The 144,179-nt window shown below is 43.3% G+C and overlaps 1 protein-coding gene and 1 long non-coding RNA gene across 8 annotated transcripts; both read left to right on the top strand.

The window, feature by feature from the left end:
- The first annotated feature begins 27,722 nt into the window (after positions 1 to 27,722).
- LOC133818895 (uncharacterized) lies at positions 27,723 to 84,855 on the top strand. Its single transcript, XR_009886157.1, has 4 exons — positions 27,723 to 27,957; positions 28,077 to 28,123; positions 83,963 to 84,230; positions 84,318 to 84,855. It is a non-coding gene; the product is annotated as an uncharacterized LOC133818895 (long non-coding RNA).
- A 15,015-nt stretch (positions 84,856 to 99,870) lies between these two features.
- LOC133818894 (guanine nucleotide exchange factor SPIKE 1-like) lies at positions 99,871 to 104,043 on the top strand. 7 transcript variants are annotated; one of them, XM_062251995.1, is made up of 7 exons: positions 99,871 to 100,214; positions 100,858 to 100,922; positions 101,345 to 101,455; positions 101,664 to 101,846; positions 102,536 to 102,679; positions 102,927 to 103,100; positions 103,724 to 104,043. In XM_062251995.1, the coding sequence occupies exons 4-7, from the start codon at positions 101,820 to 101,822 to the stop codon at positions 103,835 to 103,837; spliced, it is 459 nt and encodes a 152-aa protein (XP_062107979.1). In that variant the 5' UTR covers positions 99,871 to 100,214; positions 100,858 to 100,922; positions 101,345 to 101,455; positions 101,664 to 101,819; the 3' UTR covers positions 103,838 to 104,043. The 7 variants fall into 7 exon arrangements, 5 of the variants coding, with proteins under 5 accessions (XP_062107979.1, XP_062107978.1, XP_062107981.1 ...); XM_062251994.1 differs by lacking the exon at positions 100,858 to 100,922; XM_062251997.1 differs by lacking the exon at positions 101,345 to 101,455.
- The last annotated feature ends 40,136 nt before the right edge of the window (positions 104,044 to 144,179 follow it).

Raw genomic sequence — 144,179 nt, 5'->3', positions numbered from 1 at the left:
TTTTCCTACTAATCGCATCGCGGAAGCTTAGGCCTTATTTTCAGGCCCATGCGATAAGAGTACTGACCAACCATCCCCTGCGACAACTGTTGCAAAAACCCGAATCATCGGGAAGGCTCTTGAAGTGGGCCATGGAATTGAGTTAGTTCAAAATTGCGTATATCCCTAGAATATCAATCAAGGGGCAGGCCCTGGCCGACTTCATCGTGGAATGCTCCAGGATCACTGAAGAGGATGATCCCGCCGATCCCACGGGACCCTTGTGGAAGGTTTTCGTAGATGGAGCCTCGAATGAAAATGGAGCAGGAGCAGGAGCCGAAATCATCCTAGTGTCATCATAGGGACACTAGTTACAAAGCGCTCTACAATTCTAGTTCAAGGCTTCGAACAACGAGGTTGAGCACGAGGCCATGTTGGTCGGACTACGCCTGGCCCGGGAAATAGGGGCCACAAACCTAGAGATCTATAGCGACTCCCAATTGGTTGTCAAACAAATCTCAGGAGAATACCAAACAATAGGGGGAAATATGACAGCTTATGTGACATGGATGCGAGAGATACTTCAATCTTTCAAGAAGTACTCCATCTAGCAGATCCCCATGGAACAAAACGTGTTTGCAGACATGTTGGAAAAACTGGCCACGGATGCTGACGCAAAACTCTTCGGGCTTTTCCTAATCAACCATCTCCCCGCACCAAGTACTCAAGCCCCCATGATCAACACGATAAACTACTCCACGTCCTGGATGGGACCCATCATCCAATACCTAACAACCGAGGGGTTGCCCACAGACAGGGCAGCAGCCAGGAAGCTTCAATACCAGGCCCCTAGATACATCATGATGGAAGGAAAACTCTATCGCCGAGGGTTATCCATGCCATACCTCTGATGCGTATCCGGGACCGAAATGAGTGCAATCATGCACGAGGTGCAGGAAGGTTTATGCGAAGATTATATAGCTGGACTCAGCTTCTCCAAGAAAATCCTGCGACAAGGATATTTCTGGCCAACCATGAAGAAATACTGTTTTGATTACATCCGCAAGTGCGAACAATTCCAAAGGTACATGAAGATCCCACGAGCCCCTCCAACGGAAATAACTCTAATGACGAGTCCCTGGCCCTTTGCGGTATGGGGCATCGGCCTAGTACGATCGCTCCCGACAAGAAAAGGTGGTGTGAAGTATGCTATCGTGGCCGTCGACTACTATATCAAGTGGGTCGAAGCGGAACCCATGAATACCATCACCTCAAGAAAGGCCCTGGATTTCGTCATCAACAACATCGTGTGCCGGTACGGGCTCCCCTACAAGATCGTGTCTGACAACGAGAAGCAATTTGACAGCATCCACTTCACTGACTTCTGTGAAAGTCATGGCATCGTTAAAAGCTTCTCTGCGGTCACCAGACCTCAAGCAAATGGGCAAACATAGGTCGTCAGCAAGATCTTGAAGGGAACATTGAAGAAAAAGCTTCAAGCCTGCAAAAGAAAATGGCCAGAGGAGTTGCTCCGCGTACTGTGGGCGTATCGAACCACCGAACGAACGTCTACCAGACACACTCCTTACTCCATGGTATACGGATGAGAAGTCGCCATCTCGGTGGAAACAGCTGTCCCATCCCACAGGAGGGACACGTATAATCCCGCTCAGAACCACGCCTTACTCTAGGAGTCTTTAGACCTTATTGAAGAGATCCTGGAAGAATCCCATGTTCAGTTGAAGATGTATCAAGGCAAGATCGCTCGACATTTTAACTCAAAAATAAAGAGCCGAAGGTTTGAAACTAGCGATCTAGTCCTAAGGAGAGTCTTCCCTGCAACCCAAGCTCCAGGAGTGGGGGTTCTGGGCCCAAACTGGGAAGGACCATACGAAATCCAACACGAAGTATGTCCCAAGGGCCTGGAACGCAGAACATCTCCGTAAGTACTATCAGTAGTCAAGAGAGCATGTTTCGGCTTTTAATTTTCCTTGTAAACAATGTACACCCCAGAGCAATCTCTTGAATAATAAAAAATGATGTGTACAAAACATCATAAAGAAATATAGTGAAACAATGAAAGTTCTCGTCTGTCTCCATAAACAAGTGACCCAAGACCAGTCTTCGCTCACTTGGGGGGGGGGGGGGGGGTATATCCATTCATACGAACACGTCCTGGAACAAAAACAAAACAGGGAGCTAAATGATCTTAGTTTGGACCGAATAAATGGATGGCAAAGGAAACCCAACTTCTAATGAAAGGATGCATAGCTAACACCTAGTCCCAACTCGGATTGACAAGGTCTAGGGGGTACAAACTCGAAAGGATACAAGGCTAACGCCTAGTCCCAACCCGAACTGAAAAGGTCTGGGGAGTACAAACCCGAAAGGACGCAAGGTTAACGCCTAGTCCCAAACCAGAACAACAGGTTTCGGGAAGTATAAACGAGTCATAACGAAAGGACGCAAGGCCAGCGCCTAGTCCCAACCCGGATCGATGCGATCCGGGGGGTACGAACTGGATGGGATGCAAGGCACAAAAACCAGTCCCATCATTAACACGAAATGGTTCGGAAGGTTCATACCTGGATGGAACAAAAGGCACAAAGCCAAGTCCCATCCTAGACTTGAGTGGTCAATTAGTCCCTGATGGCCCAAGTCATTGGAACCTGAACACCAAAATCAGGACAGACAAACTTGGCAGCAATTGCTAACTCCCTAGTGACCCAGGTCATTGGAACCTGGGTAGTATGATTAAAGCAAGTTAAAAGAAAAAATATTTAATTAAAAGCTAGTCCTACAATGGTCCCGACCGTTGGAACCAGGACCGGATGCTCGACTCTTTCATACAACGGGAAAGCTTTTGCCAAAGGAAAATCAAATATATATATATATAAATATAAGTTGTCTTGGACGCACCCATGCCCATTAAAGCGTTGCAAAAAGAAATAAAAAAAAAAAGGAGCAAGAACAACACAAATCAAAAGACCCGGGCTTAGGCCTCCCCATGTCCTGATGCCTCTAGGTTGGCCCCGCCTGCCTCTTCCTTATCCAAGGGTTCTACGTCAGCCTTCTCCTTGGCCTCAATCTCCGCTCTTTTCGCGGTAGGGTTGGGATAAAGCAGGAGGTTCATGTTCTTGTTCTGGAGCCTCGTCGAAGGTAGCCTCCAGCAAGGCGTCCGCTTGCTCTTTCCCTTGACGGGTCTCCCCATGCATTTTCACCTAGTTGAAGTAGATCATCTAATGCCTGGATTCGAGACTCAAGACCAGTGATCCTCTCCTGATCCTGGTTAGACTGGGCTTCTGCCGTCTCTAGGAGAGCCTTAACACAGAGAAGCTCCACCTCCAAACTAGCCACCAGCTTTCTATGCTCGGCTTCTCTCCGAGACGATGTCTCTTCAAGTTGGAACTGGGTCCGAGCAACCTCTTCGCAGTCCGCTTTGTCCTAAGCCACCTCCTTTGCCAGGGCTTCTTTAGCGGCTTCCCACTGGTTCATGACCGCCTCTAGCTCCAGCTGGCCCGTCTCCAGTTTCATCGCCATCTCGGCCACCAAGTCGGCATTTCGATGGGCCAGTAAAGCGTCCTGGAATAAATCGAAGTTAGAAAAATTTGTAGAACTAAAAATATGAAAAGCAAAAGGAGATGTAAACGGATAACTTAAAGTGGTGGCCTAATGACAGATAGCCTGGGAGATGAATAACGCGTCCTACTTGGCTATGGTGGCGTACCGTTTCAGCTGGAGGTTGGACATAGTAGCCCCAACCTGCTCAAGCAAGTATGCGGCGAATGGAGCCGTGTCCTGCCCCAGTTTGGGACGAAACCCAGTCTTAGCAACAAGCCGGTCCACGATCGGCTGGGGAACGCTGAAGGCTGCCGGACGCTCAGAGAACTCGACCTTGTGATGAATCGTCAGGGCCTGGTAGACCTCCTTCCTCTTCCCCCGACAATTCTCTCATGTCCAGGACACCATTTTTGACTGCTCCTCCCGCAAGATCATCTCTCCCTCTTCAAGTAGAGCCGGATTAATGGGAAGTACAGGCGCTTCCGGAAGTTCCCGGGTGGAAAATTGACTTTCCCCGGAAGAATCCTCGGCCAAGGAAGAGTCTTTGGTTTTGGCCCTCTTTGCCCCTTTCGCAGACTCACCCGCAGTCGAGTCAGTGGCTCTCTTCTCGGATCCCCGATTCGTCAGAGGGTCCTACTCCAAATCGATTACCAGAGGTCGGGCGGGGAGAGGTGGCACGGTTTCAGTGTGGAATGTCAAAGTGGGGAGCGCAATTGGGGCCTCCCTAACCAGTTTCGGCTCCGGCACCTAACCCTCGAGAATCGCATCCAGCACCTTCGGCTTAGGCACGCATTTGGAGCTTTCTTTGCTGAAGCCATGGCCTTGGCAGCCCGGGCCTCAATGGCTTGCTTCATCTTCTCCACCGGGTTAGACATGTCGGATTCTTCTAAAATGGATAAACAGGAAGAGAATTAGCAAAACATACGAGTCAGGATAAGTGAAAGTAAAAACTAAGCTAAAAGTCCTTCGGGACGAACCCTTATCTAGAACTCGGACTCAGTTCAATTCTCCTAAAGTGAAGGAATGAACTTGGTCTCCCATGTCATCCAGGTCCAGGAAGTTCCTATAATGCCCCGAATTCTCCGATGTGGTTTAATGGCGGGATTAGTAGGTTAGGAGGGCCATACTTGCTTAATTATTCCATTAAATGATAATATGCATGTATATGTGAATTATATTATAATATGATGTTAAATGCATGCATGTGGGTCCACATTTTAATTACAGGGGTGTGATGGTAATTTGGCCCGTTGAGGGTATAATTGTATATTTGTATGCATGTCGGTGATATATTGTTGAGACCACATTATAATGTGGGTTTGTTCGAGCTATTCGGCATGAGACGATCTTGGATTATTGATTATCGGTCTAGTCATTACAGGTTTAAGTTCGGGGCTCGGGATGAGTCTCAGGGTGATTTTAATGATTAGAACGTTACCGGGAATTAAAGGGGTAACGGAATATAAATTGTTGGTGCTTGAGATTATCGAGAATAGTGGGAATTGGAGAGCATTAATTATGATTAACGAGATAGGAGGAAAATACCAATTTTTCCCTTGGGAGCCTTTATAAACTTTAAATTGACCTAGGGGTATAATGGTAATTTCACCCGTAGGATAGATATAACCATTTTTTGCTGTGAAAGAAAAGAAGAAAACAAAGTATACTTGAAGCTTCTCCCGTACCTATCTTCCCTTCAGTTTTCTTTGTGATTTTTGAGCTATTCTTGAGGATTCAAGCTTGGGAAGTAAGCCTTGGGAGTTTGGGAGAGTGTTCCACCCTTGAAGAGCATCACAAGCTGAGCTTTGGGTAAGTTTCTAGCCATTGAAATCCCTAGTTTTCCCTGTTTTAGTTCTGTTTTACAGCTGAGATTTCTAGGTTGAATACTTGGTTTTGTTGGGAGTTTTGGCTAAGGTTCCTATGGTTGTGGTGTTTAGGGTATGTTAGGATGGTTTTTGGGTTCATTTGGCATCAAAAATGGGACTTGGAAGCATTGGAAACAGGTTAGAATCGAAGGAGATGAAGAAGGAGGTTTCAGGGGGCATCAGGTCTAGAGGTAGCGCTATAGTGCCCACCCTAGGGCGCTATAGCTCTACACATGGGTCTTTTGGGCATGTTGGGGGTTCTGAGAATAGCACTGGGTGCTAGGGATCAGCACTGTAGCGCTACTCTGTTCCTTCAAAGTCCTGTTTTGGGTGTTTTTAAGGGTTTTTGACTTTGGGTTTCAATCCTTAAGGCCCGGGATCGAATCTACTCACCGTGTGGGCATGTTTCGAGGTCCCGAGAGTGGTGCTTAGGTTAAGACCCTATCCATGTTGATTTTCATTAATGGAGGTTATAATTGGTTGTGATTAGGTAACCGCTAAGGAACCAAAAGATCGATCGTTCTCAGGAGTCGTTCTTATAATATTTCTCGCTCGAATCTAAGGAAAGAGAACTGCACCCCGTGTATATGACATGTATGATAGTTGTTGAGGCATGCTGGTTGATAAATGTGGACATGGATTGCATATTAAATGCTAGTGAATATTGTTTACTTGTATATTGCACCGACTAGTCAGAGACACTGACCTAAGAGTCAGAAACGGCATAAGCGTCCTAAACGCAGGGCCGAATGAAGATTAGATCTAATCGATACCAGCATTGAATGACTCTAAGTCATTAACGCTGGACCGACCCTAAGGTTGATGAATCTTTTAAGCGCTTGGCTAGTCTAAGATTAGTTACTGAGAGCCCGGGCCTAAGGCCCAGGTGACTGTTTGTCACATGGCTAGGGAACGATGTTCCAGGGTTATGACTCTATGGTCATGAGGAAGGTTATGTTGGTGACTAGTCACCATGCACCTATCTTGTTTAAGCTAGTGAAAGGTTCACTTATCTGTAAAGCCCGGTGACCCTATCATCACATGGCTTAAGGGAGCTGCACCCACATTAGTGACTTTTGCGACTGTCACCTATCTGTTTTGGACTGATAGTCCTGAATGATTATTATGATCATTGTTGATATTATATCATGTTGTATTGTGTTTTCTTGCTGGGCCTTGGCTCACGGGTGCTATGTGGTGTAGGTAAAGGGAAAAAAAAGCTCACCCAGCCTTGAGTGGAGAGCTTAGGTGGTGATGTGTACATATGTGGTCGCTTGACCACCACAGCCAAGGAGTTCTCAGAGGAACTAGGGGTTTACCCTATTTTTGCCGCTTAGGTCGGCGGGGTTGTAAATTTGAAACAGTAGTGGCCATTTTTTATTATAAATGACTTGTAAATGTTTTTGATGAGCTCATGAGCAGTTTATGTATTTAATAAAATATATCCTTTCCTTTTTATTGGTTTTCCACCTAGCCTGTTAATAACACTTAGAGCACGTTTTAACCAAAGGACTCGGATAGCGGGTCAAATTTTCAGTTCATCGATCACCGTAACTGTTCTGAGGTAACCAGGGCATTACAGTTCCCATATTGAAGGAACCCGGACGAGTACATGAGAGTTTCCAGGTCTACAGTAATGGGGGATGAAGGTTTCATTTCTCCATCAGCCCCGAACAAGGGGCCTCAATAAACTAGTCTATCCCTAACTAAGTCCCCAAAACGGGGAGCATAAGTCAAAAGCAAAGGTGAATTACCTCACCCTGGTACACTAGCCCCGGAAGCCCCTGTGTTCGGTTGAGCCTCATCAAAAAGGGCTTCCAGGTCCTCGGAGGTGGCTATCTCCTTTTGTTTTGCCTCCTCCCTCTTCCTTTTTGCTACGTCTGCTCGGGCTGCATCTTCAACAACCTTGATATGTTCGAGGGCCATTTCCTCCCTCAAGGCTGGATCCTTCTCGCATTGTATCCCCCGGAGGCTAGGGACCACGATTGTCTGGTTGGCCACCAGCATCCCGACCACTCAAAGGTTTTCGGTGTTGACGTATCCCCCTACGTCCAGGTCCTCCGTGCTTAGCATGGAATAGAACTTCCTCCGATCAAGGATGGACTGGGTGAGGGGAGTCTAAGCACAGGGTCCTGGCATCCAAGGCGGTGAGTTGAAAGTGGATAATAAAAAATTGAAAAAAAGAATTAAACTAAGAAACGGGAAGCTACTTACCCACTCGCTGGAAGTCCAACGTCAGTGTGGGATTCTTATAAAAAAGAAACCCGGATGTCATGAACCAATAGTGTCTGATATCCGGGGGGTGCTTCCACAAACTGGTGGGGGCAGTGTAGTTTCCACAAGGCTTCAATCTATAGAAGTCGTCCAGGGTCTTATCCTTGGCATTAAGCTGCGGCTCTAGCTTGTAGAAATACAACACCTCTGCGGGAGTCGAGTTCGAGATTTCCTTCGCCACGCAGAAAATACGCCATCCTGCATGCAGTCAGTAAGCATGGGGCAAGAGCTGGAACGACGCAATCCCAACGAACTTGAGAAATTGCGCGAAGTAATCGTGAAGCGGGAGAGTGGCTCCGGCGCTGATGTGGCCCACGCTCCAGGCCCCAAATTTGCCCACGGCGGTGTGGGATTTTTCTTCTTTTCTGGCTAGGCGGTTGTAGAATAGTCCGGGAGTCGATTCCACGCCCAAATGTTTCTCCAAGATGTACAACATTCGATAGTTCCGAAATAGGTTCTTCACTCCATCCATCTCCCATATGTTGCCACTGGGAGCCCTGTGCCCTAACAGAGTGAAATGGGCTATTTGAACATGTTCTTCCAGATGGATGGTGACGCCGTAAGTCATAGCTAATGATCTGAGAATTAAAGGAAGCATAACAAACCAAGCAGTCAGCACCAAAACCCAAAAAGTTGGTTAAGGTACTGAGGCTCTCCTACGAACTGTTTGGAAGAGTCCCCTCCGGATCAGATCTGGGATCACCAAGGATCCGCAAGATTCTGATCGGGAACAAATACGAAGGGTTCTTGCTAAAGTTTTCCTAAGCTGACCTATTACCGTTTGTCCAGGGACAACTCGAACCTGAGAGGATCTGGGGCGACCTAGACCACTTTTTCCTCACCTACTCTAATGCACCCAAAGCCACCCTAAACAGAGGCATGGGCTCTAGCAACCTTACGGTTATAAAAACAATATGACGATATGATAAACACGAGGAAATAAAAACAAAAAGTTAGAAAAGCTTACTAAAAAGGGCTTGACGTGAAGAATTGTGTATTTTCGGCGACAGTGACGGCAAGATCACAATCCTAAATAAGTGAAGGTGGTGCACAAGTTCGTCTAGTGGGCAAATCGAGGTCGTCCTTTTAGGCGACGGTGCAGAGATCAGACACGTTGGAAATAAGAGACGGCGAAGGCGAAGTAGCTGACGGTGAATGTCTTCGGCGAGCTCAGACATAAAAGGTCCCTTGTGTGATTTCGTTATGAGAGTGTAAAGATTTTAAATGAAAATCTAAGGGTATTTATAAGACCCAAAAGGTTGTTTTTGATCCAACGACTCAACGCAATCCCACCCATCGGACGGTCCCGGATCGTGCAGGGACATTAATTAGCCTACTCGAGTATCGAGTCACGATTACCCAAAGGTGCGATCCGCGCCGCACCGATCCAACGGCCCACGGGATGATCATCTCAAGGGTCATCTCATCCAACGATCCACTTTGACGCAGAGATAATAAAGAGGTCGTTCGTACAGATAGGATGCTTCGAGATTCGCGCTGACGTATGACTGGCAACACAGTAACCAATAGAAGATATTCAAACCCTTGAAAGTCGAGTGCCATTGACGTGCCAATTACAAGAAGACATGTATGCACATCATGATGAAGCTGAATGAACGGGAGGCATCCAAACGGCCCTGAAGTGAATTAACTGGGGCTCTGGTAAACAAACTCGGATCCTGGTAAACGGGCCGGGCTTATAGGATTCATTCAGGAATGCTGAACAGGCGCTCACTCCACGAGCTTTCAGCAAGCAATTTCCCATGGCAGTGGACCCATCGCCTTGGAAATGAATCGGGAAGTATAGAACTAATCCGGGAAGGCAAAAAGCCTCCACCGCGCAAGCACAGATGAAGGCTTGGGGCGTAATTGTTATCCCCGTTTCTCCCCAAGTGTACAAATCCACATTATGAGTTTATGGGCCGCCTTGTAGGGGCTTAAAGCCCAGATCAAGCCCGGTAGACGAAGACAGAATGAACATTGGCGGCCCAAGTCTTGGCAAAGCCCAAAGGTACTCCCAGAATAGAAGCCAAGACCATTGCCTTGGCATGTTGCATACTCCCAGGACCGCGTCCTCCGGTGCCTCCCGAGATGCAATGAAAAGGTTGTGGCTCCCAAGTCCGAGATTAGACTGGCACGACTGTGGATGAACCCGGGTCCTGGTAAATTAAGAGGGATGTTGGTAAATGGACCTGGACCTGGTGGCCGGGTTCGGCGTGATAAAGTATCCCCGATACTGACATCATCCCAAGAAGTGTGGAGCTATGTCCCCATAGTTAACTTGTAGAAGAATTTACATCGAGAATGTACGCTGTCGGTTCAGAACTGTACTACCACTACTCTGAAAGATCCTGTCCCCCGAATCTCCCTCAAAGCCCATGACACCCAAACTGGAGAAGTATTTTTTCGTAAGTCTTATAGTGTGGTTACGCTTGGGCTGGCCCAATAGGCCTTGGTTAATGTACTTTATATATTTCAATCCTTTGTATTAAGCCTTCATCAGCGAGAAAATAATATTTACACCCTTATTGGGCCCGGATTAGTCCAGCCCAAGCCCAATGCACTCCCTTGCTTATAAATATAAACAGTGGTGCAGTGGAGAAAAGGATTGAATTCTCTTCGAAGAAGCATACACTCTGCTCAAATTCAGAGAGTTCATTACTTAAGCTCTGAAAAGCTATAATACAATTGATTCGTGGACTAAGGCTCTTTAATGCCCCAACCACGTAAAATCTCCCTGTGCGATAATCTTTATTTACTACTTTCTAAGCTCTCTTATCTTCGATAATTCTAGTTTTCAAAAAACTCAGTAAACAAGACCTAAGAGCTTAGTGATGTATTCATGGAGACCATATAACCGAGGGATGATCTAGCGGGCCTATTTATTAAAGCATTTTCTTTTTACGTTTTATTTTATATCTTAATGTTACTCATTTTATAATGTTACAAACCTTATTTTATTTGACACAAGATCCCTTCGCTTATTATGATTTTAAAATACAAGAGCAATATTTATGTTTATGATCCAACGTTATGTTCTTGATAATATTATGAGAAATTAGGGTGTTACAAAATATTACAAATATATTATATATAGGTGTCTTGTGTATATAAATAGTATGACTATGTCACTCATAAGAAATTAAAATATCATTTATCTTCTATAAAGAATAAACAAGCTTATTCTCCAATCATTAAGGTGTAATTTGAATAATATCATGAATGGTTTGTATATTAAATAGGGTAGTTTGTGATCTAAAATGTTATATTATTATATATATTTTAAAAATCATAAACAATCTTATTATATATAATTATTATAAAAATCCAAAATAAGAGATCCCATTGTTATTACATAAAATCTTATGGAAAAAAAAACCTTTAATTAGTTGTTCGAATACTAAATGTAGAAAAATAAATACATAAATTAAAAAGACTCAAAATATAAACTTCATCATCAATCTTTTCCAGCAGTCCATCCATTCAGTCCTCTCTCAATACACATGTCAAAGCTGCCATGAATCTGTCTCGCCTTCCTAGCTTATTTTCCGACATCATCTAAATAAAAAGGAATGAGCCTAATGCCCAGCAAGGAAAATCTACTAAAACATATCATAAATCATAAAACTAAAAACATAAATCATAAAACATAAGACGTAAAAATGTAAATCATAAAACACAGGACTACAATATTAATGGTCATTAACTCATTACCGTAGTATGTGATAAAACCATCTAGGTCCTCTGTCTACTAATCGAGGTAGGTTAGATCACAAAATAGTATATGATAAACCATCTACGTCCTCTCGCTACTATTCGAGGTAGATTTAATCATAACTCTAATCTACGGTAATGATAAAAAATCTTGGGATTTGCTTATTTGCTATCTAAGCAACTATATTTCCCAAGTGACTACAGCATAAGACATACACATACATATATACATTGCACATAAACATAACTTGGCATATAAACATATCATAACACATACAATCTAACCTATTTTCCATACCAAAAACTAGGATATTGGAGACAAGAACAAGATGGAACGATCCTAAAATCAAACAGTAAGATCCATAAGTTTTCTAAAGAAATGGAGATGAAAAGAAGATCTAAACCATAAAGATAGAAACTTGCCAAAAACCTTAAGTTTCAAGAAACTTAAACACCTAACCAAAAGTCATAATAACAAGTTAGGATCTGAAAGAAATTGAAAGAAAATAAAAGAAAAGAACTATGTGAACTAAACCGGAGGACAAAGAATACCTTGGATAGACTAGAACATTGATCTACACCTCAATACCAAAATTTCACTCTATCTTACTTCCCAAGTGTTTAGAAAAGCGTAGATTGGAAAGCTTTAATCCCAAACCCCTAGTGTTTTCTCTCTAGAATAAACTTAGTAACTTGAAGGCTCTGAAGAATTATTGAATGATGAATGAAATGGCTGAGTGAAAGGTCCTATTTATAGAGTTCAAGGAGTGAAACTAACACCTTTTAAAAATAATAAATAAATGAATATTAATTAAATAAATTTGAATTTTTTGTTCAACAGATGCCCAGAACTCTGTAAAAAATGTTTAGGAGCAAATCTAAGTTGTTTAGGCTGTTTTAAGCTCAGATTCCACGAATTTTTAAACTACACTGAAGGTGCCGATATATCACCCCCTATAGGCGATATATTGCCTGCCCCTATGTCTTGAGCCTCCATGGTTTCATTTGTGCGAAGTCGACATGTTTTCTGTATCACCCATAGGTGATGTATCGGCCCCTATAACTGCGATATATCGGCATACGCTGATATTTTAAACATGTTTTTGCACATTTTCAGCACACTTGAAGTTTGTTAAAACAACTTTGACTGAGTAAAATGTAATCCTAACAATTATGGGAAGGTTCTCGACTTCCTAGGCATATCCTTAATAAATTTTTCATCTAAAATCCTTAATAAATATGCATGTGACATGTGTCACGTTCTTAACTATTCTATCAAATCCTTAGGTTATAATAAATATCATTTCTAGGACCAGCTATATTAATCAAACCTTATGTTAAAATTAATATTTCTAACTATAGGTTAAACTTATAAAATCCATAACTATCTCTATGAGTTTCCAACTAAATCCTGGCTTGAAGCAATAATCACAAAAACTAAAATACTACAAGCGACTACTACTACTATCTAGCTACGTAAAATTATGAGACGCTACAATTCTCCCCTACTTAAAGGAATTTCGTTCCCGAAATCGACTAACCAAAAAAATCCGGATACCATGCTTGAATGTCTCCCTCTAACTCCCACGTTGCTCCCTGTTATGTACTATTACTCCAAAGGACCTTGACTATTGGAATACTCTTAGACCGTAATTTCTTCATCCCCTTCTCTAGGATGCTAACCGGTCATTCCTCGTAACTCAGGTATTTTTAAAGTGCTAACGTATCATACTTGAGAATGTGGGATGGGTCTGACACATATCTACGCAGCATCGAGATGTGAAACACATTGTGGTTATCTGCTAGAGCTGACGATAGGACCAATCTATATATTGCAGGTCCCACGTTGTCCAATATCTCAAAAGGACCTATAAATCAGGGACTAAGTTTGCTTTTCTTCCCAAATCTCTTCTCTCCCTTCATTGGAGATATTCTTAAGAATACTTGATCTTCGACTTTAAATTCCACATCTCGCCACTTGGCATCTGCATAACTCTTTTGTTGACTCTAAGCAGCGAGCATACGTTTTCTAACCAGCTCCACTGCGTCTTGAGCCTCTCTAATAGCCTCAGGTCTAAGAAGTTTTCTTTCTCCTACTTCATCCCAATGTAATGGCGATCGACACTTTCTTCCATAAAGTAACTCATAGGGTGCCATACTGATCGTTGCCTTGTAGCTATTATTATATGAGAACTCTATAAGTGGAAAATACTACTCCATGATCCTCCGGAGTCTAGTACACAAGCGCGCAACATATCTTCTAAAATTTGTATGGTACACTCGGACTGACCATCGGTCTGAGGATGAAATGTCATACTGAGACTTAGCTTGGTACCCATGGCTATCTGGAAGCTTCCCCAAAATCTCAATGTAAACATCGATCCTCTATTAGATACTATGGTCTTAGGGATTCCATGCAGTTGTACAATTTATTGAACATAAATGTCTACGTACTGATCTTCAATGTACGTAGTCTTGACAGGCAGGAAGTGAGCTGATTTGGTGAGTCTATCTACCACAACCCAAGCCGAGTTGTGTTTCTCATTTGTTCCTAGTAATCCTGTCACGAAGTCCGTGGCTATGTCTTCCCACTTCCATTTTGGAATATTAAGTGGTTGCAATAAGCCTGCAAGTCATTGATGTTCCGCCTTCACTTGCTGGCATTTGGTCACATATTATGCCACGTCTTTCTTCATTCCCGGCCACCAATATAGTGCCTTAAGGTCGTGAATCATCTTGGTCGACCCCGGGTGAACTAAGTACATGGTAGTGTGTGCCTCTTCTAAAATCTTCATCTTAATCTCATAGTCATTCGACACGCACACCCGTCCTTTATATCTCAAGATTCCCTGTCCTAATATGGAAGTTTTGCCTTCTTTGACTGCAGCCCTATGTGATACTAACGTGTCATCATGCCTTTGCCTGATCCGTAGATCATCTAGTAAACTCGACTAGATGGACAAGTTAGCCAGTTGACCCCTGAGTAGTCCTATTTCAGCATTAATCAGCTCTTACTGAAGTGACTTTTCTATTCCGGATAATGCTGCCGGATTTCCATAACTCTTTCGGCTTAATGCATCTGCAACTACATTTGCTTTTCCTGGGTGGTATAGGATTTCGCTGTCATAATCCTTTACTAGTTCTAACCACCTGCGCTGCCTTATGTTGAGCTTTTTCTGCGTGAAGAAATATTTTAAGCTTTTGTGGTCCGTATAAATTTTACACCATTCTCCATAAAGATAGTGGCGCCAAATTTTCAGTGCGAAGACCACCGCTGCCAACTCCATATCATGTGTTGGATAGCGTTGCTCGTATTCCTTCAGTTTCCTTGAGGCATAGGCTATCTCTTTGTCATTTTGCATTAGCACACAGCCCAAACCTTGCTTCGACGCATCACAGTATACTATAAACTTGTCGTTGGGTGTCGGTACACAAAGTACTGGTTCTGAGCATAATTTATCCTTGAGTAACTGGAAGATTTCTTGACATTTATCCGTCCAGTTGAACTTTTGTTGTTTTCGGGTTAGGTTGGTAAGCGGAGTGGCTATCTTAGAAAATCCTTCTACAAATCTCTGATAATAGCCTGCTAGCCCAAGAAAAATTCTAACCTCTGACACATTCTTAGGTCCTGGCCAATCCTTCACAGCTTCTACCTTAGCTAGGTCTACTGCGACTCAATCTTTGGATACTATATGACCGAGGAACGCTACTTGCGATAGCCAAAATTTGCATTTCTTGAACTTGGCATAAAGTTGATGCACCTTTAGTCGCAGCATGGTCAATCTTAAATGTTCCTCATGCTCGACTTCGTCCTTGGAGTACACCAAAATACCGTCAATGAACACTACGACGAATTTGTCCAAGAAATCTTTGAAGACCCGATTCATTAAGTCCATAAATGCGGCTGGAGCGTTGGTAAGACCAAAAGACATAACTAGAAACTCGTAATGTCCATATCGAGTTCTAAAAGTTGTCTTTACTATATCCTCTTCTCGTACCTTGAGCTAGTGATAATCGGACCGTAGATCAATCTTCGAAAATACAGTCGCTCCTTGGAGTTGATCAAATAAGTCATCGATCTGGGGTAGTGGGTACTTGTTCTTAATTGTCACCTTGTTCAGCTCGCGGTAATCGATACACATCCGCATGCTTCCATCCTTCTTCTTCACAAATAGAACTGGTGCTCCCCATGACAAATGGCTTGGTCTGATGACTCCCAAGTCTAAGAGTTCTTGCAATTGCATTTTCAATTCCTTGAGTTTGGTTGGTGCCATTCGGTATGGTGCCTTTGAGATAGGCTCGGTTCCCAGAACTAGTTCGATTGTGAAGTTAACTTCCCGAGTAGGGGGTAACCCTGGTAAGTCATCAGGAAAAATCTCTGGAAATTCCTTTATAGTGCAGACGTCTCCAAACTTTAATGGCGTTTCTTGTGCCACATCCATGACGCTTGCTAAGAACACGTGACATCCTTTCTCTATCATCCTCTAAGATGACATGTGACCACTTTGTTACTAGCTCCGGCTTCTCCCTGGGTCAAGGCAAAGACTCTGGTTGGAATCATCTTATTGTCCTTCTTTTCTTCTATTTTGAGCTGCGAACACTCCTTTTTTCGATGACCTTCCTGGCCACAATTGAAACAACCCTTTGTGTTTGCACGACACTCCCCAGGATGTCTTTTCTAGCATTTGGAGAAATGAAGGCATTCCACATAACCCGACCTATTATTACCGTGCTCTTTTGTCACCATCGCATTTGGACCTATTGTTGTGCTGGTGGTTGTTGTTGTTTCTACCATTCTGAGTCTGACTCTGCTGCTTGGGTTCAGACTTGCTGGCCACCTCCTTACTAACATTTGCTTAGAGCCTTTCCACTTCTTTAGTTGTTTCTAAGACATCGACATAAGAAGTGGTTCCAGGGTTTGGAAGCTTGACTTCTAGTTCAATCTTGGGTCTGAGTCCCCTGGTGAATTTGGTGACCCTCAAGAAATCACTTGGGACCAACTTTGGTGCGAACTTAGCTAGACGATCGAATTATCGAGCGTACTCGACTACTGTCAAATTGCCCTACTTCAGACTGGCAAATTCTTCCACCCTGGTAGCGATGACTGTTGAGTTGTAATACCTTTTGTGGAACAGCTTCACAAATCTAGCCTAAGTCATAGTGGTGACATCATGAGTCTGTTGTACCAAATCCCACCAGATTTTGGCATCCTTTTTCAGTAAAGAGGAAATGCAGGATATGCCAAAATAGGCTCTACATTTCTAAGCCATTCTTCCACTTCAAAGGGGTCAGATGTCCCTTCAAAGTTTGGAGTGTGCTGCTTATGGAAATGTTCATTGATTGGCTCTATGTATTGAGTTGGATAAGGCACATAGTTCGCCATCGACCATCCCCCATATGGATATCCTACTTGCTGGGGTGCTTGAGCCGCTGGCTGAGGCTGAGGCTGAGGTTACGGCTGGGGCTGGGGCTAGGGCTGAGGCTGTTGTCGTTGTTGCAGTAGTTCTTCTACTTGTTGACATAGCTGGATAATTTCAGAAGTGTTGTCAATCGAAGGTGGTGCATTTCTATTGGCAGCAGCAATAGTAGCACGTGTTCCCCTTTTTCGGACTGGAGGGGCTTTGTTAGTCTAGTTGGTGGTGCTGGGGGCATTTCCATTCGTGCGTGCAGACCTTCATAGCGACATCTTTAGCAAAGTTCTAACATTTGAGGAAACACATTGGAACTTACCCTAATAGGTTATAAGGCAAAACTTAGTCTAAGAAAACTTAACTCAGACCTATTAGTTATGATTTCTTATGAAAAAATTATGTAAGTCATCTTTATAAATTAGGGTGTATTTCTATACTTATAACAATAAGCCATCTTTATTATTTCCTAAGTCTATTTCTAACCACCATATATGACTTAATTCTTAGGCTCGAAACTCGTCGCTATTCCAAAGTTAACCATATTGAGGGAGGGTTGGGATCAGTGAAAAACGTTCCCACTACTATGGGCCCATAAACTCTCAATACAGAACCCAATCCATTGATTTGTATCCACCCTCACCAAACTCAGTCATTATTTATTGAATTTATTCTAAATTTATTGTGATTGTAGAAAAAAAATCAAACTCAAACATGCCATTAAAAAATAACAACTTTATTCATTTGGAAAAATATTTTCACTAATTACAATCACAAATTCAAAATAAATAAAGAAACTATACTAATAATAACCTAGGGTAAAATTTCTAAAAATCAGGATCTTCTACAGCTGACCCTTCATCTAACATATCATCTTTAATTTCCTTATAATCATCATTACTATGAGCCTCGAAACTACCTCATGGAATATTCATTAAGATATTATGCTTTTGTTCATTAGTGAATTGAAACTCAAACTTAGAGGTAAACCTAAGAATAAGTAAATAATATCTCATGGCTACTGGTAAATCATCTTCATCATCCATAGTCTCCCATAATTCTTCTATTTTTGAAACTACAGTAGGAAAATCCTTAAAACGCCTAATTACTAAGACATATTGTTCCATGGCTCTCATCATGATTTGCCTAACGATTTGAAGGTGAACTATCTCCTTGTGAGATTTGACCAATCTTTGAGTGATTCTTTCTAGCACTACTATTGTATCCCTTGGCTCTCTAATTCTTGTTAATACCTTAATGGCTCGGATATCTTGATAGATCAAAGCTCCATTCATTTTGACTGAAAACATAATGACTAAAACATTAGCTATTAACATAAACATATTATTCATAACATAAACACTTACATTGGCGGTTAGATCCAGAGCTTTTGCGTGTGTATAAAGGAGAACTTTATGTATATGAATTGTGGGCATTGATACCAACTGTAATGACCAACTAACTGTAAGACCTCGGGCCATTAAAACTACTAAGAAATAACTACTATTTTGGAATACATGCATAAAATAATAAAACTTTATTATAAAAATCCAAAATAAGAAAACCCATTGTTATTACATAAAATCATATGGAAAACAAAACCTTTAATCAATTGTTTGAATACTAAATGCGGAAAAATAAATACATAAATTAAAAAGACTCGAAATATAAACTTCATCCTCGATATTTTCCAGCAGTCCATCCATTCAGTCCTCTCCCAATACACATGCCAAAGCTACCATGAATCCATCCCGCCTTCCAAGATTACTTTCCTGCATCATCTAAATAAAAAGGAATGAGCCTAATGCTCAACAAGGAAAATCTACTAAAACACAACATAAATCATAAGACTAAAAACATAAATCATAAAACATATGATGTAAAAACGTAAATCATAAAACATAGGACTACAATATTAATGGCCATTAACTCATTACCGTAGTATGTGATAAAATTATCTAGGTCCTCTGTCTACTAATCGAGGTAGGTTAGATCACAAAATAGTATATGATAAACCATTTAGGTCCTCTTGTTACTATTCAAGGTAGGTATAATCATAACTCTAATCTACGATAATGATAAAAAAAAAAACCTTGGGATTTGCTTATTTGCTATCTAAGAAACTATATTTCCCAAGTGACTACAACATAAAACATATACATACATATATACATAGCACATAAACATAACTTATCATATAAACATATCATAACACATACAATCTAACCAATTTTCCTTACCAAAAATTGGGATATTGGAGACAAGAACGAGATGGAAAACTCCTAAAATCAAATAGTAAGAGCCATAAGTTTTCGAAAGAAATGGAGATGAAAAGAAGATCTAAACCATCAAGATAGAAACTTACCAAAAACCTTAAGTTTCAAGAAACTTAAACACCTAACCAAAAGCCATAATAACAAGTTATGATTTGAAAGAAAATAAAATAAAAGAACTATAATGAACTAAACTTGAGAACAAAGAATACCTTGGATAGACTAAAACTTTGATCTACAGCTCAATACCAAAATGAAACAATAATGACTCAAATTTCCTAATAAGGCTTAGGGCCTTGATTAGGGGGCCAGGATGGAAAATTTTGGAATTATGTGATTATATGGTATTTATGTGTATCATTATGTGATTATGTGAGTTATATCATAATATGACTTGATATGCATGTTTTGGTGTATTAAATATGCATGTGGACCCAATTCTATTTAATTGAATAATTTTCATAATTTGTCCTGTTTTGGGTATATTTGGCATATATGTGATATGTGTGTGGTACTTCATTATTATTTGGTTATGCTTGGGTTACTCGGCACGAGACAATCCTAGGAGGCAAGCCAATGGGAAAGTCACAACGGGATCCATACTTGACTCGGAGTGAGTCAAGGGGTATTTGGATATTTAGCACATTACCGGGATATTGGGTAATGGGAATAAATATTTGATGATAAATTGGGAGTTAGTGAGATCAGGAGGGAATTTTGACTATTTTACCCCGTGGGCGTTTTTGGGACCCCGAGCATTAGGATTTGCTTGAGGTTACTTAAGCTTGAAGTAACCTGTCAGAATTATAAAAGAACGTTCTCTCTCCCTCTCGTTCCCTTTTCGAAATCCGATTACATTTTCGAAGGAAACTTGAGTTCTAGGACTCGGATTTAAGCAAGGATCGAGGCATACCGATTCTAGGGAAGATTAGAAGCTTATTAGCCGGAGGATTTAGTTGGGAAATGACTTAATCAGAGGTAATTCAAGTTTTAAGTTCTATGTTTTTGAAGTTTTTAAGCTTTGATTGGATTTATTGTTTTGATGAGTTTTTGGATGAATTAAAGCTTTGGTTTTATTGGTGTTGGATAATTAGAATTTTTGGGAAATTTTATTTTGGGATTTGAATATGTTTGGGTAGATTTTTGGAAGGTTTTAAGTGGGAAAAAACGTAGGAAATGGCTGATTTCGTGGTCAAGTCACGACCTTGTTCTAGCAAGTCGCGACTTGGATGAAGCCAGAAGCCAGAAAGAGGAAGCCTGGGGGGCACGCCGCGACCCAAGAGGGGTCAACTCGCGGCCCACACCCTGAAGCCCAGGAAAATTCTCTCTGACTTGGGGCAAGTCGTGACCGACTTGGGCATTTTTGCCTAGATTTGGTTTTTAATCGTGAGAACTTAACTCTAAGGGCCTGGGATCGATCCTACTACCCTGTTGAGTAGGATTCGACATCCCGGAGGCTAGGTTTAAGTTTGGAAGTATTTATTTACTCATTTTTTTATGAGGTTTTATATTATGGTTGTGACTAGGTTATCGCTAAGGGCTTGGAAACAGGATCGTGCTTAAGGATCGTTTATTGGAAACCTATGCTTGGACCAAAGGTAAGAAAACTGCACCCAGTATGTAAGATACATGTGATTAGGGCATGGCATGAATGTTGAATATGAGATTGATCAGAGGTTGAGTCTCTGTAAATGTGCATGATCATAATTATGCTAGCTAATGTTGAGTAAGCATGTTGAATGCCTTATATTTGAATATTTGACATATGATATATGCCTGAGTGCATTGCATACTTGTGAGTGGTACTGACTCATTAGTTAGAAATGGCACGAGTCGTATGGAATTGACCTATGAGTAAAGAGCGGCATGAGCGTATTGAACGCAGGGACGAAATGATTATATCTAATCAACATAAGCATTAAATGCTTGACTAACCCCAAGTTTGATGAAGACTAAATGCGCTTGTCTAGTCTAAAGGCTAGTTACGTAGAGCTAGGGCCAAAAGGCTCAGGTGACTATAACGTCACATGGCTTAGGGTGCAGAGCCCAAGTGTGTGACTCATTAGTCACTTATCTGGTTAGGGTGCGGAGCCCAAGGGCATGACTCATTAGCCACATACCTGATTAGGGTGCGGAGCCCAAGTGCGTGACTCATTAGTTACTTATCTAATTAGGGTGCGGAGCCCAAGTGCGTGACTCATTAGTCACTCATCTTATTAGGGTGCAGAGCCCAAGTGTGTGACTCATTAGTGACTTATTCAAAGATGGACTCAATAGTCATCTATACAGAGTGCGGAGCTCCGTAATCATTTATTTTGACTTGCTTGCATGCATGAAAAGGGCTATTATTGCTAGGCATGTCTGTTATGATTTAGTAACATGTTATTACCTGTTTATGATCATGTTTGAGTTTTTTTGTTGAGCTTCAGCTCACGGGTGCTATGTGGTGCAGGTAAAGGCAAAAGAAAGCTGGACCATCCTTGAGTTGGAGAGCTTAGGTGACGATGTGTACATATGCGGCTGCTCGACCACCACGACCGAGGGTTTAAAGAGGAACTAGGGTTAAACCCTATTTTGCCGCTTAGGTCGGTTGGTTTTAAATCTTTTATTGTAATTAACCCTTAAAATATATTTTGGGATCCCAATGTATACGGTAAACATTTTCATGAAACGTTGTATCTTTAACAAAAAAATTTAACCCTAAACTGTTAATCACATTTAGTTACACGATTATGGGCAAATTACTCGGTTAGCGAGTCTAGCACGGTTTAAAATGCACAACATAACTGTCCCTGGGTAGTAGGGTGTTACAGTTACTCCATCTTACTTCCCAAGTGTTTAGAAAAGCTTAGATTAGAAAGCTTTTAATCCCAAAACCCTAGTTTTTCTCTCTAGAATAAACTTAGCAGCTTGAAGCTCCGAAGAATGATTGAATGATGAATGAAATAGCTGAGTGAAATGTCCTATTTATAGAGTTCAAGGAGTGAAACTAACCCCTTTTAAAAATAATAAATAAATGAATATTAATTGAATAAATTTGAATTTTCTGTTCAACAGATGCCCATAACTCAGTCAAAAACGTTTAGGAGCAAATCTAAGTTGTTAAGGCTGTTATAAGCTCGGATTCCATGGATTTTCAAATTACACTGAAGGAGCTGATATATCGCCCCTTATAGGCGATATACCGCCTGCCCCTATGTCTCGAGCCTCCGTGGTTTCGTTCGTGCGAGGTCGACGTGTTTTCCGTATCACCCATAGGTGATATATCGGCCCCTATAGCTGCGATATATCGGCATACGCTGATATTTTAAACACATTTTTGCACATTTTCAGCACACTTGAAGTTTGTTAAAACAAATTTGACTGAGTAAAACGTGATCCAAACAGTTGAGGGAAGGTTTTAGACTTCCTAGGTTTATCATTAATAAATTTATTCATCTAAAATCCTTAAATCCTTAATAAATATGCATGTGACAAGTGTCACGTTCTTAATTATTCTATCTAAACCTTAGGTTATAATAAATATCATTTCTAGGACCAACTATATTAATAAAACCTTGTGTTAAATTAATATTTCTAACTATATGTTAAACTTATAAAATCCATAACTATCTCTATGAGTTTCCAACTAAATCTTGGCTTGAACCAATAATCACGAAAACGAAAATACTACAAACTACTACTTCTACTACTATGTAGCTAACGTTTGAGACACTACAATCATGTTGTCTTACTCATACATATGAAGAATTCATATATGCATCATCATCAATCTATATATACATATAAAAATTAAATCACACTTACCTTTATTTATAAATATATAAGGATCAAGTATCAATGGGTTTAAACAATTTTTTTTAACTTTAATAAAATATTCTAAATATTTAACGGAATATACTTTTAAAACCAATTAAACATAAATATTTATTAATTATATTAATATAAACTCAAATGTTTTAAAAATATCATTATTATAATACTATATAATACCAAACTATATATTTTTTTAACAAAAATACAAGACTAGATATTTAATAATTATATTAATCTAAATTCAAATGTTATAAAATATTATTTCACTAATAATATATACTCCTAATATTTATACAATTTTGTTAGAATAAATATTTAGTAATTATATCAATATATATACAATATCATTATTATAATAATATTTAATACAAAACTAGATATTTAAAAATTATGTTAATATAAATATCAATGTTATAAAAATATTATTATTATATATAATACATAATAGATATATTATATATAAATGTCATGTGTGTGTAAAAATAATATGTCTTTGTAACTAAATAAGAAATTAGAATAATATTTATCTTCAATCAAGAATAAATACGTTTCTTCTCCAATCATTGAGATGTGATTTGAATAATATCATGAATGTTTTATACCTTAATTAAGGTAGTTTGTGATCTAAATAGCTATCATATTATTATTATTATTTTAAGAACCATAAACAATATTTTGGTTTAATTTTTCTTTTGATTTGTTTATGTCATTCTTTTATATATAATATTGTTTATTTATTTAAAATTTATAAGACAATCATAAAACTTAACAAAAAAAAATTAATAAATTTTCTAAATAAAATTAAGCAAACGTGGATTGCACGTTTCTTACACTTAGTACTATATATAGTGTACCTAAGGTTTAGTCATGCCAAACTTTTAGTGACTAATAAACACATGGCATGACATGGTAAAACAAGCTACATATTTCTCTATATTAGTCAAAGTAACGTGCATGTTTACTTAGTTTTTATTTATAAATTTTTAATTTTTATTATATATTTAGTTTTATTAAAAAAAATTATTTTTTATTTTTTTAATTGTTTAATTATTTGTATTATATATTTTTAATTTTCATATAAAATTTTAAATAATTAAACAATGTTATATGCATATATTTCAAATGAATGATAGAATCATATTAAAAATAAATTTAAGCAAAACATTGCTTTTAAAAAAATAACAAAATCCTTAAACCAAGTATATGTTAAATACATATTTTTTTATATATATAAAGATATGGTGCATTCTAGTTTTAAAATTAAATAATTTTTTTATCTCTAATTTTCTTTTAGAAAAAAAAACCTATGAATTTAAATTTAATAAAATATTAAAAAAATTCTAAATTAAAATTCTAAATTTAAAAAGTTTATTTGATCAAATTTTAATTATTTAATTTAAAAAATTTAAAGCCAACAAAAAGTTATGTATAAATATATATAGTATTTAATTAATAGCTAGAGTAACTAAATTAAGTAATTTCTCATTAAAAAAAACTAATAAACGGTAAAATAAGAAAATATGTATATTTATGTATTATTTTACTATTACATTTATATTTGGATAAACAAAATACGTTAAATGACAAAATAAATAACTAATAAAAGAAAAAATATTAATCACACAAATATTTTTTTTTGTTATAATTTTGAACATATATATGATTGATAGAGTAAATTAAATACTTTATTATGAACTTTTAAAATATGAGATGAGAAATTATTATGGCTCATTTATTATTTTTTATTTTTTTAAAAATTTATTTACCTTATTTAGATGATTTTTTTACTTTTTAATTTATTTACTTTATTTAGATAACTTTTAAAACTAACGGTGTTTAAAACAATAAAAAAGGAAAATACCAGTTTGGCCCCTATGTTTTTCCCAATGCACGATCATCCCATGTGTTTTGTTAATTGACAATTCGGACCTCGTGTTTTACAAACTCAATCAAAATAATACATTGTACATAATTTTGGTAAAAAACATTTCAAATATAATCGTTCATTTTAGCTCCTCAACCACTTTCTGTACTTATATGAACTCATCGCATCACTAACGACCTGATAAATCATCTTATAATTGAAAATATTTTGACCAAAATTGAATCGATGGTACTATTTTGATCCATTTTGTAAAATACATGGTCTGAATTGGCATTTAACAAAATACATGGGCTGATTGCGTATTCAGGAAAAATACAGGGGCCAAAATAGTATTTTCCCTAAAAAAATATTAAATCTAATGGAAACACAACAATTTCTGTTAAACTCACCTTTATAATATATATAAAGATTTAATGACTTTAATTTACCAAGTTGAAATTGGGAAAAGGATAGATAAATTATTACAATATACCCTTCATGTATATATATATATAGCATATACTATGAATGCAATTTACCAATCACATTCTTGATGCTTTTCTTAAAATATATTAATCGATATTGCTTTGTTTATTCACCCTCTTTTAATAATTCACTTATAATATTTCTTTACCATTTTAGCAAAGGGATATATAGTTATAATTCATTTTATAACTAGGTGGGTAATTTGTTTATATAGAGTTTTTTTTTACTTAAATACACATTTATTTTTTATTTTTTTACGATTCCTAATTTTTTTTTGCAAAAATATGGTTTTAGTAAAAGCAACTAAAAAGTAACTAATTAGTATACAACACGACAACAACTTATTACATCAACTTAAAATAGACTAAAAAAAATGATTTGAAGACAACACAAAAAACTATACATCAAAAACCTAAACATTAAAAAAAATCTTAAAAAAACAACTTGAAAACAACACAAATAAAGAAAAAAGTCAAAACCGTAAAATTGTAAAAATTTACCTAAAACACTAAAATTAAAAAAGATTTAATCAAGTTTTTTTTTATTTTTAATGTTTACACAACTATAAATATAGACTTTCTCTGTAATTTTTTTCAACCTTAAATAAAAAGCGTAGAGAAAATGTTGAAATGACTCTAAAATATCACATCTAATACCCGCCTAAAAAAATACTATGTTATTTTCGTTTTTAATAAAAAACGCAGTGTAATGTAGGAAACGTAGGGAATGGAAACTTTTTCTCAACAGTTTTTTCAGAGAAAAGTTGTACTTTTCTCAACGGTTTTTTCATTTTTCATAAAAACTGCTGAGAAAAGTAGAGTTTTCTACCGCTAAGAAAAAGTCTCATTCGCCTCTAACTTCGCCCCGACCCTTCATTCTCCTCATTTCCAACATTTTCAGTCGAGCGCAAGAACGAAAGAAACCTTCTTCCCAAGCCATGGTAATCACCATTCTCACCATTTTTATGTGTTTTTTTGTTATTTTCTTCCACTATTAATGCTTTAAATCATGTATATATTTATAAAATTGATTTATTTTGAAGTTTTCGGGCAAAAATGAAGAAATTGTTAGTGGGTTTAATGAGGTTTAAATGTATATTTTATAGATTTTTTTTTTTTTGCATTTTTTGAACATTTTTGAGCATTTGTGGATGATTAGAAGACATTTTAAGCTTCAAAACAGGTATAGATCACTTAAATTTGACTTTGTTTTTTTTTTTTTATAAACATTTCACATTTTTGGAAATTTTTATATTATTTACATAATGTATTTATTTTTTAATATTGTTAATATTAATTATGAGTGTGTTTTTCATTATTGAAACATATATTAATTTTTGAATTTTTTAAGTTAATGTTTTTTAATTATTTTAGGAATCTAAATTTATTATTAATTTAATACTAATTTTGTAATTATTGTTTAGTAAATTTAATTTTAGTAGTTTAACTAATTTATTAGAAAGTTACTAGTTAAAACTTGAGGTTACTTATTTTAATTTAATAAGTAATTTTGAATGTTGTAAATCATACCAATTACTGTATTTACTAATTATTGTTTAAACTTTTATTGTATAAAATATATTTACTTGTGTTGAATTTGAAGTGTGTTGAAATTGTTGAAGATTAATTTTGAAGGTGAGTAATAATTACTACTTATGTTTTCTTTTTCTTTTTAATATTATACAAACTATTGTTAGAGGAGTTTGAATATATTAGATATTCAGTAGTGAAGTGGTTCTGAGAAGAAAGTGTGTGTTGTGGAGATAACAGAAGGTTGAGAACATGTGTGTCTTAGTGAAGTATGTTTTGTCAATTCTGTGTGCTGTGGTAGTTTATGGACGAAATTATGCATGTTGATTGTTGTGTTTTGTTTGAATTGAATTTATAGGTACTCATAATTTGGGATATGTTATACAAACAAAGGAAACTTTGCCAATTTTTTTTTATGATATGTTATATTATTAATTGAAAATGATTTTGAATATGTAATATGTGTGATTGATTCTACAGATGCATTTGGGAAAGCATGCACCCAAATTCACGACAACTATACAAATTTTTTGACACTAAACATCTTTGTATTGGAAATGATGATAGTAAATGAAGTGATCCAAATTTTTTTATTGTGTTTATTTTATTTGTTTTGAGTATTAGAAAAATATTTGAATTAAATGTTTGGTGTGAATTATGATTTATTAATTTATTTGGAATAATTGTATAATGTTTGTTTTATTATTAGTGTTACATTTTTTTAAGCGTGACGATTTATGTGATTAGAATATGTTGCATTTTTTTTGTTTAATTGTGTGTGTGTGTGTGTCGAATGTGTAGTGTGTGTGTGTGTGTGGGATTTGTTTTATTTTGTTTAAATTAATAAAAGAAATAGAAGGAAAATTTGGTTGTCATCTTTTTAAGATAAGATGACAAAGACTTACCATATTAGTTATGTTCACATTGAGATAGGGTATAGGTGAGGTATATTGAGAGGAAATGGTGGAATTAGGCTTATTTGGTGGGATATGATTTGAGATTTCACACTTGGTTTCCTTCCTTAGGGTTAGGTCACTAGGATATTATAAATATAAGAAAATGTGAGCCTTGGAGAACTATTTTGGTGGCTTCTGAATTATTGAGAGAAAGAGGGAGAGGAGAGCACACAAAAGAGAGAAAGAAATAGAGAAAGAAGGAGAAGAGGAAAAGGGTTTCATGAATCTCTAGGTATGTGTTCTTGTCTTGATTTTGGTTTTGATTTTTGTTCCTCTAAGATTATGTTTCTTCTTTTCAATTCTAAGAAAATTGTTTTTCTTTTCTTTGATGGTGTATTTCGAAACCCCTAGGTGGCTAAGGATTGAGTTGCTTTGTGTTCTTAAACATTACCAAGGGGGTAATGGGATTCCCTCCCCTTTTTGTTGATTTGAAATTGCTTTAATTCTTGTTTATGGTCATGGATTAGTGTTTGATGTTTTGAGAAAATATGTCTATGTTTGATCATATGGGTTTGATAAATGTGTATGGTGATGATCTCTTGATTAGAAACATGATTAGATTTTAATTAAATTTTGGAAAAACAAAAGTGTATTGTTGGGTGCATATTCGGCCTAGCCATATTATTTGATTCATTTTATTTCTCTTGAATTTTAATGAGAATGTTTATTGTTTAGGTAGAGTGGAGTAAAATTAAAGCATGAGAAAGTTGATGTTATATTGTTTTTTGCATTATTAGAAAAGCATGTGAGTATTGTAATGATGAATCATGTGGGAAACAAAAAATTGAAATTCTTGAATGGAAATTATGTATAGGGTTCGGCCATGACATTGTTTTATACCTAGTGTTCTCTTGTTTATTTTGTTTAATTATTTACAAGCATGATGAGTTTCTATTGTAGAAAGGAAGCATGATTTAGTTTCTTTTCTTTATGTTTGATAAGGTTTTCGAACAAGGCCTTTGTTTATGGGGTTTTAGGTTTTGAAATAAACTAAAACTTTGATGCATGATAATTGTATTATTTGGAATGCATGAAAATATACAAACATGTTAGATTTAATGATTTAAGTTGAACATGGGCATTTTTAAATAAAATATTACTTGCTGATTTTGAGTTTATATCTTATGGAAAATTATCAATAGCTTAAAATAGTATTGTAATGCCCTAATTTCTCATAAATTATCGAGAACAGCGTTGGATCATAAACATAAATATTGCTCTTTTATTGAATGAAAATTAAAATAAGTAAATGGATCCATGGTTTTACAAAAATAAAATAATTGTCTTTAACATACTAAATTGAGCAACATTAAATAAAACTATAAACGAAACATGCTTTAATAAAACCACATGCCCGCTTGATATTCCTCGACTATATGGTCCCCACGAGTACGTCATAAAGATCCTAGGTCCCACTTGCCATCGACCTTTCTATCTTTAATTTTCTGAACCAACAACATCATAAGAGGTGAGCCTCTAAGCCTAGTAAGGAAAATACAAACAAGAGTCAGTCATATAATCATATAATAAAACATATAATAAATTTCACAAGAGTCATAACAAAACTTATTTATACTAATCATACAACATCATAAAACCCTAGGTCATAAGTCATAGGTCATAAGTCATAATCATATGTCATAGGTCATAATAACAAGACATATATAATAAAAAGATAAGTGATTATACAAGGGTGACAATTAAGCCCCGAACATAAGTCAGTCATACAAGTTTGGCAGCCGAGCCTACCGGACATCAACTTAGGTCTTTCATACAAGTTTGGCAACTGAGCCTACCAGACATAAATCTGTCATACATCATTGGACACCTTAAGTCCAGCCACACTTATCCCTTTATTGTACCTAGAATGTTAGGTCATACAAAACATAAACTAGGACATAAACTAAACTACCTAATTTTCCTTACCTTGAGTGTGAAGAGAAAAAGAAAGAGAAGAGATTGCTTGCTATAGAAAATGTCCAATCAACCTTAAATACAACATAAGATATTTATATTAGAGCTTTATAATAAAACTATACTTTCAAGAATTTTCTAAACCTCATAAAGTCATACATTCAACCTAGAACCAAAATGATGAAATCCCGAGTATTCTCTCTAATGTCTATTTCCAACAACAACACCAAGAGTTTGGATACTTGGGTAGATTTCGGCTATGTATTGGCTTGATGGGGTTCAATATTTCGGCTATAATAGGGTTTAGAAAGGCAATAGAGTTTAAGGCAAAATAAAGAAAATAGGAGAAAAAGATCTAGAGCATTATAAGGACTAGTAGTGTTTCGGCTATGGATATGTAGAGTGTTTGTGGAAAAATGGAGAGAGCTTTTGGGTCTATGGATTTTGAAATTATGAGAGTTTTTTTAGAGCTTTTGAGTGTGATAAAAATGGTGAAGGGTAAGTCTTTATTTATAGGCTTCAAACCCCAACTCCCTTCCTTGATTTTCTCCACGCTATTCAATTTAAATTTTAAAAATCAAATCTTCCCTCTACTATATGGTTTTGGCCAGCCTATTCTTACTCCATTCTTGTTGCTACATAATCTCCAAGTATGCGACATAGTCTCCATTTAGTTCAAACTTTAGTCAAAGTCCAAACTACTATCCTATATCTCGTAACTCTGGATCCTCTTGTATTAAAATTAATGTAACTAGAGTTGTAGGAGTCCGATTTTGGCCATTTTATATACCATTGGAAAGATAATTAAATTATCTACAAATGTATAGAAATACTATTTTTCCAAACTCATAATATAACTAGGTCAAAACTAGGTCCGAAGTTACAACACCCTAAAGTTACGAAAACTTTATTTACTTGTCTAACTCTTAGTTCAACCATCACACTACTATCTCTACTTATTTATTTGACTACTTAAATTAAATATTTTACATCCCCATTTATCTAACTCTTCTTGACGCAGAGTCACTTAATTCAAATAGATCAAATCTTGCCTATCTTTAAAATTTAAAAAAAAAAAGTCAAATCCTTCCTAATTTTGTGCCTAACCTGAGACTAAGCTATTTTAGTTTTCATTTTAATTCTAATACTTGGACATAGTTTAATGCCACATGTTCACTTCTTAATTCATCAAATAACATGTGCATTTAATACTTAATAAAACTATGCACTAATTTAATCATATACTAAAAGAATTATAATTATTTCTAAGTCATAAAATCATAACTTAAAAAATTTAAACTTAAAGCAATCTTTATTCCATAACTCAATTCAGAACTAAATCTAACCTAATATCATATTTAAGGAGCTCATAAGAATATAATAACATTGGTTATTACAAGTATATTTTATGTTCTAAAAAATTCACATTTTAGACTATACATAAGTAAAATGTGATTTTCACATTTTAATAATGCATTTTTCTTCAATAAAATACATGCAAATTTTTATAGTTTAAAATTGAGAAAAAAATATTTTTTTTTAAAAATGCTTAGAAATGGATTCAATAAAATGTAAGAATTATTAGTCCTTTTTACCAAATTTTAGGTCCTTAGAGATATTTTAAAAGAAATTGTTTTCAAACATGTTATGAGTTTTGGTAAAAAAAAAAATTTGTAAAACAAAGTGTCACATTTTTTTTGTACATTTAGGCTAAGTCTAGAATTTCAAAGTTGGGATTGCTTAAAATTCTTATGTGGTTTAATGATTATATATAAATGGTAGCATGATAACTGGTATCTCATGTATTATGAGTTTTTTGAAATTCTTTGTGACCTATAAGTTTTGGCATAGACACTTATAAAGTATACAAGGTCATGCAAACTTTTGTGATATGCTTGTGTGGGTATGAATTTTGATTGAGACCAAATTGTACTTGCTATGTGTTAACCGAGATTTTCGGCAACTGTATTAATGAATGATATTTGCTAATAATAATAGTGAAAATAGAAGATCGACACGAGGCTTTTACGTGGTTGGGGCGTTAACTAGCCTTAGTCCACGAGTCCATATATTAGAGCTAGAAGAAGCTTTTACAATGGAGTTTTCTGACTATATCTGAACAAAGTTTCTGCCTTCTCCCACTGTTTTCTCCCTCTTTTACGTTGTTCTACAACTTATATTTATAGGCTGAGGGGGACACCGGGTCTGGGCCGGATCCGACCCGGGCCCATCAGAGGAATGTGCACAAGGGGCCTTTCTAGTGGAGGCCCAATACAAAAAGGTATACAATACACCAAACCCAAACCAGCTAAGGCCCAATTAGTTGACCTGAGACACAAGCCTTCGCCCGACAAAACGGCACTTTGGCTCTGACCACTTCGAGTCACGAGGCTGATTCAGGAGACAAGACCGGTCAGGGTACTTGGCTGCGCAGTCCTGACACACCAGTGGATAATCCCAAGGCAACCTTTTCTGCAGGCGAAAAGTGGGGGGACAATGCTCACGCGAAATGAGGCGGTTTCAGGATCCTGGACGCCTGGCCCATCGACTGGGGAGGAGGCGATCCAGGTGCGTTTACCTTTGGCCCGCTACGTTTACCTCGAGCCCGGACCATACCAGCTTCAGGGATAGGGACGCGTAGGCCGCGACGGTCTGGGTGCTCCGGACACCACCGGGACCGTTCAAGCTGAAGATGAACCCGGAGGGACGTCCCGGACCCCTCCATACGGGCCCAGTCCAGAGTCCCTGGGCCAGGCCCACATGCCGAGTCGGTCCCCTGACCGTGGCCCAGGGCGAAGGCCCAAAACCCTTCCAGGAAATGGGGATAACAATTACCCCCCAAGCCTTCACCCGGGCTAGCCGGGAGGAGGGTCGCACCACCCTCACGGCGCTCGCCAAGTTGTCTCCCCAGTTCCTGTCCGAGCTAGGAGGCTTGGCGGAAAGGTCGTGGCAGTGGCAGGTTGTTTAGCCCGGACCGTTTACCGCAATCCAAGGACGTTTACCCTTGGCCCGCTTCGAGAAGAATGACACACGTATCGCCAAGTGATTGCTGCAAGGGCCTCGAAGAGTCGCCTAGGCCTCCCAAAGGTCGCTAGGCCTAGACTAGGGTGTCAGCGCACGTCACGAGGCGTCACATCCGCACGGGGGGAGTCATCATTAATGTCCCTGGAACGAGGTGGACCGTAGGATGGGGCGTCCTCTGGCATCCGCCACTCCTGGACCGTCGGATTAGAGGCGTTGAGGATCCAGACCAAAAGGACTCATAAATGTCCTCTGCGCGATTCTCAATCGTCGGATGAAGAGGCACCTGACCGTTGGATCGTGGGCCAGAATTTGGGGGGCTGATATAAAGACTCCCAGAGAACAACATTCGGCACTTTTCCATTTTCGAACCAGCTTAAGAAAAAGAAAAACCCGAACGCTCGCTTAGAGCTTTGCATGTCCGACCTCGCCGACGAAATACTCCGCCGTTTGCTAGCTCTGCGCCACCACCTGTTTCCCAGAGCTTCAACCTTCGTTCTGCAACCTGACAGCGCTTCTCGGATTTGCCCCGCCGACGAATTGCTGCACCGGCTGTGCCACTTCAAGAACGAGGTCCTGCCATCCTTACGATCGAACAACCGCCAGCCTCAACCGTCGACACCACACAGTAAGTCTTTTTTAATTCTGTTACCAAATTTGTGAACTTAGGCTCTCTAGACGCATGTGCCTAAGCCCTGTGCTTTAGAATTTGTTAGGAAGGCTGCCTGGTTTGGGTGGCATCGTGCTTGGATGCTTCCTGGACAAGGGGTGGACCTTAGTAGCTTTTTCTCCCGATTAGGGTCGCGGGGCTTTTCGGGGTCCCGGGCCTGGTCCGACGGGACTCCAAGCAGTCCTTAGGAGACTCCCTGTACCTCGACCGACTTTTTTGGGTTTAGGTACTGACTGCTTGGTCTTTCTTTCTTTGTTCCCAGATCGTCAATCATGGCCACAGGCGTCACACTTCATTCCGAAGAAGAGGTCAACAGGGCCCCCATGGTCGTTCCCGGATCCAAGACGCCCACAGGCAACAGGTGGGAAATGGACGTAACGCCCAACTCGTTCCGAAACTACAGGATGATGCTTTTCCTGGAGTTGCGGCTGGGCATCGAATCAACTCCGGGCCTCTTCCACAATCGCATGGCCTGGTTAGAGGAAAGGGCCCACACGTCCGTGGATGGATTCAGGGCCTGGAGTGCCGGTCACATCAGCGCGAGAGCTACGCTCCCGCTTCATGACTATTTCGTGCGGTTCCTGACATATGTGGGGATCGCCCCGTTCCAACTGCTGCCACAAGCGTACCGCCTGCTTGCTGGGTGGAAGGTGTTCTGTGTCGCGAAGGAGATCGCGGAGCCTACCCCGGCGGAGGTCTTGCACTTCTACAAGTTGGTGCCGCAGGTCAGCGTTAAAAACAAAAGCCTGGACAACTTTTACAGGCTGCAGCCACGGAGTGGCTACCCTGCTCCTACCAGCACCTGGAAGCACCCCCCGGATGTCAGGCATCACTGGTTCATGACATCCGGGTTCCTTGTTGACAAGAACCCCACGCTGCTGCTAGACTTCCAGCAAGTGGGTAAGTATTCCCCTGGACCCTTTTCTTTTATTCATCTTTCGCTTCCACCTCTTATCGTATCTTACGGGTCGCAGGTCCCTTCATTCAAACCCCCCTTACCGAGTTTCTCCTAGAAAGGAGGAGGTACTATGCCAAACTGACCGCGAAGGAGCTGGACGTTGGGGGTTATGTCAATGATAGAAACCTCCGGCTAGTAGGGTTGCTTGCGGCCACCCAGACTGTTGTCATCCCGAGCCTCAGGGGCATCCCGTGCGAGAAGGATGCCGAGATCCGGGAGCAGCTGGCCCTCGACCACATCGCCGAAGTGGTGAGAGCGACGCGGGCCACCGCAGCTCAGCGTAAGAAGAATCAACTTCCGGTGGAAGAGGCCACCTCAGAGGAGCTGGAGGAGCTTTTCGAAGACGCCCTACCAAACGTCGGGACTCCCGCGGCTAGCGTATCGGGGCGAGGTAACTCCCCTTTAATCTTAACTTATGCTCCCCAAGTCGAGGACTTAGCTAGGGATAGGCTAGAGCCGCCGGGCCCCGCATTTGGGGCTGATGGGGAGATGAGGCCTTCATCTCTCGTCCCTGTAGGATCACGGATCCTAATGTTCATGTCCGGGTTCCTCCAGTATGGGGGGTTTCTTATCCCGGACGACGTAGGAGACCGGATATACTCATTCGCTTTAAGGGAATTGAGTCTCGCCCGAGGCTTAGATGAGGGTTCGTCCCGGGCCGTTCTTTTTTACTGCTGTGTTTTCCTGTCTGGCTTATCATACTAACCTTTTTCTCCTGTACTTTTGCAGAGGATTCCGATATGTCTAACCCGGCCAGTGAGATGAGGAGGCTCATCAAGGAAAGGTCGACCAAGAAAGCGGCCAGGAGGTCAAACGTCGCGGCTGGCACGGAGCCCCTCCCCACCAGCGAAACACCCGGGTCAGTGCCCTATCCCGGCGAGGTTCTGGCCGTGGTGCCCTTCCTGGCCGTGGAGCCAGCCGCGGACGTCCCTTCGAACCAGCCCCCAATGATTGACTTGGAAGCGGGCGAAGCCGTAAGCCGGAGCTCAGGAAAGAGGGGCCCGGAAGGGGACGCCAGGGAAGGCAAACTCGGGAAGAGGCCTCAGACGACGCCGTCGGAAACAGCCGAGGAGTCACACGGGGAGAGTAGGCTAACCACGAAGGAGATCCCTGCTTCGCCTGCTCTTCCCCTCTGCCCAACTCTTCTTGAGGAGGGGGAGTCCGCTCTGCGGGACGAACAGTCCCGGTTGATCAACCGGACCTGGGAGAACGGCCGATGCTGGAGGGACGACGCTTACAAGGCCCTGACAATCCGCTGTCAGGTCGAGTTCTCGGACCGTCCTGCCGAATTCAGCGCTCCTCAGCCGATCGTGGACCGGCTAGCTGCCGAGGCGGGCTTCCGCCCCAAGCTGGGCCAGGACATCGCCCCCATGGCCGCTGATCTGCTGGATCAGGTCGGGAGCACTATGTCCAACCTCTAGCTGAAGAGGTACGCCACGATAGCCAATCCAGACGTGCTGTTTATCTCTCAGGCTCTCCGCCACCAGGCCACCGCGGTAATTTTCACTCATATTCCTTCGTCATTTTTTGGTGGCGATTTTGTTTTCTAACTTTTGTTTGCTCCAGGTCGATTTGCTGTCTCAGAGGAGTGCCGACTTGGTGGCCGAGCTTGCAATAAAGATGGAGACGGCCAAGCTGGAGATAGAGGCGGCCGTGAACCAGAGGGAGGCCGTCAAGGAGACCCTTAGCAGGGAGACGACCCACCTCCAGGAAGAGTTGGCCCGCGCAAAGGCGGAGCGCGAGGAAATTAGCCGCGCCAAGACCGGGTTGGAAGATGAGTTGTCCCGGAAGACAAAAGTTGCCGACGAAAGGGCGGCTCTTTTGGAAACGGCCGCGGCACAGTCATCCCTGGACAAGGAGGAGATCCAGACCCTGAAGGCCCGAGTCTGCGAACTGGGCGACTCCCTGCTTCAGGAGAAAGCGGCGCATGAAACCACCCGTCAGGAGAAGGAGGAGGCCGACAACTTAGTGGATGTCACCTTTGACGAGGCCATCTATATGGCCTGGTGCAAGGATAAGAACATGAACCTCCTCGTCTTCCCTGATCCTGAATCGAAGCGTGCCGAGTATGAGGCCAAGGAGAGGGAGGATGCGGACCTCCGGGCGGACGCGTTGTAGGCCCTTGTCCCGGCCTCGTTCTTTTGTTAATGTTTTTGGCTTGTAATTAAATTTTAAAACACTGCTACTTTCTTCGGTTTTTAAGAAAGCTTCCTTCCATTGTTCAATAGAAATTTTGATTCGTTGCCGCGACTAACTGACTGTAGGGGTTTTGTCCTGGTTCCAACGGCCGGGACTGGACCCAATGACCAGTCTTGGCATTGTCCGGGGCCCTTGGGTCTTTGTTTAACCCGGAGTGCATTTTTCCTTAAATCTTAGGTCCCGGCTTTGCCCTAGGGTAAACCGGATGCTTTCGTATTCCGGGGATCAACCTGTCCGTAATGGACGTTGTTCGTCCGGGGTGGGACCGGCCTTGGGCTCGGTCCTTTTCATTTTAAACCCCCGGACATCGTTCGTTCGGGGTGGGACCGGCCTTGGGCTCGGTCCTCTTTGTTTTATACCCCCGGACGTCGTTCGTCCGGGGTCGGACCGGCCCTGGGGCTCGATCCACTTTATTTTAAACCCCCGGACATCGTTCGTCCTGGGTGGGACCGGCCTTAGGCTCGGTCCTTTTTATTTTAAACCCCCGGACATCGTTCGTCCGAGGTGGGACCGGCCTTAGGCTCGGTACTTCGTTCTATACCCCCGGACATCGTTCGTCCGGGGTGGGAACGGCCTTCGACACGATCCTTTTTATTTTAGACTCCCGGACATTGTTCGTCCGAGGTGGGACCGGCCTTAGGCTCGGTCCTTTTTATTTTAAACCCCCGGACATCGTTCGTCCGGGGTGGGATCGGCCTTAGGCTCGGTCCTTTGTTCTATTCCCCCGGACATCGTTCGTCCGGGGTGGGATTGGCCTTGGGCACAATCCTTTTTATTTTAGACTCCCGGACACCGTTCGTCCGGGGTGGGACCGGCCTTAGGCTCGGTCCATTTTATTTTAAACCCTCGGACATCGTTCGTCCGGGGTGGGACCGGCCTTAGGCTCGGTCCTTTGTTCTATACCCCCGGACATCGTTCGTCCGGGGTGGGATCGGCCTTGGGCATGATCCTTTTTATTTTAGACTCCCGGACATCGTTCGTCCGGGGTGGGACCGGCCTTAGGCTCGGTCCTTTTTATTTTAAACCCCTGGACATCGTTCGTCCGGGGTGGGACCGGCCTTGGGCTCGGTCCTTTTTATTTTAAACCGCCGGACATCGTTCGTCCGGGGTGGGACCGGCCTTAGGCTCGGTCCTTTTTATTTTAAACCCCCAGACATCGTTCGTCCAGGGTCGGACCGGCCTTGGGCTCGGTCCTTTTTATTTTAAACCCCCGGATATTGTCGTCTGGGGTGGGACCGGCCTTAGGCTCGGTCCTTTTTATTTTAAACCCCCGGACATCGTTCGTCCGGGGTGGGACCGGCCTTAGGATCGGTCCTTTTTATTTTAAACCCCCGGACATCGTTCATCCAGGGTTGGACTGGCCTTAGGCTCGGTCCTTTTTATCTTAAACCCCCGGACATCGTTCGTCTGGGGTGGGACCGGCCTTAGGCACGGTCCTTTTTATTTTACACCCCCGGACATCGTTCGTCCGGGGTGGGACCGGCCTTAGGCTCGGTCCTTTGTTCTATACCCCCGGACATCGTTCGTCCGGGGTAGGATCGTCCTTGGGCACGATCCTTTTTATTTTAGACTCCCGGACATCGTTCGTCCGGGGTGGGACCGGCCTTAGGCTCGGTCATTTTTATTTTAAACCCCCAGACATCGTTCGTCCGGGGTGGGACCGGCCTTAGGCTCGGTCCTTCGTTCTATACCCCCGGACATCATTCGTCCGGGGTGGGATCGGCCTTGGGCACGATCCTTTTTATTTTAGACTCCCGGACATCGTTCGTCCGGGGTGGGACCGGCCTTAGGCTCGGTCCTTTTTATTTTAAACCCCCGGACATCGTTCGTCCGGCGTGGGACCGACCTTGGGCTCGGTCCTTTTTATTTTAAACCCCCGGACATCGTTCGTCCGGGGTGGGATCGGCCTTGGGCACGATCCTTTTTATTTTAGACTCCCGGACATCGTTCGTCCGGGGTGGGACCGGCCTTAGGCTCCGTCCTTTTTATTTTAAACCCCCGGACATCGTTCCTCCGGGGTGGGATCGGCCTTAGGCTCGGTCCTTTTTATTTTAAACCCCCGGACATCGTTCGTCTGGGGTGGGACCCACCTTAGGCTCGGTCCTTTGTTCTATTCCCCCGGACAGCGTTCGTCCGGGGTGGGATTGGCCTTGGGCATGATTCTTTTTATTTTAGACTCCCGGACATCGTTCGTCCGGGGTGGGACCGGCCTTAGGCTCGGTCCTTTTTATTTTAAACCCGCGGACATTGTTCGTCCGGGGTGGGACTGGCCTTAGGCTCGGTCCTTTGTTCTATACCCCCGGACATCGTTCGTCCAGGGTGGGATCGGCCTTGGGCACGATCGTTTTTATTTTAGACTCCCAGACATCGTTCGTCCGGGGTGGGACCGGCCTTAGCCTTGGTCCTTTTTATTTTAAACCCCCGGACATCGTTCGTCGGGGGTGGGACCGGCCTTGGGCTCGCTCCTTTTTATTTTAAAACCCCGGACATCGTTCGTCCGGGGTGGGACCGGCCTTAGCCTTGGTCCTTTTTATTTTAAACCCCCGGACATCGTTCGTCCGGGGTGGGACCGGCCTTGGGCTCGGTCCTTTTTATTTTAAACCCCCGGACATCGTTTGTCCGGGGTGGGACCGGCCTTGGGCTTGCTCCTTTTTATTTTAAACCCCCGGACATCGTTCGTCCGGGGTGGGACCGGCCTTAGGATCGGTCCTTTTTATTTTAAACCCCCGGACATCGTTCGTCCGGGGTTGGACTGGCCTTAGGCTCGGTCCTTTTTATTTTAAACCCCCAGACATCGTTCGTCCGGGGTCGGACCGGCCTTGGGCTCGGTCCTTTTTATTTTAAACCCCCGGACATCGTTCGTCAGGGGTGGGACCGGCCTTAGGCTCGGTCCTTTTTATTTTAAACCCTCGGACATCGTTCGTCCGGGGTGGGACCGGCCTTAGGATCGGTCCTTTTTATTTTAAACCCCCGGACATCGTTCATCCGGGGTTGGACTGGCCTTAGGCTCGGTCCTTTTTATTTTAAACCCCCGGACATCGTTCGTCTGGGGTGGGACCGGCCTTAGGCACGGTCCTTTTTATTTTACAACCCCGGACATCGTTCGTCCGGGGTGGGACCGGCCTTAGGCACGCTCCCTTTTATTTTAAACCCCCGTACATCGTTCGTCCGGGGTGGGACCGGCCTTAGCCTCCGTCCTTTTTATTTTAAACACCCGGACATCGTTTGTCCGGAGTGGGACCGGCCTTAGGCTCGATCCTTTTTATTTTAAACCCCCGGACATCGTTCGTCCGGGGTGGGACCGGCCTTAGGCTCGATCCTTTTTATTTTAAACCCCCGGACATCGTTCGTCCGGGGTGGGAGCGGCCTTAGGCTCGGTCCTTTTTATTTTAAACCCCCGGACATCGTTCGTCTGGGGTGGGACCGGCCTTAGGATCGGTCCTTTTTATTTTAAACCGCCGGACATCGTTCGTCCGGGGTGGTACCGGCCTTAGGCTCGGTCCTTTTTATTTTAAACCCCCAGACATCGTTCGTCCGGGGTCGGACCGGCCTTGGGCTGGGTCCTTTTTATTTTAAACCCCCGGATATTGTAGTCTGGGGTGGGACCGGCCTTAGGCTCGGTCCTTTTTATTTTAAACCCCCGGACATCGTTCGTTCGGGGTGGGACCGGCCTTAGGATCGGTCCTTTTTATTTTAAACCCCCGGACATCGTTCATCCGGGGTTGGACTGGCCTTAGGCTCGGTCCTTTTTATCTTAAACCCCCGGACATCGTTCGTCTGGGGTGGGACCGGCCTTAGGCACGGTCCTTTTTATTTTACACCCCCGGACATCGTTCGTCCGGGGTGGGACCGGCCTTAGGCTCGGTCCTTTGTTCTATACCCCCGGACATCGTTCGTCCGGGGTAGGATCGTTCTTGGGCACGATCCTTTTTATTTTAGACTCCCGGACATCGTTCGTCCGGGGTGGGACCGGCCTTAGGCTCGGTCCTTTTTATTTTAAACCCCCAGACATCGTTCGTCCGGGGTGGGACCGGCCTTAGGCTCGGTCCTTCGTTCTCTACCCCCGGACATCATTCGTCCGGGGTGGGATCGGCCTTGGGCACGATCCTTTTTATTTTAGACTCCCGGACATCGTTCGTCCGGGGTGGGACCGGCCTTAGGCTCCGTCCTTTTTATTTTAAACCCCCGGACATCGTTCATCCAGGGTGGGACCGGCCTTAGGCTCGGTCCTTTTTATTTTAAACCCCCGGACATCGTTCGTCTGGGGTGGGACCCGCCTTAGGCTCGGTCCTTTGTTCTATTCCCCCGGACATCGTTCGTCCGGGGTGGGATTGGCCTTGGGCATGATTCTTTTTATTTTAGACTCCCGGACATCGTTCGTCCGGGGTGGGACCGGCCTTAGGCTCGGTCCTCTTTATTTTAAACCCGCGGACATCGTTCGTCCGGGGTGGGACTGGCCTTAGGCTCGGTCCTTTGTTCTATACCCCCGGACATCGTTCGTCCAGGGTGGGATCGGCCTTGGGCACGATCGTTTTTATTTTAGACTCCCGGACATCGTTCGTCCGGGGTGGGACCGGCCTTTGCCTTGGTCCTTTTTATTTTAAACCCCCGGACATCGTTCGTCGGGGGTGGGACCGGCCTTAGGCTCGGTACTTCGTTCTATACCCCCGGACATCGTTCGTCCGGGGTGGGAACGGCCTTCGACACGATCCTTTTTATTTTAGACTCCCGGACATTGTTCGTCCGAGGTGGGACCGGCCTTAGGCTCGGTCCTTTTTATTTTAAACCCCCGGACATCGTTCGTCCGGGGTGGGACCGGCCTTAGGCTCAGTCCTTTGTTCTATTCCCCCGGACATCGTTCGTCCGGGGTGGGATTGGCCTTGGGCACAATCCTTTTTATTTTAGACTCCCGGACACCGTTCGTCCGGGGTGGGACCGGCCTTAGGCTCGGTCCATTTTATTTTAAACCCTCGGACATCGTTCGTCCGGGGTGGGACCGGCCTTAGGCTCGGTCCTTTGTTCTATACCCCCGGACATCGTTCGTCCGGGGTGGGATCGGCCTTGGGCATGATCCTTTTTATTTTAGACTCCCGGACATCGTTCGTCCGGGGTGGGACCGGCCTTAGGCTCGGTCCTTTTTATTTTAAACCCCTGGACATCGTTCGTCCGGGGTGGGACCGGCCTTGGGCTCGGTCCTTTTTATTTTAAACCGCCGGACATCGTTCGTCCGGGGTGGGACCGGCCTTAGGCTCGGTCCTTTTTATTTTAAACCCCCAGACATCGTTCGTCCGGGGTCGGACCGGCCTTGGGCTCGGTCCTTTTTATTTTAAACCCCCGGATATTGTCGTCTGGGGTGGGACCGGCCTTAGGCTCGGTCCTTTTTATTTTAAACCCCCGGACATCGTTCGTCCGGGGTGGGACCGGCCTTAGGATCGGTCCTTTTTATTTAAAACCCCCGGACATCGTTCATCCGGAGTTGGACTGGCCTTAGGCTCGGTCCTTTTTATCTTAAACCCCCGGACATCGTTCGTCTGGGGTGGGACCGGCCTTAGGCACGGTCCTTTTTATTTTACACCCCCGGACATCGTTCGTCCGGGGTGGGACCGGCCTTAGGCTCGGTCCTTTGTTCTATACCCCCGGACATCGTTCGTCCGGGGTAGGATCGTCCTTGGGCACGATCCTTTTTATTTTAGACTCCCGGACATCGTTCGTCCGGGGTGGGACAGGCCTTAGGCTCGGTCCTTTTTATTTTAAACCCCCAGACATCGTTCGTCCGGGGTGGGACCGGCCTTAGGCTCGGTCCTTCGTTCTATACCCCCGGACATCATTCGTCCGGGGTGGGATCGGCCTTGGGCACGATCCTTTTTATTTTAGACTCCCGGACATCGTTCGTCCGGGGTGGGACCGGCCTTAGGCTCGGTCCTTTTTATTTTAAACCCCCGGACATCGTTCGTCCGGCGTGGGACCGACCTTGGGCTCGGTCCTTTTTATTTTAAACCCCCGGACATCGTTTGTCCGGGGTGGGACCGGCCTTGGGCTTGCTCCTTTTTATTTTAAACCCCCGGACATCGTTCGTCCGGGGTGGGACCGGCCTTAGGATCGGTCCTTTTTATTTTAAACCCCCGGACATCGTTCGTCCGGGGTTGGACTGGCCTTAGGCTCGGTCCTTTTTATTTTAAACCCCCAGACATCGTTCGTCCGGGGTCGGACCGGCCTTGGGCTCGGTCCTTTTTATTTTAAACCCCCGGACATCGTTCGTCAGGGGTGGGACCGGCCTTAGGCTCGGTCCTTTTTATTTTAGACCCCCGGACATCGTTCGTCCGGGGTGGGACCGGCCTTAGGATCGGTCCTTTTTATTTTAAACCCCCGGACATCGTTCATCCGGGGTTGGACTGGCCTTAGGCTCGGTCCTTTTTATTTTAAACCCCCGGACATCGTTCGTCTTGGGTGGGACCGGCCTTAGGCACGGTCCTTTTTATTTTACAACCCCGGACATCGTTCGTCCGGGGTGGGACCGGCCTTAGGCACGCTCCCTTTTATTTTAAACCCCCGTACATCGTTCGTCCGGGGTGGGACCGGCCTTAGCCTCCGTCCTTTTTATTTTAAACACCCGGACATCGTTTGTCCGGAGTGGGACCGGCCTTAGGCTCGATCCTTTTTATTTTAAACCCCCGGACATCGTTCGTCCGGGGTGGGACCGGCCTTAGGCTCGATCCTTTTTATTTTAAACCCCCGGACATCATTCGTCCGGGGTGGGACCGGCCTTAGGCTCGGTCCTTTTTATTTTAAACCCCCGGACATCGTTCGTCTGGGGTGGGACCGGCCTTAGGATCGGTCCTTTTTATTTTAAACCGCCGGACATCGTTCGTCCGGGGTGGTACCGGCCTTAGGCTCGGTCCTTATTATTTTAAACCCCCAGACATCGTTCGTCCGGGGTCGGACCGGCCTTGGGCTAGGTCCTTTTTATTTTAAACCCCCGGATATTGTCGTCTGGGGTGGGACCGGCCTTAGGCTCGGTCCTTTTTATTTTAAACCCCCGGACATCGTTCGTTCGGGGTGGGACCGGCCTTAGGATCGGTCCTTTTTATTTTAAACCCCCGGACATCGTTCATCCGGGGTTGGACTGGCCTTAGGCTCGGTCCTTCGTTCTCTACCCCCGGACATCATTCGTCCGGGGTGGGATCGGCCTTGGGCACGATCCTTTTTATTTTAGACTCCCGGACATCGTTCGTCCGGGGTGGGACCGGCCTTAGGCTCCGTCCTTTTTATTTTAAACCCCCGGACATCGTTCATCCGGGGTGGGACCGGCCTTAGGCTCGGTCCTTTTTATTTTAAACCCCCGGACATCGTTCGTCTGGGGTGGGACCCGCCTTAGGCTCGGTCCTTTGTTCTATTCCCCCGGACATCGTTCGTCCGGGGTGGGATTGGCCTTGGGCATGATTCTTTTTATTTTAGACTCCCGGACATCGTTCGTCCGGGGTTGGACCGGCCTTAGGCTCGGTCCTTTTTATTTTAAACCCGCGGACATCGTTCGTCCGGGGTGGGACTGGCCTTAGGCTCGGTCCTTTGTTCTATACCCCCGGACATCGTTCGTCCAGGGTGGGATCGGCCTTGGGCACGATCGTTTTTATTTTAGACTCCCGGACATCGTTCGTCCGGGGTGGGACCGGCCTTAGCCTTGGTCTTTTTTATTTTAAACCCCCGGACATCGTTCGTCGGGGGTGGGACCGGCCTTAGTCTCGGTACTTCGTTCTATACCCCCGGACATCGTTCGTCCGGGGTGGGAACGGCCTTCGACACGATCCTTTTTAATTTAGACTCCCGGACATTGTTCGTCCGAGGTGGGACCGGCCTTAGGCTCGGTCCTTTTTATTTTAAACCCCCGGACATCGTTCGTCCGGGGTGGGACCGGCCTTAGGCTCGGTCCTTTGTTCTATTCCCCCGGACATCGTTCGTCCGGGGTGGGATTGGCCTTGGGCACAATCCTTTTTATTTTAGACTCCCGGACACCGTTCGTCCGGGGTTGGACCGGCCTTAGGCTCGGTCCATTTTATTTTAAACCCCCGGACATCGTTCGTCCGGGGTGGGACCGGCCTTAGGCTCGGTCCTTTGTTCTATACCCCCGGACATCGTTCGTCCGGGGTGGGATCGGCCTTGGGCATGATCCTTTTTATTTTAGACTCCCGGACATCGTTCGTCCGGGGTGGGACCGGCCTTAGGCTCGGTCCTTTTTATTTTAAACCCCTGGACATCGTTCGTCCGGGGTGGGTCCGGCCTTGGGCTCGGTCCTTTTTATTTTAAACCGCCGGACATCGTTCGTCCGGGGTGGGACCGGCCTTAGGCTCGGTCCTTTTTATTTTAAACCCCCAGACATCGTTCGTCCGGGGTCGGACCGGCCTTGGGCTCGGTCGTTTTTATTTTAAACCCCCGGATATTGTCGTCTGGGGTGGGACCGGCCTTAGGCTCGGTCCTTTTTATTTTAAACCCCCGGACATCGTTCGTCCGGGGTGGGACCGGCCTTAGGATCGGTCCTTTTTATTTTAAACCCCCGGACATCGTTCATCCGGGGTTGGACTGGCCTTAGGCTCGGTCCTTTTTATTTTAAACCCCCGGACATCGTTCGTCTGGGGTGGGACCGGCCTTAGGCACGGTCCTTTTTATTTTACAACCCCGGACATCGTTCGTCCGGGGTGGGACCGGCCTTAGGCACGCTCCCTTTTATTTTAAACCCCCGTACATCGTTCGTCCGGGGTGGGACCGGCCTTAGCCTCCGTCCTTTTTATTTTAAACACCCGGACATCGTTTGTCCGGAGTGGGACCGGCCTTAGGCTCGATCCTTTTTATTTTAAACCCCCGGACATCGTTCGTCCGGAGTGGGACCGGCCTTAGGCTCGGTCCTTTTTATTTTAAACCCCCAGACATCGTTCGTCCGGGGTCGGACCGGCCTTGGGCTCGGTCCTTTTTATTTTAAACCCCCGGATATTGTCGTCTGGGGTGGGACCGGCCTTAGGCTCGGTCCTTTTTATTTTAAACCCCCGGACATCGTTCGTCCGGGGTGGGACCGGCCTTAGGATCGGTCCTTTTTATTTTAAACCCCCGGACATCGTTCATCCGGGGTTGGACTGGCCTTAGGCACGGTCCTTTTTATTTTACACCCCCGGACATCGTTCGTCCGGGGTGGGACCGGCCTTAGGCTCGGTCCTTTGTTCTATACCCCCGGACATCGTTCGTCCGGGGTAGGATCGTCCTTGGGCACGATCCTTTTTATTTTAGACTCCCGGACATCGTTCGTCCGGGGTGGGACCGGCCTTAGGCTCGGTCCTTTTTATTTTAAACCCCCAGACATCGTTCGTCCGGGGTGGGACCGGCCTTAGGCTCGGTCCTTTGTTCTATACCCCCGGACATCATTCGTCCGGGGTGGGATCGGCCTTGGGCACGATCCTTTTTATTTTAGACTCCCGGACATCGTTCGTCCGGGGTGGGACCGGCCTTAGGCTCGGTCCTTTTTATTTTAAACCCCCGGACATCGTTCGTCCGGCGTGGGACCGACCTTGGGCTCGGTCCTTTTTATTTTAAACCCCCGGACATCGTTCGTCCGGGGTGGGATCGGCCTTGGGCACGATCCTTTTTATTTTAGACTCCCGGACATCGTTCGTCCGGGGTGGGACCGGCCTTAGGCTCCGTCCTTTTTATTTTAAACCCCCGGACATCGTTCCTCCGGGGTGGGACCGGCCTTAGGCTCGGTCCTTTTTATTTTAAACCCCCGGACATCGTTCGTCTGGGGTGGGACCCGCCTTAGGCTCGGTCCTTTGTTCTATTCCCCCGGACAGCGTTCGTCCGGGGTGGGATTGGCCTTGGGCATGATTCTTTTTATTTTAGACTCCCGGACATCGTTCGTCCGGGGTGGGACCGGCCTTAGGCTCGGTCCTTTTTATTTTAAACCCGCGGACATTGTTCGTCCGGGGTGGGACTGGCCTTAGGCTCGGTCCTTTGTTCTATACCCCCGGACATCGTTCGTCCAGGGTGGGATCGGCCTTGGGCACGATCGTTTTTATTTTAGACTCCCGGACATCGTTCGTCCGGGGTGGGACCGGCCTTAGCCTTGGTCCTTTTTATTTTAAACCCCCGGACATCGTTCGTCGGGGGTGGGACCGGCCTTGGGCTCGCTCCTTTTTATTTGAAACCCCCGGACATCGTTCGTCCGGGGTGGAACCGGCCTTAGCCTTGGTCCTTTTTATTTTAAACCCCCGGACATCGTTCGTCCGGGGTGGGACCGACCTTGGGCTCGGTCCTTTTTATTTTAAACCCCCGGACATCGTTTGTCCGTGGTGGGACCGGCCTTGGGCTCGCTCCTTTTTATTTTAAACCCCCGGACATCGTTCGTCCGGGGTGGGACCGGCCTTAGGATCGGTCCTTTTTATTTTAAACCCCCGGACATCGTTCGTCCGGGGTGGGACCGGCCTTAGGATCGGTCCTTTTTATTTTAAACCCCCGGACATCGTTCGTCCGGGGTTGGACTGGCCTTAGGCTCGGTCCTTTTTATTTTAAACCCCCAGACATCGTTCGTCCGGGGTCGGACCGGCCTTGGGCTCGGTCCTTTTTATTTTAAACCCCCGGACATCGTTCGTCAGGGGTGGGACCGGCCTTAGGCTCGGTCCTTTTTATTTTAAACCCCCGGACATCGTTCGTCCGGGGTGGGACCGGCCTTAGGATCGGTCCTTTTTATTTTAAACCCCCGGACATCGTTCGTCTGGGGTTGGACTGGCCTTAGGCTCGGTCCTTTTTATTTTAAACCCCCGGACATCGTTCGTCTGGGGTGGGACCGGCCTTAGGCACGGTCCTTTTTATTTTACACCCCCGGACATCGTTCGTCCGGGGTGGGACCGGCCTTAGGCACGCTCCCTTTTATTTTAAACCCCCGGACATCGTTCGTCCGGGGTGGGACCGGCCTTAGCCTCCGTCCTTTTTATTTTAAACCCCCGGAAATCGTTCGTCCGGAGTGGGACCGGCCTTAGGCTCGATCCTTTTTATTTTAAACCCCCGGACATCGTTCGTCCGGGGTGGGACCGGCCTTAGGCTCGATCCTTTTTATTTTAAACCCCCGGACATCGTTCGTCCGGGGTGGGACCAGCCTTAGGATCGGTCCTTTTTATTTTAAACCGCCGGACATCGTTCGTCCGGGGTGGTACCGGCCTTAGGCTCGGTCCTTTTTATTTTAAACCCCCAGACATCGTTCGTCCGGGGTCGGACCGGCCTTGGGCTAGGTCCTTTTTATTTTAAACCCCCGGATATTGTCGTCTGGGGTGGGACCGGCCTTAGGCTCGGTCCTTTTTATTTTAAACCCCCGGACATCGTTCGTCCGGGGTGGGACCGGCCTTAGGATCGGTCCTTTTTATTTTAAACCCCCGGACATCGTTCATCCGGGGTTGGACTGGCCTTAGGCTCGGTCCTTTTTATCTTAAACCCCCGGACATCGTTCGTCTGGGGTGGGACCGGCCTTAGGCACGGTCCTTTTTATTTTACACCCCCGGACATCGTTCGTCCGGGGTGGGACCGGCCTTAGGCTCGGTCCTTTGTTCTATTCCCCCGGACATCGTTCGTCCGGGGTAGGATCGTTCTTGGGCACGATCCTTTTTATTTTAGACTCCCGGACATCGTTCGTTCGGGGTGGGACCGGCCTTAGGCTCGGTCCTTTTTATTTTAAACCCCCAGACATCGTTCGTCCGGGGTGGAACCGGCCTTAGGCTCGGTCCTTCGTTCTCTACCCCCGGACATCATTCGTCCGGGGTGGGATCGGCCTTGGGCACGATCCTTTTTATTTTAGACTCCCGGACATCGTTCGTCCGGGGTGGGACCGGCCTTAGGCTCCGTCCTTTTTATTTTAAACCCCCAGACATCGTTCATCCGGGGTGGGACCGGCCTTAGGCTCGGTCCTTTTTATTTTAAACCCCCGGACATCGTTCGTCTGGGGTGGGACCCGCCTTAGGCTCGGTCCTTTGTTCTATTCCCCCGGACATCGTTCGTCCGGGGTGGGATTGACCTTGGGCATGATTCTTTTTATTTTAGACTCCCGGACATCGTTCGTCCGGGGTGGGACCGGCCTTAGGCTCGGTCCTTTTTATTTTAAACCCGCGGACATCGTTCGTCCGGGGTGGGACTGGCCTTAGGCTCGGTCCTTTGATCTATACCCCCGGACATCGTTCGTCCAGGGTGGGATCGGCCTTGGGCACGATCGTTTTTATTTTAGACTCCCGGACATCGTTCGTCCGGGGTGGGACCGACCTTAGCCTTGGTCCTTTTTATTTTAAACCCCCGGACATCGTTCGTCGGGGGTGGGACCGGCCTTGGGCTCGGTCCTTTTTATTTTAAACCCCCGGACATTGTTTGTCCGGGGTGGGACCGGCCTTAGGCTCGCTCCTTTTTATTTTAAACCCCCGGACATCGTTCGTCCGGGGTGGGACCGGCCTTGGGCTCGGTCCTTTTTATTTTAAACCCCCGGACATCGTTTGTCCGGGGTGGGACCGGCCTTGGGCTCGCTCCTTTTTATTTTAAACCCCCGGACATCGTTCGTCCGCGGTGGGACCGGCCTTAGGCTCGGTCCTTTTTATTTTAATCCCCCGGACATCGTTCGTCCGGGGTGGGACCGGCCTTAGGCTTGGTCCTTTTTATTTTAAACCCCTGGACATCGTTCGTCTGGGGTGGGACCGTCCGGGGTGGGACCGGCCTTAGGCTCGGTCCTTTTTATTTTAATCCCCCGGACATCGTTCGTCCGGGGTGGGACCGGCCTTAGGCTCGGTCCTTTTTATTTTAAACCCCCGGACATCGTTCGTCTGGGGTGGGACCGGCCTTAGGCTCGGTCCTTTTTATTTTAAACCCCCGGACATCGTTCATCCGGGGTGGGACCGGCCTTAGGATCGGTCCTTTTTATTTTAAACCCCCGGACATCGTTCGTCCGGGGTTGGACTGGCCTTGGGCTCGGTCCTTTTTATTTTAAACCCCCGGACATCGTTCGTCCGGGGTGGGACCGGCCTTAGGCACGCTCCCTTTTATTTTAAACCCCCGGACATCGTTCGTCCGGGGTGGGACCGGCCTTAGCCTTGGTCCTTTTTATTTTAAACCCCCGGACATCGTTCGTCCGGGGTGGGACCGGCCTTGGGCTCGGTCCTTTTTATTTTAAACCCCCGGACATCGTTTGTCCGAGGTGGGACCGGCCTTAGGCTCGCTTCTTTTTATTTTAAACTCCCGGACATCGTTCGTCCGGGGTGGGACCGGCCTTAGGCTCGATCCTTTTTATTTTAAACCCCCGGACATCGTTCGTCCGGGGTGGGACCGGCCTTAGGCTCGGTCCTTTTTATTTTAAACCCCCGGACATCGTTCGTCTGGGGTGGGACCGGCCTTAGGATCGGTCCTTTTTATTTTAAACCCCCGGACATCGTTCGTCTGGGGTGGGACCGGCCTTAGGATCGGTCCTTTTTATTTTAAACCCCTGGATATTGTCGTCTGGGGTGGGACCGGCCTTAGGCTCGGTCCTTTTTATTTTAAACCCCCAGACATCGTTCGTCCGGGGTGGGACCGGCCTTAGGCTCGGTCCTTCGTTCTCTACCCCCGGACATAATTCGTCCGGGGTGGGATCGGCCTTGGGCACGATCCTTTTTATTTTAGACTCCCGGACATCGTTCGTCCGGGGTGGGACCGGCCTTAGGCTCCGTCCTTTTTATTTTAAACCCCCGGACATCGTTCATCCGGGGTGGGACCGGCCTTAGGCTCGGTCCTTTTTATTTTAAACCCCCGGACATCGTTCGTCTGGGGTGGGACCCGCCTTAGGCTCGGTCCTTTGTTCTATTCCCCCGGACATCGTTCGTCCGGGGTGGGATTGGCCTTGGGCATGATTCTTTTTATTTTAGACTCCCGGACATCGTTCGTCCGGGGTGGGACCGGCCTTAGGCTCGGTCCTTTTTATTTTAAACCCGCGGACATCGTTCGTCCGGGGTGGGACTGGCCTTAGGCTCGGTCCTTTGTTCTATACCCCCGGACGTCGTTCGTCCAGGGTGGGATCGGCCTTGGGCACGATCGTTTTTATTTTAGACTCCCGGACATCGTTCGTTCGGGGTGGGACCGGCCTTAGGCTCGGTCCTTTTTATTTTAAACCCCCAGACATCGTTCGTCCGGGGTGGAACCGGCCTTAGGCTCGGTCCTTCGTTCTCTACCCCCGGACATCATTCGTCCGGGGTGGGATCGGCCTTGGGCACGATCCTTTTTATTTTAGACTCCCGGACATCGTTCGTCCGGGGTGGGACCGGCCTTAGGCTCCGTCCTTTTTATTTTAAACCCCCAGACATCGTTCATCCGGGGTGGGACCGGCCTTAGGCTCGGTCCTTTTTATTTTAAACCCCCGGACATCGTTCGTCCGGGGTGGGACCGGCCTTAGGATCGGTCCTTTTTATTTTAAACCCCCGGACATCGTTCATCCGGGGTTGGACTGGCCTTAGGCTCGGTCCTTTTTATCTTAAACCCCCGGACATCGTTCGTCTGGGGTGGGACCGGCCTTAGGCACGGTCCTTTTTATTTTACACCCCCGGACATCGTTCGTCCGGGGTGGGACCGGCCTTAGGCTCGGTCCTTTGTTCTATTCCCCCGGACATCGTTCGTCCGGGGTAGGATCGTTCTTGGGCACGATCCTTTTTATTTTAGACTCCCGGACATCGTTCGTTCGGGGTGGGACCGGCCTTAGGCTCGGTCCTTTTTATTTTAAACCCCCAGACATCGTTCGTCCGGGGTGGAACCGGCCTTAGGCTCGGTCCTTCGTTCTCTACCCCCGGACATCATTCGTCCGGGGTGGGATCGGCCTTGGGCACGATCCTTTTTATTTTAGACTCCCGGACATCGTTCGTCCGGGGTGGGACCGGCCTTAGGCTCCGTCCTTTTTATTTTAAACCCCCAGACATCGTTCATCCGGGGTGGGACCGGCCTTAGGCTCGGTCCTTTTTATTTTAAACCCCCGGACATCGTTCGTCTGGGGTGGGACCCGCCTTAGGCTCGGTCCTTTGTTCTATTCCCCCGGACATCGTTCGTCCGGGGTGGGATTGACCTTGGGCATGATTCTTTTTATTTTAGACTCCCGGACATCGTTCGTCCGGGGTGGGACCGGCCTTAGGCTCGGTCCTTTTTATTTTAAACCCGCGGACATCGTTCGTCCGGGGTGGGACTGGCCTTAGGCTCGGTCCTTTGATCTATACCCCCGGACATCGTTCGTCCAGGGTGGGATCGGCCTTGGGCACGATCGTTTTTATTTTAGACTCCCGGACATCGTTCGTCCGGGGTGGGACCGACCTTAGCCTTGGTCCTTTTTATTTTAAACCCCCGGACATCGTTCGTCGGGGGTGGGACCGGCCTTGGGCTCGGTCCTTTTTATTTTAAACCCCCGGACATTGTTTGTCCGGGGTGGGACCGGCCTTAGGCTCGCTCCTTTTTATTTTAAACCCCCGGACATCGTTCGTCCGGGGTGGGACCGGCCTTGGGCTCGGTCCTTTTTATTTTAAACCCCCGGACATCGTTTGTCCGGGGTGGGACCGGCCTTGGGCTCGCTCCTTTTTATTTTAAACCCCCGGACATCGTTCGTCCGCGGTGGGACCGGCCTTAGGCTCGGTCCTTTTTATTTTAATCCCCCGGACATCGTTCGTCCGGGGTGGGACCGGCCTTAGGCTTGGTCCTTTTTATTTTAAACCCCTGGACATCGTTCGTCTGGGGTGGGACCGTCCGGGGTGGGACCGGCCTTAGGCTCGGTCCTTTTTATTTTAATCCCCCGGACATCGTTCGTCCGGGGTGGGACCGGCCTTAGGCTCGGTCCTTTTTATTTTAAACCCCCGGACATCGTTCGTCTGGGGTGGGACCGGCCTTAGGCTCGGTCCTTTTTATTTTAAACCCCCGGACATCGTTCATCCGGGGTGGGACCGGCCTTAGGATCGGTCCTTTTTATTTTAAACCCCCGGACATCGTTCGTCCGGGGTTGGACTGGCCTTGGGCTCGGTCCTTTTTATTTTAAACCCCCGGACATCGTTCGTCCGGGGTGGGACCGGCCTTAGGCACGCTCCCTTTTATTTTAAACCCCCGGACATCGTTCGTCCGGGGTGGGACCGGCCTTAGCCTTGGTCCTTTTTATTTTAAACCCCCGGACATCGTTCGTCCGGGGTGGGACCGGCCTTGGGCTCGGTCCTTTTTATTTTAAACCCCCGGACATCGTTTGTCCGAGGTGGGACCGGCCTTAGGCTCGCTTCTTTTTATTTTAAACTCCCGGACATCGTTCGTCCGGGGTGGGACCGGCCTTAGGCTCGATCCTTTTTATTTTAAACCCCCGGACATCGTTCGTCCGGGGTGGGACCGGCCTTAGGCTCGGTCCTTTTTATTTTAAACCCCCGGACATCGTTCGTCTGGGGTGGGACCGGCCTTAGGATCGGTCCTTTTTATTTTAAACCCCCGGACATCGTTCGTCTGGGGTGGGACCGGCCTTAGGATCGGTCCTTTTTATTTTAAACCCCTGGATATTGTCGTCTGGGGTGGGACCGGCCTTAGGCTCGGTCCTTTTTATTTTAAACCCCCAGACATCGTTCGTCCGGGGTGGGACCGGCCTTAGGCTCGGTCCTTCGTTCTCTACCCCCGGACATAATTCGTCCGGGGTGGGATCGGCCTTGGGCACGATCCTTTTTATTTTAGACTCCCGGACATCGTTCGTCCGGGGTGGGACCGGCCTTAGGCTCCGTCCTTTTTATTTTAAACCCCCGGACATCGTTCATCCGGGGTGGGACCGGCCTTAGGCTCGGTCCTTTTTATTTTAAACCCCCGGACATCGTTCGTCTGGGGTGGGACCCGCCTTAGGCTCGGTCCTTTGTTCTATTCCCCCGGACATCGTTCGTCCGGGGTGGGATTGGCCTTGGGCATGATTCTTTTTATTTTAGACTCCCGGACATCGTTCGTCCGGGGTGGGACCGGCCTTAGGCTCGGTCCTTTTTATTTTAAACCCGCGGACATCGTTCGTCCGGGGTGGGACTGGCCTTAGGCTCGGTCCTTTGTTCTATACCCCCGGACGTCGTTCGTCCAGGGTGGGATCGGCCTTGGGCACGATCGTTTTTATTTTAGACTCCCGGACATCGTTCGTCCGGGGTGGGACCGACCTTAGCCTTGGTCCTTTTTATTTTAAACCCCCGGACATCGTTCGTCGGGGGTGGGACCGGCCCTGGGCTCGGTCCTTTTTATTTTAAACCCCCGGACATCGTTTGTCCGGGGTGGGACCGGCCTTAGGCTCGCTCCTTTTTATTTAAAACCCCCGGACATCGTTCGTCCGGGGTGGGACCGGCCTTAGCCTTGGTCCTTTTTATTTTAAACCCCCGGACATCGTTCGTCCGTTGTGGGACCGGCCTTGGGCTCGGTCCTTTTTATTTTAAACCCCCGGACATCGTTCGTCTGGGGTGGGACCGGCCTTAGGATCGGTCCTTTTTATTTTAAACCCCCGGACATCGTTCGTCTGGGGTGGGACCGGCCTTAGGATCGGTCCTTTTTATTTTAAACCCCTGGATATTGTCGTCTGGGGTGGGACCGGCCTTAGGCTCGGTCCTTTTTATTTTAAACCCCCAGACATCGTTCGTCCGGGGTTGGACCGGCCTTAGGCTCGGTCCTTCGTTCTCTACCCCCGGACATAATTCGTCCGGGGTGGGATCGGCCTTGGGCACGATCCTTTTTATTTTAGACTCCCGGACATCGTTCGTCCGGGGTGGGACCGGCCTTAGGCTCCGTCCTTTTTATTTTAAACCCCCGGACATCGTTCATCCGGGGTGGGACCGGCCTTAGGCTCGGTCCTTTTTATTTTAAACCCCCGGACATCGTTCGTCTGGGGCGGGACCCGCCTTAGGCTCGGTCCTTTGTTCTATTCCCCCGGACATCGTTCGTCCGGGGTGGGATTGGCCTTGGGCATGATTCTTTTTATTTTAGACTCCCGGACATCGTTCGTCCGGGGTGGGACCGGCCTTAGGCTCGGTCCTTTTTATTTTAAACCCGCGGACATCGTTCGTCCGGGGTGGGACTGGCCTTAGGCTCGGTCCTTTGTTCTATACCCCGGACATCGTTCGTCCAGGGTGGGATCGGCCTTGGGCACGATCGTTTTTATTTTAGACTCCCGGACATCGTTCGTCCGGGGTGGGACCAACCTTAGCCTTGGTCCTTTTTATTTTAAACCCCCGGACATCGTTCGTCGGGGGTGGGACCGGCCTTGGGCTCGGTCCTTTTTATTTTAAACCCTCGGACATCGTTTGTCCGGGGTGGGACCGGCCTTAGGCTCGCTCCTTTTTATTTTAAACCCCCGGACATCGTTCGTCCGGGGTGGGACCGGCCTTAGCCTTGGTCCTTTTTATTTTAAACCCCCGGACATCGTTCGTCCGGGGTGGGACCGGCCTTGGGCTCGGTCCTTTTTATTTTAAACCCCCGGACATCGTTTGTCCGGGGTGGGACCGGCCTTGGGCTCGCTCCTTTTTATTTTAAACCCCCGGACATCGTTCGTCCGGGGTGGGACCGGCCTTACGCTCGGTCCTTTTTATTTTAATCCCCCGGACATCGTTCGTCCGGGGTGGGACCGGCCTTAGGCTTGGTCCTTTTTATTTTAAACCCCCGGACATCGTTCGTCTGGGGTGGGACCGTCCGGGGTGGGACCGGCCTTAGGCTCGGTCCTTTTTATTTTAATCCCCCGGACATCGTTCGTCCGGGGTGGGACCGGCCTTAGGCTCGGTCCTTTTTATTTTAAACCCCCGGACATCGTTCGTCTGGGGTGGGACCGGCCTTAGGCTCGGTCCTTTTTATTTTAAACCCCCGGACATCGTTCATCCGGGGTGGGACCGGCCTTAGGATCGGTCCTTTTCATTTTAAACCCCCGGACATCGTTCGTCCGGGGTTGGACTGGCCTTGGGCTCGGTCCTTTTTATTTTAAACCCCCGGATATCGTTCGTCCGGGGTGGGACCGGCCTTAGGCTCGGTCCTTTTTATTTTAAACCCCCGGACATCGTTCGTCCGGGGTTGGACTGGCCTTAGGCTCGGTCCTTTTTATTTTACACCCCCGGACATCGTTCGTCCGGGGTGGGACTGGCCTTAGGCACGCTCCCTTTTATTTTAAACCCCCGGACATCGTTCGTCCGGGGTGGGACCGGCCTTAGCCTTGGTCCTTTTTATTTTAAACCCCCGGACATCGTTCGTCCGGGGTGGGACCGGCCTTGGGCTCGGTACTTTTTATTTTAAACCCCCGGACATCGTTTGTCCGAGGTGGGACCGGCCTTAGGCTCGCTTCTTTTTATTTTAAACTCCCGGACATCGTTCGTCCGGGGTGGGACCGGCCTTAGGCTCGATCCTTTTTATTTTAAACCCCCGGACATCGTTCGTCCGGGGTTGGACCGGCCTTAGGCTCGGTCCTTTTTATTTTAAACCCCCGGACATCGTTCGTCTGGGGTGGGACCGGCCTTAGGATCGGTCCTTTTTATTTTAAACCGCCGGACATCGTTCGTCCGGGGTGGGACCGGCCTTAGGCTCGGTCCTTTTTATTTTAAACCCCCAGACGTCTTTCGTCCGGGGTCGGACCGGCCTTGGGCTCGGTCCTTTTTATTTTAAACCCCCGGATATTGTCGTCTGGGGTGGGACCGGCCTTAGGATCGGTCCTTTTTATTTTAAACCGCCGGACATCGTTCGTCCGGGGTGGGACCGGCCTTAGGCTCGGTCCTTTTTATTTTAAACCCCCAGACGTCTTTCGTCCGGGGTCGGACCGGCCTTGGGCTCGGTCCTTTTTATTTTAAACCCCCGGATATTGTCGTCTGGGGTGGGACCGGCCTTAGGCTCGGTCCTTTTTATTTTAAACCCCCGGACATCGTTCGTCTGGGGTGGGACCGGCCTTAGGATCGGTCCTTTTTATTTTAAACCCCCGGACATCGTTCATTTGGGGTTGGACTGGCCTTAGGCTCGGTCCTTTTTATCTTAAACCCCCGGACATCGTTCGTCTGGGGTGGGACCGGCCTTAGGCACGGTCCTTTTTATTTTACACCCCCGGACATTGTTCGTCCGGGGTGGGACCGGCCTTAGGCTCGGTCCTTTGTTCTATACCCCCGGACATCGTTCGTCCGGGGTAGGATCGTTCTTGGGCACGATCCTTTTTATTTTAGACTCCCGGACATCGTTCGTCCGGGGTGGGACCGGCCTTAGGCTCGGTCCTTTTTATTTTAAACCCCCGGACATCGTTCGTCCGGGGTGGGATCGACCTTGGGCACGATCCTTTTTATTTTAGACTCCCGGACATCGTTCGTCCGGGGTGGGACCAGCCTTAGGCTCTGTCCTTTTTATTTTAAACCCCCGGACATCGTTCATCCGGGGTGGGACCGGCCTTAGGCTCGGTCCTTTTTATTTTAAACCCCCGGACATCGTTCGTCCGGGGTGGGACCGGCCTTAGGATCGGTCCTTTTTATTTTAAACCCCCGGACATCGTTCGTCCGGGGTTGGACTGGCCTTAGGCTCGGTCCTTTTTATTTTAAACCCCCAGACATCGTTCGTCCGGGGTCGGACCGGCCTTGCGCTCGGTCCTTTTTATTTTAAACCCCCGGATATCGTTCGTCTGGGGTGGGACCGGCCTTAGGCTCGGTCCTTTTTATTTTAAACCCCCGGACATCGTTCGTCCGGGGTGGGACCGGCCTTAGGATCGGTCCTTTTTATTTTAAACCCCCGGACATCGTTCATCCGGGGTTGGACTGGCCTTAGGCTCGGTCCTTTTTATTTTAAACCCCCGGACATCGTTCGTCTGGGGTGGGACCGGCCTTAGGCACGGTCCTTTTTATTTTACACCCCCGGACATCGTTCGTCCGGGGTGGGACCGGCCTTAGGCACGCTCCCTTTTATTTTAAACCCCCGGACATCGTTCGTCCGGGGTGGGACCGGCCTTAGCCTTGGTCCTATTTATTTTAAACCCCCGGACATCGTTCGTCCGGGGTGGGACCGGCCTTGGGCTAGGTCCTTTTTATTTTAAACCCCCGGACATCGTTTGTCCGGGGTGGGACCGGCCTTAGGCTCGCTCCTTTTTATTTTAAACCCCCGGACATCGTTCGTCCGGGGTGGGACCGGCCTTAGGCTCGATCCTTTTTATTTTAAACCCCCGGACATCGTTCGTCCGGGGTGGGACCGGCCTTAGGCTCGGTCCTTCGTTCTATACCCCCGGAAATCATTCGTCCGGGGTGGGATCGGCCTTAGGCACGATCCTTTTAATTTTAGACTCCCGGACATCGTTCGTCCGGGGTGGGACCGGCCTTAGGCTCGGTCCTTTTTATTTTTAACCCCCGGACATCGTTCGTCCGGCGTGGGACCGACCTTGGGCTCGGTCCTTTTTATTTTAAACCCCCGGACATCGTTCGTCCGGGGTGGGATCGGCCTTGGGCACGATCCTTTTTATTTTAGACTCCCGGACATCGTTCGTCCGGGGTGGGACCAGCCTTAGGCTCTGTCCTTTTTATTTTAAACCCCCGGACATCGTTCATCCGGGGTGGGACCGGCCTTAGGCTCGGTCCTTTTTATTTTAAACCCCCGGACATCGTTCGTCTGGGGTGGGACCCGCCTTAGGCTCGGTCCTTTGTTCTATTCCCCCGGACATCGTTCGTCCGGGGTGGGATTGGCCTTGGGCATGATTCTTTTTATTTTAGACTCCCGGACATCGTTCGTCCGGGGTGGGACCGGCCTTAGGCTCGGTCCTTTTTATTTTAAACCCGCGGACATCGTTCGTCCGGGGTGGGACTGGCCTTAGGCTCGTTCCTTTGTTCTATACCCCCGGACATCGTTCGACCAGGGTGGGATCGGCCTTGGGCACGATCGTTTTTATTTTAGACTCCCGGACATCGTTCGTCCGGGGTGGGACCGGCCTTAGCCTTGGTCCTTTTTATTTTAAACCCCCGGACATCGTTCGTCGGGGGTGGGACCGGCCTTGGGCTCGGTCCTTTTTATTTTAAACCATCGGACATCGTTCGTCCGGGGTGGGACCGGCCTTAGGCTCGCTCCTTTTTATTTTAAACCCCCGGACATCGTTCGTCCGGGGTGGGACCGGCCTTAGCCTTGGTCCTTTTTATTTTAAACCCCCGGACATCGTTCGTCCGGGGTGGGACCGGCCTTGGGCTCGGTCCTTTTTATTTTAAACCCCCGGACATCGTTCGTCCGAGGTGGGACCGGCCTTAGGCTTGGTCCTTTTTATTTTAAACCCCCGGACATCGTTCGTTCGTCCGGGGTGGGACCGGCCTTAGGCTCGGTCCTTTTTATTTTAAACCCCCGGACATCGTTCGTCTGGGGTGGGACCGGCCTTAGGCTCGGTCCTTTTTATTTTAAACCCCCGGACATCGTTCATCCGGGGTGGGACCGGCCTTAGGATCGGTCCTTTTTATTTTAAACCCCCGGACATCGTTCGTCCGGGGTTGGACTGGCCTTAGGCTCGGTCCTTTTTATTTTATACCCCCAGACATCGTTCGTCCGGGGTCGGACCGGCCTTGCGCTCGGTCCTTTTTATTTTAAACCCCCGGATATCGTTCGTCTGGGGTGGGACCGGCCTTAGGCTCGGTCCTTTTTATTTTAAACCACCGGACATCGTTCGTCCGGGGTGGGACCGGCCATAGGATCGGTCCATTTTATTTTAAACCCCCGGACATCGTTCATCCGGGGTTGGACTGGCCTTAGGCTCGGTCCTTTTTATTTTAAACCCCCGGACATCGTTCGTCTGGGGTGGGACCGGCCTTAGGCACGGTCCTTTTTATTTTACACCCCCGGACATCGTTCGTCCGGGGTGGGACCGGCCTTAGGCACGCTCCCTTTTATTTTAAACCCCCGGACATCGTTCGTCCGGGGTGGGACCGGCCTTAGCCTTGGTCCTTTTTATTTTAAACCCCCGGACATCGTTCGTCTGGGGTGGGAGCGGCCTTGGGCTCGGTCCTTTTTATTTTAAACCCCCGGACATCGTTTGTCCGGGGTGGGACCGTCCTTAGGCTCGCTCCTTTTTATTTTAAACCCCCGGACATCGTTCGTCTGGGGTGGGACCGGCCTTAGGCTCGGTCCTTTTTATTTTAAACACCCGGACATCGTTCGTCCGGGGTGGGACCGGCCTTAGGATCGGTCCTTTTTATTTTAAACCCCCGGACATCGTTCTTCCGGGGTTGGACTGGCCTTAGGCTCGGTCCTTTTTATTTTAAACCCCCGGACATCGTTCGTCTGGGGTGGGACCGGCCTTAGGTACGCTCCTTTTTATTTTACACCCCCGGACATCGTTCGTCCGGGGTGGGACCGGCCTTAGGCTCGGTCCTTTGTTCTATACCCCCGGACAACGTTCGTCCGGGGTAGGATCGTCTTTGGGCACGATCATTTTTATTTTAGACTCCCGAACATCGTTCGTCCGGGGTGTGACCGGCCTTAGGCTCGGTCCTTTTTATTTTAAACCCCCAGACATCGTTCGTCCGGGGTGGGACCGGCCTTAAGCTCGGTCCTTCGTTCTATACCCCCGGACATCATTCGTCCGGGGTGGGATCGGCCTTGGGCACGATCCTTTTTATTTTAGACTCCCGGACATCGTTCGTCCGGGGTGGGACCGGCCTTAGGCTCGGTCCTTTTTATTTTAAACCCCCGGACATCGTTCGTCCGGCGTGGGACCGGCCTTGGGCTCGGTCCTTTTTATTTTAAACCCCCGGACATCGTTCGTCTGGGGTGGGACCCGCCTTAGGCTCGGTCCTTTGTTCTATTCCCCCGGACATCGTTCGTCCGGGGTGGGATTGGCCTTGGGCATGATTCTTTTTATTTTAGACTCCCGGACATCGTTCGTCCGGGGTGGGACCGGCCTTAGGCTCGGTCCTTTTTATTTTAAACCCGCGGACATCGTTCGTCCGGGGTGGGACTGGCCTTAGGCTCGGTCCTTTGTTCTATACCCCCGGACATCGTTCGACCAGGGTGGGATCGGCCTTGGGCACGATCGTTTTTATTTTAGACTCCCGGACATCGTTCGTCCGGGGTGGGACCGGCCTTAGCCTTGGTCCTTTTTATTTTAAACCCCCGGACATCGTTCGTCGGGGGTGGGACCGGCCTTGGGCTCGGTCCTTTTTATTTTAAACCCCCGGACATCGTTCGTCCGGGGTGGGACCGGCCTTAGGCTCGCTCCTTTTTATTTTAAACCCCCGGACATCGTTCGTCCGGGGTGGGACCGGCCTTAGCCTTGGTCCTTTTTATTTTAAACCCCCGGACATCGTTCGTCCGGGGTGGGACCGGCCTTGGGCTCGGTCCTTTTTATTTTAAACCCCCGGACATCGTTCGTCCGAGGTGGGACCGGCCTTAGGCTCGGTCCTTTTTATTTTAAACCCCCGGACATCGTTCGTCTGGGGTGGGACCGGCCTTAGGCTCGGTCCTTTTTATTTTAAACCCCCGGACATCGTTCCTCCGGGGTGGGACCGGCCTTAGGATCGTTCCTTTTTATTTTAAACCCCCGGACATCGTTCGTCCGGGGTTGGACTGGCCTTAGGCTCGGTCCTTTTTATTTTAAACCCCCAGACATCGTTCGTCCGGGGTCGGACCGGCCGTGCGCTCGGTCCTTTTTATTTTAAACCCCCGGATATCGTTCGTCTGGGGTGGGACCGGCCTTAGGCTCGGTCCTTTTTATTTTAAACCCCCGGACATCGTTCGTCCGGGGTGGGACCGGCCATAGGATCGGTCCATTTTATTTTAAACCCCCGGACATCGTTCATCCGGGGTTGGACTGGCCTTAGGCTCGGTCCTTTTTATTTTAAACCCCCGGACATCGTTCGTCTGGGGTGGGACCGGCCTTAGGCACGGTCCTTTTTATTTTACACCCCCGGACATCGTTCGTCCGGGGTGGGACCGGCCTTAGGCACGCTCCCTTTTATTTTAAACCCCCGGACATCGTTCGTCCGGGGTGGGACCGGCCTTAGCCTTGGTCCTTTTTATTTTAAACCCCCGGACATCGTTCGTCTGGGGTGGGACCGGCCTTGGGCTCGGTCCTTTTTATTTTAAACCCCCGGACATCGTTTGTCCGGGGTGGGACCGTCCTTAGGCTCGCTCCTTTTTATTTTAAACCCCCGGACATCGTTCGTCCGGGGTGGGACCGGCTATAGGCTCGATCCTTTTTATTTTAAACCCCCGGACATCGTTTGTCCGGGGTGGGACCGGCCTTAGGCTCGGTCCTTTTTATTTTAAACCCCCGGACATCGTTCGTCTGGGGTGTGACCGGCCTTAGGCTCGGTCCTTTTTATTTTAAACCCCCGGACATCGTTCGTCCGGGGTGGGACTGGCCTTAGGATCGGTCCTTTTTTTTTAAACCCCCGGACATCGTTCGTCCGGGGTTGGACTGGCCTTAGGCTCGGTCCTTTTTATTTTAAACCCCCAGACATCGTTCGTCCGGGGTCGGACCGGCCTTGGGCTCGGTCCTTTTTATTTTAAACCCCCGGATATCGTTCGTCTGGGGTGGGACCGGCCTTAGGCTCGGTCCTTTTTATTTTAAACACCCGGACATCGTTCGTCCGGGGTGGGACCGGCCTTAGGATCGGTCCTTTTTATTTTAAACCCCCGGACATCGTTCGTCCGGGGTTGGACTGGCCTTAGGCTCGGTCCTTTTTATTTTAAACCCCCGGACATCGTTCGTCTGGGGTGGGACCGGCCTTAGGTACGGTCCTTTTTATTTTACACCCCCGGACATCGTTCGTCCGGGGTGGGACCGGCCTTAGGCTCGGTCCTTTGTTCTATACCCCCGGACATCGTTCGTCCGAGGTAGGATCGTCTTTGGGCACGATCCTTTTTATTTTAGACTCCCGGACATCGTTCGTCCGGGGTGGGACCGGCCTTAGGCTCGGTCCTTTTTATTTTAAACCCCCAGACATCGTTCGTCCGGGGTGGGACCGGCCTTAAGCTCGGTCCTTCGTTCTATACCCCCGGACATCATTCGTCCGGGGGGGGATCGGCCTTGGGCACGATCCTTTTTATTTTAGACTCCCGGACATCGTTCGTCCGGGGTGGGACCGGCCTTAGGCTCGGTCCTTTTTATTTTAAACCCCCGGACATCGTTCGTCCGGCGAGGGACCGGCCTTGGGCTCGGTCCTTTTTATTTTAAACCCCCTGACATCGTTCGTCCGGGGTGGGATCGGCCTTGGGCACGATCCTTTTTATTTTAGACTCCCGGACATCGTTCGTCCGGGGTGGGACCGGCCTTAGGCTCCGTCCTTTTTATTTTAATCCCCCGGAGATCGTTCATCCGGGGTGGGACCGGCCTTAGGCTCGGTCCTTTTTATTTTAAACCCCCGGACATCGTTCGTCTGGGGTGGGACCCGCCTTAGGCTCGGTCCTTTGTTCTATTCCCCCGGACATCGTTCGTCCGGGGTGGGATTGACCTTGGGCATGATTCTTTTTATTTTAGACTCCCGGACATCGTTCGTCCGGGGTGGCACCGGCCTTAGGCTCGGTCCTTTTTATTTTAAACCCGCGGACATCGTTCGTCCGGGGTGGGACTGGCCTTAGGCTCGGTCCTTTGTTCTATACCCCCGGACATCGTTCGACCAGGGTGGGATCGGCCTTGGGCACGATCGTTTTTATTTTAGACTCCCGGACATCGTTCGTCCGGGGTGGGACCGGCCTTAGCCTTGGTCCTTTTTATTTTAAACCCCCGGACATCGTTCGTCGGGGGTGGGACCGGCCTTGGGCTCGGTCCTTTTTATTTTAAACCCCCGGACATCGTTCGTCCGGGGTGGGACCGGCCTTAGGCTCGCTCCTTTTTATTTTAAACCCCCGGACATCGTTCGTCCGGGGTGGGACCGGCCTTAGCCTTGGTCCTTTTTATTTTAAACCCCCGGACATCGTTCGTCCGGGGTGGGACCGGCCTTGGGCTCGGTCCTTTTTATTTTAAACCCCCGGACATCGTTCGTCCGAGGTGGGACCGGCCTTAGGCTCGGTCCTTTTTATTTTAAACCCCCGGACATCGTTCGTCTGGGGTGGGACCGGCCTTAGGCTCGGTCCTTTTTATTTTAAACCCCCGGACATCGTTCCTCCGGGGTGGGACCGGCCTTAGGATCGTTCCTTTTTATTTTAAACCCCCGGACATCGTTCGTCCGGGGTTGGACTGGCCTTAGGCTCGGTCCTTTTTATTTTAAACCCCCAGACATCGTTCGTCCGGGGTCGGACCGGCCGTGCGCTCGGTCCTTTTTATTTTAAACCCCCGGATATCGTTCGTCTGGGGTGGGACCGGCCTTAGGCTCGGTCCTTTTTATTTTAAACCCCCGGACATCGTTCGTCCGGGGTGGGACCGGCCATAGGATCGGTCCATTTTATTTTAAACCCCCGGACATCGTTCATCCGGGGTTGGACTGGCCTTAGGCTCGGTCCTTTTTATTTTAAACCCCCGGACATCGTTCGTCTGGGGTGGGACCGGCCTTAGGCACGGTCCTTTTTATTTTACACCCCCGGACATCGTTCGTCCGGGGTGGGACCGGCCTTAGGCACGCTCCCTTTTATTTTAAACCCCCGGACATCGTTCGTCCGGGGTGGGACCGGCCTTAGCCTTGGTCCTTTTTATTTTAAACCCCCGGACATCGTTCGTCTGGGGTGGGACCGGCCTTGGGCTCGGTCCTTTTTATTTTAAACCCCCGGACATCGTTTGTCCGGGGTGGGACCGTCCTTAGGCTCGCTCCTTTTTATTTTAAACCCCCGGACATCGTTCGTCCGGGGTGGGACCGGCTATAGGCTCGATCCTTTTTATTTTAAACCCCCGGACATCGTTTGTCCGGGGTGGGACCGGCCTTAGGCTCGGTCCTTTTTATTTTAAACCCCCGGACATCGTTCGTCTGGGGTGTGACCGGCCTTAGGCTCGGTCCTTTTTATTTTAAACCCCCGGACATCGTTCGTCCGGGGTGGGACTGGCCTTAGGATCGGTCCTTTTTTTTTAAACCCCCGGACATCGTTCGTCCGGGGTTGGACTGGCCTTAGGCTCGGTCCTTTTTATTTTAAACCCCCAGACATCGTTCGTCCGGGGTCGGACCGGCCTTGGGCTCGGTCCTTTTTATTTTAAACCCCCGGATATCGTTCGTCTGGGGTGGGACCGGCCTTAGGCTCGGTCCTTTTTATTTTAAACACCCGGACATCGTTCGTCCGGGGTGGGACCGGCCTTAGGATCGGTCCTTTTTATTTTAAACCCCCGGACATCGTTCGTCCGGGGTTGGACTGGCCTTAGGCTCGGTCCTTTTTATTTTAAACCCCCGGACATCGTTCGTCTGGGGTGGGACCGGCCTTAGGTACGGTCCTTTTTATTTTACACCCCCGGACATCGTTCGTCCGGGGTGGGACCGGCCTTAGGCTCGGTCCTTTGTTCTATACCCCCGGACATCGTTCGTCCGAGGTAGGATCGTCTTTGGGCACGATCCTTTTTATTTTAGACTCCCGGACATCGTTCGTCCGGGGTGGGACCGGCCTTAGGCTCGGTCCTTTTTATTTTAAACCCCCAGACATCGTTCGTCCGGGGTGGGACCGGCCTTAAGCTCGGTCCTTCGTTCTATACCCCCGGACATCATTCGTCCGGGGGGGGATCGGCCTTGGGCACGATCCTTTTTATTTTAGACTCCCGGACATCGTTCGTCCGGGGTGGGACCGGCCTTAGGCTCGGTCCTTTTTATTTTAAACCCCCGGACATCGTTCGTCCGGCGAGGGACCGGCCTTGGGCTCGGTCCTTTTTATTTTAAACCCCCTGACATCGTTCGTCCGGGGTGGGATCGGCCTTGGGCACGATCCTTTTTATTTTAGACTCCCGGACATCGTTCGTCCGGGGTGGGACCGGCCTTAGGCTCCGTCCTTTTTATTTTAATCCCCCGGAGATCGTTCATCCGGGGTGGGACCGGCCTTAGGCTCGGTCCTTTTTATTTTAAACCCCCGGACATCGTTCGTCTGGGGTGGGACCCGCCTTAGGCTCGGTCCTTTGTTCTATTCCCCCGGACATCGTTCGTCCGGGGTGGGATTGACCTTGGGCATGATTCTTTTTATTTTAGACTCCCGGACATCGTTCGTCCGGGGTGGCACCGGCCTTAGGCTCGGTCCTTTTTATTTTAGACCCGCGGACATCGTTCGTCCGGGGTGGGACTGGCCTTAGGCTCGGTCCTTTGTTCTATACCCCCGGACATCGTTCGTCCAGGGTGGGATCGGCCTTGGGCACGATCGTTTTTATTTTAGACTCCCGGACATCGTTCGTTCGGGGTGGGACCGGCCTTAGCCTTGGTCCTTTTTGTTTTAAACCCCCGGACATCGTTCGTCCGGGGTGGGACCGGCCTTGGGCTCGGTCCTTTTTATTTTAAACCCCCGGACATCGTTTGTCCGAGGTGGGACCGGCCTTAGGCTCGCTCCTTTTTATTTTAAACCCCCGGACATCGTTCGTCCGGGGTGGGACCGGCCTTAGGCTCGATCCTTTTTATTTTAAACCCCCGGACATCGTTCGTCTGGGGTTGGACTGGCCTTAGGCTCGATCCTTTTTATTTTAAACCCCCGGACATCGTTCGTCTGGGGTGGGACCGGCCTTAGGCTCGGTCCTTTTTATTTTACACCCCCGGACATCGTTCGTCCGGGGTGGGACCGGCCTTAGGCTCGGTCCTTTGTTCTATACCCCCGGACATCGTTCGTCCGGGGTAGGATCGTCTTTGGGCACGATCCTTTTTATTTTAGACACCCGGACATCGTTCGTCCGGGATGGGACCGGCCTTAGGCTCGGTCCTTTTTATTTTAAACCCCCAGACATCGTTCGTCCGGGGTGGGACCGGCCTTAAGCTCGGTCCTTCGTTCTATACCCCCGGACATCATTCGTCCGGGGTGGGATCGGCCTTGGGCACGATCCTTTTTATTTTAGACTCCCGGACATCGTTCGTCCGGGGTGGGACCGGCCTTAGGCTCGGTCCTTTTTATTTTAAACCCCCAGACATCGTTCGTCCGGGGTGGGACCGGCCTTAAGCTCGGTCCTTCGTTCTATACCCTAGGACATCATTCGTCCGGGGTGGGATCGGCCTTGGGCACGATCCTTTTTATTTTAGACTCCCGGACATCGTTCGTCCGGGGTGGGACCGGCCTTAGGCTCGGTCCTTTTTATTTTAAACCCCCGGACATCGTTCGTCCGGCGTGGGACCGGCCTTGGGCTCGGTCCTTTTTATTTTAAACCCCCGGACATCGTTCGTCCGGCGTGGGACCGGCCTTAGGCTTGGTCCTTTTTATTTTAAACCCCCGGACATCGTTCGTTCGTCCGGGGTGGGACCGGCCTTAGGCTCGGTCCTTTTTATTTTAAACCCCCGGACATCGTTCGTCCGGGGTGGGACCGATCTTAGGCTCGGTCCTTTTTATTTTAAACCCCCGGACATCGTTCGTCTGGGGTGGGACCGGCCTTAGGCTCGGCCCTTTTTATTTTAAACCCCCGGACATCGTTCATCCGGGGTGGGACCGGCCTTAGGATCGGTCCTTTTTATTTTAAACCCCCGGACATCGTTCGTCCGGGGTTGGACCGGCCTTTGGCTCGGTCCTTTTTATTTTAAACCCGCGGACATCGTTCGTCCGGGGTGGGACTGGCCTTAGGTTCGGTCCTTTGTTCTATACCCCCGGACATCGTTCGTCCAGGGTGGGATCGGCCTTGGGCACGATCGTTTTTATTTTAGACTCCCGGACATCGTTCGTCCGGGGTGGGACCGGCCTTAGCCTTGGTCCTTTTTATTTTAAACCCCCGGACATCGTTCGTCCGGGGTGGGACCGGCCTTGGGCTCGGTCCCTTTTATTTTAAACCCCCGCACATCGTTTGTCCGGGGTGGGACCGGCCTTAGGCACGCTCCCTTTTATTTTAAACCCCCGGACATCGTTCGTCCGGGGTGGGACCGGCCTTAGCCTTGGTCCTTTTTATTTTAAACCCCCGGACATCGTTCGTCTGGGGTGGGACCGGCCTTGGGCTCGGTCCTTTTTATTTTAAACCCCCGGACATCGTTTGTCCGGGGTGGGACCGTCCTTAGGCTCGCTCCTTTTTATTTTAAACCCCCGGACATCGTTCGTCCGGGGTGGGACCGGCTATAGGCTCGATCCTTTTTATTTTAAACCCCCGGACATCGTTCGTCCGGGGTGGGACCGGCCTTAGGCTCGGTCCTTTTTATTTTAAACCCCCGGACATCGTTCGTCTGGGGTGTGACCGGCCTTAGGCTCGGTCCTTTTTATTTTAAACCCCCGGACATCGTTCGTCCGGGGTGGGACTGGCCTTAGGATCGGTCCTTTTTATTTTAAACCCCCGGACATCGTTCGTCCGGGGTTGGACTGGCCTTAGGCTCGGTCCTTTTTATTTTAAACCCCCAGACATCGTTCGTCCGGGGTCGGACCGGCCTTGGGCTCGGTCCTTTTTATTTTAAACCCCCGGATATCGTTCGTCTGGGGTGGGACCGGCCTTAGGCTCGGTCCTTTTTATTTTAAACACCCGGACATCGTTCGTCCGGGGTGGGACCGGCCTTAGGATCGGTCCTTTTTATTTTAAACCCCCGGACATCGTTCGTCCGGGGTTGGACTGGCCTTAGGCTCGGTCCTTTTTATTTTAAACCCCCGGACATCGTTCGTCTGGGGTGGGACCGGCCTTAGGTACGGTCCTTTTTATTTTACACCCCCGGACATCGTTCGTCCGGGGTGGGACCGGCCTTAGGCTCGGTCCTTTGTTCTATACCCCCGGACATCGTTCGTCCGAGGTAGGATCGTCTTTGGGCACGATCCTTTTTATTTTAGACTCCCGGACATCGTTCGTCCGGGGTGGGACCGGCCTTAGGCTCGGTCCTTTTTATTTTAAACCCCCAGACATCGTTCGTCCGGGGTGGGACCGGCCTTAAGCTCGGTCCTTCGTTCTATACCCCCGGACATCATTCGTCCGGGGTGGGATCGGCCTTGGGCACGATCCTTTTTATTTTAGACTCCCGGACATCGTTCGTCCGGGGTGGGACCGGCCTTAGGCTCGGTCCTTTTTATTTTAAACCCCCGGACATCGTTCGTCCGGCGAGGGACCGGCCTTGGGCTCGGTCCTTTTTATTTTAAACCCCCTGACATCGTTCGTCCGGGGTGGGATCGGCCTTGGGCACGATCCTTTTTATTTTAGACTCCCGGACATCGTTCGTCCGGGGTGGGACCGGCCTTAGGCTCCGTCCTTTTTATTTTAATCCCCCGGAGATCGTTCATCCGGGGTGGGACCGGCCTTAGGCTCGGTCCTTTTTATTTTAAACCCCCGGACATCGTTCGTCTGGGGTGGGACCCGCCTTAGGCTCGGTCCTTTGTTCTATTCCCCCGGACATCGTTCGTCCGGGGTGGGATTGACCTTGGGCATGATTCTTTTTATTTTAGACTCCCGGACATCGTTCGTCCGGGGTGGCACCGGCCTTAGGCTCGGTCCTTTTTATTTTAGACCCGCGGACATCGTTCGTCCGGGGTGGGACTGGCCTTAGGCTCGGTCCTTTGTTCTATACCCCCGGACATCGTTCGTCCAGGGTGGGATCGGCCTTGGGCACGATCGTTTTTATTTTAGACTCCCGGACATCGTTCGTCCGGGGTGGGACCGGCCTTAGCCTTGGTCCTTTTTGTTTTAAACCCCCGGACATCGTTCGTCCGGGGTGGGACCGGCCTTGGGCTCGGTCCTTTTTATTTTAAACCCCCGGACATCGTTTGTCCGAGGTGGGACCGGCCTTAGGCTCGCTCCTTTTTATTTTAAACCCCCGGACATCGTTCGTCCGGGGTGGGACCGGCCTTAGGCTCGATCCTTTTTATTTTAAACCCCCGGACATCGTTCGTCTGGGGTTGGACTGGCCTTAGGCTCGATCCTTTTTATTTTAAACCCCCGGACATCGTTCGTCTGGGGTGGGACCGGCCTTAGGCTCGGTCCTTTTTATTTTACACCCCCGGACATCGTTCGTCCGGGGTGGGACCGGCCTTAGGCTCGGTCCTTTGTTCTATACCCCCGGACATCGTTCGTCCGGGGTAGGATCGTCTTTGGGCACGATCCTTTTTATTTTAGACACCCGGACATCGTTCGTCCGGGATGGGACCGGCCTTAGGCTCGGTCCTTTTTATTTTAAACCCCCAGACATCGTTCGTCCGGGGTGGGACCGGCCTTAAGCTCGGTCCTTCGTTCTATACCCCCGGACATCATTCGTCCGGGGTGGAATCGGCCTTGGGCACGATCCTTTTTATTTTAGACTCCCGGACATCGTTCGTCCGGGGTGGGACCGGCCTTAGGCTCGGTCCTTTTTATTTTAAACCCCCAGACATCGTTCGTCCGGGGTGGGACCGGCCTTAAGCTCGGTCCTTCGTTCTATACCCTCGGACATCATTCGTCCGGGGTGGGATCGGCCTTGGGCACGATCCTTTTTATTTTAGACTCCCGGACATCGTTCGTCCGGGGTGGGACCGGCCTTAGGCTCGGTCCTTTTTATTTTAAACCCCCGGACATCGTTCGTCCGGCGTGGGACCGGCCTTGGGCTCGGTCCTTTTTATTTTAAACCCCCGGACATCGTTCGTCCGGCGTGGGACCGGCCTTAGGCTTGGTCCTTTTTATTTTAAACCCCCGGACATCGTTCGTTCGTCCGGGGTGGGACCGGCCTTAGGCTCGGTCCTTTTTATTTTAAACCCCCGGACATCGTTCGTCCGGGGTGGGACCGGCCTTAGGCTCGGTCCTTTTTATTTTAAACCCCCGGACATCGTTCGTCTGGGGTGGGACCGGCCTTAGGCTCGGCCCTTTTTATTTTAAACCCCCGGACATCGTTCATCCGGGGTGGGACCGGCCTTAGGATCGGTCCTTTTTATTTTAAACCCCCGGACATCGTTCGTCCGGGGTTGGACCGGCCTTTGGCTCGGTCCTTTTTATTTTAAACCCGCGGACATCGTTCGTCCGGGGTGGGACTGGCCTTAGGTTCGGTCCTTTGTTCTATACCCCCGGACATCGTTCGTCCAGGGTGGGATCGGCCTTGGGCACGATCGTTTTTATTTTAGACTCCCGGACATCGTTCGTCCGGGGTGGGACCGGCCTTAGCCTTGGTCCTTTTTATTTTAAACCCCCGGACATCGTTCGTCCGGGGTGGGACCGGCCTTGGGCTCGGTCCCTTTTATTTTAAACCCCCGCACATCGTTTGTCCGGGGTGGGACCGGCCTTAGGCTCGCTCCTTTTTATTTTAAACCCCCGGACATCGTTCGTCCGGGGTGGGACCGGCCTTAGGCTCCGTCCTTTTTATTTTAAACCCCCGGACATCGTTCGTCTGGGGTGGGACCGGCCTTAGGCTCGGTCCTTTTTATTTTATACCCACGGACATCGTTCGTCCGGGGTGGGACCGGCCTTAGGCTCCGTCCTTTTTATTGTAAACCCCCGGACATCGTTCGTCCGGGGTGGGACCGGCCTTAGGATCGGTCCTTTTTATTTTAAACCCCCGGACATCGTTCGTCCGGGGTGGGACCGGCCTTAGGATCGGTCCTTTTTATTTTAAACCCCCGGACATCGTTCGTCCGGGGTTGGACTGGCCTTAGGCTCGGTCCTTTTTATTTTAAACCCCCAGACATCGTTCGTCCGGGGTCGGACCGGCCTTGGGCTCGGTCCTTTTTATTTTAAACCCCCGGATATCGTTCGTCCGGGGTGGGACCGGCCTTAGGATCGGTCCTTTTAATTTTAAACCCCCGGACATCGTTCGTCCGGGGTGGGACCGGCCTTAGGATCGGTCCTTTTTATTTTAAACCCCCGGACATCGTTCGTCCGGGGTGGGACCGGCCTTAGGATCGGTCCTTTTTATTTTAAACCCCCGGACATCGTTCATCCGGGGTTGGACTGGCCTTAGGCTCGGTCCTTTTTATTTTAAACCCCCGGACATCGTTCGTCTGGGGTGGGACCGGCCTTAGGCTCGGTCCTTTGTTCTATACCCCCGGACATCGTTCGTCCGGGGTAGGATCGTCTTTGGGCACGATCCTTTTTATTTTAGACTCCCGGACATCGTTCGTCCGGGGTGGGACCGGCCTTAGGCTCGGTCCTTTTTATTTTAAACCCCCAGACATCGTTCGTCCGGGGTGGGACCGGCCTTAAGCTCGGTCCTTCGTTCTATACCCCCGGACATCATTCGTCCGGGGTGGGATCGGCCTTGGGCACGATTTAGACTCCCGGACATCGTTCGTCCGGGGTGGGACCGGCCTTAGGCTCGCTCCTTTTTATTTTAAATCCCCGGACATCGTTCGTCCGGGGTGGGACCGGCCTTAGGCTCCGTCCTTTTTATTTTAAACCCCCGGACATCGTTCGTCTGGGGTGGGACCGGCCTTAGGCTCGGTCCTTTTTATTTTATACCCACGGACATCGTTCGTCCGGGGTGGGACCGGCCTTAGGCTCCGTCCTTTTTATTGTAAACCCCCGGACATCGTTCGTCCGGGGTGGGACCGGCCTTAGGATCGGTCCTTTTTATTTTAAACCCCCGGACATCGTTCGTCCGGGGTTGGACTGGCCTTAGGCTCGGTCCTTTTTATTTTAAACCCCCAGACATCGTTCGTCCGGGGTCGGACCGGCCTTGGGCTTGGTCCTTTTTATTTTAAACCCCCGGATATCGTTCGTCCGGGGTGGGACCGGCCTTAGGATCGGTCCTTTTAATTTTAAACCCCCGGACATCGTTCGTCCGGGGTGGGACCGGCCTTAGGATCGGTCCTTTTTATTTTAAACCCCCGGACATCGTTCGTCCGGGGTGGGACCGGCCTTAGGATCGGTCCTTTTTATTTTAAACCCCCGGACATCGTTCATCCGGGGTTGGACTGGCCTTAGGCTCGGTCCTTTTTATTTTAAACCCCCGGACATCGTTCGTCTGGGGTGGGACCGGCCTTAGGCTCGGTCCTTTGTTCTATACCCCCGGACATCGTTCGTCCGGGGTAGGATCGTCTTTGGGCACGATCCTTTTTATTTTAGACTCCCGGACATCGTTCGTCCGGGGTGGGACCGGCCTTAGGCTCGGTCCTTTTTATTTTAAACCCCCAGACATCGTTCGTCCGGGGTGGGACCGGCCTTAAGCTCGGTCCTTCGTTCTATACCCCCGGACATCATTCGTCCGGTGTGGGATCGGCCTTGGGCACGATTTAGACTCCCGGACATCGTTCGTCCGGGGTGGGACCGGCCTTAGGCTCGGTCCTTTTTATTTTCCACCCCCGGACATCGTTCGTCCGGCGTGGGACCGGCCTTGGGCTCGGTCCTTTTTATTTTAAACCCCCGGACATCGTTCGTCCGGGGTGGGATCGGCCTTGGGCACGATCCTTTTTATTTTAGACTCCCGGACATCGTTCGTCCGGGGTGGGACCGGCCTTAGGCTCCGTCCTTTTTATTTTAATCCCCCGGAGATCGTTCATCCGGGGTGGGACCGGCCTTAGGCTCGGTCCTTTTTATTTTAAACCCCCGGACATCGTTCGTCTGGGGTGGGACCCGCCTTAGGCTCGGTCCTTTGTTCTATTCCCCCGGACATCGTTCGTCCGGGTTGGGATTGACCTTGGGCATGATTCTTTTTATTTTAGACTCCCGGACATCGTTCGTCCGGGGTGGGACCGGCCTTAGGCTCGGTCCTTTTTATTTTAAACCCGCGGACATCGTTCGTCCGGGGTGGGACTGGCCTTAGGCTCGGTCCTTTGTTCTATACCCCCGGACATCGTTCGTCCAGGGTGGGATCGGCCTTGGGCACGATCGTTTTTATTTTAGACTCCCGGACATCGTTCGTCCGGGGTGGGACCGGCCTTAGCCTTGGTCCTTTTTATTTTAAACCCCCGGACATCGTTCGTCCGGGGTGGGAACGGCCTTGGGCTCGGTCCTTTTAATTTTAAACCCCCGGACATCGTTTGTCCGGGGTGGGACCGGCCTTAGGCTCCGTCCTTTTTATTTTAAACCCCTGGACATCGTTCGTCCGGGGTGGGACCGGCCTTAGGCTCCGTCCTTTTTATTTTAAACCCCCGGACATCGTTCGTCTGGGGTGGGACCGGCCTTAGGCTCGGTCCTTTTTATTTTATACCCCCGGACATCGTTCGTCCGGGGTGGGACCGGCCTTAGGCTCCGTCCTTTTTATTGTAAACCCCCGGACATCGTTCGTCCAGGGTGGGACCGGCCTTAGGCTCGGTCCTTTTTATTTTAAACCCCCGGACATCGTTCGTCCGGGGTTGGACCGGCCTTAGGCTCGGTCCTTTTTATTTTAAACCTCCGGACATCGTTCGTCTGGGGTGGGACCGGCCTTAGGTTCGGTCCTTTTTATTTTAAACCCCCGGACATCGTTCGCCCGGGGTGGGACCGGCCTTAGGATCGGTCCTTTTTATTTTAAACCCCCGGACATCGTTCGTCTGGGGTGGGACCGCCTTAGGCACGGTCCTTTTTATTTTACACCCCCGGACATCGTTCGTCCGGGGTGGGACCGGCCTTAGGCTCGGTCCTTTGTTCTATACCCCCGGACATCGTTCGTCCGGGGTAGGATCGTCCTTGGGCACGATCCTTTTTATTTTAGTCTCCCGGACATCGTTCGTCCGGGGTGGGACCGGCCTTAGGCTCGGTCCTTTTTATTTTAAACCCCCAGACATCGTTCGTCCGGGGTGGGACCGGCCTTAGGCTCGGTCCTTCGTTCTATACCCCCAGACATCATTCGTCCGGGGTGGGATCGGCCTTGGGCACGATCCTTTTTATTTTAGACTCCCGGACATCGTTCGTCCGGGGTGGGACCGGCCTTAGGCTCGGTCCTTTTTATTTTAAACCCCCGGACATCGTTCGTCCGGCGTGGGACCGGCCTTGGGCTCGGTCCTTTTTATTTTAAACCCCCGGACATCGTTCGTCCGGGGTGGGATCGGCCTTGGGCACGATCCTTTTTATTTTAGACTCCCGGACATCGTTCGTCCGGGGTGGGACCGGCCTTAGGCTCCGTCCTTCTTATTTTAAACCCCCGGATATCGTTCGTCTGGGGTGGGACCCGCCTTAGGCTCGGTCCTTTGTTCTATTCCCCCGGACATCGTTCGTCCGGGGTGGGATTGGCCTTGGGCATGATTCTTTTTATTTTAGACTCCCGGACATCGTTCGTCCGGGGTGGGACCGGCCTTAGGCTCGGTCCTTTTTATTTTAAACCCGCGGACATCGTTCGTCCGGGGTGGGACTGGCCTTAGGCTCGGTCCTTTGTTCTATACCCCCGGACATCGTTCGTCCAGGGTGGGATCGGCCTTGGGCACGATCGTTTTTATTTTAGACTCCCGGACATCGTTCGTCCGGGGTGGGACCGGCCTTAGCCTTGGTCCTTTTTATTTTAAACCCCCAGACATCGTTCGTCCGGGGTAGGACCGGCCTTGGGCTCGGTCCTTTTTATTTTAAACCCCCGGACATCGTTTGTCCGGGGTGGGACCGGCCTTAGGCTCGGTCCTTTTTATTTTAAACCCCCGGACATCGTTCGTCCGGGGTGGGACCGGCCTTAGGCTCCGTCCTTTTTATTTTAAACCCCCGGACATCGTTCGTCTGGGGTGGGACCGGCCTTAGGCTCGGTCCTTTTTATTTTATACCCCCGGACATCGTTCGTCCGGGGTGGGACCGGCCTTAGGCTCCGTCCTTTTTATTGTAAACCCCCGGACATCGTTCGTCCAGGGTGGGACCGGCCTTAGGCTCGGTCCTTTTTATTTTAAACCCCCGGACATCGTTCGTCCGGGGTGGGTCCGGCCTTAGGCTCGGTCCTTTTTATTTTAAACCCCCGGACATCGTTCGTCTGGGGTGGGACCGGCCTTAGGCTCGGTCCTTCTATTTCTTGTGCCTGGGATGACACCCCCCGCAAGTGAGCGGAGACGGGTCTGGGGTCACTTGAGAAAGAAAATTTCAAAGGAATCTTCCCTGAGGCATACATTTTCATGGTGACAATAGCCCTTCATGACGTTTTGCACACGTCATTTTCATTTTTCAAAAGGGAAATAGCCCTGAGGCGTACATGTTACAACATAAGCATACAACCGGGACGATTTCTGGGACTACTGGTAGTATTTACGGAGGTGTTCTGCGTTCCAGGCTCGCGGAACCTCGGAGCCATCGAGCCGCTTCAAGCGATATGTCCCGGGGCAGACCTCTTGTTGGATCTCATACGGCCCTTCCCAATTAGGGCCCCGAGCCCCTACTCCCGGATCCTGAGTGGCAGGGAAGACCCTCCGCAGGATTAGATTGCCGGTTTCAAACTTACAGCTCTTGACTCTGGAGTTAAAATGTCGAGCGATCTTGCCCTGGTACTTCTTCAACTGCACTTGCGACTCTTCCCGGATCTCCTCGATAAGGTCCAGCGATTCCTGGAGTAAGGCGTGGTTCTGGGCGGGATCATATGTGTCGCGTCGATGGGATGGGATGGTCGTTTCAATTGGGATGACGGCTTCGCATCCGTAAACCATTGAGTAGGGGGTGTACCCGGTTGATGTCCTTTCAGTCGTCCGGTAGGCCCACAACACGCGGGGGAGTTCCTCGGGCCATTTGCTCTTACAGGCCTGGAGCTTTTTCTTCAGCGTCCCTTTTAGGATTTTGTTTACGGCTTCGGCCTGCCCGTTCGCCTGTGGTCTGGCGACTGCCGAGAAACTCTTCACTATACCGTGTCTCTCGCAAAAATCCGTGAAGTGGAAGCTGTCGAACTGCTTCCCGTTGTTGGACACGATTTTGTAGGGGAGGCCATACCGACACACTATGTTGTTGACGACGAAATCTAAGGCTTTCTTGGACGTGATCGTGTTCATGGGCTCCGCCTCGACCCATTTCGTGAAATAGTCTACCGCCACAATGGCATATTTTACCCCTCCCTTCCCGGTCGGGAGAGATCCCACAAGATCGATCCCCCACACTGCAAAGGGCCAGGGACTGTTCATCAAGGTTATCTCAGTTGGGGGGGCCCGAGGGATCTTCACGTACCTCTGGCACTGTTCGCACTTGCGGACATAGTCTATGCAGTCTTTCTTCATGGTGGGCCAGAAGTATCCTTGGCGCAGAATCTTCTTGCACAGACTGGGCCCGGCCGTGTGATCTCCGCAAAACCCCTCGTGCACCTCGTGCATGATGGCACTCAGCTCAGTGCTAGACACGCACCTGAGGTAAGGCATAGACAGCCCTCAGCGGTAGAGTTTCCCGTCCATCATGACGTACTGGTGAGCCTGGTACAAGAGTTTCCTGGACGCGGCTCTATCATCCGAAACTTCCCTGGTAGACAAGTATCGGGTCAGCGGCCCCATCCAGGAAGCGGAGTGGTCGACCATATTGACGGTGGGAGCTCTGATGCTTGGGACAAGGAGATGGTTGACGGGGACCAGTTCGGCCTCTGCGTCGGTTGCCAGCTTCGCTAATGTATCCGCGAACACGTTCTTCTCCCAGGGAATCTGGCGGATAGAATGCACCGCGAACGTCTGGAGCATCTCCCTCGCTCGAGTCACGTATGCCGCCATTCGCTCTCCCTTGGTCTGATACTCCCCCAAAATCTGTCTGACTACCAGCTGGGAATCGCTGTAAATTTCGAGGTTCGCTGCCCCTACCTCTCGGGCCAGACGCAGGCCGGCTATGACAGCCTCATGCTCCACCTCGTTGTTCGATGCTTTGAACTGGAAACGGAGGGCGTTTTGTAGCTGGTGCCCCTGCGGGGACACCAAGATGATCCCGGCGCCGGCCCCTTTCTCGTTCGAGGCTCCGTCCACGAAGACTTTCCAAACGGGAGCCGCGGAGGCCGCGGGGACACTCTCTTCTGGGGGGATTCCGGAACATTCGACGATGAAATCGGCCAAGGCCTGTCCCTTAATGGACACCCGGGGCACATAAGATATATCAAATTGGCTCAGCTCCATTGCCCATTTCAGGTGTCTCCCCAACGACTTAGGTTTCTGCAACACCTGCCGCAGGGGATGGTTGGTTAAGACCTTTATGGCGTGGGCCTGGAAGTAGGGTCGAAGCTTCCGGGATGCCGTCAATAGGCAGAAAGTTAGCTTTTCGATCAGTGGGTACCTAGATTCGGCGTCTAGTAACCGCTTGCTCATGTAGTATACCGGGAGTTGTGCCCTTTCCTCTTCTCGTACCAACGCGGCGCTGATGGCATGCTCGGTCATGGCCAGGTATAGGTACAAAGGCTCTCCTTCGACTGGCTTCGCCAGGATGGGGGCCTTGGCCAAGTGTTCTTTCAGCTTCTGGAAGGCTTCTTCACACTCGGGCGACCACTCGAACTGCTGGCTTCCCCGAAGGACGTTGAAAAAAGGGACGCACTTGTCCGTGGCCTTGGAAACGAAACGGCTCAGGGTGGCCACTCGCCCCGTCAGGCTTTGAACGTCCTTGTGCTTTTGGGGGGAGGCCATGTCGATCAGGGCCTTGATCTTCTTTGGGTTGGCTTCGATTCCTCGGAAACTCACTATGAAGCCCAAGAACTTCCCGGAAGCCACACCGAAAGTGCACTTCTTAGGGTTCAGCTTCATTCCGTACTTCCGGATAACTGCAAAAGCCTCCGCCAAATCCTCCGAATGGTCCCGTGACGTCTTGGACTTGACCAGCATATCGTCGATGTACACTTCCATGTTTCGCCCTAGCTGGGCCCGAAACATTCGATTGACGAGCCTCTGGTAAGTTGCCCCGGCATTTTTGATTCTGAAAGGCATGACTATGTAACAATAGATGCCCTTGTCGGTTTGGAAACTGGTGTGCTCCTGATCCGCCACGTGCATGGAGATCTGGTTATAGCCCGAGTAGGCGTCCATGAAACTCAGGATCTCGTAACCGGACGTAGCGTCCACCATTTGGTCTATTCGAGGGAGCGGGAAACAGTCCTTCGGACACGCTTTGTTGAGGTCTGTGAAATCGATGCAGGTTCTCCAGGTCCCGTTAGGTTTCGGCACCAAGACCGGGTTGGCCAGCCATACGGGGTATACGGCTTCGCGGATGAACCTAATGGAAGACAGCTTCTCTACTTCCAGCCTGAGGGCCTCAACCCTTTCCGTCCCCAAGGGTCTGCGCTTCTGGCGGACCGGGGTCGCGTTTGGGTCAATACTTAACGCGTGGCATATGACATTGCAGTCGATCCCGGTCATATCGGAGTGGGACCATGCCAGAAGATCCTGGTTTTCTCAGATTCGGGCGATAATGGCGGCCCGAATGTCCGCCGGCAGGCTCTTTCCCACCTGGATGACCCTGGCCGGGTCGGACTCGTTGATGCATACCTCTTCTATTTCGTCCATTGGCTCCAGGACGCGCTCATCTCCTATTCGTGGGTCCAGATCGTCCTCTTCCTGGACTACTTGCTCGGCCAGGTGGAGGGCCGGCTCGACGGGCTCCTCCCGGACCATATAAACGGGACGGGCAGAGACATGGTAACACTTTCGAGCGCTTTTTTGGTCTCCGCGGACAATCCCTATCCCTCCAATGCTGCATGGGAACTTCATGCACAGATGGAGGATGGAGGTTATGGCCCCGAACTCGACCAGGGCGGGCCGGCCAAAGATGACGTTGTAAGCGGTTGGGCAATCCACCACATCAAAGGTGTAGAACTTGAACGAGTGCTGCAACTCATCCCCCAGCGTCACCGGTAGCTGGACCTTTCCCATAGGGAGAAGCGCGTCTCCGTTGAAGCCGTAGATTTGGGTCGGGCAGGATGCCAAATCAGCCTCCGTCAGGCCAATAGCGGCAAAGGCAGATTTGAACAGCAAGTTGACGGAGCTTCCGTCATCCACCAACACGCGGGATACCAGCTTGTTGGAAATTTGGACATCCACGACCAGCGGGTCGTGGTGCGAGAAATGGATGTTGCGGGCGTCGTCCTCCGTGAACGTGATGGGGAGGTTCATCAGTTTAGGGCACTGAGCCGGGACCTGGACAAGGGCGCAAACTTCTTGGTCGTGGTCCAGCTCGCTCAGATAGCGCTTTTGGTCATTCTTCGAAGGTCCACCTAGGCGAGGTCCGCCCGATATGGTCGCCACGTGCCCGTCCACTCGAGGGGGTGCTGCTCCTGTAGGATAGGGCATTCCAGGGCCGGGGGCCTGCGCGGCGATGGTCCCCTGAGGGGCCTGCGCGGCGATGGTCCCCTGAGGGGCCTGCGCGGCGATGGTCCCCTGAGGGGCCTGCGCTGGGGGCCCTGGCGCATACCCTCCCTGGGGCGGGTATGCACGAGTCATCACCTGCGCCGTGGATTGTCGGGGGATTGCTGACACGCCCGGGACGCCCACGGGCATTCTTACCCACTGATGGAGGTGCCCCAGCTTGATGAGGTTCTCAATCTCATCTTTGAGCTGGCGACACTCGTCGGTGGTGTGGCCCACATCTTTGTGATAGGTGCACCGTTTGCTGTTGTCTCTGGGATTCCTTCCCCCCTTAAACATGGGGCTAGGCTTCCGGTAGTGGACTGCTCTCTCCGTAGCCAGGTAGATGTTTTCCCGGGTGTCCATCAAGTTGGTGTACTCTCAATATTGGGGCTCGTATCCCCTCTTCCCTTTTTTGTCCAGCTCTGGCCGGTTCTGGCCTTTGCCGGACCGCTTCCCCCGGGAGGGATTCACGCTTGCCTCGGTGACCCCGGTCTGCGATTGCTGGGCTACGATGGGGGCCATACTGTGCCCCGCCGGCGCAACGCCATAACCAGAGAAGTGCGCTGACTGGGCCGGGGCGTATCCCGAAGCGGCAGGGCCGTATACCGTAGGCGTGTAACTGGTACCGGGCGCGACGGCCGTCCCCAGGACTATGGGGGGCATCGTATACCCGGAATCGTCTGATGGATGGGGTGAGGAGCCGGCGGCCATCCGAAGGCCTGGATCTAAGCCTCCTCCCAGTTGATGAATCCTTGGGCTCTCCTGATGAATTCTTCTAGAGTGGTGGCTTTACTGCGTTGCATGTCGTCCCAGAGTGGGGACCCGGCCCGAATCCCAGACTGCAGTGCCACCAGGCGCTGTCCGTCGTCGACCTTGGTCTTGGAGGCTTCTTCAGTGAAGCGCTGGATATAGGCTCTCAATGTCTCCGCGGGTAGTTGCTTAATATTGGCGAGGGTGCTGATTTGCATGTCCATCCTCATGGCGGCCACGAATTACCTCCGGAACGCCGATTGCAGCCCGGACCACGTTTGGATGGATCCTGGTTTAAGCCTTTTCCACCACTCTTCGGCGGGACCGCCCAACGTGATGGAGAAGCAGAGGCATTTGCCGTCGTCGCTGACGTGGGCCACGGTCATGAGTCGGTTGTACCGGGACAGATGATCCCTAGGATCCGTGCTTCCAATGTAGGCGGTGAGGCTTGGCATCTTGAACCCCTTGGGCAGTACGGCGTCCAGGATGTGCCTCGCGCACGGCTCTTTATCCTCTTCGTCAGAGTTAGTGTCCACGCCTTCCTGCTTGCGGACCAAGCGGTCAATCACCTTTTTTAAGGCGGCCATTTGCTCCATGAGCTGCTTGGCCGTGCTATCCTCCAGGGGGATTCTCTCGTTCCTCCTGTCATTGATATCGTTCCTGAGGTCGCCGTCTCGAGGAAGGATTTTTTCCTTGCGGGCCCACTCCTTCCGGGCATTCAGTCCGTCATGTAGATCTACCCGGTAAGTGTCATCCCCCAAGCTGAGAGGGTGACGATCCTCGCGGCGAGTCCGGTCCCGGCAATTCTTGTTGACCGAGGCACTTGGGTGCAAAGACCTTTCCCGCCCTTTCGCCCCTGGGGCGTGCCGGGGCTGATCGTTCTACGGCCGCTCTCCCTGCGGATTGATTGGGTGGCCCCGTCCTGGGACAGGGCACACCTTCTCTTTCCTAGGTAGCGGCCGTGAACGTGCCCTAGCTTTATCGATGGGGGTGGTCTTTTTCCGGGCTGTCCGTCGCTCCTTGTCCGGGACTTTCGGAGCCGTGTCGGGAAAAGGCTCTGGGGGACGGATCGGGCTGGCACCCCTGGGGCCCCCGGCTTGAGCTTGGGGAGCGGGTTATTGCGTTTCTGGTTGCGGGCCAGCCGTGGGGTTGGCTGCGGGGCCCTGTGCGGCCATCAGTGCTTGCAGGGCTCGCAGAGACTCTTACACCCGGCGGTGCGCCTCTGCCTGTTCAGCCATCCTGGCTTCCTGATCCAGGATCTGCTGCCTCAGTCTAGTCACCTCCGAGTCTTGCTGATCGTCGCGAGGGACCCCGGGGTCCGCAGCTTCATCGTGATACTCCCCCCGTTCTCCTTGTAGTACTCTTCTTCGTTTTCTACTTCGTACTCTGCTTCACCCTCGTAGTCTTGCGACTCATCTTGGTGAGACGTCTGAGGAGGCACGTCTTCAGGCAGGTCTTGAGGAATGTGCTGAGAAGGCAGCGGGTCTCCGTTACCTTGCTCTAGGTTGGTAGGGTCGAAGGTGGTGTGACGCGTGTTCACCATCGTAGTAAAGGCTTGACGTTGGCGTTAGCTTCCTTCAGCTCTCAATGAAAGCACCAAACTGTTAACCGAGATTTTCGGCAACTGTATTAATGAATGATATTTGCTAATAATAATAGTGAAAATAGAAGATCGACACGAGGTTTTTACATGGTTGGGGCGTTAACTAGCCTTAGTCCACGAGTCCATATATTAGAGCTAGAAGAAGCTTTTACAATGGAGTGTTCTGACTATATCTGAACAAAGTTTCTGCCTTCTCCCACTGTTTTCTCCCTCTTTTACGTTGTTCTACAACTTATATTTATAGGCTGAGGGGGACACCGGGTCTGGGCCGGATCCGACCTGGGCCCATCAGAGGAATGTGCACAAGGGGCCTTTCTAGTGGAGGCCCAATACAAAAAGGTATACAATACACCAAACCCAAACCAGCTAAGGCCCAATTAGTTGACCTGAGACACAAGCCTTCGCCCAACAAAACGGCACTTTGGCTCTAACCACTTCGAGTCACGAGGCTGATTCAGGAGACAAGACTGGTCAGAGTACTTGGCTGCGCAGTCCTGACACACCAGTGGATAATCCCAAGGCGACCTTTTCTGCAGGCGAAAAGTGGGGGGACAATGCTCACGCGAAATGAGGCGGTTTCAGGATCCTGGACGCCTGGCCCATCGACTGGGGAGGAGGCGATCCAGGTCCGTTTACCTTTGGCCCGCTACGTTTACCTCGAGCCCGGACCATACCAGCTTCCGGGATAGGGACGCATAGGCCGCGACGGTCCGGGTGCTCCGGACACCGCCGGGACCGTTCAAGCTGAAGATGAACCCGGAGGGACGTCCCGGACCCCTCCATACGGGCCCAGTCCAGAGTCCCTGGGCCAGGCCCACATGCCGAGTCGGTCCCCTGACCGTGGTCCAGGGCGAAGGCCCAAAACCCTTCCAGGAAATGGGGATAACACTATGTTTAGGCTTTTGAGGAAGTGATCCTGTGCTGTTTGAGTTTTGTGCTTGGGCCTAGGTAAGGAAGTTAGATAGCATTTATTCTTGTATTGCTATAATGTTACTAATATTTTAAGATAAGGTATATGTTGTGTGACTGATGTTAAGACTACAATAAAAAGGGTGTCATAAAAGTTGACCAAAAAGGGTGTTATGAATGTTTTATGAATGTAAGAAAGTTAGCTAGATTTTTTGTTATGTTCCTGAATGAACTCTGGTTATGAGATATGTATGGATGTGTTGTGTTTGCTTAACCTAGTGTTGCAGCATTATTAAAGGTAGACGTGCGTGAGATTCTAGCCAAAAGGTGCCAAGTGAATTATGGCCAAAAGGGTGCCAAGGAAGTGGCCAAAAGGGAGTAGCATGTGATCATTGGACAATAGGGGAGCCATGATTTTATGTTGTATGCTTATGATTATGTTGCTTATGACCTTACGTTGTATGTTTATGCTCATGTTGCAAGTGATCTTATGGTTATGATTACAATCTTATGATGCACGATTATGCTTAGGTCGCAAATGGTCTCCTATTTATGATTATAACTTATGTTAATAGTGATTGCTATAAGAAAAGTAGGTTAATAATTGTTGACGCGGTTTTTCGTCAACAGTGAATTATGAAAATAGCTGGGATGGATTAGTACTTAATGATAAACCGCAATAAGAAAATGATGCCTAAAAACACTAGAAAAGAAATATTAAGAACACTCGTCTTTTTACGTGGTTCAGAGGTTAAAATCCACCTAGTCCACGAGTCTGTATTATTATTGTTTTTCTCTCTAAATTTTGACAGAGTTTTTGTATTACAGAAACAACACTCATTTCCCTATCCAAGGTCTTAGTATTTATAGAGAAAATCCATGGATAGGTATTGGGGTCATCACGTGAACCAAAACCCCTCGTGTGACCTGTCTCACACTAATTATAAATATTACAATTTATCCTAAGGTATGGTCTAATCATTAGGTAAAACTGATCATGGGTCCTCAGGGATAATCGAGCATGTGATGTCTGATCATGCACGATTATATTACGTGTCCGGGATTTCAGGGATTTGCGGATATGTTATGTCTGACCATGCATGTCTATATAACGTATCCAGGTTTATAAAGATCCAAGGATGTGGTAGATCTCTAGCGTACCCCGAGCTGAGTGATGCGCCAGCTCGTGTCTCGGATGCTATGCTTTATAAATGTTTCCAATTCGTGCCTATTGCTTTGTATTCACCATTTCGTGCTATTGATCTGGGGAATCGTGCAGCCGTTACAGATGAAATATGAATTTGTGGATCATCTATTACAGTTTTTGGCTAGCCAGCTGTATCCGAGCTGACTAAAAGACTCGTGCTGAATTTTCGGACGTACAAAAATGTATGAGATATGTTGGTTATCCTTGTATGTCTTGTTTGTACTTCTTTACTGGGCTTTTAGCTCACCCATTTACTTTCCCCCTTGCAGGTAAACACTAGTAGACTTGTTTGGCGCACATGGTGAGTTGAGTCAGTTTTTTATAAGTATTGTATGTATGCTGCGGGGAACCATTGAACGAGAAAACGATCTGGAACGCCATAGTGCCTTAAAATCTTCCATTATGTTAATTTATTAATGGGATTTACTTATTTATTTTTAAGACTGCATCAAATCCTCTTTGTTTTGAACATTGGATCCAAATTCTACATCTATTTTAGATAAACATCCACTGTATTTTCAGTCAGATTACGAAATCTATAAAATTATTATTAAAATTAGTATTTTGATAGAGATATGCAACTAGGGGCGTTATAGTAAAAATAATACAGTGTATCTTATATAACTAAATGGATCATGACTATGGATAGACAGGACCAAATATATTACATTCATTGGATTATTAAGTAAGAACGAACTACCTAAAATATTATCACTAGCATCTTTGGATTTTAATCATATAATAATTATCATTTATTATTGTTTTAGCTGACATTGGATGTTGGTGTTCGTGATGATCCGTGAGACGGCCATAATTCCTGACCCATAATTTGTATGTTCTTATTAATTTCTCTTATGTATGTATACCAAACTACTCATGTAGATATAAATGTCATCTTTTAATTATTAATGATATGTGAATGTTTTTCTTAATTTTAATTTATACAATATTTTTATTAAGATAATAATTTATAAACTTAGGTATATAATAATATGTTAGATATTATATTATTATATAAAATATGATATTTTATATTAAAAAAAGTATTTAATCTGAAATCAAAATATATATAAAAATAAAACAAAAATAATTATTTATAAAAGAGTATTTATTGTGGTTTTTTCATGAATTTTTTTTTACAGTCGAATACACTACAGTTTTCATTACTTTAAAAACCACAGTATATTAAGGAAAAATAAATAAAGTCCTATGATAGTAGTAGTATTATATTCATATTATCAAAATAGGAAAGAAAAGATAGGATTAGTCACATTTATAACAACACGTAATAATGAATATGATTGAACTCTTTGTATTATATATATATATATATGATTTTGATTGATAGCATAATCCACTTTTTTATTTTTATTTATAAAAAGTGTGTATTATTAAAATAAAGATCAAGAATCCTAAGAAAAAACATTAATGACCGAAGTTACATTTAATCATTTTTTTATTACAAAATTAAAATCAAATACTATAAAAACCAATTTATGAGTAACATTAATTTTCATTTCATCTCCTTGAAAAATAATCATGAGCAAGAGACTCCAAAAGAAAGATATCCATAATATATAACAGCATGACGATGAATGAATATCCAAACGTCAAAAAGAGACACTTTTGAAGTTGCAAAGTCTTGTAATTATCATAGTAGTGAGGCCTCATCATCTTCCACCAAAACCATTCCTCGACTTGACGATTATATTTTCCTCGTAAATTCTGTTTTAGTAATTATCAAATTAATTAAACTAGGTAAATTAATTAAGGTGAGAAATGATAATTAAATATTGAAACAAATATCAAATCTGTTGGGACTGAATAAGAACTTGTCGTGATAGAAATTAAACACAATAAAAAGACAGTGCAAAAACAATAAAACATGCAACAAATTTTTACAAGGTTCAGAAACTCTTTTGAATAACCTACTCATTGGGGGCCACGCCAAAAGAATAAAACCAATTAATAAAGAATCACAAGTACAAAATATTGACTTAAACAAAACAAGACTCTCTCTTGAGATTTGCGGCAACTTTGTTGTACTTCTTTTCACTAATCTGATTTTGATTGAAACGCATAACCACTTGAACTCCCCTCAATGACCAGCGAGTGTTTGCACCCTCCCGACGCAAGGCTTGTAAAAATCTTTACCTGAAGACTATAAAAATTGTGTTCAAATGACAACATGTATTCACTCATGAAAGTGGTATAAAATCACCACAAAAACTAAACACTCATTTTACTACAAGATCACGTGAATACAATGATCTTTAATACAAAATATGAACCCTCATAAATATTACAATTCACTCACAAACTATGTACCAAAGAGTTCTTTTTTTCTCAAGGTCCTAGAAGCCTTTTATGGAGACTATTTCATGCTCAAAAAGGCTGAGAAAAAATCTCCTAATAAAAGCAAGAATATTTGAAGATATTATTGATTAATGAAGATTTGCCATTTTTTAGATGATTCTGATTCGACAAACACAGATTTTGCGGGGCAGCTAATACCTGTGGCAGATCAAATTTCTCAAGATAGAAATAACAATTAATTACTTCAAAGATTGTATTTCCTAAAGTTTATTACCTTGAGCAGTACGAAAATCAAAAGACAAATATTTCATAAATGAATTTGAGTAAGCACATAATATTTTCTTTATAAAACCAAGGTACATATTCCCTCTATAAACATATTGTGATAATATCAAACTAAATAAGAAATTATTTGCAAACCTTACAAAACAATTCAAGACAGTAATTCTGAAAATCACAATAATAGGAATTTAAAATCATCTTTTAAATAAAAAGATATTTCTATAAAATTTGCTAATTTTAGGATTTACAATCTTCCCCTTTGGCAATTTTATAGACAAATCATATCTATTTTTTTTTAAAGATCCTGCATAAAACAAGTGAGTGCTTAAATTCACAATAGTGACAAGCGTCTTGAAATTAATGACTCCCTCTGCCAAAAATAACCAAAGCACATAACTAAAATAATAACTAAAACAATGAACAATCACATGTCAAAAAACATAATCAAGGCATCAAAAATAGAAAAAATAGAGTTACTTTTTCTCACACTCATTGTCAAAGAAAATGCCAAAGAAAAAAGGAAACGAAACCAAAACAAAGACACATTTAGTGTTCTTTTACAAGTATTGAAAGCAAATAAAAATAGATGGAGAGGAACGGTAACCGTCATGGAGTTGGAGTGGTAGATGCATTGATGATTGCCAAAGAAGCTAGAATTTGGCGCTAAGTGTCCTCCAGGGCCGTGAACCGCTCGGAGAGACTGGCAATTCCTGTCTGGACAGAAGTAAGAGCATTCATAACAGCAGGGGAGTCAAGCTCGACATCGCCAGACCCAGAACCAGCCAAATTAATGCCCTTGACCTTTCTAGTTGTGGTAGGAGCACTATCATCTTTGAAATCTTTGACAGTGTAGGTAGGGCCAACCAAAGGAGGAATCAAGGTCTCATGGGACTTCTTCAAAGGACATTGAGAATCCAACAGTTTGTAAATCACTTGAGGAAACATCAAGTGTTGACCTTTGCGCTTGGCACCACTCAAGGACACTATCTGATCAAAGATAGTAGCAGCAAGATCGACAGTGACACCAGTCCCAATTTTGAACAACATGAAGGCCATATCTTGAGTGATGGTCGAGGAGTGAGTGGTGGGAAGCCAATTGAACATGGCAAACTTAAAAAGTGCACCATAGTAGTGAGTAAGGTCCGAGACACGGAGAGATGCACTCGGTTCCCACACCATAGCTTGGCCAACTAATTCAGACAAAACTTGATCCTTTGCAAACTCAATGGAATCATCAATCTCCGCAAGAACTAGATTTAGTACCTTAGTAATTTTGGCAGGACTAAACTTATACCAATGACCTCTAACATAAACCTTATGAAACATAAAGGAATTCTGATCTAAGAACTCATTATTTAGATTTGCATAAAATTCCTTTACTACCCAAAGCACAAGCCCATAAAAGCCAGACAAAGAATGTAATTGTTAGGCTATTTTTAGCCTACTTTCTAAGTGTCTTGATTCATGTGTTTGTTGTTGTGTTTGCGTGTTTTTGGGAGCGGATTTATGCTTGTTTTTCTTGATTTCAGGTTCAAGCACAAGAATGGTTCAAATGGAATGGAATGTGGAGACCAAGTGCTAAACCAGGCTTAAAAGTGTTCAATGCAGGATATCCAATTAGGGTCACGGCGCTAGAATTTGAGTCGTGGTGCTAGTGTCCATTATAGCCGCAGTAAGGGTCAAATGTCAGAATTATTGTCGAAGTCCCAGAATCAATTAGCATCGCGACACAACTTTTTGGGCCGCGACGCTTGGGTGTATTTGAGCCACGGTGAGCCCATTTTCCAGAAAGTCGAGAAATCCCAATTTCTGATTAGCGCCACGACGTTGTCTTCCGTACAATTCGTGAATTTTCCACTTATCGAAGGGCATTTTTTGAATTGGGGTAGAAAATTATTAGGTCATCGTTTTAATTAGAAAAATCACGATTTTCAGAGGGAGACCTTTTTAGAACTTAGAAAACAACAAAGAGAGGATTGGAGATAAAGCTTTGGAGAAATTGTGACAACCCTGAATCTAGCTTCTTCTCTACTCTTTTTATTTTATGATTTTATTATGTCTTTTATGGATTTGATTATGAGCATTTTAATGGAGATTATGAGATAAACTCCAATTTAGGGTTTTTAATGGAGATTGTCTGAAGCTTTCTATGGATTAATGCAATTTTGATATTTTTCTTCTACTGGTGTGTGATTTATTCATATTTGTGCTTATTACATGTATCTAGTGCACCAAAAAAAAAATTTAGTTATTAAAATTTTGTGTTTTATTTTATTTAAGTGTTAAGTGTAGTGATTAATTTTTATATAAATGTTATCATATTTTATTTAATTGTTTGTTTGCTTTATTTAGTTGTTTGTTAATCTAAATAAATTGTTAGAATTGTTTGGTATAATATTTTTGAATTTAAATTTGTTAATTGTTTGTTTGATTATTTATTTTAATATGTGAATAATTGTGTAACTTGTTTATTTTACTATTAGTGTTACATTTTAATAAGTGTGACAATTTATGTGATTAAAATGGGTTACTTTGCTTATTTTTGAGTGTGTGCCGAAATGTGTGTGTGAACGTGTTTTATTTTATTTTATTTAATTTATTTATGTATTAATTTTCATTATAGAAAATGAAAGGATAGTATGAATCTAGACCTAATGTGAGTCTTGAACATTTTTCCTTTTATTATGAAAAGAAAAGGAAATAGAAAAGAAAAGAAATATAAGTTGTCATCTTGTAGGAAAAGATGACAAGGTTTATTTTGATTTGGTGCACATTAGGATAAGGGTTTAGGTGAGGTGAAAGGAGAGGAAATGATGGGATTTAGCTTAATTCATGGGATAGGAATTTGGCTTTTCACCCTTGAGTCCTTTTCTTAAGGTTAGGTCACTAGAGGCTATAAATAGGAGGGTATGGAAGCCTTGGGATTCTTTTGCTTGTGGCTGTCGAAATTAGGAAGAGAAGGAGAGAGAGAGAGAGAGAGAGAGAGGCGTGAAAGAGAGAGAAGGAGGAGAAGAAAGGAAGAAGAAGGAGGAGGTCTTAGGTATGGTTTTTCTTATGATTCCTTGTTGTTTTAAGATTTAGGTTTATCTTCCTCATTATCTTAAGTCTTTTTCTATGTTCATCTTCTTCATGGGTTTCAAAAACCCTAGGGGTATTCAAGGGTGATTATCACTTGGGTGTTGATCAAGTTGTGTTCTTGCTTTTACAATCAAGAGAAGTATTGAATCTCTACCCCTAATGCTATGGTGTTATCTTGAGTTCTTCGATTTGTGGATATTTTCAATATATTGATGCATGGGAGATTGATCTAGGAGTGGGTAGGGGTTTATGGTGTTGGTTTGATTTTTATTGTTGTATGTTCATAATATGTGTAATGAGATGATTATTGAAATATGGTGTTGATGATATTTTATGATTTTATGTATGTATGTTTCAGCCTATGGGGTTTGGGCATATTGGGTTGTTTGATTTTCTTGTGTTTCATATATGTTAGAAACATGCTAGGTTTCATGTGTTTATAGATGAGGATGTTGTGTAAATTCTTGTTGGGTATCCTAGTGTAGAGTCCAAGAACTTTACTTAGCTAATTAGATAGTAGTATTATAGTATGTATAGTATTATCTTTGTAACTGTGGATTTTTGGTTCAGACCAGGAATTATTTGGACACTCATAGTAGTACTTGTAGATTTTCTAAGTTTAACCTATAGTTTAAGAATATTAAGTTTAACCTAAGGTTTGATTATATGACTAATATTAAGGATAATATTTATTATACTATAAGGTTTAGATAACAACCAATAGGATTTTAAGCACATGTTATGTATGGATGATTAAGGATTAAGTATTTTGAGGATTTAATTTAATAAGGGAAAAGTTTGAATGCTTTAAGGTCAGTCAGCAGCTTTGAATACGTTGAGGGCTTAGTCAAGGCTGTTTACTCCATTCAAACTTAGCTAAAAATGTGTAATTTCGTGTTTAATTAATCAGTGTGTGTCGATATATCGCAGCTATAGGGGGTGATATATCGCAGCACGTAGATACGGAAAACACGAGACGATGCAAGACTGCCTCGGGCATACTGGCCCAGGCGATATATCGCCTACAGGGGGCGATATATCGCCTCCTTCAGTATATTTCAAAAGTTTTTGAATTCTTTTTCCTTTTAGCCATTCAACCTCTTGATAAGTCCAGCACCTTTTTGAACGAGTCTTCAGCCTCTGCTGAACGATTATTCAAATTATTTTCACCTAAAAAGCTATTATTTTTATTCAAGTAAAATTTAGATCCTTTCATTCCTAAACTCTATAAATAGGACCTAGTACCCAGCCATTATTCATCTTTTGCTCTAAGTTCAAAGGCTGCAAGTACTAAGTGAGTGTGAGAGTGTAAACACCTGGGTTGGGGAATCATAAGCTTATCAAACACTTTGGGAAGTAAGGTTTCATAGTATTTCGGTTGAGGTTTAGATTGGTCTTATCGGTCTTCAAGGTATTTCCACACTCTAGTTCATTGGTTTTATGTTATTTTCTTTCTCATAGTCTTCTACTCAGCCTCTAACCTTAATTTTTATTTTGGTTAGGAAATCTAAGCTCTTGAGCAAAAAGGTTTTGGTATGTTTCTCAATGGTTTAGTCCTTCCATTCCTTTCATTTCTTTTTCTTCAAATCTACTCACCCTGTTATATATGGTTTTAGGAGTGTTCAAAAAGTCCCAATGCTGTCCTCTTATCCCGGTAACTTTGGTAAGGAAAATAGGATAGAATCTATATGTTATCTTATGTTCTATGCTATGAAATATGTTATAAAATAGGTTATGAAATGTGTATGTTTGTAGGCTTGGGCATATGACCCATATGACTAGCAAGACCCCAAATAGATTATGGGCATATGACCTACTTAGGTAGTAGGACCCCACTAATCTCATGGGCATATGACTTGTTTAGTCTATGGGACCCCAAGTAATAATGGCCATTATAGTATGTGTATGATAAAGTGTTATGTTATGTCTTTATGTTTCTTATGAAATTTATGTATATGAACTATGTGTTAGATTTTCCTTGCTGGGCATTAGGCTCATTCCTTTTTGTTTATGTGTGCAGGAAAATAGCTATAGTGGCGGTAAGATTTGTGGATGCTTGGAGATTGTGTATCGGTGGTGAATGGAGTCAAGGAGTCGAGAGTTCGATTTTCGAGGATGTAGTCTTGTTTTACCTTTTATATGGTTTTACATGTATTTTTCCGCATTTTCTATGTAACTCCTTTTCACTTTAAATTATGTTTTGTTTTAAAGACAATGGGATCCCATATCCTACTTATGTTATGAAAGTAACTCTTATTTCTACAAGTTTCTAATAAATTTATGGTATTTTCGCAAACGTAATTTTTATTAAGGATTTGTATGTATAGTTTCGTTAATGGTCCAAAAGTCTAGAGTAGTTGGGTCGTTACACCTAGGTGTTTCGGCCTAGGGGTGATGTTCAAGCATGATTGTTTTTCTTGTATGTTTTAAAATCAATTGTGAATCTAGAAACATGATAGGGTGTATATGAGATTATGTATCAATAAATTATGGTATGCGTGAAAAATAATAGGAACATGTTAGGTTTAATATAAATTCATATATGAAGATTGGTGTTTATGTTATTCATGCATGTTGTATTATTATTTTGTTGGGTTGCATGTATGAACTCAATGGAGATAGAATAAGGTTTTGGAAGGTTATAATTGAATATGTGTTTGTTATTTTCTTGAATTATTTGTATAATAAGAGCATGTTAGGATTTGTGATTAATTGTGATAATTAGACATGTATGATTTTGTATGAATTTTTGAGAGCATGAGATAAAAGATAAAATTCATGATGATTTATGCTTGCTGATTTTGTGATTAAATGGTAAAAAGATTGATGAAATAATGATGTGCATGCATAAGGAATGTCTCTAATGATATGTGGTATTTGTGGGAATAAAATAGTGTTTTAATTCACACTTAAAATGATGTTTTTGCACAAATAATTGCCCACAGATTTTTTTTTATATTTTGATGAAAATATGAGTTTTAAAAAAATGAAAATGGTGATTTTAATGATAAATATGATTGCTGGAATTTTTGTAAAAAAAAAATTGTGTAGTGTGTTTTAATAAGAGGAATTTGATTAGTATTTGAAATAAATAAAACCATAAACTATGGTAATATTAAAAATGGTATTTTTAATATAGTATGGTTGTTTATTTTAATAGTTACAATTTTTCTTTATTTTGATTATGAAAAAATATTGAACTTAATTTATTTGTGATTTTTTTTAAAGAAATTGAATGGTGGCTGAAAGTTTAGTTTAATAAGTTTAAAATATTAATTCAATTGTCACATACGAATTTATGTTACATAGAATTAAGTCTAAAAATAATTCAAGCAAAAATATATTTTTCCTACACTTAAAATATATATTTTTCTCACATCAACTAAGTAACACAATTAATTAAATTAAATTAATATTTTCTAAGGAAACATGATAATCAAAGGTATTTTAAATAAATTTCAAGCCTTTGTTATTTCTTTGTAATTTGAATATAATAAATGGATTTATCACATATATTTTTTAAATGGTTAAATAAAATTATTTTTATGAAATAAAAATAATGTCTTGAGAGATTTAATCAACCTAGTAATTTGTAAGAATATAATGAACAGTAAACAAAACATGTTACAAGTCTATTATTTTTAAAACGATAGATGTAAGACGCATAGAATTATCGTTTTAAACGCCACAATTACACAACGTTCCCACGTATGCATGTTACATGCAAATTCACTTTTATGTCCAAAATTATGTCTGTTATGCAACCATGTAGTTTTTATAGAAGGATCATGCATGCAATATAGGTAGAATGAGCATTATTCTTTTTATGACCTTATGTGTAACTAAGCATACTTGTATGTTGTGTGTAACTCTCACTATGTGTGCATGGCCCATGCACACATGAGTTATATGAAAGGGCAAAGCAATAATTATGTGAAGCTAAGGAATGCCGTTTTGATTATGGTATAGGCTCGTTGAGAAGTTGTGGTTTTACTTAGCTTGGACCTGAGGTAAGGAAGTTAGATAGGATTTATGATTGTTATATTATGAATGGTAAGACTGTTGTGTGAATGAAATGTTATGAATTATGAATGCCATAATGTAATGATATGTTGGCTTGTATGAACGTTGTATGATATGAATGGAAGTTAGCGTGATGAACGCGACACATCAAAATGGGTTGCTAAGGATAAGAAGACGTAACCCGAGTTACTAAGGATATGAAGACGTAACTCCATGGGTAGACGCGCCGAGGTTATTCAAGGACCAGAGACTCTTGTTTACCTCAAAAGGTGGCATGGACAAGTAGCGGGCCATGTTCACAAGGAATTGTTTATGATTATGTTATAATGTTTTGTTATGTTATGATGTTTATGATATGAAGGTGACATTATGTTGACGTGAATATGTTTATGTTTAAGATATCGATGCCAATTTTATGATAATTCTATGATGTATAAAAATGAATGATAGTATTTGTGATTTGTTGTATCTTACTTGCTTGTTGTTTGTACTTCCTTACTGGGCTTTTAGCTCACCCCCTTACTTTCCCTTCCAGGTAGCAAATAGGTTTCTCTGTGGCACGCGTGGTGATGTGGGAAGTTTTTTCATCCTGGTGTGTATGGCGTGGGGCATCCTATGGACGAGAAACGATCAAATTTAAACACCATTTTTAATAATGTTATGTTTAATGGGATTTTCGTAAAATTGTCAGTGGGACTTAAACTTTTGTTTGTTTTGGAACTTTGCATGAAACTGATATTTCTTTTTTAAAACTTTTGGGCCCAACTTGCATGTTTTAAGCGAGACCCCACTGAAACCTTTATAATAAGTGGCTTTCTATTATAAGCCATTGAAAATGTAAATGTTTTATTAAGTACTAGTTAAGGGCATTTTACAATGTATTTGATTGGCCATCCAATGCATGATTTATGATTTCAATACAAAATCTAAAAAGTGAGTGTTGATAATGCTCTAATTGAATAAACATAGGTTTCGACATAAAATGAGAGTATTTGTGTGGCTTGTGTAGCTTTAGGATTATTGCTTAATGCTGATTATGTGTGTGTTATGCCTCAGAAATGTAGGATAGTGCCATGTGATTTAGAATCTATGTCTTAATCAGAATATAGGTTATTTGTTTATCCGCTATCACATTAGGTAGAAGAAGAAGAATTGGTTTGCATTATTGACATAGGAAGTGAAAGCAATTGAAATTAATTTCCCTATATTTCATTTCATGATTGAATCTTGTTTATTGTTTAGTTATTTATTTATTGCTTAGATTATTAGTTTAAACAATCCATTTTTTGATAGCCAAATAGAAACAAAAATTCAATTAATTGGTACTTAGCTACAGTTCTTGTGGGAACTATCTCACTTACATGAGTTATTACTTGCAAAGACGATATGTATACTTGCGTGTTGGAAATTTCACAACAGTAACCAACCCCTTTCTTCTAAAGTAAGCAAAACCCCAAAAACACGATGAGGAGAAAAAAGGAAATTTCGTACACTAATAAAGTGACGATGCTCATAAAATTGCATATTTTTCTCATTACCATTAAAATAGAAAGTAAGAGAATGAGCTTTGAAAGAGGAACCTGAAGAATAAACTGGGGCACCTTTGTGTATGGTGCTTTTGGCAAACAATTCTGGAAATGACAGCGGTTTTTTGCCCTTCGGGTCAGAAGCAACATGAGTGGTTTCTGATGGGTCTTTTTCAGATTCAGTCTCCTCCTCTGACTCTTCATGAAAACAATCGCCATGTTGTTCTTCAGGAATTGGCTCAGTCAGAGAGGGGTCCAACTTAGGTAACGAGTCTTCCATTTTAAGAGAGACATCCTCCGGGGAGGTGCAAGGAGGAGAATTGATTTTTTCCTTCGATTTGAATTTGGATAAAGGAGTTGAATCAGAGACAGAGCTAGCACCTTTTGCTGGAGCCACTTTGGTCTTCTTGGTTTTCTTTGACCCAACGACTTTGGATTTGGGCTTGCCCTTTGCCTTGGGTGTCATCACATCAAGGGATAATGATGACTCAAAGTCATGAGTAGACGGATTGGTCTCGGCTTCGGTGGAGATACACTATGTGGGGCTTGAGGTCAAGGCGGGCTTGAGTTTGGCAGGACCTTAGGGTGAGGCGAGTGGAACCGCCGAGGATTAATTTTGTTTCTCATCAAGGTTGGGAGATGTCACTCGTTTACTAGTAGCCCTAACCAAAGGAGATCCCTCAGGACCTTGAAGAGCAAGGACCTTTTTCCTTGCTGTGGTTTTGGGTCAACGACCTATAGGAGCTGAGGCAGCTGGGAACGTTGAGGTAGCAACAGGTGGGATTGACGCTGGAATGGGAGGAGTGGCTGAGGGAACCGTCTCATGAACTATCTCCTTTCAAAACTTCACCAATTTTGAGGTGGAACTACCTCCTCAAGTCTTCATGGTTGCAGAAAGACAAAGAACAACAAAAAGAAACTAGAACCTTGGGCACAAGTGAGTGAGAAAGAGAAACAAGAACACTTAGAACCCAAGAGCCAAAAGGAATTTGAATATATAGAGAATTCGGTGAACAAATGAGGCAAGTTTGAAAATGGGTAACCAAAAAAAATGGGTAACCGAATTTAGTGTGATAAATGCCAAAATATCTCATTCTTTTTTTAAAAAAATATTCTTTCACACCTCAAACTTGGAAACTTTTACAAGATTTTGAATATAATGAGAAAAAACAAATAAATTGCATTTATTTATTTGCAAATTTGATTTGTCTTAATACCCAGTCAACAAGTAATTGTGTTTTTTTTAAAGAAAAATTGCCGAAAATAAAAGGTTAAATTACCATACCATATGTGTCAATGTAAATGCCAAGTCATGTTCAAGAGAAACAAGACAACTATTTTCTTCAAAAATTAGAAAAGTGAATTATAACTAAAATACTAAGTGATAATGATAACCATAATTCAAAAAAGAATATACCAATCACAAAATATATTTTAATCAATTCATTATGTGTATGAGTCTTACAACATTCTTACACAGTCTAGTCAACATGCATTTGTGTGTGCATGTGTAATCAATTTGGCGTTTGTTTTTTGCCTTTTAAAGCTAGGGTCATTTCCCATGTTCGACAATTGTAGCCTTTTTCAAATTGTAACCATAATGGAGGCTATAAATCTTATACTAATGGTAGCCCTTTACACTGGTAGAATATCCTCTAATATAATAGCTAATTACCTTGTACCAACTTACTCAGTGTCGACTTTCACACATTAGTATAGGTAGCTCTTTTCCAGAATGGAGCCTGAAAAAGAAACTGGATTAAGGAATGCTCATACTAAAATGGACATAATGATTTGATCAAATATGATTTTTATTCCTCATAAAATATAAGAATTATAACGTTCATTTTCCAAAAATTGAAAAAATATGGTCAACAAATTTCTTCCAAACGGGACAAGAGATTTACACAATCACATATGCAAGGCATGACAATCAATTATTGGAAATTTCAAATAAAACAAAACCCCAAGGATTTCCCTTGGGAATCAAATTTGACCGTGTCTAAAGCTTTAGTAAAAATATCTGCAATTTGTTTGTTAGTCTCAACATATTCTAAAATCAGAGTTTTTTTTTCAACAAGTTCCCTGATAAAATGATGGCGAATGTGTAGAGTCCCAAAATGTTTACTTAGTTAGCTAGCTAGTAGTAGTTGTAGTATTTTAAATTTCGTAGATTTTGGTTCAGACCGGGACTTAGTTGAACACTCGTAGCAACACTTATACATTTTATAAGTTTAACCTATAGTTTAAGAATATTAATTATAACATAAGGTTTGATTAATATAGCTGATTATAAAGATGTTATTTATTATACTATAAGGTTTAGATAGAATTAATAAGATCATGACATTTGTCGTGTGCATGTTTATTTAAGGATTTAATTGTAGTTTAAATAAAAGAAAGTTCAAGAAAGTTCTAGAATCTTCCAAGACCATTAGGAGCATGACATTTTTCACATTCTTGTTTATTTGTGGATTAGATTGTTAATTAGATAATTAAATAGATTTTCCATAACTTTAAGGTACTGTAACTTTCGACCTATTTTTAACTCAGTTATGTTATGAATTTCGAAAAATAGTATTTCTAGAAAGTTGTAGATAATTGAATTAGATTTCTAATGGTAGAAATATGGTCTAAATCGGAGCTCTACAGCTCTAGTTATGTTGACTTTACTATAGGTGAGTTTAGAGTTAGAAGTTAGGATTCTATTTTATTTAAATTTAAATTTGGATTATAATTAGAATGAAATTAAATGTTTTTTTTTAAATAGAAGAAAGATCTAGAAACTCTAGAACCTTCCAGAACCACTAAGAGTGTGACACTTGTCATAATCATGTTTATTTAAGGATGTAAATATTTTTTTTAATAGAAGATTTTTATTCCTAGAACTCTATAAATAGGACTTAGCACCCAGCCCTTTGACTTACTCTTCAGTTGTGATTAGACTCCAAGGTACTAGTGAGAACATAAGAGTTATACACTTGGGTTGGGAAAGAAAAAGCTTTATCATTCTTAAGCTTTATCAAACACTTGGGAAGTAAGGATTAGAGTATTTCGGTATTGGAGTCAGGCCAATCCTTAAGATCAACAAAGGTACCCTTATGCTTAAGTTTAATTCTTCTGATTCCTTAGTTTCTTTAGTTTTCATTCAGGTTCTAACTTTTGTTATGGTTTTGTGGTTAGGTTTTTAAGTTCTTTGAACTTAAGGTGTCTTTTCGGTAAGTTTTCTCTTGGTGGTTTAGTTCTATTCTTTTCATCTTTTTCCTTTAGAAATACTCACTATTCTATTGCTGGTTTTAGGAGTGTTCTACGTCCTGCATTTGTTCTCATATCCCGGTTTTGGTAAGGAAAATAGGCTAGATCTTGTATGTTTGTATGATATGTTATGCTTTTATGTTGTGTTATGTTTAATATGTTATGATAAGTTTATGTTTTAATATGTTATGTTATGATTTACCCTACCTCAAATATTAGACAGGGGACGTAGATGGGTTATCATACACTACATGTGATCTAACCTACCTCAAATATTAGACAGGGGACATAGATGGTTTATCACATGTCATAATGGCCATTATTAGTATAGTCTTATATAGTATATGTTATAATATGTTTATAGTATATGTTATGATATGTTTTTAGTATATGTTATGATATGTTTATAGCATATGTTATGATATGATTTTATGTGTATGTTTATGTTATTAGTAGTTTTTCCTTGCTAGGCATTAGGCTCACTTCACTACTACAAAATACCCTTTACGGGACACTTTTTTAGGACACACACATAAATGCAAGTCCTTAAAAATATTTATGGAGTTTTTAGGGCACTCATTGAGAGTCCTGAAAAAACACAATTTAGGACTCGCAATGAGTGTCCTAAAAAAATAAGTGAGTCCTAAAAAAATCTGCGCTAAAAAATGAGTGTTTTACTTAACAATTTTAAGGACTTGCTTTGGGAGTCCTTAATACTCTTTTAGGACTCGCAAAGCGAGTCCTAAAAACACCTGAGCTGAAAAATTAGGAATGGTGACTTTTAAGGACTTGCTTTGTGAGTCCTAAAAGAGTATTAAGGACTCCCAAAGCAAGTCTTTAAAATTGTTAGTAAAAGAGCATAAAACCACTTATTGTTTAACATATTTATAAAATTATTATTAGTTAAAAATAAATTGTTTTATTGATTGGAAAAATATTTTAAAATATAAATTTACTAGTTATAATTTTTATAATATATGGCATTATTTATTTATTTAAAATTTATATAAAAATTAAAAAATATATTAATAAAAATTAATTAATATATTTTTAAAATAAAGTTAACTAAAGTGCACTTTTACCTAGTATTTAAATTAAATAGCAATTTAAATTTTAAATAACAATTATTATAAGTTTGAAAAGAATTTGTATAGTTGTGATTTTTAAAATTATTTTTTATAGTATTAGGAGTATAAAATTGGGAGTTTTATAATCACATTTTTTTATCTAAATAATATAATCTGATTTTTATTTATAAAATAAAAAATATATACATATACCCAAAGCCCTTTCTCCCACCCGATACTTTCCTTTCTCCCTCTCTCTATCCCATTTTTTCTTCTAGGCCCGAACGACAACGGCAGGGGCTCGGGGAATGGTGGTCAACAGTGGCAAGGGGGTCGGGCTATTCGGCGGCAGGGGGCTCGGGGCTGGGCTCGACAGCAACGACTGGTGGCTCGAGGGCTGGGCTCGACGGCGGGTGGGGGGGTCTCGGGTCTGGGCTCGACAACGCAGGGGCTGGTTGGGGCTTGGTGGCCCGTTCTCCGCCGCGAGCAAAAGCCTCCAGGCTCTACTTTTGGACAACTAAATGACTGTTGGGGCATTGAACAATCTGAGGTATGCCCCTTAATTTGTCACAGCTGGTGGAGCGGTGGCCTCGCAGGGGTCGCGACGGTGGTCTCTGCTGTAAGTATGCTTTCTTTAACAATTTTTTTTTCCATATGTATATAGATTTGAGAAATATATGTATAAATATTATATATATGCATAGATTTATAATGCCTATATATTATGTTTTGTAAGGTTTTGTATGAAGTTGTTTGGAGGCTTTGATGTATTCCAATTATTTGGCTTGGTGTATTTTGAGATTTGGGATTCGTTGGCTTGGTGGCTGTGATTTGGGATTTAAATTTTTGCTTGTTTATCTTAAAATTTTCTTGTAACTCTAGGAAATTTTCGGGTTTGTTTCTGATATTATCGTTTGGATGGTTTTTGTCTTGAGCTGGAAAGTAGTGTAAGGAAACCAGGGCATATGGATCTCTTAAACTAATGGTTGATGCTCTTCAAGTGTTTGAGAAATTGATGCAAAGAAACTACAGAATATGATTTAATGAAACTATGAGTGATTCTAGTTTTTGTGTGCTCAAATTACTACTGCCTTTTGTTATTATTATTGTTAGATGATTAAATATAATATATATTTATAATTATATAGCTCTTTCGTGGCCTCTCTTTATTATATTGAGCTTTTTCTTAGTATATAACATGGTAGCTACTTATGTGTATATACTGTCTATATATATATATATGCTATACTATACATATGCAGGAGTGCTTAAATGGAGAGTTTCTTCGAGTTGGTCTCAAGTTTGCTCCACTAGCTGGATATCACTAGTATCTACACATCTTTTCTTTTGATCATTTTATAAGTTGTATTAATCAAATTATAGGTAGTGAAAACCAATTTTTATATATTGCTTCATTTTGGTATTGCACTCCAGCTGTTTGATGATTTGTCTAATTGAACAACTATTTGTTAATATGGGTAGCTAGGACTCTATATATGCTATCTTTTTTTTTTTTTTTTAAAAGAAAATTCTTTGTATTAATCATGGGAAAAAATACAAAGATTAGAGATCAATGGACGATCTCAGTAAGCTAAAATATAGCTTGAAACAGAAAACAAACATAGTAAGAATCATCCTTTGACCCTGGCTTGTTTATGTACCCTTGTAGTGTAATAAGTTTCATGTGAGATGCAGTTACATATTTTTATTTCTGTTGTAATTTGTAATCATATAAGCATGTCTGTGTAGACTCCTAGAATTCTGGTGGTCCTTATGTGCAAGAATGAATTTGATGCTCGATACCAGAAGCCTGAAGATAAACTATATATTGCGCAACTGTATTTTCCTCTTATTGGCCAGGTAAATGGTGCCATCGAAGCTTTATTTTTGCCTTTATGAGGGAATGCTGCATATAAACAACTATGTATTTCACAATGATATTCTTAGATTGTAACTGCTCAAGCTAATATTTCTCTATTGAACAGTAAATGATTTATGTTATGATAGAGTATAATTATCAAAGTTCTATCTCCAATTAGTTCACTAATTAGTGATGTGGTCTATGCAGATTTTGGATGAGATGCCTGTTTTTTACAACCTTAATGTTGTTGAAAAGCGTGAAGTTCTCATAGTTATTTTGCAAATTGTGCGCAATCTTGATGATGCATCACTTGTGAAGGCATGGTAGCGGAGCATTGCAAGGACTAGATTATTTTTCAAACTCATGGAGGAATGCCTAAGTCTTTTTGAGGTTCCTTGATATTTCCCTTACCTCTTTGATCTTGTGATTGACTGTTGGTGTCATTTAGTTTACTTGTTTGGGTTCTATAAAGTATAAACCATGCATACATATAATCTTTTTATTTATTTGCTATCTTATTTTGAATGGTTGTCAAGTTTACAAGTTTTTATAAAATTGACGTGGTAGCTTAAATTATGGAAAAATGCACCAAAGTGGGGCCCTCAAATGATATAACTTTCTGATCTCAGAATGTAAACATTCTTTGCATGTAAACAAACATTTTGGTTTTGCTTAGTTCTTGAGTTGATTCAAAGGGAGGGTCAATTGAACTTGGATGTGCACATCTTTAGAGTTTTGTCCTCTCTGTCATTTGTTTCCTTGTGTTTAATTTTTTGGTCATGATTACCTCTTTTGGGCTTTATGCAATATAAGAATGTTAATCATTTGGCTAAGAATGATAAAGGAAAAACTTGTTACTATGGAGCCATTTATTGCATAGAAGGTTTCCAGAAGTATACCCTTTAACCATGGTATTAGAATGGATGCTATATTTTTATATATTATTCATGTTTGGTAAAAGTAATATTCTAATAATAGGAGAAGTAAGTTAACAATGTAAGTAATTTAGCTATTGTTGATTCTCACTCTTTCTTTTGCCATTGCCTGTGACACTGATTTTCTATTATTCATTTTTACAGCACAGAAGGTCTGCTGATGGCATGCTTATGGGTTCTAGTTCTCGTAGTCCTGTTGGGGATGCACCTGCTTCCCCTAAGTACTCTGATAGACTTTCTCCGGAAATCAACAATTATCTGTCTGAGGCATCAAGACAAGAAGTCAGAGTGAGTTAATTTATTGTGGTCTTAAATCAAGAAATCGATGCTTCCAGTGTTTTGTCTATCAATAATGTTTTTTTTTAATTACTTACTGATTGTTTTGAGGTCATCTGTTCATCCTTATATTGTCAAACAGTAGGTACTAGTTACTTTTTCTAAGTAGTTTTGTGCATTGTCCAAATCCCTGATACATGAGTTGTAAGAAGCTACTCATTTTTACGTATAACGCTAATGTTGAATCCCACTCATGCAGCCTCAGGGAACACCTGAAAATGGATATTTGTGGCAAATAGTAAATTCTCAGTTAAGTTCTCCTAGCAAGCCATATTCATTGAGAGAGGCTCTAGCTCAGGCACAATCTTCTAGAATTGGAGCTTCTGCTCAGGCTCTTAGAGAATCTTTGCACCCATTATTGAGGCAAAAACTGGTATGTTTACTTTATTATTATCATATTAATATTTTTTTTGAAAAGAAACTTCTTTGTATTAATCATGGGAAAAAAATACAAAGATTAGAGATCAAGGGACGATCTTAGTATTCTAAAATATAGCTTGAAATAGAAAACGAACATAGTAAAAAACAATAATAAAAGCTGAAAAAGCGTTAGTTTCAGAAAATAAAAGAACTTCACTGGTGTTGTTGCAGGTTTTGGCATAAAGGATTTAACCAATTTTGATGTTATTGTTGTGGTACACTTTCAAAGTTAGGGTTCTACTTAGCAGATAAAACTGCTTCATAAATTTGAGGTAAATATTTTAATTTTTACATGATCTCTTTCAAGGACAAAGGTCATTATTTTTTGTTAGTCAGTCGAGTATAGTTTTAATGCAACTTTATATGTTTCCTTGTAAAGTTATGTCAAAATTTAGTTTTTAGTGCCTTTTCATCATCAGTACAATATTATTATGTATTCATAATTTATAATGCATTTAGGATTTTCTCTTAAATAATTTGGGTTTGTTGAATTTGTTGTTCCAAAATGAATTGTTGTATATTGTATCATTTTGTGTGCATTTTCTTAATAAAGAGCTACAACTTTTAGTGTTTCAGGAACTAGAGAGAAAGAGCACAACAGCTGCTGCACTCAAGTCACTTCAACATAAACTTGAGAAATACAAGATAAAGTTGAACAACTCGTATAAGAATACTCGAGTATACTTATAACTTGTTCATGTTGCACAAAACTGATTACAAGGACAAGAAGAAGAAATATATGTTGTTTGACAATGAATTTAGTGTTTTATTATATTTGTAATTTTTATTAGAGTAAATGATTTTTATTTGAATGGTTAATTATTTACTTTGTAAATCTAGTTACATATTTTTTAAGGTCAAGACGATTATAATTTTAATAAGTTTTGTTATTTTAATCTATAAATTTTTAGATTAATTTGTATAAATGTTTTATTTAAATCATAATTTTTAATTTAAAATAACAATAAATAAATTTTTAAAAAATTAAAATTATAACTTTTAAGGGCACCCAAAGAGAGTCCTAAAAACCTTACTTAAAGGCACTCAGCAAGATCTTTTAGGACTCGCGGGCATTTTTTAGGACTCGCAGTGCGAGTCCTAAAAACCTTACTTAAAGGCACTCAGCAAGATCTCTTAGGACTCGCGGACATTTTTTAGGACTCGCAGCGCGAGTCCTAAAAACCTTACTTAAAGGCACTCAGCAAGATCTTTTAGGACTCGCGGACATTCTTTTAGGACTTGCAACGTGAGTCCTAAAAACCTTAGTTTTTAAGGCTCTCAAATAGAGGACTCGCGCCCTGCGAGTCCTAAAAACTTGTTTAGGACTCGCAATGCTAGTCCTAAAAAACCTTTTTTGTAGTAGTGCTTCTTTTCTTTTAGTACGATGCAGGAAAATAGATGCAGAGGCTCTTGGAAGCTTGGTGTGTGTATGGAGGTGAATGGAGTGGATGGGCTGCGTGTTGATTCAGGGACAACGTTTCTTTTAGTCTCTTTAAAATTATGTTTTTATGTATTTTTCCGCATGTAGCTTTGTAAACAATTTTATTTAAAGTTATGTTTTATTTTAAAAATATGAGCTCATTTATGTATTACAAATATTGTTTCTTTAAAGTTTTCAATAAAGTTATGAATTTTCTTATGTATGTTCTTTTCAAAGTTGTGCTTATGTCTAGTAGGTTTAATGACGTAAGTTTCATAGATACTTGGGTCGTTACAGAATGTAAATATGTTTGGTGCGGGAGTATTGAACATGATTTTTGGAGATATTAATAGCACTTGTAATATCACAAAAAATGGTTAAAGTTTTAAGGTTAAGCCCATAGTCAGCCAACATTTGTTTCATCTACAAAAGTTTACTACAACAGCTTCCAGTAGCTTTGTACTCGGCTTCAGCTGTTGACAAGGAGATGGAGTTTTGTTTCTTACTATGCCAGGAGACCAAATTGTTTCCGAAGTAAAAACAACCATCGGTCATCAGTGTTTCCTGCCCAATCTGCATCACTATAACACACAAGGTTATATTTTGTTTCTTTGGAGTACCAAATGCCTAAATCAAGAGTATTATTGATATAACGAATAATTCTTTTTACAACAATCACATGAGACTCCATGGGGTTCCCTTGGAAGCGAGCACACACTCCAACACTGTAACTGATGTCTGGGTGACTAGCAGTTAAGTATAGGAGACTCCCAATCATACTCCTGTAAAGAGTTGGATCAACTTTCTTCCCATTCTCATCTTTAGATAGTTTGACAGTGGTTCCCACATGAGTTTTAGCAGGTTTAGATGCATCGAGCCCAAATCTCTTTACCAAATTTCTAGCATACTTGCTTTGTGAAATGAAAATTCCCTCGTTTGACTTCTTAACTTGGAGCCCTAAGAAAAAATTGAGCTCTCCCACCATGCTAATCTCAAACTCTTCCTATATTTGTTTCACAAATTCCTGCACTAGAGAGTCATTAGAAGAACCAAACACTATATCATCAACATATATTGGACCTATCATAATATTAGTATCAACATTTTTTATAAAACATGTTTTGTCTACTCCCCCTCTCTTGTACCCCTTTGAGACCAAAAAATGATATAATCTCTCATACCAAGTCCGTGGGGCTTGTTTCAACCCATACAAAGCTTTTTGTAGTTTAAAAATATGATTAGGATAGTGAGGGTCCCCAAACCCTTTGAGTTGCTCCACATAAGCTTCCTCATTCAAGAATCCATTTAAAAATGCAGATTTGACATCCATTTGGAATAATTTAAAACCAAGAACACATGAAATAGCTAGCAATAATCTTATGGATTCAAGTCTTGCAACAGGGGCAAATGTCTCATCAAAATCAATTCCTTCAACTTGAGTGTACCATTGTGCAACTAGTCTAGCTTTACTTCTTATTATGGTGCCAAATTTATCACTTTTGTTTTTAAATATCTACTTTGTTCCTATAACATTGGTATGACTCGGTCTAGGGACAAGAATCCATACCTCATTCCTTCTGAATTGATCTAGCTCTTCTTGCATAGCATTAATCCATGATTCATCATTTAAGGCTTTCTTCACGTATTTTGGTTCAAATGTAAAAGTGAAGCAAACAAATTGAACCAAGTTTACATACCTCTTTTGAGTGACCATACTCTCTTCAAGATTTCCCAAAATGAGATCAGAATGGTGATCCTTTTATACTTTGGCCGAGGGTTCTTTTTTAATGGAGTTAGAAAAATTAATTGGAATTTCCTTCTCTGTTCGTTCAGTTTCTGGCACGACAAAATTTGTGTCTGATACATCATCAGCAACTGTTGTCGCCTCTGAACGATCTTCTGTCAGATCTGGTATCCCTTTTTGTCGTTGAATATCAATGAACCTGTCAATTTTCTCCTCATGGGAGTACTCAGAAAAATCTTTTAGATAATCAACAACCACATTAGTAGATTCCATAAAAGTTTGGATTCTCATGTTATAAACACGATTGGCCCTACTATATTGAAATAACCAAGAAAAACTCCCAAATCGCTTTTGGCATCAAATTTTCCCAGATTCTCACGATCTCTAAGAATATAACAAAGGCACCCAAAGACATGAAAATAATTGACATTGGGTTTTCTACCTTTCCAGATCTCAAAAAGAGTTTTATTTGTACCTGGACGCAGAAAAACACGATTAACTGTGTAGCAAGCAGTGTTAATTGCTTCAGACCATAATTTCTTTGTGAGTTTTTTGCTATTTAGCATAACTCTGTTCCACTACCCCATTTTGTTCAAGGATTTTGGGTGCAGAAAATTCATGCAAAATTCCAAAAGATTTTCAATATTCATCATAAACTGAATTTTCAAACTCCTTACCATGATCACTTCGTATTCTTACAATTTTTCCAATGTTGCAATTTTTTTTTCAACTCTTAGTCTTGTACAAAGAGTTTTAAAAGCTTCAAATGTGTCTGATTTTTCTCTTAAAAAATCTACCCAAGTAAATCTAAAAAAAATCATCCACACAGACAAAAATGTATCTCTTACCATTAATACCTTCAACCTGTATAGAACCCATGAGATCCATATGCAATAATTCAAACACATTTGAAGTATTAATATCAGATAGAGCTTTATGTGAAACTTTCAACTCTTTTCCCAATTGACATGATTCACACTTACTAGGTGATTATTTATCTAGCTTGGGTATAACACGAATGAGACATGCATTAGCAATATTTTTCAAATTTTTGAAATTTATATGTCCAAGTTTTTCATGCGACAAATCAATATTATTAAAACTAGATGATGATGCATGACATGTGAATTTTTGTGTGAGTGTGTAACAATTATGCAAAGAGGGAGAACCTTTAAGAACAATGTCACCTCTTTGATTTACAACATTATAGTCATCATGCAAAAAATTAACAAGAAAACCTTGGTCACAAATTTGGCTTATGCTAATTAAGTTAGCATTTAGCCCATCAACAAGAAGAACATTTTTCATTTTTGGTAACCCCTCAATGTTTAGAGCACCTTTTCCTAAAATATTTCCTGTCATTCCATCCCCGAAAGTTACTACTCCACATTTCAAAGATTTGAAGTTGGTGAGTATGATGGCATTTCCTATCATATGTCTTGAACACCCACTATCAAGGTACCATGAACAAGATGCATGTATTTTATGACATGTAAAGGTAGCCAAACAAACTGAGTTATTTTTCTTGACCCACATTGTTTTTTATTTTGAATTTCTTTTGGTCAAGAATTGATTCATGCTACCCAAGTGTCTGACATAATTCTTTTTAAACAAATTTAACAGAGAAAAACACTTAGGTTTTATGTGTCCTTTCATACCACAAAAATGAGAAAATGGTACAAATTGTCCAATGTTTTTCTTCGGAAAAATTCTCTTTAGTTGTAGATCTGTTGGAACAAATGACAAATGTGTGTTCTCTGAAGATCCACTTGTTCCTGCAAAATGGTTAGTTGTCACAATAGACGGATAATTCATAGATTTTACAAAAATCGTTTTCTTAGAAGATTCAGATCCATTAGATCTTAATCCACTGAAATCACCAGCCTTTTTTCCTGCAGAGAGAATATCATCCAAAATTCTAGATCTTGGATTAAGCATTTTGACACTTTTTTGCATAAGATTAATTTCTTTACTCAAAGAATTAATTTCATTATTTTTGGAAGCAATAATCAACTCAAGTTCTTTAATTTTTTTCAACTGATTTCTTATTATTGCTAGCCATTAAACGATTCTTAGAGCAAACTTTCAGCCATTGATCATACATTATCTTGTAAGAATCGTTCAATGACTCCTCGTCTAAGTCATATTCATCAGAGTCAATGTCAGATTCTTCATCATTCTGAACAGAATTATTAAGGCATACCAAATCCTTGGAATCAAGTGAAGAAAAAAACACTCCTTTGTGAACAAAGGTTAAGGCAACATAATTGTCTTCCTCATCACTCTGTTCAGAGCCTTGATCACTCCAAGTAGTTGCCATGACTTTCTTTTTCTTTAAGGTATTGGCACACTCGGATTGAATGTGTCCAAATCCTTCACATTCGCGGCAATGAATACCCTTTTTATTAGTTTCAAAGGGTTTAGAAAGATTACCTTTTGAGTTTTTGGATATGGCCTTTTTGTTTCCCAATTTCTTTATGTATTTTTCAAAAAATTTGTTAACAAAGCCATCTCATCCTCATCATCTGAACTTTCCTTCTTTTCTCTAGAAGATTTCAAGGCAATAGATTTCTCCTTGATTTCTTTTATTTTACATTTTTGTTTGATTTGTTGGTTTAGTTCAAAAGTTTGAAGTGAACCCATCAATTCTTCTACTTTTATTTTGTCTAGATCTTTTGCTTTTTCAATTGTAGTGAGCTTAGTCTGAAACCTGTCAGGAAGAACTCTAACAATTTTTTGAATCGAAACACTCTCTTCAAGTTTCTCACCAGAGAAAAATATTCGTTAGCAATATCTAAAAAAATTTCATAAAATTCAATGAGGGTTTCATTTTCATTCATTTACAATTTTTCTTGTGACCATAACAAGCCTAGAACACTTGACATGAGCAGTCCCTTCCAATTGTGTTTAAAGGATTGGCCAAGCATCTTTGGCCGAAACACATGAAGAAATAAATTTAATGTAACCTTCACCAACACCATTAAAAATATCATTTAATGCTTTATTATTGTAACTGGACAGTTTATCTTCAACATCAGACCAATCAAGTTTAGATTTTACCTTAGTTATATCATTGCTTTTTGCTAGAGGAGTCCAACCACTCAAAACAACTCTCCAAGACTTTTCATATTGAGATTTGATGAAGGCTCTCATTCTAACTTTCAAATATGGATAGTTAGAATCATTGAGTAAAGGGGGCGAGTTATGGAACCTCCTTCTGTGAGAAAGGACATTGCAAAAACAAGAATAACAAATGAAATAAACCAAGATCACACTCAGAAATGAGTGACTTGCTCTGATACCTATTGAAATTCCATTTTTAGTAATAACAAAATTAATTTAAACTAGGTGAATTAATTAGGGTGCAGAATGGTAATTAAATATTGAAACAGATTTCAGATCTATCGGAACAGAATAAGAACTTGACACAATAGAAACTGAACACAATAAAAAACACAACGAATTTTTACAAGGTTCAGAAACCCTTTCGGATAACCTACTCCTTAGGGCCACACCCAGAGAATAAAATCAATTAATAAAGAATCACAAGTACAAAATATTGACTTAAACAAAACAAGACTCCCTCTTGAGATTTGTCGCAACTTTGTTGTACTTCTCTTCACTAATCTGATTTTGATTGAAACGCCTAACAGCTTGAACTCCCTTCAATGACCAGCGAGTGCTTGCATCCTCCCGACGCAAGGCTTGTAAAAATATTCTCCTTAAGACTATAAAAATTGTGTTCAAATTACAACATGTATTCACTCATAAAAGTGGTATAAAATCACAACAAAAACTAAACACTCATTTTACTACAAAATCACGTGAATACAATGATCTTGAATACAAAATATGTGTTGGGGTTTTATGCCCTAATTAAAACCCAAATTCTTTGTAATCTCATTTTATTATCAATAAAAGAATAGAAATCATTTTTTGACTTTATTATCCCCAAAATTTGAAAATGATGACGTGGCAATAAAAGTGACAAATGGCAAGGAATGGCTGGGTAATCTGGCTTAGGAGTGGTCTGGTAGACTGGTGAAGATTTTTGACTGACCAATCAAGTGTCATGACCGACCAGTCAGGTGCTTGTCCGACCGGTCATATGCTTGTCCGCCCAGTCATGTGCTTGTCTGCCCAGTCATGTCCTTCACCGACCAGACATGTACCTGTCCGCCCGGTCATATGCTTGTCCGCCCAGTCAGGTGCTTGTCCGACCAGTTATGTCCTTGTTCGACCAGTGAAGGTTTGGGCGACCAGTGAGGAATTTTGGCCCTTCAGTTCTCCTCCTGAGTGTGATGTGGACCGACTAGACAGATTAGTGCTACGCGAAGGATCCCAGTAACGGCTTCAACAAGAATCGGTCATACCAGCGTGGGAATCTCTCAGATTATCCCACAAAAATAGTGTATTGTTGTATTTTGAATATTATTATTAATTGAATATAGTGAGAATAGCGAAATATCCTGATTATGGGGGACATCATTTGTACGATCCTGAGCCTATAAATACAAGGCTCATGGCATCATAAAGAGGGTTCAGATTTCAATTTTCCAGAGAGAGTAATTGTATCTTGAGAGAACACTTGTATTCTTTTAATCTGCACTGAAGAAACTCAGTTGACTCAGGTTCATCTGATCTTGAGTGTAGATCTATAATCATAACTCTAAGTGGACTAGGCTATTACCAACACATTGGGGCTGAACCACTATAAAAATTGTCTGTGTCGTATATTTCTCTTGAAGGTTTTTTGTCGTTTTGACGTCAACACGTCGTTGGCCAAAAACACGGTCAACATTTTGGTGCTTTCATTGAGAGCCTAAAGAGAAAGACAGACAATCATTGTGGCATTATGGCGCCCAAGAACACCAATGCGGCCTCCAAGAAGCCAGGTTCCTCTAGAGAGCCTGCTAGATCAGAAGGTCCTGGTCCTCAAGACCACGAGACCATGGGGGCTTTCCAGGAGGAAATGGCACAATTCAACGCCAGACAGGAGGCGTTCGCTGAAGAAATGGCTAGGCAGAAGGCTGCATTTGAGCAGCAAAGATGGGAGATGGATGCTAGGAGCGAAGAAATCAGGCGACAGCAGGAGGAGGCCGATAGGCGACATCGCGAGGCTGCACTCGCTTTGGAGGCAGCTACGCAGCTGGCCTAGGCCAATGCCCAAGCTGCAGCACGAGGAGCAGCCACCCTAGGAGCAAGGACCATAGAAGCTGGTTGCAAAAACATTGATAGACCCAATTCTCAAGGACCAAACAGGAGTGGTAGTAACCCACCTGGTCGGGAAGAAGATGGGGTCTGATCGAGCACTGCCTCAACCCAAAGGGGGAACTCCAGAACCCCCTCAAGGAGCCACCGATCAGAGACTTCCAGATCCAGAAGTCACAAGTCAGGCAGTAAGAAAACTCCACCCGAGCAGGAGCAAAATAGGGCTCCTCAAGGTAAAGAAACTTCACACTTCAAAGACGGGCATAGTCGTGATGAAGCTGATAGTCATCACACTAGTCAGTCGAAGGAGAAGAATGACAAAAACTAGAGGGGAGGAAAAGACCGCCCAGCGCAGACAGGAAGGCCACCACTGCATCCTAACTAGCAGTGCAGTGGCAAGGAGCATGTCCCGCACGGCAAGCCTTCCGAAAAAACTCAGAGCATGGTGTTCGATCGGTTAGGGAGGCATACCTCTCAGAAGGATCTGAGAGACATCATTTTTGACAGGAGAAGGACTGTCTCGGTCGAAGGGTAAGATCCAAACTGACCTACCAGTCAAGTAGAAATACTTGATGATGGTGTGCCGGATAGGAGTGCCCGACTAGGCGGTCCCGAGAATGAGTCTCAAGCAGTGGCCCCAGGCATCCAAGCCCAGCTTGATGCTCTGACAGCAGCAGTTCAAGGTCTGTCGAAATGACCTTCTACAATCGATCCAGTAGACCACAGGAGTGGCAGCCCGTTTTGTGCTCGAATTAGAGTGGCCCAGCCACCAGCGAAGTACAAAGCACCGGTACTGCCAGTTTATACAAAAAAGGCAGATCCGATAAGCCATGTGGGGAAATTTGAAGACCAAATGGAGCTGCTCAGAGTGAGTGATGACTATTGGTGCAGAGTTTTCCCCACTACATTGTCTGAAACTGCCCACGAGTGGTATTGGAAATTTAAGCCAAACTCCATCACTTCTTGGGAAAGTTTCAGGAAAGAGTTTTTCAGGCAGTTCAGTTTTGCTCGGACCCCTCCAGTTTACGCCAATCACTTGGAGAATATTAAGCAAGGGAAAGACGAATCTCTCAAGAACTACATACAAAGGTTCATGAGAGAAGCTAACCGAGCTACTGCAGTTGGAGATGAGGGGAAGATGGTGGCCATTTCTTCTGGCATAATCTATCAGAGTCCTTTGTGGGACAGTATTCATCGCAACCCAATTTCAACGTTACAACAATTTCTTGATCGGGCGGATAAATAGATAAAATTGGATGACGCGATTGAGAAGGGAGAGAAAGGCCTGAAAAATCCGAGCAGATCGACTGATCCTCCCAAGAATGGTGGAAATGATCAAAGTGGTGGTAAGAAACGTGGGAATAACGAGTTTGACCGCCACAATGAAAAGAAGGCTAAGTCGGGATCAAACGACAAGCCAACTAAGTATGAACCTCGGTACACCAATAACACCACTCTTTCGGCCAGCCGAGCGGAGATATATCTCACAAGTCATCAGGAGGTCCCCTACCGAAAACCCCCACCCATCAAGAAGGAGATGAGTAAGAGAGATTTGAATAAGTTCTGTCATTTCCATGGAGACTATGGTCATGACACGTATGAATGCAATCATCTCAAGGACGAGATAGAGTTTCTCCTCCGGTCGGGGAAATTGAAAAAATATCGACCAGAAAAGACCCAAGGAGAGGGAAGTAACAACAATCCTGGGTTTAAGCGGCATCAATCCCCACCTTTGCAACCCGAGCCTGTGGACTTCACTCTAGACACCATATGTGGAGGTCCACATCTAGCTGGGGATAGCAACAAGGCAAGGGAGAGGTATGCTCGAACACTCCGACATGAGTTGGACGTAGCATCAACATCCGAGGTCATGACTGTAGAGGAGCGGCCTCCGAAGAACCCACGATACAAAAGTGAGTCCCTCACTTTCATTGAAGATGATGCACGATACGTGAGATATCCTCATAATGACCCTCTCATCGTGACAGTCCAAATAGCAAATATGAAGGTGAAGAGATGCATGGTCGACACAGGGAGTTCTGTGAACATTATCTACAAATCATCCTTTGAAAGGATAAAACTATCTATCAATGACTTGAAGCCATGCTCTCAAGTCATCTATGGATTTACTGGAGAAGAGCTGTCACCAGCTGGAACGATCAAGTTACCAGTCACAACGGGGGATGCTCCCAAGCATGAGACAGCTATGACAGAGTTTTTGATAATCGATTGCCCGTCCGCCTATAATGTGGTTATTGGTCGACCACTACTCATAACCTTGCATGCGGCAGTCTCTATATGGCACCTTTCCATGAAGTTCCCGACCAGTGCAGGCATAGGTTGCGTCCGAGGAGACCAGAGAGAGGCTAGGGAATGTTATAATGCCTCAGTAGCTAAAGCACGAAAGGGGGCCAAAGAAAACAACATGATTGTATGTGCCAAGAGAGAGGAGGTAGATGAGATGGATGTCAACCAAAGCTTTACAATTGTAGCCGATCAGGAAGGAAGGTTTGGCCAAGAAAGCACTCTTGGTATAGGTGAACAACAAGCCCTATCCGGTGATGAAGTCACCAAATAGGGCGTTGCCCAAAGTGAGGGAATGGAATTTGATCCTCGCTTTGGGTATTATGAAAGTGAAGTGGGACCATCCAAGGAGTTAGAGGAGGTTCCAATAGATGAGAATGACCCAACCAGAGGGGTCAAGGTTGGAAAAAAAGTTGAAGTCAGAAGTAAAAGCGCAGCTGGTAGAATTCTTACGGAGGAATCAAGATGTCTTCGCCTGGTCTCACAAGGATATGGTGGGTATCTCACCAACTGTGATCAGCCATGTGCTCAACGTGGACAAAAACTATCCAGCAGTGCAACAGAAGAGGAGGTTGCTCGACAAGGATCGAGCAAAGGCTCTCAAGGAGGAGGTGGAGCGGCTAAAGGAAAACGGGTTTATAAGAGAGGCATATTACCCTGCCTGGGTTTCAAACCCAGTGTTAGTGCTCAAGTCCAATGGAAAGTGGAGGACTTGTGTGGACTTTACCGACCTGAACAAAGCATGTCCAAAGGACTGTTTTCCTTTGCCAAGAATAGACCAGCTAGTGCACGCGACCTCTGGTCATGAAACATTGTCCTTCATGGATGCTTACTCAAGGTATAACCAGATTAGTATGCACCCTCCCGATGAGGAGCATACCAGTTTCTGAACAGATATAGCGCTATACTATTATAAGGTCATGCCATTTGGCTTAAAGAACGCGGGAGCCACATACCAACGTTTAGTGAATGGAATGTTCCGTGACTTAATTGGAAAGAATATGGAGGTATACGTAGATGACATCCTGGTGAAGTCGAAGGAAGCTGAAGGACATGTACGAGATTTGGAGGAATGCTTTGCAGTACTGAGAAAGTACAGCATGAAGTTGAATCCCCTCAAATGCTCGCTTGGAGTAAGTTCTGGAAAATTTCTTGGGTTTATTGTGAACTCGCGAGGAATAGAAGCAAATCCAGAGAAGATAAAGGCGTTCACAGAAATGAAGTCTCCGGCCAGAATTAAGAATGTGCAAAGCTTGACTGGGCAGATTGCTGCTCTAAGCAGGTTCATCTCTAAATCGACGGACAAGTGTATCCCGTTTTTTATCCTGCTTAGAGAAAGCAAGAAGTTTGAATGGACGGAAGAATGTGAGCAAGCTTTTCAAGCAATAAAGGAGCACTTGGCTCAACCTCCTATTCTTTCGAAGCCAATTGATGGAGAAGACCTCTTTATTTACCTAGCAGTCACAGAGCACACTGTTAGTGCTGCTCTAGTACGAGAAGAAGATAAAGTATAGCATCCGGTGTACTACGTTAGCAAGCGACTGATAGGAGCAGAGTCCAGGTATCCCGTGATCAAGAAGTTGGCCTATTGCATGGTACTTGCATCCCGCAAATTGCGACCGTACTTCCAGGCACACCCCATTAAAGTCCTTACTGACCAGCCCCTACATCAAGTCTTACAGAAGCCGGAGTCATCTGGTCGGCTACTTAAATGGGCGGTTGAATTGGGCCAATTCGAAATCAAGTATCAACTGAGATCTGCTATTAAGGGTCAGACTTTGGCGGATTTCATTGCTGAATGTACTGAGATTGCTGATATTCCCGACCAGTAAGAGCGTGTAATTGGACAGAGAGAAGATCTTCCTGCTTGGCAACTTTTTGTTGATGGGTTGTCAAACGAACATCATTCGGGAGCTGGAATTATATTAGTCATGCTGGAGAAGCACCGAATTCATTGCGCATTAAGATTCAGATTTAACGCTTCTAATAATGAGGCAGAGTATGAAGTCCTCTTAGCAGGCTTGCGCTTGGCTAGAGATGTTCGTGCCCGGTCGGTTGAAGTAAACAATGATTCCCAATTGGTGGTCTACCAAGTCTTAGGGGAATATCAAGCAAGGGGCCTATGCATGATGGCGTACTTGAATAAGACCAAGGATCTGCTAGCACAATTCGAGGAGTATACTATTATGCTAGTACCGCGGGAGCAAAACTCTAACGCAGACGCTCTAGCAAAATTAGCTAGTGCAAAAGATGCTGAAACTCTGAATATAGTACCGGTGGAATACTTGGCAGAGCCAAGCATTAATGAACAAGAACCCATGCCCATCACAATAGTTGACACTTGGATGATGCCCATCATTGCTTACCTTACGCAAGGAATCCTCCCAGATGATCGTAATGAAGCAAAGAAGATTATGAGGCAAGCTGCTAGGTACATTGTGATGGATGGGGTGCTGTATAGAAGAGGGTACTCTTTGCCTCTACTAAGGTGCATAGCACCCGACCAGTCAAAAAACTTATTGGCTGAAGTGCACGAGGGGTTCTGTGGAGATCATGCTGGGGGGTAGAGTCTATCTAAAAAGATTTTGCGGCAAGGATTTTTCTAGCCTACAATGAATGAAGATTCCATGGAGTACGTGAAGAAGTGTGATAAATGCCAGAGATTTTCTAAAGTAACCATGGCGCCTCCAAATGTCTTGAAGAAAATGCAGAGCCCGTGGCCTTTTGCAGTATGGGGCATTGATCTGGTCGGGAAACTACCCAAAGGGAAAGGAGGAGTACAGTTTGCAGTAGTTGCTATGGATTATTTCACCAAGTGGACCGAAGCCAAACCACTAGCAACGATCACCTCGAAGAAAGTGTTAAATTTTGTGGTTAAGAATATAATATGCCGCTATGTTCTGCCCAAAAAGATAGTCTCTGACAACGGCACTCAGTTCGATAGTGACTTATTTACCGATTTCTGCACTAGACATGGCATCACGAAAAGTTTCTCCTCGGTAGCTCATCCGCAAGCCAATGGGCAAGTTGAAGCCGTAAATAAACCTTTGAAGGATACTCTAAAAAAGCGTCTACAGCAAGCTAAGGGTGCTTGGGCAGAAGAGTAACCAAAAGTCCTTTGGTCATACAGTACTACTGCCCGGACAGCAACTGGTCATACCCCCTTTTCCTTGGCATATGGGTATGAAGCCATGTTACCTGTGGAAGTAGAACCACCATCTCATCGGAGAACCATGTATGACCAAGAGGAGAATCACCAGTTACTACCTGAATCTTTAGATTTGCTTGAGGAGAGACGAGAAAAAGCAAGCTTGAGAGTTGCTGCTCATCAGCAAAAGGTGGCCCGCTATTTTAATTCCAAAGTCAGAGATCGAAAGTTCCAGGTCGGAGATTTGGTCCTCAGAAAGGTGTTCATCAGAGACCCGGCAGCTAGAGTACTAGGACCAAACTGGGAGGGACCGTATCAAATTGAGCAAGTCTTGCCACCCGGCACATACAAACTTGCTCGATTAAATGGAGAGTTGATCAGGAACTATTGGAATGGTGAGCACTTGAGGAAATATTATCAATAAATACTGCTTACAGAGTAGTAGCTTTGTCTCAAGTGTTTAACTTGTTATTTAAGTTTGTTTGTGAACTGGCTATTTGCTAACCAGTCATGTTATTTTTAACAATTTTATTTTGTTTGAGACACGTAATTAAACACGCTTTGTCCTTTTTTTTTACGAGTAATAAAAGAGATCATGCGCAGCGCGGTCGAATCTTGCTACAAATTTTGCATATGTGTTGATTATTCTTGCTTTGGCAGTGTTCAACTATCATTACAACTTAAAACAAAAAAGGTTTTCTAAAGGAAATACAGGGCAGTGTTCAACTGGTCGGTATCCATCAGATGAATGACCAACATTTAAATAGTTGCATGTTTTTGCAGTGTTAATTGCTGAAATATCCTTTGTATATTCAATGTGTTTCACGAGTAATAACTACTCGGACAAATTCGGTCAAGTAGCAAGTGATCAAGGATTTTTCAACCCTCAATCACTTGGGGGGCACATAGGGTATACTGGTATACACTTCAACACAAGCAATAAGAACACGAGCAAATATATTTGTTTTCAGGCTGACTTGTAAGTCTTTGAAGTCAAAAGGGTCGTTAAGCTAACTTGTTTTACAAAGCTTAATTAACTTGGAATTTTTTCAAAATTTTAAGTTAAGAACAACTATTCGTGTGTAAATCGCTATGCTCATAAAATGTTAGAGCAATAAGAATGTGAGAAAGCATGCTTAGTAGTAACTTACGAAATGTTTAGAATTTCTAAGTTAGAAAACTAAGTACTCATATGAAAATATAAGGCATCTATGTAGCAAAACTTTTAAATGATTAAGTCTAAAAAAGTAAAGTGTTAATAGCTCGGCCATACGAGCAAAAGTACAGTAGCAAAATACAAAATAAAGGTCTACTATTATGCTAAGGATTCAGCTGGTCGAATGGAGGCTCTCTGGTTGGCTATGGGGCTCCCTGGTCAGTTGTCACTCAGGTTGATCAACACCTTCCTCAGCATCAGTTGCTTCTTCCGGTCGGAACGATAGCGTGGGGGAAAAAGGTGTGGTACTAGCAGGATTAGCTGTCTTCTCAGCAGTCTTTGCCTCACATTTTGCAAGCTCTTCTGCCTTGGCCTCCTCTGTGAGAAAGTTAAGTTTGAGAGGCTTGTTCAGCTTCCACACCTTGTAAAAGAAATTGAAACAAATTTCCTCGTAGCGAGCGAGATTGGCTTCTTTCTCTCGCTTTAGCTCCTCGTTCTCACGAGTCAATTTCTCCAGCTGATCAGTCAGCGACTTGTTGATTTGAGTTTCTTTTTGGTTCTCGTCAGCCAGCCCCCTAAGAGACTCATTCCGCTCAGCCACGGTCTTCTCTGCCTGCTCCACCTTGGATTGGAGATCTTTTTCTGAGGAAGTTAAAGTCTCCACTTTAGTTTGGGCATCCACTAGTTGATCATTTAAGACCTTGATCAATTCTTTGTAGTCTACTGCTCGATGCTGAGCGTGGCTAATAGTGATAAGCGACTGCATGGAAAACAGGAAGTTACTACAAGTAAAAATGATTAATAACAAACTATCTTGAGATAAAATACTTACATTCATCAGCTGTGCGAGCCCTCTTTGTAAGACGACTTCAACACTAAGCCGAGGCAAGGATTCAAAGCTTTGAATCATTGAAGCATCATGAAGGGTCTGGTCAATCAGTTCCTTCCCAATGTTACCAACAATGCGAAGGGCCTCACTCAAGCTAGTCAGGCGAGTGGGGGTTAGGCTCGCAGAAGGAGGAATCGACGAAGGGGTCAGTTGCGGGATTGTAATCGGCTCCTCGGGTTGTCTTCCTTGGTTGGTCGGGGTTGTCCTTGGAACTTTGCTTGGGGTGTTGGAGCCACTTCCTTCCCCAGATTTCCTCTTTTGGGCAAGAGAGGTGTTGAATTGCCTTAACATCTCTGAATCTGCAAAAGAGTAAACACAAGATTTGTTAGTAAAAAGTAAAGCAAAATGTGGTTAAATACTTTACAACTACCCGACAGCTCTATAAATCCCATATAACCAAGTTATTTAAAATCAAACATCTCACTATGACTACTAGACCTGAGTTTAGGAGTTGGTCAAGGAAGTCATCCTCTTCATCAGATGATGAGCTTAAGTCTCTATGAAGCTGGATGGTCTTTCCTTTCCCAGGCTGTGTGGGAACAACACGTCTGCGTTGATCCTCTAGCTGGGGTTCCCTAATGATAAGGTCACCTGGTCTGTGAAAGTAGGGAGACGGGCCAGGAGAGAACTGATCGGTCACTACCTCAGTAGCCGCGTTGGACTGGTCAGTTGCATTCGCTTCCTCAGTAGTACTCTCTACTATGATGTTCTGTTTACTTGGTAACAGGCCCACCATCTGAAGATTATCCACAGTAACCAACTCTTTCACATTTTTCTCCTCGGTGCACATATTAGCAAACTCTTTTGCTCAGGAACACATTTCTTTGGTAGGCAAGGGCTGGTGAAATGGACCCGCGTGTGTAAAGGCTAAATTGTTGGCTTTGATATCTGAAGTTAGAAAATACTCTGTATAGTATTTTTCAGGATTTGACTTATGAGAAATACCATGGAGGTATTTAATCCCTTTATGCCTGTGGAAGAGGTGGAAAAAACCTGTATTCTTGTGGCTTGGGTTAGTCCTGAAGTCGAAGAGATAATGCACTTCATGAGGAGTGGGTAGATCCCAACCTTGCAGGAAGTAAAGGATGTATAGAGCAGACAACGCTTGAATCCCATTGGGAGCAATCTGGAAGGGAGAGACGTTGAAGTAGTCTGCTACTGACCGAAAGAAAGAATGTAGCGGGATGGTAGCTCCTGCATATACGTGGTGCCTAGACCAGGCACAGTAAGGTCCGCCAGGCTTGTTGGCTCTCTGATGAGAGTGCGGACATATCACGTTAACCCTTCTCAGGCCCAAGGCTTGAATGTGTTTGTCGAACATCCCGGGGTTAAGTTTGGAAGGTTTGGATGTAAACCAAGAAGGTGTTTCTTCTCCTTCTTTTCTTGGTTTTTGAACGGCTAATCGCTGGATCTCGGTAGTAAATTTCTTAGTGATTTTTCTCCGAGGCTTGCTGGGTTTTTGTGTCTGGCGAGGCGGTCTTGAAGAAGCCACAGTTCGAACCTCACAGCGTTCCACTACTTTCTGTGTCGCTCTGCGAGCTACCTGAGGGTCCTGGTCCTAAGGAAGTCTGTTAGATTTCTTTACCCTCATTTCTGACTGCTTAGCCTGTTGATTGAGAAACTTTTCTTCGTGGAGAAAATATAAGGCTGATCGAGGGAAGAATTTTTTTAAGACGGTGAAGGCGATCCTCGGGGGTGCGACTGCAAGGAAACTTCGACAAAGAGTCGCTGCTTTGAGGAGTATTGCTCGATTGCGGAATGGAAGTGTCAGAATTTGTATGGTTGTCACCTCCCCTATAGTCGAAGCGATTCATCTACAACAAATAAAAATAGGGGGAGGGGAGTAACCGAACAAACATAAATCGATCAATGTAAAGGAAAAGTATTTATTTACTACTCAGAAAATATTTTATTGGGTAGTAAAAATATACTTTACTCCCCAGAATGAACATGTATGAGGGAAAAAAATGATAGGCCAGCAATTGGGTGCGGTGTGTGCGTGTGTCTGAGGAGCCAACACGGTGTCCGAGCGGATGTCTCGGGGTGTCCGAGTGGATCTGGGGGCGTGTCCGAGTAGATCCAGGGGTGTGTCCGAGTAGACTGAGCGGATGGCCTGGGTGTCCGAGCAGATGGCCTGTGTCACACCAAACCATCCGAGCAGTGTGCTGTGTCCGAGGAGTACAGCAGCCGTGTGCGTGACATCCGGTCGGTGCACCTGTGTCACACTGAGGCATCCGAGCAGTGCGCGCGTGTCCGAGGCGCCTCTCGTCCGAGCAGCCAATGATGCACCCGAGGGGCTTCACCCTAGTTTAGAGGGGCATTAAGGCACTCGAGGGGCCATTGTGTCCGAGCAGCCATAGGCTTTTCCGAGGATTCAAATAAAAAAAGAAGGGGGCCATGGCCGATCAGCCATACAACACATCCCTAAACCCATTTCGAAAAAAAAGCCCTAAATCCCATAGGACACAAACACATTTCCTCACCCAAAATATACAACAACAAGATCAAAATGAGGGATTTGAAAGGTTTCAAAAGTTCTAGAGACCCTAAAAATCATCAAATACCCATAAACACACATATGCAATTTAGGTTGAAAAATTCATTTTTCTTCAAATTTCCATGAAATTGAAGACAAGATTGAGTTACCCATAACCTAAACAACATCAAAACAGCCACAAAACACATTGCATTTCAAAGATTCATACACAAATTCAAGGGGAAAGTTTCCTATGGGGGTTTCGGCCTACACATATTTTTTCCTTAAGCTTTGGAAAAAAAAACAACATAAGTGGAGATGAAGAAGAAGGACTTACCCAATCTTGAAGAACCCTTGGATTTGCTTGAAGAAATTGGAGCTTTTCCTTGAAATCCTTGAACTTTCGGCCAAGAAGAGAACTTATGGGGTATTCGGCCAAGAGGGAAAAAGATGAGGGAGAGGGAAATTTTTTGCTCTTCTTTTTTGCTTATGAGAGCATGAGCACCTATGGGTCTATTTAAAGGGAAAAAAGTGGAAATTGCCACTTATTCTTAGTCCCTTGGAATTTCTTGAGTATATTTTCTCCCCACGATTGTGAGCAGTTAATTCCAGTGATCGTGGTCTGCTATGGAGTCGTGGTCTGTTGCATAGGCGGGAAAATGAACAGTTGGATTTTTTATTGTGCCGTCAATAGTGGAGAAAAAAGTTTATTATGTGAGAACATCATATAATAAACTTGGGGGGCAAATGTTATCCCCAAAATTTGAAAACGATGATGTGGCAATAAAAGTGACAAATGGCAAGGAATGGTTTGGTAATCTGGCTTAGGAGTGGCCTGGTAGACCGATGAAGAATTTTGACTGACCAGTCAAGTGTCATGACCGACCAGTCAGGTGCTTGTCCGACCGGTCATATGCTTGTCCGCCCAGTCATGTGCTTGTCCGCCTAGTCATGTCCTTGGCCGACCAGACATGTGCCTGTCCACCCAGTCATATGCTTGTCCGCCCAGTCAGGTGCTTGTCCGACCAATTATGTCCTTGTTCGACCAGTGAAGGTTTGGCCGACCAGTGAGGAATTTTGGCCCTTCAATTCTCCTCCTGAGTGTGATGTGGACCGACTAGACAGAATAGTGCTACGCAAAGGATCCCAGTAAAGGCTTCAACAAGAATCGGTCATACCTGCGCGGGAATCTCTCAGATTATCCCACAAAAATAGTGTATTGTTGTATTTTTAATATTATTTTTAATTGAATATAGTGAGAATAGCGAAATATCCTGATTATGGGGGACATCATTTGTACGATCCTGAGCCTATAAATACAAGGCTCATGGCATCATAAAGAGGGTTCATATTTCAATTTTCCAGAGAGAGTAATTGTATATTGAGAGAACTCTTGTATTCTTTTAATCTGCACTGAAGAAACTCAGTTGACTCAGGTTCATCTGATCTTGAGTGTATATCTATAATCATAACTCTAAGTGGACAAGGCTATTACCAACACATTGGGGCTGAACCACTATAAAAATTGTCTGTGTCGTATATTTCTCTTGAAGGTTTTTTGTTGTTTCGACGTCTACACGTCGTTGACCAAAAGCGCGGTCAACAGACTAGGTTAATCACTTTGCTCACATGTTTTATTTTCATGATTATTTGTTTAATATAAACTTCTATTAAATCCCGAGCATATAGCTAATCTTATTTATAGTGACGTAATCACAGTGGAATATAAATATGATTATATGTTCAAAATAAGTTAGTCCTAAGATTAGTCAGTGCACAGGATTTACACTGACTTGCCAATCTACGATATGATCTACTTACACATTACAATGTTATATTCTTTCCAGAACATTAGCAAAGTAGATAAGATCGGATGTATTTGTTACATTGGGCAGGACCGATATTGACAGTTGATAAGTTAAGTAAACATACCGTTATTATCTATTCTAGTCATATCATATAGTTGACCATAGGTCAATTCAATCTCAATTCTGAGTGGTTAGTATTCTAACTGATTGTATTATTTGAGTTCTTTGACTTGTTCATTACCAGCTTACCCTACGGGCTAGCCCATGCTTACATCTTGGGAACTCAGTAGTATAATTGAGTGGGAGTGTTAATCATAGATATGAACATCTGTAGCTTCTGATGAAGAAGTGAAACGATGGTTTCCTTTTAGTTTGGTTCAAGGTGTTAAATGATAGAGATCTCATTTCAATAATTAAATTAGTTTACTGAAATATCATTTACAAGGAATTAAGTGTTTTAAGGATAAAATACAATGAGGGGTAAAACAGTATTTTAGTCCTATCTCATTGTAGACCGTCGATAGAGGATTGAGTGACAATTATGGTTGTAACAATGGATAATTAATAGTGTATCTATATTTGTTATAGAGCGTTCTATGAATTCTAGAGTGCAATTCCGAGTCTATAGTGGAGTCACGAGGAATTAATAAGTTAGTAAACTTCTTTGTTAGATTTATGATAACTTATTGGAGCTTGATTTCATAGGCCCATGGTCCCCATTGTACCTTGGATAAAATCATCTAGATAGCCTCAATTAATTGATTTAATCATCAATTAGAATTGTCAAAGTTGACTAGGTCAATTTTGGATAGTTTCACAGAGTTGTGTAATTTTGAGAAGAAAAGAGAAATTATGGCAAATTTATTAATTAAGATAAATTGGTATCTAAATTAATAAATAAGTTTAAATCAAGGTTCAAATTATAAATAATTAATTTGATAAATGATTTAAATAATTATTTAATTAATTGAATCAATAGAAAATAATGCTGGCCTTGATTTTAAGTCCAATAGGCTTATATTCAAATGAAAAATTTTACGGGCTTATAGCCCATGATAATTTCGACCTAGGGCTTCAAAATGACTATTATTTTATTGATATTTTAATTAAATTAAATGGCCTAGTTGAGTCTATAAAAGGAGTGCTTAGAGAGAAGTCAAAAGATAAGTCACAAGTTAGATTTTTTGATAGTTTTAGATTCTCTCTAAACACAAGTCATTTTCTAAGCCTCTTTGTTATTTTCTCTTCTTCTCTCTATATTTATCTCATGTGTTGAGAATTACCCACACTAGTCTAGGTGGTTTCAAGGATACATTGGAAGATTGTGAAGAAAATAGAAGATCGGTTTAGTTTCTTAATAATACTCTGCAACAGAGAGGATACAAGAGTTAGAAACTGAAGGTATGGCTCTTTAATTCTGCTGCGTATACTGTAAGTATTCTATTCTTTGTTTCTCTCTAAATTCAATTTTAGAAACATGTTTTAGGCTATCTCGTATTAATTTGTTTAATATTAGATATACATGAAAATAAATAAAGATCATGTATAAGCTAATCCAACAACTAGTCTCAGAGCATTTAGTAATCTTTATATTCTAGCATGAACATGTTTAAAATTGGATTATTTGATATGTTTGAATAATGGGATGAATTGTCATGTTTTTATGAAGCATATATGATTTTATGTGATTTTTAGCAATTTCTAGGTTATTTTGTTGTGTTTTCTATGCTATTAATTTTTATATATGCTTTATTTTGTGTAAAACATGTTAAAAATTAATTAGAAAATGGTTTTGGTTTGAAAAATTGTTGAAAAAAAAATTTGGAAAAATTTTGGCCTGGCTGCCCATGCGCGCGTGCACGCCCGCGCGCCACCCACGCGCACGCCCGCACGCGCCCACGCACACCAGCCACCAGCACAGTGAACAGCACCCACAGGTACTATTCATCCAAAAAAAAATTAATTAAAGAAAAATTAAAATTATGGATATTCATTATGTATAATCAAAGCAAAAAATATCAGATTTGTTATGTATTTAAAATTATTTTTAAAAAATAAGATATTTTTGTTAGTTGAGATTTAAATAATTAGATATTTTCTACAAACATTCAAATTCAAATTTAAAAATAGACTACCAATTTAATTTTAAATCTTTTAATATATTAAAATATTAGAATTATGATATCAGATATTTAAGTTATTTTCATTTAAATTCTTGATATTTTTATTAAATCTTTATTTGAAAATATAAATATCTTTTTATTCTATAGTTTTTAATATTTAAATTATTTGAAATTTGAACATTGTTAGTTAGATATTTTTATGGATATTTGAATTTGTTTAACTATTTTGAGATATTTTAGGGTTGTTATAACTATTTATATTTTTTTTAAAATGGTTAAAATATTAACTAATAGTTGTAATAACACAAGATATTTTTGGAAAATAGTTTAGATATTGATTTTAAAATTGGTTAAATTTTGAAGAATATCATTTTTTTTAGCCAATTAATAAAATATTTTTTTTAATAAATGAGATTTAAATTAACTTTGGTTAATTGTTGATAAATCCTATTTAAATTAAATTAATATTTTTTTCAAATTAACCTAAAACCAAGTTGATTGTTGATAAATGAAATTTAAATTAACTATTGTTAATTGTTGATAAATTTCATTTAAATTGACTTATTTTTTGTACAAATTTAATTAATTTGAATTTTTTGATAAATTCTAGATAATTAATTGTGGTATTTTTGTAAATGAAATAAATTGTGGTATTTTTGCATAAAGTCATAGAATTGCTCATATAGTAACATGATTAGGCCCATCCAATTATAACATGTCTGTTTGCACTATATGTGGTATTTTTGCAATTGGGCTTAGATGTATATAATGGCCCATATGTTTGCTAGATATATGGTATTTTGCCAAATAAAATATTCATAAAATGATAGGTTTTATTTGGGCCCATTAGAAAATGTAAAGTTTAAATTCCTCTCTTGTGGGTGATTCCACTTGTGAAGGCCCATTTACTTTGCATGACTATAGTGGGCCTAATCAATTAATAACAATTAATAAAATGAAGGTTTAAATTCCTGTCTTTTGGACCTTGTATGGAAGATAGGGGGCCTTTGTAGTGGGAACGACATACTGGACCCAACCCTCCTCCATACAAGCTCAATTGTTAAGGCCCATTTACTTGAGTTGGACTTAATTGTATAGGTTCATTATATTAGCTAAACCAAAATATTGATTAGCAACAAATTAATTCTAAATTAATTGAATTTTTTTCAATGTGACACTTTAGAATTAATAAGATATTATAGGACTTTGGTTTAAAAAAAATTAATTTGTTTAATTTTTTTTTGGGAAAACCATAGTCATTAATTTTCTAAAAAAATAAATAATAAAAATATATTTTTAATTTTATAATGAGCATATTTTAAGAATTTTATTCGATCTCCACCGTTGGTTTAACATAGTCAATAGCTTAATGGGGCCTCGAGGAGCTTTGATTTGTCCCCCTACGGAAGGTCTTCATTAGTTATTTTGACAAGGTTAGATTTCGAAAGATAGATAATTATAGGTCAAATTCTACTAAACTCACCCCTACGGTGACTACTAGGACTAAATCTATGATTATTGAAACTGTGGGTCTAGCTCATAAAATAAGAGATTTTGTTTTCTTATTTTGATCGAATAGTAGGTTGTTAATAGTGGTGTCCATTATTAAATGAGTTTACAACTCTATTTAACTAGTGGTATTTTTTTATTCTCGCCAACCGGGACAAGGATATCATAGATTAGTTAAAAACCTAAAGAAATAAAGATATGATTGTTTTTGGTATTTTTTCTCATATCTTACATATTTTTGGTATATGTTGTGCTATTTCTTGAAATTTGTGTGAATAGAAGTTTTATTGAGCAAATGTGATTGATTTCTATTTTATTGGTAATTTGTAGTTTGGAGTTATGGTTGTGTCTACTCCCATCCTTTCTCAACTTTCGATGGAGAAACTCACTGGAGAAAACTTCCTTAAATGGAAGCAAAACATCAACATTGTGTTGATAGGTGATAACTCCAAGTTCTTCATGCTGAGGAATCCCCGAAAATTCCAGCTGAAGGAGCTACCAAGTCTGTGAGGGACAAGTATGAGCGTTGGCAGGCGACTAACAACAAGGCGCGGTACTACATGTTGACTAGTATGGTCGACACTCTCAAGACAATGATGGAGAATGTCGAGACAGCCTACGAAAGCATGGATCAGCTCCAAGACATGTTTGGTGCCAAGTTAGCGCAGACTCGTTTTGAGACCACCAAGAAATATGCCAATGCTAGAATGGCACCTTCTCAACATGTTCGTGATCACCTAATCAATATGACAACTACTTTCAGGAAGCTGAACTGCACAAATCCATAATAGATGAGGAAACTCAAGTTGGCTTAATCCTCAATAGTCTTTCTCCAGCTTTCCTTCCATTCACCACCAACTATGCGTTGAATAAACTCAACTATGGTCTAACGTAGCTCATGAATGAGCTTCAGACTTTTGAGTCTATCATGGGTGGACCTAGTAAGGGAAGAGAAAAGAAGACAACTACTACTACTGTTGTTGATCCAGCTAAGGCTGAAGCTAACCAAGCTTCGTCTTCAAAAGCTGGAAACAAGAGGAAAGGTGGGCAAAACAACAACCCCAATCCTGCAAAGGCTGGAAAGGCGAGTGCACAACCAAGTGCACAGACGCCTAAGGGGAAAAATAAGAAAAACAAGAAAGGTAAAGGTAAATGTTTTCACTGCAAAGAGAAGGGGCATTGGAAACAAGATTGTCCCAAGTTTCTAGCAGATAAAAACAAAGGTAATGATTATAGTTCATTTATCTTGGAAACATGTGTTTTAGAGAATGATAACTCTGTTTGGATTATTGATTCTGGATCTACTAACCATGTTTGTAACTCTTTAAAGCTTCTTGAATCGTGGGAGAAAGTGAACGAAGGTGGCTTAAAGCTTAGAGTTGGGAACGAAGCGTTCGTTGCGGTCCAAGCTAGAGGAAGAGCTCGTCTGAAGTTCGGAAATAAATTTTTAATTTTAAAAGATGTATTTTTTATTTCAGATTTTAGTAGAAATTTAATTTCAGTTTCCATGTTGCAATTAGAACGATTTGTTATGACTTTTACAAGTTTTACTATATCTATTTCTTTTAATGGATCACAATTGTGTATTGCATGTTTGGAAAACGGGCCTTATATTCTGCAACCTAACAACCCCTCACTCTTAATAATGATTTATTCAAAGTAGCTAAACCTAGGACCAATAAACGTCAAAAGACCGATAACAATAATATGACGTATTTATGGCACTTGAGACTAGGTCACATTGGCTATGGTAGGATTCAAAGACTTACAAAGGACAGGCCTTTGAGGGAACTCACCTTAGGTGAATTACCTGTCTGTGAATCTTGTCTAGAAGGCAAACTAACCAAGCGTCCATTCTCTTCAAAGGGTGATAGGGCCAAAGAACCACTTGGTCTTGTGCATTCAGATGTTTGTGGACCTTTGAATGTACAAGCCAGGGGTGGTTTTGAGTATTTCATCACATTCATTAACGATTACTCTAGATACTCATGTCTTTACCTAATGCATAGGAAATCAGAAACATTTTCAAAGTATGGCTCAGTACCAATTAGGTAAAACGTTAAAGATCTTGCGATCTGATAGGGGTGGAGAATATTTGGATATACAATTCCAAGATCATTTAACTAAAGTTGGGATTTTATCACAACTTACTGCCCCAGGTACTCCGCAACAAAATGGTGTAGCGGAACGTCGAAACAGAACTTTATTGGAAATGGTTAGATGCATGCTTAGTTACTCAACTCTACCAACTTCGTTTTGGGGACATGCAATTGAAGCTGCGAATGACATTCTCAATGTCGTGCCGTCAAAATCAATCCCCAAAACACCTTTAGAACGCTGGAATGGTCGTGAACCTAGTTTACGACATTATAGAATCTGGGGGTGTCACGCTCACGTCCTGAGGAAAATAAGGGAAAGCTAGAATCGCGAACTGAAGTTTGCATGTTTGTTGGCTATCCTAAAGGTACTCGGGGTGGACTTTTCTATAGTCATTCAGAAAAGAAAGTGTTTACTTCTACAAATGCTACTTTTCTGGAAAATGGCTATGTCTATAACTTTAAACCTCGCAGCAAAGTAGTTTTAGAAGAGATGGTTAAAGAATTGACTCCGACCAATGTTCCATCATCATCAACGCGAGTTGATGATGAAATTCCCACTCTTCACGTCCAACCGACGCAAGTCGGTTTAAATGAAGAAAGTATCACTGTTCCTGAGCAAACAGTCATGGAGCCTCGTCGTAGTGGGAGGGTTTCTAGGAACCCAGTTCGCTATGGTTTGGATGGTGAAACCAATATGGTTGTTGGTGACACTAGTGATGATGATCTGTTGTCTTTCAAACAGACAATGGCTAGCCTTGAAAAGGAACTATGGCTCGAAGCCATGAAACAGGAAATGGAGTCCATGTACTCAAATTTCGTCTGGGATCTTGTGGAAGCACCTAGTGACTTTAGGGCCATTGGGTGCAAGTGGATCTATAAGAAGAAACGAGGTGTTGATGGAAATATTGAGACTTATAAAGCTCGATTAGTGGCAAAGGGTTATACCCAAAGAGAAGGCGTGGACTATGAGGAAACTTTTAGTCCGGTAGCCATGCTCAAATCCATTCGCATCCTTCTATCCATAGAAGCCACTCTCGACTATGAGAACTGGAAAATGGACGTCAAGACATCTTTTCTTAATGGAAAGCTTGACGAAGTCATTTATATGGATCAGCCAGAAGGATTTAAAGTATCTGGACAAGAAGGAAAAGTTTGCAAGTTGAATAGGTCCATCTATGGACTTAAGCAAGCTTCTCGTTCCTGGAATCTTAGGTTTGATGAAATAATCAAAACCTATGGCTTTGAACAAAATATTGATGAGCCCTGTGTTTACCAACTGAAGGCAAATCAAATAGTAGTATTCCTGGTTCTTTATGTAGATGATACTCATTGGAAACAATGTTAGAAATTATCATATGTGAAGAATTAACTGAGCACTCAATTCCAGATGAAGGATTTTGGTGAAGCAAGTTATGTTCTAGGTATCCAGATCATCAGGGATAGAAAGAACAAACTTTTAGCTCTATCTCAAGCAGCTTACATTGATAAAGTGCTTGAACGTTTCTCAATGACAAATTCCAAGAAAGGGCGTCTACCATCCCGCCATGGAATTCATCTTTCAAAGAAGCAGTCTCCCCAGACTCCTGAAGAGGAAGATGCAATGAGAAAAGTTCCTTACGCATCTACAGTTGGAAGTCTTATGTATGCCATGTTGTGTACTAGACCAGATATCTACTATGCAGTTGGAGTAGTGAGCAGGTATCAATCAAACCCAGGACCGGAACATTGGATAACAGTTAAGCATATCCTGAAGTATTTGAGACGGACTAGGGATTATATGTTAGTCTACAAGGGTGATGTTCTGAACCATGTAGGCTACACCGATTCAGATTTTCAGACTGATGCCGATGACAGAAAGTCTACTTCTGGAATGGTGTTTACTCTTGGGGGTGGAGCTGTTATTTGGAGAAGCATAAAGCAGTCTGCAATCTCATATTCCGCCATGGAGGCTGAGTACATAGCTGCGTCAAAAGCAGCTAAGGAAATAGTCTGGCTAAAGAAGTGTTATTCGGATCTTGGTGTTATTCCAGAAATGGATACACCACTTGTGTTGTTTTGTGACAATACAGGAGCGATAGCCAACTCGAAAGAACCTCGAAGTCACAAGAGGAGTAAGCATATAGAAAGGAAGTATCAAATTATTTGAGAATATGTGGCCAGAGGAGATGTGAAGGTTATGAAGATTGCAACTGAAGACAATCTTGTGGATCCGTTTACAAAGACACTACTAGAAGCTACATTTGATAAGCATATCAAGGAAATGGGATTAGTAGAATTAAGACATTAGTTTCAATTAGTGCAAGTGGGAGTTTGTTGGGGTTTTATGCCCTAATTAAAACCCAAATTCTTTGTAATCTCATTTTATTATCAATAAAAGAATAGAAATCATTTTTTGACTTAGTTAATCACTTTGCTCACATGTTTTATTTTCATGATTATTTGTTTAATATAAACTTCTATTAAATCCCGAGCATATAGCTAATCTTATTTATAGTGACGTAATCACAGTGGAATATAAATATGATTATATGTTCAAAATAAGTTAGTCCTAAGATTAGTCAGTGCACAGGATTTACACTGACTTGCCAATCTACGATATGATCTACTTACACATTACAGTGTTATGTTCTTTCCAGAACATTAGAAAAGTAGATAAGATCGGATGAATTTGTTACATCGGACAGGACCGATATTGACAGTTGATAAGATAAGTAAACATATTTTTATTATCTATTCTAGTCATATCATATAGTTGACCATAGGTCAATTCAATCTCAATTCTGAGTGGTTAGTATTCTAACTGATTGTATTATTTGAGTTCTTTGACTTGTTCTTTGACTAGCCCATGCTTACATCTTGAGAACTCGGTAGTATAATTGAGTGGGAGTGTTAATCATAGATATGAACATCTGTAGCTTCTGATGAAGAAGTGAAACGATGGTTTCCTTTTAGTTTGGTTCAAGGTGTTAAATGGTAGAGATCTCATTTCAGTAATTAAATTAGTTTACTGAAATATCATTTACAAGGAACAAAGTGTTTTAAGGATAAAATACAATGAGGGGTAAAACAGTATTTTAGTCCTATCTCATTGTAGACCGTCGATAGAGGATTGAGTGACAATTATGGCTGTAACAATGGATAATTAATAGCATATCTATATTTGTTATAGAGCGTTCTATGAATTCTAGAGTGCAATTCCAAGTCTATAGTGGAGTCACGAGGAATTAATAAGTTAGTAAATTTATTTGTTAGATTTATGATAACTTATTGGAGCTTGATTTCATAGGCCCATGGTCCCCATTGTACCTTGGATAAAATCATCTAGATAGTCTCAATTAATTGATTTAATCATCAATTAGAATTGTCAAAGTTGACCAGGTCAATTTTTGATAGTTTCACAGAGTTGTGTAATTTTGAGAAGAAAAGAGAAATTATGGCAGATTTATTAATTAAGATAAATTGGTATCTAAATTAATAAATAAGTTTAAATCAAGGTTCAAATTATAAATAATTAATTTGATAAAGGATTGAAATAATTATTTAATTAATTAAATCAATAAAAAATAATGCTGGCCTTGATTTTATGTCCAATAGGCTTATATTCAAATGAGAAATTTCACGGGCTTATAGCCCATGATAATTTCGACCTAGGGCTTCAATATGGCTATTATTTTATTGATTTTTTAATTAAATTAAATGGCCTATTTGAGTCTATAAAAGGAGTGCTTAGAGAGAAGTCAAAAGATAAGTCAGATTTTCTAATAGTTTTAGATTCTCTCTAAACACAAGTCTTTTTCTAAGCCTCTTTGTTATTTTCTCTTCTTCTCTCTATATCTATCTCATGTGTTGAGAATTTCCCACACTAGTCTAGGTGGTTCTAAGGATACATTGGAAGATTGTGAAGAAAATAGAAGATCAGTTCAGTTTCTTGATAATACTATGCGATAGAGAGGATACAAGAGTTAGAGAAACTGAAGGAATGACTCTTTATTTCCACTGCGTATACTGTAAGTATTCTATTCATTGTTTCTCTTTGAATTCAATTTTAGAAACATGTTTTAGGCTATCTCGTATTAATTTTTTTTAATATTATATATACATGAAAATAAATACTACAATTCACTCACAAACTATGTACCAAAGAGTTCATTTTTTCTCAAGGCCCTAGAAGCCTTTTTATGGAGACCATTTCGTGCTCAGAAAGGCCGAGAAAGAATCTCCTAATAAAAGTAAGAATTTTTTAAGATATTCGTAATTAATGAAGATTTTCCATTTTTTAGATGATTCTGATTCGACAAACACGAGTTTTGCGGGGACAGCTAATACCTGTGTCATATCAAATTTCTCAAGACAATAATAACAATTAATTTCTTCAAAGATTATATTTCCTAAAGTTTATTACCTTGAGCAGCACGAAAATCAAAAGACAAATATTCCATAAATGAATTTGATTAAGCACATAATATTTTCTTTATAAAATCAACATACAAATTCCCTTTATAAAACATATTGTGATAATATCAAACTAAATAAGGAATTATTTGCAAATCTTACAAAATATTTGCAGAAAATTAATTTCGAAAATCACAATAATAGGAATTTAAATTCATCTTCTAAATAAAAAGATATTTCTATAAATTTGCCAATTTTATGATTTACACATATATACATATATAGATATAGATATAGACATATATATAAAAATATGTGTGAGGACCACTAAAATTAAGCTAGAACACATCATAAAACAAACTACTAAATGATGGGCAAGACCTTGTGAAGAGATTGATCGAGACCAAAGAAGCCAACGTACCAACCCTTATCATAGTCGAGATAAAGGGAAGGAAAGCTCCACCACTAAATTGGTTAATTTAAAATGGTTTCTGATTTTTTTACCAATGAACGGTTACTTTAATATTAGTCATTCAATGGTTCATATTTCTAAAACAGTGGGTCCCAGTTTTGATAAATGTGATTGGCTAGCCTAAACTTCCATGTCAGCGTGTAGAATATTTAGTTGTATATTTTGAGTGCACATATCATTATTATAAAATTAATAATGAAGATATTAACATAAAATATGATGATGGCATCACAGACCATTATTTATTTTGTATATTCAATATTATTATTCAAATCTTATAGTCTTAGGATCCTACAAAAAAAAAATGGAAAATACCATTTTGGCCCCTGTATTTTTTCCGAATGCGCGATTGGCCCTTGTGTTTTATTAAATGACAATTTAGACCCTATGATTTACAAAACGGATCAAAATAGTACCATAGACCAAATTTTTGTTAAAATATTTTCAATTATAAGATCAATACTTGGGTTGTTGGAGATGCGATGAGTTCAGAGAAGTGGAGAAGGTGGTCGATGAGCTAAGAGGGAAATATTATATTTGAAAATATTTTGACAAAAATCGGGTCAATGGTACTATTTTGATCCATTTTGTAAATCAGATGGTCCGAATTTTCATTTAATAAAACACATGGGCCAATCAAGTATTCAGAAAAAATGCAGGGGTCAAACTGATATTTTCCCAAATAAAAAATTTTAGTCTTAGGAGACAAAATAATTGTTCAATTGAGTTTGTATTCCACACACTACAAACTGTACCACTAGTAACTTGGATAGTTGACATATTCAAGTAAAATGGTTAGCATAGTAACTTTGATAAGACATATAACTTGAATTTCATACTTCGGCATCATCTCGCATAAAATAGACCTATTGGAGACAAAATGAATCGTTCAATCGAGATCTTGTTCGGCATACTACAATTGTACCATTAGTGACTTGGATAATATACCTATACAGGTTCAAGGGTGTAACTTGGATGTGATACTTCGACATCATCTTGCACAAAATAAATCTTTTGGAAACAAAATGAAACATTCGATCGAGATTTTCTCCCCATGATCACCAATCGTACCACTAGAGACTCGATCAATCTCATCACCGAGACCACCATTAATTCGTACCATTAGAGTTGCATTGTTCACATATATGTTTGAAAGGGTTATTGTAGTGACTTTATTCATCGTAACAATATTAAAATTTGGACTATATTTTTACATATCACACATAATATGGCATTTCAAATTTAGCAAGCACACATACTATGGTAGATAGTATAAACTCAATTTCAAAACTGTATTTTACAACATTAATGTCATATTTGTCTTTAAAAGTGTCAAATAATTAACATAAATTTTGATATTTAATATTTGTATTATTATTATGGCTAATGTTTTCATAAAATAGGTATCATGACATAGTATGTTATTGATAATATAAACTCAATTTCATAACTATATGTAACACATTAATGTCATGTTTGTTAAAATAAACTACTATTAAATAACATAAATATTTAATTTTTTAAATTATAATTACGCACAAAGACGAAAAACAGATAGACATGGAGAACTGTAGATCTTGAAATCTTATACTTGTCTCTATTTCTTGCCGCATAGCTACTTTTCTTATCAAATGATGAGGTGGTACTAATAATTATAAATTTTCATATATTCAAAATTTAAAAATTGTTATGAAACTATTGAGAATAAACTAAAATATAAAAGCAGATAAAGAGATAAATAAATAGTAATGCAAAAGAAGAGTGAAATCTTGTCTCACATTTCAATGGGGAAATGACCTATATTTATAGAGATAAATATGTTCTAAGGAAATCGAGTAACTGCTATGAATACAATCAAGAATTAATGCTGATATTTTACTTTGGGTAACCTAGTGATTATTCATTATTATGGACATCCATATATATAATATTTATAACACTCCCCCTTGGATGTCCATGAAAACTGCCTCATTAAAAACCTTGCAAGAAAAACCCAGTGGGACAAAAACTTGGCCAAGAGAAAAAGAGTGCAGTGTGTATTTACTTTCCCTCATTTTGATGCTCTTGAAGATCCTTTAATCGACGCATTCTGATCTTATGTACCATGTTCTCAAACGTTGATGTTGGTAATGACTTTGTAAATGAGTCTGCAAGATTGTCACTTGATCGAATTTGATGAACATCAATATTGCCACTCTTTTGAAGGTCATGTGTGAAAAAGAATTCTGGTGAAATGTGTTTGGTTCTATCTCCTTTAATGTACCCTCATTTTAGTTGAGTGATAGGATAGATTTTTACTACTTTTTAGTCTTTGTTTTATTTAATTTTATTATTATTATTTTATATTTTTAGTTCTTTTTATGTGTGGCTGTTCTATTTTTTAAGTTGTCATTTTTTAAATGGATATTTGAGAAATATTTCAAAATTTATTTGAAATATTATCTTCAATCAAGAGAAAAACAATAAATATTTATTTGAATTGATTGGAGAAGATAAAAGATAATTCAAACATAAATTGTTAGAAAAATCTTAGATATTTTGAATCTAAGATAGTTTCAGTAGTTTGACCATATCTCTCGACTTACTTATCTAGTTTATGTGTTCTTGGTGGCGTTAACTTATTCAAAGACCTACGAAATCTTGTTTCACAAGAAAAGTCAAATGCTGACGTTTACGTGGTGATATTCGACCTACAAGATTACGCAACCTAGAGTTACGAGCTTTGAAATTCAAATAAAGATATTTTGCAGCATTATCAAGTAACCAATGGAAACATCTAGAAAACTCTTTTCACAACCTTAGTACTATAAAAAGAATGCTTTAGACTATTTTAGATCTCTCTCTTTCTTCTTGACCTCTCTTTCTTCTCTTACTTCTTTTTCTATTCTTTACCATGAACTAATTTTCTTATCTAAGGTTTAATGTAATCACTTGGATTTTTATTTAATGTTATTATGATGTTCTATTGATTATTCTTCTTTATTCTAATCTATATAATATTTGCTTAATGCTAGTAAATACCTTATCAATATTTGCTTGATTTATGATTTTGATTCAAAATTCGAAAGATGAGAATTGAATATGCTATTGTTGTATAGACATAGGTTACATATTAGACGAAAGTACCTGTATGGATTGTGTAGTAATTAGGTTTCTATGCTTAATGTCTGCTATATGTTTAAGTTTATCACAGAGATGTAGAAAACCTGCATATAGGTTGAGATCTTATATCTTGAAAAAGAATACGAATCGATTTTTGATAACCTACTATTAGAATAAGAAGAAGGAAATTGAGAACTGGTTGATGAAATTACTAGATTGAAAAGTTGATGAAATTAACACCCTATGTCTCTTAATATTGATTTTTATCTGTTAATCAACTATTTTTTTCATAGTTATTTACAATTTTAAAATTAAATTCATTCATCTAAACTATGTTTGCCAAATAGAAATTTCAAAACAATTATTGGTACTTGGGAAATAGTTTTTGTGGGAACGATACTCTATTTACTATCTATATTACTTGAATCGCTTGCGTGTACTTGCGTATCATATTTTCACGATCATTGAGCGATAGATGCAGCATTATATTCGTAGAGAATTGTTGGTACTTCTTTATTTGGTGTTAACCCACATGTTCCCCGGATATGTTGTGTTATTGATCTCAACCATACACATTCTCGACTTGCCTCATGAATTGCAAGTATTTCAGCATGATTTGAAGAAGTAGCTACTAGAGTGTACTTTGTTGAACGCCAAGATATTGTAGTGTCACCGCATGTGAACAAATAACCTGTATCAGATCTAGTTTTATGTGAATCAGATAAATATCCTGCGACTGCATAACCAACTAGTTGTGACCCACATTTATTTGAATAGAATAACCCTTTATTAATAGTGCCCTGAAGATAGCGAAGTATATGCTTAATCCATTTCCAATGTCTATATGTTGCAGCAGAGCTATATCTTGCTAACAAATTTACAGAAAATGCTATATCATGTCTTGTGTAGTTAGCAAGATACATTAAGGCACCTATTGCACTAAGATATGCCACTTCAGGACCAATGAGCTCTTCATGTTCTTCTCTGGGTCGAAAGGGATCCATTTTCACATCAAGTGATCTAACCACCATCAGACCACTCAGTGGGTGTGATTTTTCCATATAAAATCGTTTCAAAAAATTTCTGACATATGTTGATTGATGAATAAAAATTCCACCCATTAAATGCTCTATTTGTAAACCAAGAAAAAAAATTATTTTTCGAAGATCTTTCATCTCGAACTCTTTCTTTAGATATTCTACAGCTTCTGAAAGTTTTTCAAGAGTTCCAATAATATTTAAGTCATCAACATATACAACTATGATAAAAAAAACTTAGAACTTGATATTTTTATGAAAACACAAGGGCAAATAGGATCATTTTGATAACCTTCTTTTAACAAATATTCACTAAGTCGATTGTACCACATGCGCCCAGATTGTTTTAGTCCATACAATGATCTTTGTAGTTTACTTGAGTACATTTCATGATGACTTGAATTATATGCATCAGACATCTTGAATCCTTCAGGGACTCTCATGTAAATATCACTATCACGTGATCCATACAAATAGGTTGTGACTAGATCCATTAAATGCATATCAAGATTTTCATGAACAGGCAAGCTAATCAAACAACTCAATGCAATTGCATACACCACAAGAGAATATGTCTCTTCATAATCAATGTCTGGCCTTTGAGAAAAGCCTTGTGCTACAAGTCGTGCTTTGTATCTTACAACTTCATTTTGCTCATTTCTTTTTCGCACAAACACCCATTTGTATCAAATAGGCTTTACACTTTCAAGTGTTTGGGCTACATGTCCAAATACTTTGTGTTTAGCTAGTGAATTAAATTCTGATTGAATTCCTTCTTTCCAATTTGGCCAATCTTTTCTATTTTGACACTCTTTAATAGATTTAGGGTCAAGATCCTCATTTTCATTTACAATTTTTAGTGCTACATTATAAGCAAAAATATTTTTGACAACTACTTCAAGTTGGTTCCATTCTTTCCATGTATTGACATAACTAATTGAGATCTTGTTATTTTTAATATTTGCAGGTACCTCAATCTCTTCAATAGATTTGTGAATGTTTATGTCAATATCTCCCTCGAAATTATTAGCCTCTTCATTAGGACCATACTGATTATTTGCTCCTTTTCTTTTTCGAGGATTCTTCTCTTTGGAACCGACTGGTCTACCACGCTTCAAGCGTGCTTTAGACTCATTAGCAAATCATCCTTCTGGGACTTCAATTCGAATTTGAGCAGTTTCAGCTGGAACATGTGATTTTGTAATTTTCTTTGGGTCAGTAATGCATCTGGTAATTGATTTGCAATATTTTTCAAATGAATTATTATTTGAACTTCAAGTTCACATTGACTTGTACGAGGATAAAATTGAGATAATAATTGTGCATTCCATGTAATTTGTTTTTCCAACTGTTTCTTTTCTCTTCCCCCTAAAGCTGGGAAAATTGTCTCATCAAACTGACAGTAAAGAAAATGTGCTACGAATATATCTCTGGTCATGGGTTCAAGATATTTAATGATAGAAGGAGATTCGTACCCAACATATACTCCTAGACTCCTTTGAGGACCCATCTTAGTTCGTTGTGGTGGAGCAATTTGAACATACATTGCACAACTAAAATTCTTAAATGAGAAATATTTGGCTCCTGACCATAAGCCAATTGTAATGGGGAGAACTTATGATATGATGTTGGCCTAATGTGCACAAGTGTCGCTGCATGTAAAATGGCATGTCCCCAAGCTGAAATGGTGAGTTTTGTTCTCATAAGTAATGGTCTAGCAATTAACCGTAGGTGTTTAATAAATGATTCTGCTAAGCCATTTGTGTATGTACATGAGCAACAGGATGTTCAACTTGTATCCTTGTTGACATACAATAATCATCAAAAGCTTTTGTAGTAAATTCACAAGCATTATCTAGACGAATAATCTTTATTGCACAGTCTGGAAATTGTGCTCGTAATCGAATTATTTGGGCAAGAAATCTTGCAAATGCCACATTACGACTAGATAATAAACAAACATGTGACCATCTGGTTGATGCATCTAATAATACAATAAAATATCTAAATGGTTCACATGGTGGGCTAATAGGCCCACATATGTCACCCTGAATTCGTTCAAGAAACCCAGGAGATTCAATCCCAATTTTTACTGGTGATGGCTTAATAATTAATATTCCTTGAGAACAAGCAACACATGAGAACTAATTTGATAAGAGAATCTTCTGGTTCTTCAATGGATGACCATGTGTGTAATGCCTTGGGTAACTAGGATCGTTACACTGTGTGTCTAAAATAGTGCAAGACCCACTAATCAGGTCGTTTGAATTAAAAGGTGTTTCTAAAGTCATATGACAGGTTAGGGTTAAAAGATTTTGATTATAAAACAATTGATTTTTTATTAAAAAAAAGTTTGATACATGGGATCCCAAAAATAAGATTTACAAAGCGGAAATGACTCTCAAAAGTTAATACAGCAGTAGCCAGACTAAATGGAAAAAATAAAGTTTAGAGTTTTAGTTCCTTTAATTCCCTCAGCCGTGGCGGTCGAGCAGCTGATGATGTACACTCCGCCCTCAAGCTCTCAAACTCATGGTTGGTCCAGCTTTCCTTTGCCTTTACCTGGACCACATAGCATCCGTGAGCCAAGGCTCAATAAGAAAACTAAATTCAATTATAACAGAGCATGCGTAGTAAACCTCAGATCAATCAGCTTAACAGCAGCAGAATACAAATATTAAAATAGATAACAATAAACATATACTTTCAAGCATATAACTCAATCTGTAATAAAAATATTTAGGTGTCGACGCCCTTAGACCAAGCGCTCTGGTTATTTAGCTGATCCTGGCTCGCTTAGGCCGAGCTCTCTGGTTATTTAGTTGATCCCGGCTTGCTTAGGTTGAGTTGCGTTCAGTACGCTTATCATCAACACTGGCACCCTTAGGTCGTACTTCACATCACACACAACTGATATATCATTCATAGAACACATACATTCAATTACAGGGAATCTCGGTCCCACACACGACCACTTGGGTGCAGTTTTGTAACGCCCTACTTCCTTAGAGCCGTTACTAAGTGAATTTAAAAACGTGCTTTCAACTCGCTAATCGAGGTTTTAGGTCAAACGGTGTAATTAAGCCATTAACAAAGCAAAAGCTTAAGAAATAATAATTTCCATAGAAGATCGTAAAAGTTTTACACTTGGGATACCAAAATACAGTTTAGAAATATTTACAACATAAAAATAGAACCAAGTCGGCTAAACGACAAAATCTAAGTTTATTTACAAGCATCTCCCAAAACCCTCTGGCTGTGGCAGCCAGGTTGGCCAAACATGTACACGCCGCCTCACGCCTGCTGTACTCATGGTTGGTTGACCTTCTCTTTACCCTTACCTGCACCACAGAGCATCTGTGAGCCGAAGCCCAGCAAGAAAACCCACAAACAGATAACATATGCAACACATATATCAAGCATATAAATAGGCCACCAATGGGCTAAACACATACGGCCTAGCCGTCCCAAGAATTTACCAAGCCCTGGGTTCGCGGACCACGCTGTGAGGATATCCTAGGTATCCTTTTAGGGACCCGCCCTGGCAACTCGCACCCATGTGCTCAACGCTACTCCTGGCCCCTTGCCGTTCTCGGCCTTGCACTCAACATGCCCAACGCCGTTCCCGGTCCTTCGCCGTTCTTGGTTTACACCGTTCCCGACTCTAGCTGATCATTCACATCATAATACATATAGCATAACAAGCAAGTATAGAATTCTAGCATATTCAGTTAAAGGGCTACGCCCCGCAGTTCTAACATATTGGACTCAGCCCTGCATACCAATTCTATTCAAACACATTGGGCTCAGCCCTGCACACAAGCTCTATGGGAACAAGGGTTTTCTTACCTGAGTTCCGAGCTTCCTGAGCACCGATGCCCCGAGCACAGTCCTCTAACTTAAGCCTCGCCGAAACCCTAGTCACAACACATTAACAATATCCATCCATCAAGTTCTAATCCAATAAATTACTTCGAGCTATAACCCTAACCTCTGGGACCTTGAATTCTATCAATCCAGGTGATAAAATCCATCCCAAGCCTTACCCATTGAGTTCGCAAATCTAAATACCCTTAAAAGCACAATTTGGCACTAAGAGTCGTGGCCCCTCCCACAAGCGCCGCGGCTAACCTTGAAACAGAGGCTAGCACCACACTGACCCACACACGGGCCGCGGCGCGCGCATGAGCTTCTTGGCCTCCCATGGCCGCGCGCGCACACAGGCCGCGGCCCTCATCACCGAACCCAAAATTTCCATCACTTTCCTTGCATCTTCCTCAAGCTAACCCACTCAAAACCTATCTAACAAACCCAGATGATTACCACACACATTCCAGCTTAATATCCACATCAAAACTCCATAAAAATCTGCTCCAAAACCCAACTAAAACACTCAAGAACATATCAAACTTAACTAGCATGAAACTCTTACAAACCAACAACAATTCTCAACACAATCTTAGTAATTAGAGCTTACCTCTTACTGAATTAAGCTTCAGAACCAGTTCCCCCTATGCTTCAATCTTCAAGTTTCAAGTTCCCTTAAATCCCCCAGCTGAAATCCCTTAACTTTAAGTTAACTTCCCTTAAGTTTTCCTTTCAATTTTCCTTAGAGAGTGAAAAAGAAAAGTAGATGAAAGTTATCTTAGTTAAGAGAGAATGTGTATGTCGGTTTCCCCAAAGCTTCTACGTAATTCCTCCTTTTTGTTTTATTCAGCTTAAGTCTATATGGTTACCTCAAGGCTCGGGGTACCAAAACGTCCCCGAGGGCAAAATGGTGAATTTCCCCAATATTCCCACCTAGACATTCTATCCACAAATATATCTCCAAATATTTATTTTCATGTCCCGATAACCCCATAACACACCTAGAACCCAAATTACCCCTCGACTCGCCCCGAGTCCGAATCTCAACCCTGTTGTGACTTTCTGGCTAACCGCTCCCCAGGACTGTCTCGGATCGTGCTGCACAGACATATAACATTTATCACATTTATACCCCTAATATCCAGACGGGGTCCACATGAACATTTAACTCAACTAAACATGCATCATAATCATATATTCAGATAAATCCACATATAAACATATTAAATCACTTATTGCCTTCCAGGCACACTAATCAAGACCCTAAGCCCGATTAGCAAATTCGGGTCGTTACAAGTTTTCTTACCTCAAGTCTCGAATGTAGGACAAAGAGCAGTCCTGAGCACGATCCTCAGCCTTGATCCTTAATGGTAACCATAATCACAAGCAATAATGGATAACTATCAAATTCTAATCCAATTAAATGTTTTGGAAACAAATACTAGCCTCCGAGACTTCGATTTCTACTAAACCGAGTAGTAGAATTTGTCCCGAGCGCTTAGGTTCAAATCCCCGAGCCTTTCCGAGCTTAAAAATAAACTCAAGCTATAACTGTCTCGGCGGGTTGCAATCTGGCCCTTAGAGTTGCGGCGCGCCTCAAGTCTGAGGCACAACCTCTTGCTTCTGAGGGGAGGCGGGCTGCGACTTGCCCCCTAGGGTTGCGACGTGCCCTTAAGTCAACAAGCCCTCCCAGGGCATTCTGGGCACGCACGCCGCAGTGCCCATGATCTGGGTCGCGGGGTGCCCCCGTGAACCCATAAATCCCTAGGTTTTCTCAGCATTTTTCCCAACTACAACCTCAAAATCCAACCCAATTATACACCCAAACCCACACCAAGTCAATAATTATTGTTATCATTTCAAAAACAGCACATATAACTTATATCACTAGTTTAATCCTCCCCAAAATACCAAATTCAGAATCCTCCCTCAAAACCCCCAAAATGATCAAAACTAACTAGAAAAACAAACATTTAAAACCTAAATTCATACCTCAATTAGAAGCTTTAATCCTCAGAGATTACTTAGTTGTTCCCAGTTTAATTTCCTCAGTCCTCTAGCTTGATTTCCTAGCTTTTCCTTCAAAATTCCCTCAGCTTCAAAACATAAGAAAGGGAGAGAGAGAGAGAGAGAGTTTTGTGAGTTTGAGAAAAATCAGGTAGGTTCTAGCTACTTTCTAAAATCTTACTGAGTATATCATTAACTAAAAAGGACCAAATTGCTCCTTACACTAACTTAGCCTTCTCATTTCCCTTAAGGGTAAAATGGTCATTAA

This window comes from Humulus lupulus, chromosome 2, assembly GCF_963169125.1.
Source record: "Humulus lupulus chromosome 2, drHumLupu1.1, whole genome shotgun sequence".
Lineage (NCBI taxonomy): Eukaryota > Viridiplantae > Streptophyta > Magnoliopsida > Rosales > Cannabaceae > Humulus > Humulus lupulus.
The sequence above is the reverse complement of the archived record's forward strand: the minus strand, read 5'-3'. Positions and strand labels throughout refer to the sequence as shown.

What these genes read in the sequence shown, in the direction of transcription:
- LOC133818894 (XM_062251994.1), top strand. Translation starts at nt 101,820, where the DNA reads ATGGAGGAATGCCTAAGTCTTTTTGAG. An exon ending in AATGCCTAAGTCTTTTTGAG is followed by an intron (nt 101,847 to 102,535) that starts GTTCCTTGATAT and finishes TCATTTTTACAG; the next exon opens with CACAGAAGGTCTGCTGATGG. An exon ending in CATTATTGAGGCAAAAACTG is followed by an intron (nt 103,101 to 103,723) that starts GTATGTTTACTT and finishes TTAGTGTTTCAG; the next exon opens with GAACTAGAGAGAAAGAGCAC.